The sequence below is a fragment of the Perca fluviatilis genome, chromosome 12 (assembly GCF_010015445.1).
Source record: "Perca fluviatilis chromosome 12, GENO_Pfluv_1.0, whole genome shotgun sequence".
Lineage (NCBI taxonomy): Eukaryota > Metazoa > Chordata > Actinopteri > Perciformes > Percidae > Perca > Perca fluviatilis.
The window spans coordinates 7,932,067-8,053,700 of NC_053123.1; the positions used below are offsets into that span (position 1 = coordinate 7,932,067).

Here is a 121,634-nt window from a genome sequence, read left to right on the forward strand (position 1 = left end):
TATAGTACGTCGAAAAAAGTCATAATATAGTATGTTGGAAAAAAGTGATAAAATGTCCTAGTATAGCATGTCGAAAAATGTCATAGTATATGTTGAAAAATGTCATAGTATAGTATGTCGGAAAAAAGTCATAAAATGTCATAGTATAGTATGTCGGAAAAAAGTCATAAAATGTCATAGTATAGTGTGTCGAAGAAAATCATAGTATATTATGTTGGAAAATGTCATAGTATACTATATTGAAAAAAGTCATGTAAAACAGAAACTTTATTCTTGTCACACTACATTTAACCCATTCTAAGCATTAGGAGCAGTGGACACATACAGCACAGGGAGCAACTTGGAGTTCAGTAGCTTGCCCTAAAAGTCATAAAAAGTCCTAGTATAGTATGTCAAAAAAAGTAATAAAAGTCCTAGTATAGAATAAAATGGCAAAAATACTGTTGTGTCCTGCCTTGGTTGCACCGGATTGTTGTGGTCTGCAGAAGCGCAGAGAACTCTTCTTTTTACCTCAATCCTAGTATAGAATGTTGGGAAAAAAAATCAAAAAAGTCGTAGTTTAGTATGTAGAAAAAAGTCATCAAAAGTCATAGTATAGTATGTTGAAAAAAGTGATAAAAAAGTCATAGTATAGTATTTTGGAAAAAAATCATAATACAGTAGGTCGTAATAGTAAGTCATAGTATAGGTTGTCCTAAAAAGTCATAGTATAGTATGTCTTAAAAAGTCACAGTAAAGTATTTTGGAAAAAAGTAATAGTACTGTATAGTATGTCGAAAAAAGATATGAATGTTATGAGTTCAATGTTCTGCAAAATCATCTTAGAAAACAGATGTAAACCACTTGTTCATCCTTTACATTTAAATAAAGTTTAGAAGTTAAAGCAGTATAGTAAAATGTACATAATAATACTATACAAAAGTCATTGTATAGTATGCCATAAAAAAGTCATAATCTAACTATGTTAGAAATGTCATGCTTTTCCCATAAAATGCATAATTTCTTAGAATAGGAGAGCTTATTGGCTGTACTAAATAGTAGTCATTGTTATTATACCTGTGACTGTTGTATTTATTTAAATTGTTATGTAGTGCATAAAAAAGAGACTATGTTTTTCATTCTTTTTTTAATGAAACGTCAGTGCATGTGTGTGAGATAAAAAGGGACTAGGAGCTGAGCTGGCAGAGCAGTGCTACCCCTCGCCTGATCCAGTGTTCAGCAGGCACGTCGGAGTTGAGCGTCATGGCGATGACATAATTGGTGGAGTGGCCCGTGGTGGACAGGGTGCCACGCCGCTCACTGGTCTTGTAGACAGGCACTACATAGCACATCCTCTGGGGGATGTCCTCCCGCTTGACAGGCTTCAACCACATCTGATGGAGAGAGAGGAAAACAGAGGGGCAGAAGGGGACAAATGACGTGATTTCAAAATTGAAGATTTGGCTGCCACATTTGCCTACTCCATTAGCTACTTTTACAACTAATCACTGCCATTTAGGGGCTGTTTTCCATGCCAAACATTTGACTAGTGGAATAATTAAACTGGCAAATTAAATCCTATATGCCTCTGCTGACAAGCAACACATTTACTCTAACACTTGATTATATGACAGATGCAAGATGATGGGCCGTAATTGTTGTCAAAGAAACAAAAAGATCAGATTGTATTTAAGGTTTAAAGGCCAGGACATAAAACAGTGGAAACTAACCTGGATCTCCATTTGTTATCCAAACGCTAACTTACAAATGGGAACTTTGGGGGCATAAACTTATAAAACAATGGCATTAACAAGGAAGAGTCCCCTTGGACTATTAAACAGGCTTGGTTATGCAAAAGGGATAAACTGGGCCACAAAAACAGTTTGTTGAGTTGCAGCCAGTAAAGTACTCAGCTGGTTCCATAACGGGCGCCTCTGAAGATTTGCATTTCAAAGCCAGCCAAAGCAGCCTCTGTTGTGATTTCTCCCCCCACATACAATAAACACATTTTTAATTAAGTTCCGCTCTTGTCAAAAACTGATTCTGTTAATAACTTGCCCTGAAATGTCTGAATATTAAAAAAGCCAGGCTTGTGCATTATTCATAATCACTGAATGCATTGTGATGAAGAGAGAACAGAGGGAGAATCAAACTTGATCAGTCTTCGCTCTCTGCCCCCGGCATTCTGTTCCATCACTCTGTCAGTCGGCTTTCATATACCATATCAACCTCTGTTAATTAATAAAAGGATGAGAGAGCAAAGGAGCTCGGCCTCCTGCAGGCACAATGTGAAATAAGAAGTGCTGAAGCTGCTGCTCAGTATCGCATGCAGAGAACAAGGAGCTGTGAACATCCTCCTGGGTAGAGCTGCAGCTACAGTATAACAGTGGTGGTTGTTCACTTTCTCCTCAGAGAAAAACAGCCAGCTCGCAGGAGTTTACAATCTGAATAATGATGGAATCTGCCCCATTTTCATAATCTGATACGTGAACAGATATTATCTTTCCTCTCTTGTGATGGCCAGAGAGCTTCACAGGCTCGATGGTGTTTTTTACCTCCAACAGCGCCTTCCAGGCAGCTAACCCTAACCTTAACCCTAAAGAGAACCATTGCCGCTGCCTGGAAGGAGACGTTGGGGGCAAAAAACACCAAACACCGCTTCACAGGAGCAGAATCAATAAACCTCCTCCCCCTCAAAATGTATGGAAGAATATGTTATGCAACAATTCAAATGCACAAGCCTGTGTACATAAAAACTTCAGGGAAGTAGTTAACTATGATTACCAATGTGCATTTCAGCAAGAAACATCCAATTATACAACCTTCACAAAAAAACGATTTCGCAGGAACCAAGCTGAAATAATTAAAACATAAACCTATAGGGTCGTTGTATTATCAAGGAGAGTCCTGTTTCTTTATATTAAGCCATATTGAGGATATCGTTTAAAGAAAAAATGTGGATGAGATCATTACTGGCTACAGATTGGTCATGGCGAAATAAAATAAATAAAAGGAAGTTGGCAAACATGCACACAATGTCAGCCTGATAATCCATTTTGCACCACTTCATTCATTCAGCCTATGTCTGAGGATTCTTAAATGCATAATTCTAATCGGTATCTGTGTACAGTATCTGTGTGTGCTCCTCACTCACCACAGGCATGGGGTCATGCAGCACTTTGGGGTAGGACTCAGCAAGAAGTTTGGTCTTCCTGTCCCAGCGGGCGCCATCCAGAAACAGACCTCTAATGTACACACCTGGGTGTCACACACACAAACACAGAGATAATTCAGAGGCACAAGAGAAGTCGTTAGCATTACTATGATAATAATATCACCAACTACCTTCTACTAGCATTCCATAACCTCCAGTTATGGAGGAACCCTGTAACTGTGACACATGTTGGCCCTTCCAGCAACTGTAAAACTTTATGAACCCAGCTGAACTGACCTCTGTGCTGTAACACTGTCTTTCCATAAAGCATGGGAGCTCTCCTATTAATAGAGTGGGATAAAGGGGTGAGATTTTGAGATAACCGACTGTTATCCTCTCAGCATCAACCAAAATGCACAAACACACTGTACAGTAGCTTAGCAGTATAGGCTGTGTTATTGTGATGGGGCTCCAGCTGGCGACTGTTCAAGAAAGAGGATTTATGTGAGACAGACTGAGAATCTTACAGCACAGCTGGAGGCACAGCGAAGCCTGCATGTAACCAGAGGCTTTAACTTACTTTTGCTCTTTACACTATGCCTCTTTTATATACAGTCAGTTTTCATCCGTTTTCTTTCTTCCCACTCACTTATGTTCCTCTTATTTCACTTTCTGCTTTGAAACCTCACTTTTCATCCCCTTTTGTTTAATAGAGATATTTAATCCTATCAAAAGCTATCCTTATAACTGGCTTTTACTATTAAAATCACCCTATCTTCTCCACTACCCCCGTTAGTATCCTACCATCTTCTGGAGGCCGTTTGTAAGGTATCTCATCCAGCACTTCAAAGTCGAAGCCGAGCAGGTCAATAGGAACGGTGTGTTTCCTGGCATAGTTCTGCTGGCTGCCTGTGAGGAAGGCCTGGGTGAAGAAGAATCCCGATACCCAGAATACAGTGGGCGTACCCTGATCATACCAGTCCTAAAAACGAAGAAGAGACTTTTATAGAATGAAACCAGCCAGAACACAGAGAACCCACTGGGTATTCTGTTATTCTTCTTTTATTCAGGTTCGTCCAGAAAAGAAAAAAATATATTAAAAAAATACGAATAACATAAACATTAAAATAAATTAGGGATGGAACTAAAATAAAATGCAGTACATAATGTTCAGTTGATTATGTGAAATAACATTTTACAGAACTGAAAAAGGAACTGACTTCCAAAATCATCTCAGGTTCAGAAAAAAACTAAAACAAAAAATATGTCTGGTCTGAGGTCAACACACCATTGATCTTGATCTTTGTGCAACTGTAAGCTGGAATTTTCCGTCTACTGAACACACTGAGGGGAAGCTGATGTTTTTCTTCTCAACTCTTGTTAAAAACAGAAAACAATCATATGCCCTGAAATGTCAAGGCATTCTGTTAGGAAAGCATGCTGTCTCAGATAAGAAACCCGTGACTTTCCAGTTCACCCTGTGGGGAGTCATGGGTGGACATCTCTGTTGGATAACACACACACACACACACACACACACACACACACACACACACACACACACACACACACACACACACACACACACACACACACACACAGACACACACAGTACATTCTTTTCACTCCATTGAGTAATGATGAACAGGAGGAATGTGATATTTCTCCAGTGGAAATAGAAAGGGAAACGAAGAAGTTCACTTTGCAGACTCACATGATGATATCATGTGTCTGCATGTGTTTCCTGTACGAACCCTGCCCATGAGTAAAAAGCATTACTACCCCCTACCTCCTATGTGCTGACAAGTGGAATGAATAACTTTAAGTCTTGTGTAACTCAAGTGTGACACAGCTTAAGGCAGGGTTCCAGTTAACTGTAGAGGGCACAGTATGCACTAACATTTCATGTGACACTAGCTTCTCAACAGTGAGAGGCCTAACAGGGTTCCAGAGACTTGTAGAGTCTATAACAAGGAACACTAAAGTAGTTCTGGAGGCTTGTGGTGGCCCACTGTGGTTACACACTTTTCAATGTGACTCTTGTCATCCGATCATGACAGGACACATTAACCATCAAGTCTGTACATTGATTTATTTATTATTTATTTATTTATTTATTGTTTGTTTGTTTGTTTGTTTTTTATTCATTTTGCTCGATTTTAGTGCTTGTGTTGTGCACTTCAATTTGTACAGTACTTTGGTCAACTTTGGTTGTTTTAAATGTGCTATATAAATAAACTTGACTTGACTTGACTACATTCCAAGATCGGATCTTGCTCGTATTTGGATCCAGTTAGCTAGACCACATGCTGAGGTGGCCTGGCTGGCACTAAGTTTGGATCTTAGTGAGGTGTGGACAGCATGTGGGCGCACCACGGACAATTGTATCAAACGTAGGTCTTGCGGAAACTCCCCGCCACACGGGAGTTCCTCTTCCGAGCGAGAGCAAAAGGAAGAAATTTGAGGAAAACCGGAGCTAAAGCTCAGCTGAGACTCGCTGTCTTATCTCACTGCGGTCCAACACCACTGTGAACTGAGGAACGCAATAGCTGCTCGTAACAAAGCGCGTCTCATACGGGCCATGCCACCATTACAAAATAAACAAAATATAAAACATGAAGAAGGCTCTCTCTTGGACCAAGTGCCATTCTGGAAGCACCTATCACGCGGTCACTGATCTGATCACTATCTGTTGAGGCAGGTTGCATTCAAGTGTGAAGTGTGGACACAGCTGATTTCCGATCTCACGCATCCGATCACAAAAGCTGCATGGAAGACAAGTGTAGGAAGACATTTTATCTATCGGTTTGTGCAGTCGATTACACACTTTTTATTATTTAACCAAAGTGCATCAGTGTTACAGATAGGTGAGATACTCAAATGCTGGACATTCCAACATACAAACCTGTTATCAAAGAAAAAATTAACTACTGGCAATATAAGGCCACAAAAACAATTTTCACACCAAGCGACCATCGCGATATGTATGCACTAATTTGACTCTGCTATAAGAGGGATTTAGAGATTAGAGAGATATTTATATTTAGAGATAATTTCTTTCTCTCATTTCTGGTTCGTTTTAGGGGCAGAGCAGAGAAGCTGTGTTGACCATATTGTTTTTGCCAGTATTATATTATTCTTCTTCCTACAAAATCCATGTTCCCATGAATGAAAACTCATCAAACTTTGCACACAAGTCAGTCCTATGCCAAACTCAATCAGTGAGATTTGTGTGCAAATTGTCCTGATGGTGACAAAGGCCATCTAGCCGTACATGCTACAACGTCGCAACTTAAGCCAAACTGTAGCACCAATAGAGCAGAAACTATACTCTGCTTTTACCTAGTGGCAATTTTAAAGTCCATCACTCTACTTTTTGCAAAAACTGCAAAACTTCTTAAACCTCTCTCCTCCCACATTTTTGTTTCAATTGACACCAAATATGGTTTCATAAAAAATGAAGCCCACAGTGCATTAAAACATTTTACTGCATACAGTAGTATAAACAAATTCTGCAATTTCTTCTGAACTAAATATTTGATGTTCATGGAAAAAATTCACAACATTCTAAGATCATTGTGTATTTGGTGTGCAAGATTTCAGAATTTTATCTCAAAAAGTGAAAACGTTTTGAATTGTGTCCTCATCTATGCATTGCAGTCAATACAAAATAGAGCATCTATAAACATCAGTTTGGCATTTATTGTGTTTTGTGAAAATAAATTGCAGGCACCTTTATGTTGTCTTAACCAAGTACACATTCTCAGAATTTTCTAATGAGAAATTAATTTTTTAACAGTAGTTTAAAATTCAGCATTTTCATGCAAGCCTGCTCCTTGTCTACTAGGTGTTGCGATGCCAGTTGTGACATCACCCAGATAATAGCTCCCCTGAGATCAGCAACCAGGGCTTAATTTGAGCCGGAACACATCGGAACATGTTCCGGCACCTCCGACGTTGGATCCGGAACCTTTTTTATTGGATCCGGCACCTCCTGTGTCACCAGGAAAAATTAATCTCCTAAATGAAAAAAACTACTGTTTGTGTAGCGTTCAATGTTGTTATCTGACTGGTTAGTCTTTATTCCCCATTGAAGTTCCACAAAAATCTTGTGTTTGCATTTTCGATGCGTTTTGAGGTGAATTTTCAGGGTAAGACAGAGGGGGGAGAGGGATGGAGGGAGAGGAAACAATTCAACAGCGCTGCACTTCAAATGACACAAGCGCTTGTGCTGCTTGAGATTGCTGTTATAGCCTCATTTCAGTCAAGGGAAAAATGTCAAAAAGACAACAAAGTTTGCTTAACTTTTTCAAATACGCTGGACAGTGGGATCCCAAACAAGCAAAAAACGTTTCTGCCGATCAAGAATGTGCAGACCACGGTGGGTTTCTTGGTTAATTTAATAGTCTGATGGAAAATTGCTGCTTGTGAAAACGATTGTAAAATGTTGAAATAAAAATAAACATTGCCCTGATGTACACACAGCGTTGTTTAGGTTTTTTTAGTCAGAGAAGCTACGTAGGCAGTGTCATTTTTTATTTTTTTTTCGTTACCTCCAACCCCCATTTTGAGTCGCCGGATCCACCCCCCCTCTGCGCTCCAGGACCTCCCACTTTACAAATTAAGCACTGTCAGCAACTGCTTCAAAGGTTCTGAGTTTGAGTCCCTGGTGTTGCATATATCTAATCAGGCATTGTGCAGTGGACAACTGCCCTGCATATTTTAAATGTGTGTCTACCACAGGCTGACTCAATAAAATATATCCCCCATAGCTCACTGAGATCATTGCTTGCCTTTGGACACGAAGGTTGTAAGTTCATGGCCCAAAGGTTACAAGGTCTCGTCTTACTCATAATCAGCCATTGTGCTTTGGACACCTTCCATGCACGTTTAAAATGCTTGTCCCCTGACCATTGCTGCAGAACAGCTATAATTTCCTTTCTTTTTTATTCAAACCCCCCATTGCCTCCTTCTTTGAGACTGATATTTTTAAAATTTATTTTCAATTTACTTAGTATTTATGACTAACCCCAAATACTCCTTTCGTTTTATCAACGTCTGATTTTAAGCATTGTGGCAGGATTCTGTACCTGTAAGAACTTGAGCCGCTCCAGGAAGTCATTGACGTAGCTTCCCAGCGGTTTGAGGCTGGGGTAGGACTTCTTCATCCACATGCCCGGGATGCGACCCGTCAAGATGCTTCTAACCACCTCCTCCAGCTCTGAAGACATCACCACCAGCCCCTGCACCACACACACACACACACACACACACACACACACACACAAATTCACACACAAACACATGATTAACTTCTGCACTACTTGAAAATGAATTGAATATAAATAAATTCAAGCTTGTCACTTAAAAACCTTTCTGTGGAGATAGGTGACAGACAGCCACATAATGGGAACTATTAATAATGTGCTGTGTAGGGGGGCTTTGAAACAAGTATGAAAAAGGATGTGCTCATTCCCCTTCCTGACTCTTTAGGCTGTTTCCACTTCAATCCCGCAGGGCGGGTGCATCTCAGGAGGAGAGGAAGTGTGTGTGGAGTTTGTTTATTAAATGGTATACAGGCATGTTTTTTATTACTTTTTTTGAATGTGGTGTAATTAGGAGTGCAATGCTACGCATATTAATGCACATATGTTTGGATGACATTCTGTTTGGTCTTTAGTTCGCAACCCTCTATGAACTAAATAATTACAGTCTTCTTTCAGTCTTATGCAGTCCAATTAAAAGCTATGTCTTGGCATGTGCGATATCTCCAAACCTTTGGAAATAGAAAGTCAGTAATTATTTTACCAGGGGATTCTATGGCTAAGTAGATACTCTCACTTCTTCAAGTGTGTCTCTTGGTGGCAATTTGAAGAAGAAAAAAACACTGATTAAAATTATATCAGGGCTTTAAGATAAATACATTTGGGAGTCTGTTAATTGTCTAATTGTCAAGAGTTTTAACTCATCACATGTAGCAGTGCCAAGGCTTCCTCCCTCTTGTTTTTTATGGATCCAATAACTGCAAAACCACAACCAAAGTTTCAAACTATTCCTTGTGAAGTTAAAACTTCATATACACGTTAATATTTTTAGCTGTGCTAACGTCTGTCGGTTTGCCACTTTTGTCCGACTGAAATGTCTCCACAACTATTAAATTGACTACCATCAAATCTCTCAAAACAGAGGATGAATAGTAATTACTTTGATGATCTCCTGACATTCCAGTCAGCCTCAGCTGTACTTTGTGTTTTGTGCTAATTAGCAAATGTTAGCATGCTAACACACTAAGATGAGGGACATGGTCAAACCTGGCTAATCATCAAGTACAGCCTGACAGAGCCGCTAGCATAGCTGTAGATTATACTGTAGAGTCTGTGGCCTTGGCAAGAGGAAGTGGTATAAATACGAGTATAAGAGTGCTTTCTGAGAGAAGGTCAAGAGCACTTGACAAGAGGCTTCATTCCTGTCATTCCAACTGGGTCAACAACATTTCTATAATGTAATAATTTCCGTTATTCTACAACTCATTGCTTTATACCTTTAACTGGTGCATGCTCTAACAGTAGTGCTTGTAAGATATGAAATAGAGTAACTCAGATGTTCAGATGGAAGCACTTCTTTTGTACAGTGATTTCCAGAAATTGCCCTAAACTTTCACAATTACAGTCTCACTTGTTTCCTTGTAATAGAAAATGATGGTGTTAGATTGGTGCATTTGGAGTGTTGTGCTGACTGCCTACAGTATCTGTTTTCTGAGGATGTATTACCAGAGTTTCCCCTGTAATCATTCAGCAGATGAGTGCTTCCTCTGATGAAATATTGCTTTCACTGCACAGAAATGTGAAATCAATGATGATTCATCATTTGGCCTTACTGTTTATCTAAAACAAACACATTTAGTGTAATTAGAGTGCATTTGGCCATGAATCTGCTATAAGTATCCAAACAATAAAGATCCCTGAGAATTAATCAACAACTCCTCACCTTTATAGCTAACATGAATTTGAAGGGATTGAGACAAGACATCTCACATGTGGATAATGTAAGAATATATGTATTTTTTTTATTATTTTTTTTTTACATCCAACCACTTCTCTACCTCCTGCATACCTTTATGGCCTTCTGAATGTTGACACAGGAGTTTCGGATGGTGCAGAGCAGGTTGTTAAAGCGGCCCATCTCCTGCGCCAGCACTGTGTTCATGCTCTGATTGTAGCTGGTGGGGAAGCGCCTCATCACTGCCTCCAAGTCAAAGTCTGCAGGCAGCTTGCTCAGGATGTCAGCTGCCACATCAAAGACCATGTCATCCGAGGATTTGGCGTCTCCGCCTGAAGAGCGGGACTGATCAGAGACACGGAGCGACAGAGGACGGATGAGAAGGGGAGGCAGGACTTGTGGCTCCGATTGGTTTGACAGTTCATCATTTTTGGAGGAAATTATCTTTTGCGGTCTTTGACTTGTCAAATTATACATTCCCTTTTAAAAGGACTCGTTTGCAGTGGTGCTATTTTGATCCTGAAAAAACCCTGATGGTAAGAGGTTCTGACTCTTGACTTGACTTTGCTTATATTTCATCATCTTTGTGCCAGATTGATTTATATTTATGCTTTTTAAAAGGACACAACCTGACAGAATATCACAGTCATATGATTTACCTCATTATGATTTAATTGGACCTTCCCTTCCTTAATTTGTAATTCATTTCTCAGGCTAGCCTACAGCTACCACTATAACACCACTGATGATATGATCCTAAGAATATACTTAGCATATAACACCCTGTGTGAACGACCACACAGTTTCACCTAGGGATGCACCGAAATGAAAATTCTTGGCCGAAACCGAAAACCGAAAAAGAGGAAACCAAGACCGAAAACCGAAAACCGAAACACCGAAAGAAATTATGCCAATTATTAGTACCATTGCATTTATGGCTATGACTGTGTACTAACTTTACTAAAATCAAGGCATTGCAATTGTATAAATTAATATTAAATTTTAATTAATTAATTTTTTAATTAAAAAAATATCTAGCAGAAATATGGCTACAATCTGATAGTCACATACAGTATACAGTAGCCTAAGAACAGAATAGCTTACCTATTATTATTATTATTTGAGGCACTTTCTTGCAGGATTTCACTGAACATATCAGACAACGAGGGTGCATGCCCCTCATCTGGTGCAGAGAGACAAGTCTTTTTTTCTGCGCTCTGATCTCCTCCTGCGCTGGGCGCTGCTCCGTGCGCTGCTCCGTCTCTGTCTCCACGCGGGTTCTCCGCATCCATCGCGGCCTGGATCATTTCTCCTGCGCCCTGCTTTATTTCCGCATCCAAGTAATATTCTTTATAATGCGGATCAAGTACAGTCGCGATGAAGTGCAGAGGAGCCGAATAGATCTCACTGAAAAGTGTGCTTACAGACTCTAAGAGCGTACTTTTCATTGTTTTCACTCCGTGGTCCGTCTCAACCTCTTTGCTTAGGAGACGCTTTGCAGGTGGAACGGCTCGGGTACTGACACACGTGCAGGTCGCGTTTTCTGTTTGCGTCATCACAACATTTCGGCCGTATTGTTTCGGTGCTAAAAGTATTTCGGCCGAAAACCGAAATTTTCAGTGGCCTAATATTCGGTGCATCCCTAGTTTCACCCCTCCCCGCATAGTCATTTGACACAATCTTATCAACAATTCTAATAATCATTCATGCTGATAATTATTCACTCTAATCTGTGATTATAGCGCTTTCCTCTTAGTCCAACTTGCACCATTTACCTATTTGATGCTCAGTCACTAGCCAGCGGTAATGGATAATCATTGGCTAATGCCACTGAGGTTACAGTAGGGGAATGACAAATAGCTGCTTCATTCCATTTGAAGCGTCTCCCTGTTTATCGGTCATTGAGACTGATGGGATCGTATTAGATGCTAATAAAGTCCACACATGACTGAAGACATTATTAATCATGTTGAAAGCAGCTTATATGAATAAATGCCAGACTCCACTGAGCTCTAATTTTAACTAGAAGTGGCAATGCCTGTGAAAATAAGTTTTTTTATTTGTTTGTAGCAAGCCAGGTCTGTAATACACTTTTATTTGTTATTATTATTTTGTGACAGTGATATGTACACTGTATATTAGTATCTTAAAGAGATTAAATCATAGGAATTAGAATATATTGGATGCATACAGAGTATGTGCACATGTGACACTCAGGTTCTATATGTAAATCACTTGCACTTGTTTAATATCAAGTTTAATTCCCACAGGAATTTAGACAAGTTTTGGCATATTGAGAAATCTTCGCTAAATAAGAGGCACTGCTCTGTATCTTAAAATAAATAAATGGATATAGGGCTAAATAAATATCCATTCCCATATTGCAGGAGAAGCCACACTTCTTTTCTTCTTCAACTAGGTCTTGATGTGAAATCTCTTGATTTGCAGCAAACATTAACTGGAGCCGGGAAGTGGTAAAATATAATCCTCAATAAGCTAACCTAGTCTAAAACTCCACATAGCTGAGATAAATACGATGTGGGATCACACAGCTTCGCCAAAGCCACTGTGAGTCATACAGTCAAAGGAAGACAACCTTATAAGAGGGATTTTTTTGTTTGTTCTTTGAGAAGTCTCTCTACAAATTAATGGAATTGTTGGGGGCTTTGTAAATTAGTGTGGTCTAGACCTACTCTATCTGTAAAGTGTCTCGAGACAACTCTTGTTATGATTTGATACTATAAATAAAATTTAATTGGATTGGATTGAATTGAAATATTTATTTATATTTTTCTCTTTAATTTATGTACATAGTACATTTGAATGTAGGGTGATATTTAATGCTGGCAAGGATGCCTATAATAGACGGTGGAAACTCAAGGGAAGCATATTGATGCTGTGTGCGTTTATTTGAGGCAGTATACTAGTGTCCAGGTACACGTTTTTAATGTGTGCACTCCAGTCTATGTGTTTTGTGTGTGTGCGTGTAATGCTTTTGCTTGGTAAGAGAGTGACGCATGTTATCTATAATTTGAAAATCTACCAGCTGAGTAGTGACACTCCAACTGAGCATCTGGGAGGTTGGCCAATAAGGGACACATTGGTTTCAGAAGCGACCCAGGGCTGCTGGCACTGAAGATCAGTGAACTTTTTTTTTTTCACCTGTAGCCACAGCGCGGTTTCATGTCTGTTATTTCTTGCCCAGTTTTACAGTCATTATGCTCCAGGTCATGTGATGGCATAATAATGAATTCAGTATTACACTGCTGCATTAAATTCTGGCCCTCTGTCTTCATTATTATAACAAATAGTGTTAAAAACAAATCTTAGCAGTAAACTTTATATTCAGAAGTTGCAATGGCTCAAATTAAATACTTAACAAGTGATAGTACAAAATCGCAAAGCATTAGTCTGTATTTGTTTGCTGTTGTGGTGTGTGTGTGTGTGTTCCTGACAGGCAGCTAATCAATATAATACTTGGAGTTTCGGAGGTCCAGGTGGATTTACCTGTGTAAGCAAGATGCTGTTAAACAGTAGTTGTGTCTCAGATTGATCCTTGGTGATATCTGCATTGGCATTCATGCCAAAAATCTCCGGTGAGGGGTTGAGTGGCAGCGACTTGGTGTATTCTATGTAGCTGTTGTACTGCAACCGAGATGCAGAGAACAGAGGGCGAGGAGTGGAGTGAAAGAAGAGAGGACAAAAAAAATCAGGAAACATCTCGAGTAATAACACTCATTGAAAAACAAGTCGGCTCCTTAGATTGCTGACATTTATTATAATGACTATGTAAATGTGACTTCATGAATAAAAGATGTGGTTGGAGGGGGGTGCAGCACTGGAAAACAAAATGCCAAATAAAATGGAGCGTGCCATAGATTGCATTTGTGTTAACAAATATATCAACTCTCACTGATGGTGGTTGCCTGCTGTGCCCTGTTACACACATTTTATCTCTTAATGACTTTTTAAAGGTAGCTCAACAACAGCGCTAAGCAACTGAGTCCTTTAATATACTTAGTTTAAAAACAAACACATTAAAGTGAGTTTAACTTTTCTTGAGTTTTTAAAGCAATGAAACTCCAGCGCTTTCGGGGAACTGATGGGTACATGGATAAGGAGCTGTTTCAGCTGTGCTGTTCTAACTAAAGGAAGGGAAATTTGTTGGAAGATTTTTGATATTTACATTTAAATAACATGCTGCATAGCATATCTGTGCTGCAGTTTACCATATCTAAAAAAGGTCAAACTATTGTTAAAACAAAACACAGTCATGCAAAGCACATCTTTTACATAAAAGCCCCTTGTGCTGGATATATAGGTTGTTGTATAATGAGTACTTGATTCAGATAAGGGAGTGGAGAGCCACATTCTGGTTGTTACCAAATGATCGACTTTCTGCCCTGGCAGCAAATCACAAAGTCACCATACATGTGCGTTTTCATTCCAGTAAGTACAAAGAACTGGGTGAAAATGGACAGCAGCACATAAGTATGATGGTGGCACACAGTATTTTGTAATCACAGACAGTAAAAAGAAATTGCATTTTTTAGATGATTAAAATGTTAATAAGAGCAGTTTAACAGTTAACACCTCCTCCTTGTGGTGAATCTGCAGCCTGCTAAATGTGACTGAATAAGTGAGTGAGTTACAAGGCAGGTCAGACTTTGCCCACCTCTATGTAAAATACTGTACTCATTTCCCATGGACCTAATCTCTGTAAATCTCAGCCAAATCTAAGATAAATTGGGATTCATTAAAAAATAAGCCCCTTCTTGATGGCTTAAGACTGGTATTTGCAATCATTTATAGCAATTTTGTGTGAGTTTCGCTTTCTTACTTCTTCCTCAGCTGGTGCATAGTAGAGCCCACTGGGATCAAACTTGTAGTCAGGGTCGTCAATGACCTTTGAGGTATAGAAGATAGAGAGGATCGTGCGCAAGGTCCGTCTGTCCCAGTCATCTGTCACACGGCCCCCATAGTTACACTCACCAGTCATGTAGCAGATGGCATCAAACGGCACTTCCTGCAGCAAACAAGAAATCATGCATTTTGAACAGGAAACTAAGAATAACCATGTGTTAGGGTGTTTTAAAGGAGTTGATCACTGATCATTGAAAAAAAACCTGCACGATATTAATGTGTGTGAATATTCTTAGTTGTGTTGTGTGTACGTTCTTCCGAAACAGAAAACCGGGCTGCAATTCTCTTCACGACCTAGACTTGGAATGGAAACTGAAGTAATAGGAGGTGAAAGGGTGGACATTGTGGCATTTTCTCGAGGAGGATTTCACTTACAAATTCAGCGAGCGACACTTGGTTACAAGATGAAAATGCCACTCTGTACAAAAAAGATTCCCTCAGTACTTTATTTCAGCCACTTCCTCCTCGGACACAGCGGTGGAACTGGGAATAGTGGAGGGTTGAAGTGCTATCTGTTTGTGGAAAAATGTCAAGAGGGTTTTTGAATATGGCTGATGAAAGCGGATACTTGAGTGAAGAGTAACCCACTTGTAAAAGCCAGAATTTCTATTATGGGCTTAGATGTTGAATATATACACGTAGGAGTGGATGGTGTAAGTGCATATGCATGTGAGAGTCAGAGTTTTACTTTGAGCCAGAGATATAAAGTCAGTTCATGGGAGTGTATGTAAAGTATGGATGACAGAATAATGCAGTGTTCGTATGCACTAGCCTACATCCCACACTGTATGGAATATGGGAAACATCTGGCAGTGTTACTTTAATTGAGTTACATTAAACACAACTATGATTCATTTAAGAAATATTAATATATGTTCTCAGACCTTGAGTGCCTGATCTTAAACATAAAAGGACATTTTAAGGACTTTCCAGACCCAATTCCCTCAAATTCAAAGACCCAACATGGCATAGGTTGAGACACGGATCAAGGTTAATTACTGTTACAACACTGAGAATTTTTATTATCAGAACTAGCAGGCTGGGGAGTAAAACAATGACGCAACTGCGAGAGTAGTAAGTTCACTACTGCTTTTATTGCTCTCAACAGTTGTGTCTTGTCTAATCTTTGTACTCTATGCTCTGTTATTTTATCTTGTAACCTGATCTGCTTTGTGTTTTTTTGCTGATCTTTTTGCTTCTGTGCTATGTCTTGTTTTGTGCTAAGCTCTGCTCTGTTTGTGTTGTCTTTCTTTCCTGTTTTATTTGTATTTTAAAAAGCCATTTTCAACATCGAGGCCAGGGGACTACAGATTAAAAATTGCCTTTTGGCTAATTCTGGCATTTTTAACCCAGTGTCCCCTTTCTGAAATAAACTGAATTGAACTGAATTCAGAGACACACACGCAGACAGCTAAACATAGCCTATTAAATAACATTCAGTACAAAAATTATCAAAAGAACTTTAATTTCTATTCTTGCACAAAATATATGTGTTTATGCACTTTCAATGACCCATGTCTATTTATCTATTTTAAAAACCTTTCAAGGCCTTGATTTCACCCTCAGATTCACAAACTTTCAAGAATTTCAAGTACCCATGGGAACCGTGTAAAACAATAATTTGTGAAAGCAAAATCTTAAAAATAACTACCTGGTACTGTTCAAGGAACATGTGTAGCTGCTGTACAGAGATCCGGAGGTCGGTCTCATTGAACTCATACGGAATGTTCCAGCCTAAAGGTCCAAACTTCCTCCTCTCCTGGGTCAGGGCGTGGAAGAAACACAGGCCGAACAGAAGTTTCTTGAACACAATCTGTGAGGTGCATAAGTAAAGATGGAAAGCATGGTCTTAGATCAATAATTAGATAAATAGCGTTTATTATTTCCACAGCTAAAACAAACAACCTGAAATGCACAGTGGGGGTTATAACAGACACAAATGAGCTTCACCCACTGATGTAGGCATGATAGATATGCACAGCAAGCCACCTAGACATACTGTACACAGAGACATGCATGCGAACACTGACCGGCTTGCTGCTACTGCCAAAAAACTCTGGGTCAGAGATGGGGTCCATTAAGAAGCAGCGTGCAATGTTAGCGCGGAGGCCCTTTGGAGCCTCATTGGTCATCTTCACCCCATTCTGAAGCACTGACACGGGGAAGGTGGGAGACGGGTAGCTAGTCAGCCAGAGCCTGAAGTCTGGGTGGGTGGTGTCCGGGTTCAGCTCCTGCACACAGCCACAAACACCAAGTCAAAAAAATGTTTTTAATTGGAAGTGTGTTTGCACTGTTCCCATCTGGTATAGAAAGTGTATGTGTTGATGTTCTGACCTCACAGACTCTCTCCAGTGTTGACATCCATGATGTAGCCAAGTGGCAGTTCTGAAGAACCACCCAGGTGCCCTCTTTAATGGCCGACTCGATCATACGCATAGCAATAGGACCCTGGCCTTGGCCCAGAGAGAGGGAAGTCAGCTTGTTACCCGTAAAGCCCTGAGGGATAAGAACAGCCGTGCGCGCGCACACACACACACACACACACACACACACACACACTTTTAAGACCTGTGTGGGAGCCTGGGAAATTTTAAGGATTCAATTTCCCCTCTTATTTTGAGTTTGTACAAACAGCAGGCTTCAAAGCTGCTGAATTTCCCAGGTGTCTCCATACCATTTCATCTCCAAACTTAAGCAATGCAGCCATGGGGTCTGAGCCGGGGGAGAGGATGAAGATGAGGGGGGCACAACAGTGGCTATCAACGAATGCCTGACTCAGGTTGAAGGGTGGTGCTTCAATGAAGGGACGACCCAAACTGTTGCAAACAAATTCCTGTACCATAGGAACAACCTGGGGGACAAATAAATGGAATGAGTTCTTTGTTACTGTTTACTGATATATGTCCAGAAAAATTGGGACATTTTGAAAAATTTTAAAGATAATTGAAGAAATAATAATATCCTATCATAATTTGGAAAACAGAATATGAACTGACCTTGTCTGGTCGGAGGCAACGGATTACCAGCATCCTCTGAAACTGGCTCAGCTTCTCCTGCCACTCATCTGGGAACGGAGTCTGATGAGGGTTCTGTGAATATGCACAACAAAATACCATATTGAATTCAGACTGTAGATACATATCTTCGAGTAAAATTCCATACTGGAGAGAAGATTGAGTAGTAATTATTTTGCCTAAACCTAAATTTCAATGCCAACACTGGGCTTTTTTATTTATTTTTTTTCGTGAGGGTTGCTTAAAGAGACAGGGGGCCCTATCTTGCACTCAGCGCAATTGCTTTTGTACACCGACGCATGTATCATTCCTATTTTGCACCCGACGCACAGCGGACTTTTCCCTCCACAGACGCACGTCAGTAAATTAGGGAATGTATTTGCGCTCCCGGGGGCGGTTCAGCGAAAAGAGGAGGCGTGTTCATGCGCAAACGTTCCCTGGTGCTATTTTGCAGTTTCAGAAAAGAATTCCAAATGCGCTTCAGGTGTTTGGATAGATCAGGAGGCACTTTACAGTACAGTCCTCAAAAAGTCGCAGCATTCTTTGTGGCTTGTTGTGTTTTACACATTTCCATGAATCATGGATGTGTTGATGACATAAATGAGGAAATATTAGAGGAATTAAGGAGACGTGATGTTGAACTACGGTGGGATTGGACACTCCGGCGGAATCTGGTCCGTGGAGCGGGTGGACGGAGATGGAGTGGGGGGAGGAGGAAGGGACACAACAGGTGCAGGTGGTGCGTTTGGAGGCCCACGCTCCATGGCTGCAGCAATCCTCTCCAGACTTGAGGAGATGCGCCCAAGAGGCCGCAGCAACATCGCCACCCGGCCAAGACGGGCATTTATTACTTTGCCGCATCTCGGACAGCTGCCGCTGGCGTGCGCCAGGCAAATCCGCCGTCATAATAGCAATTCGCCATGGAACGAGCGCGCCTGCTCTTAAAGGGAATGTGAGATGACGCTCTGATTGGTTTATACGCCCAAACCACACCTAGCTACTTCAGACCAACCCATTTTAGATTTGCCCACAAAGCTACTTGCGTTTTGCATTTCATACTTCGATCGTTAAAATAGGGTCCAGGAGCTAACACAGAGCGTTTCAGACAGAGGGTGAATACAGATATTCAGACAGACAGTATGAGAAAAATAACATTAAAGCATGTAAACATGTTCTAGTAGAAACACAAAATACAAGTATGAACCTGAAAATGAGCGTAATATGTGACAGGCAAGCAGCTTAAAGTGCTCATATTATGCTTTTTGGCTTTTCCCCTTTCCTTTATTGTGTTATATATCTTTTTTGTGCACGTTATAGGTTTATAATGTAAAAAAGCCCAAGGTCCACCCCCAAAACACTGTTCACAAACTGCTCCAAACAGCTCTATTGTAGTCCCGCCTTTACTTCCATGACGAACGTGCGTCACTTTGTAACACACGTTATAATGCTCGCCTAGCTGCTAGCGTGGCACGCCCTCATACTCTGCTTCTGGCTAGTAGTCCTTACCTAGGTACTGCACATGTGACTCCCAACAAAGATAGAATAGAGGTGTGATGCCTCACTCTGTAGTTAAAACAGAGAGCTCAACACACAGGGTACAACCTGTAAACAACTGTACAACCTCTAAATAAAATTATGAACCTGAAGAGGAGTATAATATTAGCAATTTAAGGCCTTTTCTGTCAACTTTTCTCGGAGAGGGTGAGGGGAGTTCTGAGATAGGGGTTGTATTGTATCGAGCTGTTGCAAGATTAAGTAATGTAATTAAGCAAAAAGAGGGGTAATCTGTAATGTGAAAGGGGAGGACTGTAATGCGGGGAGATAAATACATATGTTTGAAAAGCCTGTGGAAAAGGAAAAAAGCGTAAGGAGAAAGAGGTGGGGAAACAGAAAAGCCACTGGGTACTGGGTCAGAGCAATATGATTGATTCATTTGTGGAACAAGTGCACCAGAGGAAGTGAGCAATGGCAGTGGGAACTTTTGGAATTATTCTCCCCAGGCTGTTTGTCGAGAGACTTGTGGCTATGTGTGTTGGCAGGTGCTTCGATACACCTATTTACAATCTCCTGGGGATTCTCTGTGTGCTTGATTGAACAGCTGTTCTTGCATCAGACTGAATAAATGTGAATTGTACAACTGGAACAAACTACATTTAAATTTAGGATAAAAGTGTTGTGGCTGATTCCGTTGATTATAAATCAAAGAGGGTGTGTGTGTGTGTGTGTCACGGCAAAAAGAGACTGCACACATGCTTGTGTGCACCACACATTGATGAAACAGCTGTTCTTGCGTCTAGATTGCATAGATGTGACTGGCACAACAGGAACAGAAAGGATTTAATTAGATAAAACCTCAATTTAAGATTCTTTATAATTCAAGGATGGAGAGAGTGTGCATGTGTGAATCATCCACACCTGACAGGCAAATTACTTTCCTCCCTCTTTCTTTCTTCCCTTTTCCCTTTGTCTATACTAAACTAATAAAACATTGTTCTTTAAGTAGAAACTTAAAGAACAATCACAATGGCATTTAAAAGTGGTGTTTTCCTTATTGACAGGGCTGGACTGGCCATCTGGCATATCGGGCATTTTCCCGGTGGGCCGACGGACTTTTGGGCCGAACCGCCGATATAAATAGGCCTTTTTTTATTTTTTGGCCAGGCTGGCCCATAAAGAACTCACAGTGGCCCATTGGTTAATTTTCTTTATTGGCACTGGCCTGACCCAATCAAATCCAGGATCCCCCTTCCCCATTCCGGGCCGCAAATTTACGAATCCCACTATGGCCACGCCTCCCGGCCCTGAGACACGAGCTGTAGTTATGCTGGAAGTTTAGCATCCACGTTAAAATGGACAAACGACCACCAAAGTGCAAGGGAGGGCAGAGAAATTACAGGAGAAAAAGATTAAGAATCTACAGGCGGATTCCTCAAATATTTCGGACATGTTTGGGGCTGTAGTAGCTTCTTCAACATCAGCATTACCTGAAGTAGAGGAAGGAGGAGGAGGAGAGCTGGCTGGCTATACAGAGAAGCAGAAACAAATCATGACAGGGAAGAAGCCGAGTGACCATGACAGGGCCATGGGAGCGAGTGAGGAAAAGATGGAAGAGAGAGTAGATGACGATGTGGTAAGGAGTAGGCAAATTAACAGGGACTTTCATGAAGGGAGGGAGGCTGTGTGTGTGTGTGTGTGTGTGTGTGTGTGTGTGTGTGTGTGTGTGTGTGTGTGTTCGTGCGTGCGCACGCGTGCCACGTCATAACGATAACAAGCAGTTTGGCTGTAACATTAAAGTTAGTGGCTGTCAGGTAACCTAACTGTTTAAGTTTACTTTGAAAATGCTAGCGGTTAGGCTGTTGGGTAGCTGAAAAGTCTGTGTGATCTATAAAATCAGTGTTGATACAAGCATCAGTGTTCTTTGAATGGCTTAATTAGCTTCTCTTGTATTGGTGCTCTTTTCCAGGGCATATACTGTACTACTCTCAGCTTTATTGTAGCTTTTGGGAAGGGTTATAGTTATGGTTATATTATTTAGCAGACACTTATGTCCAGAGTGACAAAATATGAATCTTACAATAGTTAAAAATAGTTAAAAATTAACAGTAAACTGTTTTTGAAGTTGCTAAGCCAATATTAAGCAAAATAGTAATAATATCAATAATGACAATACAATATCAATAATAAAACTAATAAAAATACCATAAATATACAAATCATAACTCTAAGAATGAATGAATTATTTCAGTGTAAGACCAACAGATAAGTCTTGAGACCCCTCTTGAAGGATCCAAAACGATCACATGAACGCTGAACTAGGCAACTCATATCATAGCATGCACGCATATTTTAAGAGGACTATCTGCAGGGAATCTGTCTGACCAATCACGGTGGGTGTGGGCCGCCTGGGCCAAAAATGCCAGGGCCAATTTTTTGTCCCAGTCCAGCCCTGCTTATTGATAACAGCTACAAATGTTGTCCACTTGGTAATGACAAAGTACTGGAAAGTATAGTCTGACAATATTAAAGCTAACTCCTAAAATAGATTGAAGAAAGAGGGGGCGGAATGCTAAGGGGTTAAACCTTTGGAATAGTTAAAGGTGGAGCAAAGACCAATGCTTGCAGCATGCTTGTTGGGAGCTACCCTGCTGAGCTGCAGGGTGTGAGATGCTGGCCTGTGGTTCATTTGCCAGATCCACTGGAAAATAGGTTTAACATATTCACCCTGCCCTTGTTCCATTTCTCTTGTTCCATCATTTCTCATCCCACACTATACCAACAATGTTTTGTTAAGGTTTGCCTGGACTTAACTTCTTTTTTTTGTCAGTGTTTTATCAGGAAAGCAACACATGACTTCTGTTGGAATCTTAGCTTAAATGACAAGCAGTCTGAGTAGTACACTTCATGTTAAACATAAATATATACTGATTTGATTACAGCAAAGATAACGTCGGCAGTATTGACGGCAAAATAGGCTACAGAATATTTCGTTCTGTATTGAAGGTGCAATATTTGAAAAATTATAATATATATATATATATATATATATATATATATATATATATATAACTTGAACACTTTCAAACATGAAGATGTCATTTATTAATACAGTGCCTTGAAAGTATTCGGCCCTTTAACGCGTTCGACCCTTTGCCCACACATTTCAGGCCTCAAACATAAAGATATAAAACTGTAATTTTTTGTGAAGAATCAACAACAAGTGGGTCCCAATTATGAAGTAGAACGAAATTCATTGGCTATTTCAAACTTTTTTAACAAATAAAAACTGAAAAAGTGGGCGTGCAAAATTATTCAGCCCCTTTACTTTCAGTGCAGCAAACCTCTCCAAGAATTCCAGTGAGGATCTCTGAATGATCCAATGTTGACCTAAATGACTAATGATGATAAATAGAATCCAGCTGTGTGTAATCAAGTCTCCGTATAAATGCACCTGCTCTGTGATAGTCTCAGAGGTCCGTTTAAAGCGCAGAGAGCATCATGAAGAACAAGGAACACACCAGGCAGGTCCGAGATACTGGTGTGGAGAAGTTTAAAGCTGGATTTGGATACAAAAAGATTTCCCAAGCTTTAAACATCCCAAGGAGCACTGAGCAAGCGATAATATTGAAATGGAAGGAGTTCAGTTCAGTTCAATTTTATTTATATAGCACGTTTAAAAACAACCTCAGTTGACCAAAGTGCTTAACATGCTCCAAAAGCAACGAAACAATAAACACAAACAAGGCACAATATACAACAGTAGAAAAAGAATAATGTCAATAATGTCAAGATATCAAAGCTCAACTTGAATTAAAAGCCAATGCGTAGTAATGGGTCTTAAGCAAGGACTTGAACGTTCCAATGGTCCGAGCTGTTCTTACATGAATGGGTAAACTATTCCAGAGGTTTGGAGCAGCCACTGAAAAGGCTCGGTCACCTTTGGTTTTTAACCTGGATCTGGGCACATCGAGGAGCATCTGATTGGACGACCTCAGTGCTCTGACAGGCGTGTGGACATGTAAGAGCTCTGATAAGTAAGACGGCGAGAACCCATTTAAGATCTTAAAAACAATTAATACAATTTTAAATTCAATCCTGAAACAAACAGGAAGCCAGTGGAGCGTGGCCAAAACCGGTGTAATATGGTCACGCTTTTTAGTCCCGGTTAAAAGTCGAGCTGCTGCGTTCTGGACTAACTGTAACCGACAAAGGGATGACTGATCCAATCCAACATACAGTGAGTTACAGTAGTCCAAACGGGACGTAATAAATGCATGTATGACTCTCTCAAAGTCTTTGCGTTGCAGGTAAGGCTTGACCTTAGCCAAAAGTCTCAGCTGGAAGAAGCTAGTTTTAACAACAGAACTAATCTGTTTGTCAAATTTAAAAGCACTGTCAAAAATCACTCCCAGATTTCTGGTAAAAGGATGAATTTGGGAACCTAAAGTACCAAGAGCATCTACACAGGCACTGAAATGTTCAGCACGACCAAACACAACAACTTCGGTCTTATTGTCATTAAGACAGAGAAAATTCTGATCCAACCATATTTTGAGATCACTCAAGCAGTTTAACAACGGCTGGATAGTGTCCTTCTCATTGTTTGTTACAGGCAAATAGATTTGTACATCATCTGCAAAACAATGGAAAGAAATGTTGTGTTTTTTCAAAATGGACCCTAAGGGCAGCATGTACAAAGAAAATAGCATGGGTCCCAAAATGGAACCTTGGGGGACCCCACAGGAAAGAGGGGCAGCAGATGAAGAGCAGTTACCAATGTGGACTGAAAAACTCCTATCTGTCAAGTAGGATTCAAACCATTTTAAGGCAATGCCCGTAATGCCAACACTTTGTTTGAGTCGGGATAAAAGAATAGAGTGGTTAACAGTGTCAAAGGCCGCAGTCAAGTCTAAAAGCACTAAAACAGCGGAGTTTCCTGAGTCGACCGCTAAGAGAAGGTCGTTGTAGACTCTTAGAAGGGCAGTTTCAGTACTGTGACGAGGCTTGAAACCAGACTGGAACTTTTCATGAATACTAAAATCATCTAAAAATGATTGAAGTTGATTAAAAACAACCTTCTCCAACACTTTAGATAAAAACGGTAGTTTTGAAATAGGTCTAAAATTAGACAAAACTAACGGATCCAAATTTTTCTTTTTTAAAAGTGGTTGCACAACAGCATGTTTAAAAGCAGCTGGAACACACCCTGAGCTAAGAGATGAGTTAACCAAGGATAAAATACTGGGCCCAACAGTGTTAAAAACATCTTTAAGTAAGCGTGCAGGGATACTATCCTGCAGGCAATTAGCCGGACGAAGCTGCTTGACTATGTCAGAGAGAAGGTGGAGTGAAACTGGCTCAAACTGCTGGAAGACAGCTGGGCATAAAGAGGTAACAGAGGGGTCACTGGTAAAAGCAGGGGATGAAAAGCTCAGGCCGGCAATTTTATCTATGAAGTGTTTCAGGAAGTTTTCACACAACAATGTGGATGGCACAGCACAGTCAGTTTCACAAGGGTTAATAAGTGAGTTAAACCCTTTAAAAAGAACTTGAGGCCTCTGGATGTTACTAGCAACCAGGTGAGATAAAAAATAAGTTTTAGCAGATTTAACTGCTCCCTGGTATTTATGTAATAAGTCTTTTAAAATTTGAAATGACACTTGAAGTTTGTCCTTCTTCCACTTTCTCTCAGCTGTTCTGCAGGCCCGTCTGAGAGAGCGGGTGTTGTCATTCAGCCAAGGTTCTTTAAGAGTTTTTGTGCGTTCCTCCCTCAATGGGGCAACAGAGTCCAGTATCTCTGTACAAGTAGAGTTGAAGATGTTGGCGAGTTCCTCCACATTAAGAAAATCACCAGGATTATAAAGCACTGAGTTTTTAAAAGCAGCAGAAAACTGTGAGGCAGTTTGAGGGTTAATTGCACGGACACAACGTGCGGGGGAAACAGACAAAGTGTCCGAGCAGGGGACAACAATAGTAAATAAAACAGGCAGATGATCTGAAATGCATGTGCCGCATATTTCACTAATGGCAACATCTAAGCCATATGACAGCACAAGGTCCAAAGTATGTCCTTTTTCGTGCGTCGGGCCAGTGACAGACTGCGTGAGACTAAAAGAGTCAATAAGATTAAGAAAATCCTTAGACATCGGTCTGGATTCGCAGCACACATGTATATTAAAATCACCAACGATCAAAAAGCGATCATATTTCAAAGCAATTCGAGCCACAAAGTCTGCAAAGTCCTGAATAAAATCCTTATTAAACTTCGGAGGTCGATAAACCACAGCACATAAAACAGTAACTGGAAGATGTGTCTCAAACAGCTGCAGCTCAAAGCTGGAACAGCTGTCAAACGGAATCTCCCGACATGGAAAAGCACACTTAAACACAGCGGCTAATCCTCCACCTTTACCTGTGGTCCGAGGGGAGCTGAGGAAGCCACATCGGGGAGGAAGAAGTTCAGAAAAAGGCGTGAGCTCGCCATCATGAAGCCAGGTTTCTGTTAAGAACAAAAAATCCAACTCACGAGAAGTGAAGAAGTCATTGAGGAGAAAAGTCTTGTTGGCTAGCGATCTAGCATTAAACAAAGCAAGGCGAAGAGTTTGATCCTCACTGGCTGGAGGCGCCGCACGATCCAGCGGGCGCAGGTTCAAAAAATCCACCCCACCTCGGCGGAACCGAGCACGCATGGGAGAAGATCCAAGTAGGAGTATCAGACCACTACAAATCTACGAAGACCCGGCCGTCCCTCTAAACTTTCAGCTCATACAATGAGAAGACTGATCAGAGATGCAGTCAAGAGGCCCATGATCACTCTGGATGAACTGCAGAGATCTACAGCTGAGGTGGGAGACTCTGTCCATAGGACAACAATCAGTCGTATACTGCACAAATCTGGCCTTTATGGAAGAGTGGCAAGAAGAAAGCCATTTCTTAAAGATATCCATAAAAAGTGTCGTTTAAAGTTTGCCAAAAGCCACCTGGGAGACACACCAAACATGTGGAAGAAGGTGCTCTGGTCAGATGAAACCAAAATTGAACTTTTTGGCAACAATGCAAAACGTTATGTTTGGCGTAAAAGCAACACAGCTCATCACCCTGAACGCACCATCCCCACTGTCAAACATGGTGGTGGCAGCATCATGGTTTGGGCCTGCTTTTCTTCAGCAGGGACAGGGAAGATGGTTAAAATTGATGGGAAGATGGATGGAGCCAAATACAGGACCATTCTGGAAGAAAACCTGATGGAGTCTGCAAAAGACCTGAGACTGGGACGGAGATTTGTCTTCCAACAAGACAATGATCCAAAACATAAAGCAAAATCTACAATGGAATGGTTCACAAATAAACATATCCAGGTGTTAGAATGGCCAAGTCAAAGTCCAGACCTGAATCCAATCGGGAATCTGTGGAAAGAACTGAAAACTGCTGTTCACAAACGCTCTCCATCCAACCTCACTGAGCTCGAGCTGTTTTGCAAGGAGGAATGGGCAAAAATGTCAGTCTCTCGATGTGCAAAACTGATAGAGACATACCCCAAGCGACTTACAGCTGTAATCGCAGCAAAAGGTGGCGCTACAAAGTATTAACTTTAAGGGGCTGAATAATTTTGCACGCCCAATATTTCAGTTTTTTATTTGTTTAAAAGGTTTGAAATATCCAATGAATTTCGTTCCACTTCATGATTGTGTCCCATTTGTTGTTGATTCTTCACAAAAAATTACAGTTTTATATCTTTATGTTTGAGGCCTGAAATGTGGCAAAAGGTCGAAAAGTTCAAGGGGGCCGAATACTTTCGCAAGGCACTGTATGTATTCGTGTCAAAATGACATATAAACTTTTTTTCCTATTCTATTTTGCCTGGAAACGCTTCCATTCTATTTCTAGCATGCACGCTCAAGCCGTGCCTGAGACGTGCGTTTCACGCAGGTAGTGTGTAAGCTCTAACCTGTTAGCATGGAAGCCGAAATATAAACGGACACACCACGCAGCTGACGCGCTCAAGCGACGCAGCCAGTGTGTCGCCGGCCTAAGTGTTACCGCAAACGGTATATCTGCTGCATTTAAAGAACTTAAAAGTCTTGCTGAAAAAATATAATATAAACTCAGGAGATGTGTTCTCCATTTTAAAATCTACGTGATCGGCCGCAAAAAGTGTTTGGTGAATAATTTGAACTTCGAGCAGAGTAAGGTGGCACTGATGCAATGTTTGCTCTCTCGTCACTCATCGGTGTCCTGGAGTGCCGAGAAAGGCGCTTTTAAATAAAATGTATTATTATTATCACAGGAAAACTCAAGCTTACGATGTTGCCAAGTAGTTTTGTTAAGCCTTAGCATCCATAGACACTGTATGTTGGCAAAATATCTACATTTGCTATAGATCAGAACAGGTCCTGTGGCACCTCTAGAATCTAAATGTTCTGGTGGTCTTAGAGCCAGTGGACTGCAGCTAGATGTGTTATTTTGTGGTCTAACATTTTGTCTGTGTTAAATGTGACCTGGTTTAAACAGCTCACCTCCTGGACTTCTAACCATAGCCACATTTTCAGCTGAAAGTCAACATATGCACAGTTTCTACAACAAGACACCAGCAGTGTCAGCCATACTCATGTGTATACCAACTACTTTTGCATTCTGATGGGGACTTCCAGATTTTCCTCTCTTTTTAGTTCTCTTGGATATTTTTGATTTAATGGTGCCTTTCCGTACATGTATGCTGATTTAAAAAAATGTTGTTCTGCAGAAGAGAGGAAGGACAAAAACAACGAACCGTTCCCAGTGTGTCTTTGCCATCACAAAAACATATTCAACAACCACAGACAGAGCCCCACCCAGACCAGCCTTGATGACACTCACTGGGCTGTCGTAGACCTCCTTCCACTCATTCCTGAGGCGAGCCATGTCATGCCGCAGACTTTTGAAACGCTCCATTTCCTCCAAGCGGCAAATCTCATCCCAAGACATTTTGGGGAGCCAGGTGCAGGGATTCGAGTAGGGGTTGTCCAGGCCCACACCACCCGTCAGAAGGAAGCGCCACTCCCCCTCATCCACCTACAACATGAATCACTATCAGGCAGCTATTAAAGTGTTCACACAGTGGAGGATTAAAGAGAATTTGTGATCTAAAGTGATTTAAAAGGTTGACCATTTTGGTGATTATCTTTCAATAAAAATTCTATGCAAATATTTAAAAAAAAGACAGCTATGGTTTTTAAGTAAAGTGTTGTATATCTGTACACGTGTGCAGTGTGTGTGTGTGTATTCCTACCAGCTTGTTGTGCATGAGCAGATTGACAGTGAGGCAGAAGGAAAAGAGGAGCTTATCCTTCTCAAACAGTGAGCGACACACATTGACATACAGATTGTAGGTAAAGTGGTCTTTCAGGATCTGTAGTCTGAAGAAGACACATATGCAAGCATTTTAATAATCTTGTTCCAAACCAAACAGAATTCACAAACATATCCACACTATTAATAATCTTCCTTTGTTTTAACAGTTAACAAGTCAAATAAGATCTTTCGAGTGGAGAGGGAGTGACTTGTAGGAACACTTACCTCTGCATCAAGTCGTCACTCTTGTCTGAGTTGTCGATGGAGCCGATGAAGAGGTTAATGAACCACGTGAGGGAGTACTGGTACATGGGCTCAATGTTAGCCAGGTCAGCAATGGAGAAGAACAAGATGGCTGAATGCACGGCAATGGGTTTATAGCCCATGCGGGTCTCATCAATCTTCTTCTCCGTCACCTCAGCCACAGCCTGCTTCTCTGAGATTTCATTGGCGAGCACTTTGGAGCAGGAGAGGATCTTGACGGCCGTCTCGTCCTCCAGGATGTTGCCCTCCGACGAGGAGAGCACCTCTAAGATTTTGTCCTCAATCTCCTTCAGTTGTCTGACAAAAGTGCAATTCAAAAGGTCTACAGTATACATTTTGACGAGGGAGACATTTTATTTGATTTGTTGAAATGATTTGACCTGAGCCTAGTGTGTGCTAAGTGTACCTTTTGTTCTCTGCTCCCTGCAGGATGAGAGCCTGTTTCTCTTCCTCCAGGTCGGGCCTTTCTCGGGCCACTACAATACCAAGTAGTTGGTCCTGGATGCCCTCTGGGGTGATCATGAAGTTCAGAAGGGTCACCTACAGCACAGAGAAAGAGCAGTACACAGGCATGTACATGCACAAATTAGTGTGTGTGTGTGTGTGTGTGTGTGTGTGTGTGTGTGTGTGTGTGTGTGTGTGTGTGTGTGTGTGTGTGTGTGTGTGTGTGTGTGTGTCTGTGTGTGTGGGGGGGGGTGTCTCAGACATTTAAGTGAACTACTCTACAGTGCAGTGTTGATCACCTTGCCTTCAGGGATGTTCTTCCCACGAACCTCGTATCCAATCAATTCCAATCACCACTCCAGCCTTGGCAAAGCACAGGTAGGATGAATTTACTTTTTTTTTTCTTTTCGCTGAAAAGTGTGGAAGTGTGTCTTTTACCACACCGCCTTAGTCCTTTTGCTCTGCACTTACCCGGAGGTTAAAAGCCTATATGTGCTAGCTACTCTCTGCCCTAATAAACGAGTGCACTTCTCCGGGGCCTAATTCCATTTCTATTGATGCTGCGGACCCACTCAGCTGGTGGTAAAGACTCAGAGCCCATATAACTGTCCCGTTTGTCCTTTTCACACATACACCCTCCGTCTTCGCTTCCCTATGTCCCTTGAGCTCCTTAATGGCTGGTTTTTGTATTTGAAAGTATTGCATTTCAAATAGGGCTTAATGGATATAATAGAAGCCCCATAGTTGTGTACTGTACTGAAGATGGGAAAAAAAGGATTGAGCCAGTTTTGAAAAATAAGTTGAATGTATCTAATAGCTGTCCATAAAAGCAGGGCCCTGCAAATAGATGCTTGAAATGTGATCTTCAGTACCCTGCCTCTGTAATGCAGTTTCCTTTAATGTTCCTTTTTTTAGGGAGGGGGTGTCTGTGTTCCATTGGGGAGGTGGTATCAGTAATCAGTTTCACTCTGTTGCTGGGGTAAAAACATGCTGCCATTTCAGGGGTATAATGCAATAAGTGGGATCCAGCAAGGAAAACTAGGGCTCGTTTATTTGGAGGGGAAAAAAAGTTGTATTTCGGAACAAAGGTCTAAAATAATTTATTCAGTACAACGAACAATTTGCTGTCGCGTTCAAATTTTGAAATAAACAAGACTAAGAGTCTACAGCCACGCTAGCGGCTCTGTGAGGCTAAACCATGGAAATAAAAAAGTTGATGACATTTTTCAATCTGGACCAAAGAGGTAGACCGACCAAGTGACCAGCCGACACTGCCATCCATAGCGTAGCTTAAAACATCCCAAATGATAGAAAGCCCCACATTTTGAGAGGCCAGACCATCACATTAATAATCTCTCCCTCACAAAAACTGTGTCACGTTGCATGGTACCAACAGAAAATACAGTGCCCCACATAGCAGTTACACTTCAGCGAGCCTGAAACTGTATGGAAAGTCAGTTCTATCATTTATCCTAATAAAAATCACACGGGATAACAAAACAAATTAGGTTGAGTGTTGCTATTTGGTGTGTTGAAAATAATACTTTGTAGGCAAAGGTGTCTTGGCAGAGCTTTGTTGTGGATGACGCATCTACCCTTAGCTGCGGTGGGATTGAAGGGTACCAGCTCCATCTGCACAGAAGGGGTTGGTAGAGGGTGCATGGAGGATTGCACAGGGCTCATTGCAACAATACTGATACCTGCTGCAAACAGCCATGGGCATGTAGCGTCTCTGTCTGTCTGTCTGTCTGTCTGTCTGATTATGTTTCTTTGTGTGTGACTGGTGTGGGTGTGGATGAAGATTGCAGACATGACTTCAATACATCCCTAACACACAAGTACATATTGTGAGGAGCAGGTCTGGTTGTATGTCTCAATATTGTGGAATGAATAGAACAACAACAATACAAGTTTAAACTATAGGGGCTGTGGCATTGATATGCATTCTGATACTTCAGTTACTGTGGTACTAACAGCCTTGTTGCCCTATCCATCTTGTCAAACTGTAGCAAGCTGACCAGTGAAATTGGTGCCAAGGCAATATAGCATTTAGAAAATGTCAGCATTGAATTCAGCAAAAGTATACTGTTTAAGTATTAGAGTCACTGTATTTTTTATGTTAATAAAATGTCTTCTACAAAGTGAAGCGAAACGGTACAGAGATACAAAAAACAGTGCCTGAGGCTGTTTCCCACTACAGTACCTTAACGGAGGTCTCAGGCAGGTAGTGTGGGCTGCGTAGCTTGGTAGTGATGTAGAAGCGAAAGTCTGGAGCATATTCAATGGTGGAGTCTCCCAGGCGGATACACAAGGCACCACCCTGTTTAAAGGTCTGTCTCAGCAGCAGAGGCTCCAGGATAGGGTCCAGCTCCTCTCCGACATTCTCCAGCAGCACTGGCAGAAAATGTTCAATCTTTGTCAATGTCTTCTAATCAGGGGATGCTGACTCTTTTCAGTACTTTTCTTAATACAAGCAATCTCATATGGGAGCTGTCATGTTCAGCCACTGTTTCCTGCTGTTGACCAACTCCACTGCCTCAACAGTTGAACCATTTGTCTTCAAATTTTAAGTTTGGCAGCCTGAAGTTTCTTCAACACGAACCATTTTCCCACATCACCCAAATCTTAGCATCATTGCACTGGTTATCTTTTAGAATACACTTTAAAGTATTACATTTTACTACAATGTCTTGCAGAAAATTATACTTCTAGCCCCTTACATTTTCACTCATTGTCATTACATTGCTGGCTCCTAGATCTATAACAGCCTTCCATTCATTCCATCAGATCAGCTAATAACATATCTACAATAACTTTTCTCAGAAACTAATATAATATTATTTTTGTGTGGCTTGTCTTGATGGGTCTCTTTTACATGTCTCACTTCCTGTCATTGTGTATATCTTCTTGTCTCTGGGAAGAACTCAATAATGAAGTCTGTGAAATCGGTGCAGCACATGCGCATTACTAAAGAACCATTGAAGCAAGTAAAACTTTACCAGTTGCAAATGCCTTATTCCCATGACATTATTATTAATGTGATTTCACATTAGGTATGATAATGCTGTTCTCATGTTAAGAACATTAGCCCATCTATAAATGACATTATGCCTGAAGTAATAACAAAGTTTTTATACAGCAGTCAGAGCCAGTGACATCTGATGAACTTTCTCTCCCAAGATAGTGAACAAAATCAGGTCAACCTTTTGCAAATTGCTTAGGAGCATCATTTTATCCTGGCACATCCATATTGCTAATATTTCAGCAGATTAAACAGTACTTTGTATAATTTAATAAACATGAGCCTTAGCCTATTAAGAGATTTGGCAAAAAAAAATTGTTCAACCATGCTAGAATAAAGAATACTAGCAGATCAAGATTATCGTCTGCAATACAAACCGTAAAACTGTGAAGTAAGACAACGGGCTGTTCAGGGTGGAACTGTAGCCTCTGGGGACATATTTTGCCCCACTGCAAGGGCAAGCTACTCTCTGTACTGTTAGCATTGCAATCTGCCAGTAAGCAAAGACCCAGTGGCTGGCTGAGTCAGGTCATTATTTAGATGTCTTTTTAATGGCTATATAGCTGTCTCTGTCTGTTTCTAACTCAAATTCCTCCCTTGCTGTTCCCTTTTAGATGAAAGAAAAATCCTACAAGAAGACAAAAGTATGAGTAAACACACACTGGGAAAAGAACAGCACAAAAGACCACTTCTGTCTACACACTGATTTCTCCTGCACATTTGTATGATTTACAGTAGTTTGATATACCAATGGTGCAGCAGGCCGGAATAAAGGTTCATTGGAACACCTCACTAAAAAATATTGCTAATATGAATTCCTCCTCTGCAGAACAGAGAACCAAAGAGAAAAACATTCTTTGCACAGCCTAATTAGTCCCTGTGGTAAAGAGAGACCTCAGCAGGCAGTTACAGGAACTGCAACATTGTGGGTAAGGCACAAACAGAGTAGGCAGCAACAGCAGAGCGAGACATCAAACCGGAGAAAGGCTTATGCTTACCTGGCGTGCCAAACTGGATGCAGTTCTCCAGAGTGCGTACAAAGTCGCCATCACTCAATTTAATGATATGCAGGCTATTGGCCTTCTCCATATTTTTCACCCACTTGTTGGCCTGGCCCTGGGGATCAATCATCAGAGGCCACCGCCTGGCGTTACTACACACACACACACACACACACACACACACACACACACACACACACACACACACACACACACACACACAGTAGTGGGTGATGAAATGGTGCTGCCTTGTCAGAGTGAGAGATCCTGTTACTGTTAACCATGAGACATCACAACAGCAGGGGGGATGTTGGAGGACAAACATTGAGATGTAGAGAGGAGCTTAGGGGGGGAACATTCACTCTAAAAACAGATAGACAGCTCACAGTTGGGTAGCACACCAGGAGTCATAGTATTGTGATTAAAAGGCAATGTTGCTGCTTTATTTACACAAACAAGCAGATGTCTGCTGAATTCTTTTTAGCTGCACCTAAAGGTTGATTCACACAATGTTACTTGGGCTTCTAGGAAAGGTTACAAAGTTCTGTCTTACAGTGGTCTCTTTTTTCATGAGGGTAGACTGATTTATATTGGGCAATCTAATCTTGATCCCTTAATGAATTGTAACATGAATTGTGATCCAGCAGCAGTCAAAACCACACAACTGTACACCGGACATACCGGAACCTATTCCTTATGCAAAGAGAGTAAGTGAGAAATGAAGTGGCATACAAAATAAATAGAAGCCAGCAGTTTTAATAAAGATATTCACGCTCAGGGTAAGCAGAGGCCCTTTGGGTTTTTAAAAAGGAGATTGATTCATTTACCTCAATTCCAGAAACAATTTGCAGAGATACCACCGCTCTAAAATGCTGCTTTTATGAAAGGTGTATTTGAAAACCAGTTGTCGGCTTGTGTTCATGTCATTATGTCATTGAGAGACGATGTCCAAATCTTGTCCATACTTTTCTGCCATAACAATTCAAGCACAGCTTTTTTATGCACTGCACTGTACAGCTTTATTGTGGAGGAAAAAATTAATTTTGCATCAACGCTGGTTGTCTGCAGATGCTCAATATGAAATGACTCAGCTCAGGAGCAGCAAAAGAGTAGCTTAAAACATTCATAGTTGGTGCGTTAAACTCTTGGCAATACATTACAATTACCCTGAGTACAGTACTGAGGGAGAGAGAGAGAATGCCATGTCAATATAAAGATTATCTTAAATACTCACGAGATTATGATACCGTTGTCTATGGAGAAGCTGTCTGATGGTAGGCCAGCGATGGTCCATGCACGAATCTTTACTGGATCGCCCAGAGAGTTCATCAGAGACATGTTGGGGGAGCAAGGAATCTCTCTGCTCTTGCAAAGATTCATCCACTCCTCTGTCTGATCCTGTAGAGGAGCACATTTACTACATGAGCAGAATCAAACACACACACACTAACCTGTACACAAATTAGAGCATATGCTTGTGAACAATTCAGCTGTGCACATAAATGATATTCACTTTTCTCCTTTTTCACTGAAGAGTGTTTACTTTCCACCAAACTGCTCTCAAGCATTTGGTTTTTGTTGGTCTGAAAACTGTCTCAGAGTATGTTAAAGAGAACTAAATAAAATATACTCTAAAACTCTAAACACAGGCTTCACATAAACAAAGGTAGAAATTCGTACCAGAAAACAGCACTGTACACTCACCAAGTGTGTACCAATTTATATTCTCTAATGGAAAAATCCAAAATCAAGAACTTAAAAACATCTACAGTATGTAGGTGCAGTGCTTTAAGTAAAGTAAGTAATATATACTTACTATCCCTTTCTCAAATATGCACTACCTACTCAGATTACCTGTCTGTAGCTGGAGGTGAAGGCTCCCAGGTAAGCCACTATGCCCGCTGAAATAAGGATGTCCCCAGTCAGGTTGTTGTACAGCTTTCCGAGATCGACCGCCATTTCGCTCCAGCGGGTCTTCTCTCCACCCAGGCCTCCAATAAGCTGCTCAGCTCGCTCAAGCTTCTTACTGCACAGATCCACCTGGAGGACAAAGCAAAAATGTGTTGCATTGTGGCCGTTTTCCCAGGTCAAGGAGCAGAACGAAGGTCATGCTAGCCAGAGCGAGTGCTAGCTGTTTGGTCTATCAGTGGCTTCATTAGGTAATGAAGTCAACTATCTTTGCCTGGTTGCCTTGTCAATGGCACACTGTCCTCTTTGTTATCAATTTTATTTCTCAGACTTTCACCTGGAACTCCAGTTATACTTCTAACTCCTTTTCATTACATAGCTAGATAGAGGAACTATTAAACAAAATATAAAACCATAAACAATCACACAAGCAGATATAAAAAAGAACATACCTGATTCTCCAGGTCAGCTTTCTTGTTTTTGTTAGCTTCCAAAGTCTCCTGAAGCTTTGCGAGTTTATCTTGGACTTCTTTGAGGGCAGCCTGCTTTTTCTGGAGGCTCCCCATGGCCACCTTCAGCTCCCCCTCAGCCTGTGCCAGCTTCTCCTTCTTCGGAGCCACCACCTTGGCCACTCTGAAGGATGATGTAATAAGTAAACAAACAGTGCATATGTTTAAAAATATAGAATTTTGTTAGCATATATTGGGTATACATGACAATATTTAGCTTCTATAAATGCGGGTAACATTTAAGATTCTCAGCACTGTAATGATGAAAACAGTTCCCTTTAAATGATCTGCATCTTGATTTGGATTTTTTATATTAATCGCTTGGCATATGCATGGTACACTTGCGCTAGGAAAATTATTATGAAGTTACCAATAACCAAACTTCATGTTACTCACTTAGACGGATGAAAAGCTCTCTCAAACTTTGTAAATATGCATCACTTTTCATAACTGAGATCACAGAAGGAGAAGAACATTACTTACTTTTCATACTTGTCCATGGCGCAAACCCACTTACACATGCCTTCAGCTGCAGTGGATGCAGTTCGAATCTTCTCTGGTACAAAGTCTGGGTTGGTAATGTACTTGCTGCGGATGATGGCGATATAAGCTGGTGGGATGTTGTCCTTGTCAAAATCATGGAGACTTTGGAGAAACTTCATGTCTCCTAGAAGCTTTTTGGCCGGGCCCCAAAAGTCCTCAGTTTTTTTACCGGAGCCTGAGGGGTCAGGCACGCGATCTGGCTTGATGCCTTTGAGAATGCAGATGGCCTCCATCACCAGCTTGACAGCTGTGGGTGGGCTTTTCATGGACTTCACCACAGTGATATCCTGTACATTAAAAGAACCACATCTATAGGTTTGCACCTGGCATTTGAGTTAGATCAGATGTAAGCACTATCCTACATTAAAACAACATATCACTCCTTTTACCTGAGTAGTGAGAGTATTCAACGCAGAGAGGGCTGACTCCAGGATAGGCATGGCTACAGCCAGGTCAGCATCACAGTCATCCTTGATGGCCTTGGCAGCCATGGCTTGTTCGTTGGCCACGGCCTCATCCACTTTCACCACCTTCTCTGTCTCAGCCACCTCCACAGATTCATGCTCAATTATCACCATCATCTCATCTACCTCTTTGCTGGCCACACGCAGCTGTGGCTGTAGAGCCTCCAGCTCAACTTGCATAGTGGCCACCTGGTTTGCTGCTGACTCAAGCTTCTCGAGGCCCACCTCATAGCGACGTTTCAGCTTCATCACCTCACTGAGCAAAAGACAGAGAGAGATAAAGAAAGTTTACACATGGATGCTGGAATGTGGCTTTTGTGTGAATAATCATGCATCTGAAGTAATAAAAAAAACACATCAGATAACAGTTACCAAAAAAAACCACAATGTACACAGAGAGTATATCTTAAATCTTACGCTCTTTTTGCCTTTAGCAGGTCCTTGAAGGTGGAAATGAGCTCCAAGTATGAGGTTGGGGTGACATAGTTGTGGCGCTGCAACTCATTCAAAAAGCGAAGTGACAGTTCTATGGTTGAGGTGTGGAAGCTCTTGCACATGTCGATGCAACCTTCTCGGGACCTGTCAGTCATCTCAACATCCTCCAGGAAGCGACAGGCCACTGCCTGAAGGGCATCCTCTGGCCAGGTCTGATAAGGAAGGAAATATGCGGTACTGCAACTGTAGTGCCATACTTAATGTGTATTTCAATCTCTGCTTTCTGCTTTCTGGTAATGTCATCAGTTACCACTAAAGTAAGCCTGAACAAAAATTTGGGGTGGGATCATCCATAAAGGAATAGTTTCAGATGTTTTGAAGCAGGGTTGTATGAGGTACTTGTCCCCGTCCACAGCAGTACATTGCTTAGCTTCCGTGTCTGGACTCCTACCTGCTTCTCCAAACTGGGAGCGTTCCGACCGCCATCTACTGTAGCTAATACACTGACTATGGATAAGTACCTCAAAGAACCCCACTTAAAACCGAAACAAACTATCCCTTAAAGTGTTGAAAAAAAAAAAAAAAAAACATTTGACTTATCTTTGTCTTAAAATAGGCATATTCAACCCCTGTGATGATGCACTAACATTCCTGCACGCATAACTACCTGCGACATATTTTGGTGCAACCAACAGCACACCAGAAGTCATGCAACGTTCATACACACACCTGGAACCAGTCAATGGTGCAGCAGTTAATGAGGGCCGGGAAACGCCTCAAACGGTTCCTAAATGCGTCTCCGATGGGACTCATGGCCAACACCACATGCAGCTGTGTGCGACAGCGCTCCAAAAACATGTTGAAAAGGGATAGGGGGCTGCCATCCGTCTGCTTGTCACGGTCACGTTGCCGGTCCAACACGCGCATTCGCTCACAGATTTCCTGCTTCTCATCAACTGCAAACAGGTTAGGCACCTGAAAACAACCAAAAGACAACAGAATGGTCTGTGTTTGGGTACTGGCTTTGTAAAATAGAACACCCTTTCTATCTATACACATCTACTGTATTTAAATAACCATGTGTTTATCCATCTCTATCTGTTCCATTATCTTTAATGTGACTATTATTTGCCACTGTTCATCACACCCCCAACCGGCCCCGTCAGACACCGCCTATCAAGAGGCTGGGTCTTCCTAAAAGGGAGTTTTTCCTCGCCACTGTCGCAATAGCCACTGCTAATGCTTGCTCTTGAGGGAATTACTGTAATTTTTGGGGTTTTGGAATTTATAGAGTGCGGTCTAGACCTACTCTATCTGTAAAGTGTCTCGAGATAACTCTTGTTATGATTTGATACTATAAATAAAATTTAATTGAATCTCTCAATCTATCCACAGTAATCGTTACTTCATCCAAAGCATCAATCACTTCCCATCAGTTTGTACGTTATCTACCTCAACTCATCCATCAATCCACCTACAGTATCTACTTTACCTCACCAGTGTTGAGCAGGTTGCCAATATCCTCTAGGAATGACTCCATTTTGATTTGAGTGTCTGTGAAGAGGAAAACACCATGAGCTTCACCCTGTGTGGACTTCCTCATGATAATCTTCAGGTCATCATGCCATTCGGTGGGTCCGTAGGTCTTGGAGATTTCCACCTGGAAAAGTTCTGCCTCTGCCATGTAGGCAGCCAACCGGGTGAGAGACTGGCGGCCGCTCCCGCCCACGCCCACCAGCAGGGCATGACCACTTGGCTGCTTGAGGATGCGGGAAATGCGGCATACGTGTTCGATGGCAAAGCGGAAGAGCACCAGATTCATGGGCGCTTTGCTGACGTTGTTGTACTCCTCCAGGTGTGATTCTACCACCTGTCGGAGCTGGTCGAGGTTGTGCACCTCGCGGTAGTTGCGGTCCTCGCCCTTAGGGTCGTGAAAGTCGCAGAACATGAGGCTGCGCAGGTCATCCTCAGTGACCTTTCCGTCTTTGTCCTGGTCCAGATGCTGGAAGAGCTGATGGAAGTCTTCCTTCATGTGACTCTGAGACACCACCTGTAAATGGCCTACGAGCCAGGACCGATCTGTGTCCTGAACCAGTCGATCATAGTATACCCTCAGAACCTGAGGACCAACGAGGCAAAGAAAGTGTGAAAGCCAGATTAGAGATAGAACGCTTTGAAGAGATGGCAACACAGGGAGGTTTAGAGGAATACAATAGGCTATATAACAGGCAGTGATGCCACGTAACGCATTACTTGTAACGCCTTACTCTAATCTGACCACTTTTTTCAGTAACGAGTAATCTAACGCGTTACTATTTCCAAACCAGTAATCAGATTAAAGTTACTTATCCAAGTCACTGTGCGTTACTATTTTTGTCATTTTCCTTAGTAAAAATATATATTTTTGCTTTCTTCTTGCGTCTCGGGGAGTGAAGTCACGTATGCGACAAGTCACGTTTTCAGCATGAGGACAGTTCACGTGTACCACGCAGCAACACAAACATAAACAACAATGGAGGGAGGAGAGAGATTCGCGCTTTCTAGCTGGAAATACAGTCACTATTTTGAGTTTGTGTCAGCTAAAGACGGCAGTATTAAGGTTGGTTGTACACTCTGTGCTGGTGGCGACAAAGTGCTATCTAGCTACAAAAACACTACGTCAAATTTGAAGAAACTTTTGGAGTCGCAGCACTGCAGTCAACCTTACAGAGCAAGTCCCAGCAGGTGGTGTGAAGCAGAGAGCAGGAGGTCCCCCACCACCCAAACAACAAAAGCTGGACATCGGTGCAAAACCAGTAAGTGGGGGAGAGTTGAAGAAGTTGGTCTGGCAGTATGTTGTAGAGGAAATGCTGCCCTTAAACACGGTTGACTCGCCCTCTTTCGTGCCATAATAAACCAGATCCCTACTACTGGCAACGCCGAGCTGCCTCACAGTAAACCGGTTGTCATTTTTATGTTGAGGCTGTGGGGGGGTTGTCGGCAGTTGCTGATGTAACTAATAAAGTAACTTGTAATCTAACTTCGTTACTTTTAAAAGAAAGTAATCTGTAAAGTAACTAAATTACTTTTATAATCAAGTAATCTGTAAAGTAACGAAGTTACTTTTTCAAAGTAACTGTGGCAACACTGATAACAGGCTAGTTTGGCTTGACAGTAGTCTCGCTTTTCCAGATCCCCCTCCAAAGCGCGCTGGAGGAGAGTCTGGCTACTCCACATAGCATTCAGGGATGGGAGGAAAACGTGCTCTGGTTTAATGGCATTTCTTTAAACAAATCACAATCATCTTGGGTGGTGCTAAGCCCCGGAGAAAAGCTCCGGTGCCGCTGCAAAATAGGCTTGGAAGGAACTTGTTTTGGTGGAACGTGTACGTTTAAAAGTTGTTGTAGTCTTGCAACAGAAAACTCAGATTGGACAGATAGTCTAGCTGTCTGGATTTACCCTGCAGAGGTCTGAAAAAAGGTTAACCATAGTCCTCATATATCGACCGGAGTTTAAAATGCCAACACAAAAGAAGCCCAAGGCAACGGATATTCGGCCTAAATGAGTGAAATCTGGCGGATTTTCCGGCGGCAACGGAGCAATCCCGGAACTGGAACGTCAAGGATTTGGACTAGCTTGACGGCAGCCAGTGTTTCAGTCGAGTCACCACATGTCGATTCCAAATCAAGTCACGAGTTTGAGTCCGAGTCGAGTCTGAATCGAGTCACCATTACCTGAGTTTGAGTCCGAGTCGAGTCACAAGTCCAGGGAATAGTGACTCGAGTCCAGGGCTCAAGTACTCCATCACTTCCTATTACACAGAAAAGTAGTCAGAAACTTCATCCAACTTCCGAGTCCTATTACCCGAATGCTCGAGTCCGATTTCATAAATCCTTGAGTCCGAGTTCAAGTCATCAGTGCGCGAGTCCAAGTCGAGTCACGAGTCCAGAGAATAGTGACTTGATTAATCCATCACTGACTGCTGCTATATCTTTTTTCAATTTTTGTATTTCATGATATTTTATCCGCATGTTTAGGTTACTTTAATTACATAACTGAAGTAACCTAAACATGCAGAGGTATTTTCTTCAGTTTGTTGTTTACAAGTTTGTTGTTTACATCATTACCTCATGCACCCAGAGCCGTTTGATGACAGAAGGTTCATTTGCAGTCTCTGGCCGCGACAGGCAGATGCCCTGGATGACCCGGGAGACATCCCGCAGATTGAACAAGTAATGGGACTTTGTGGGGGTTGGTAGCAGGTTCTTGGTGGCCTCCTGGTACACTGACATGGTACTTTTAACGATCTGAGAGGTCAGAGCGGCAAAAGGCTTGGGGAAAGAAAACCTGTAGATGGAATGGTTGATTCATTGCTGGGATCCCATTAAGATTATTCCCTACAGTTTAGTTAGGAAATGTAATAATTAATAATTAATGTTGTAATATTTTATTTTATTTTGTTAAAGGTTCAGTAGGTAACATTCATATAAATATAACATATAAATATGTTTTTGTCATATTTGTTGAAACTGTCACTATATCCTGACAGTTGTACATGAAACAGATTATCTGTGAAAATAAATCATGTTCCACTTTCTCCTGGTGCTCGTAATGGCATTTGGAAGTTTCCGCTGTGCCTGAAGGAGAACAGTTTGACAGTTTAATCGGAGTTCACGAGCAGTCATTGACACTGCGTGAGAGACTCCTCGGCTCTGGTAGGTTGTTTTCCTCATGCCATTAGGAGCACCAGGAGGAGGCAGAGGAACGTTATTTTTTTTTTTTCACAGATTATCAGATTTATGTAGTACTGTCAGGATAAAGTGACAGTTTGAGCAAATATGACCAACTGCAGCTATAACAAAACACTTATAAAATGAATTCATGAAATATCTATGATTATGGATCTTTCTTTTATCATTAGCATTAACAATGTATTTCCAAAAATACGGTAAAAGTGGGAAATTGCTATTTTGATGTGAAGTGATAATGATGTTTGCAGAAGTAGTTGGGTATAGGTAATAGGTCTCTGAGGTAAACACTGTGGCAGTGTACTAAGAGAGGAGGAAAAAGAACACTTTAATCCTCTAATTATTGAAACAGAAACTGATAAATAAAATAATTGTTTATAACATTTGTCCTCCTTAAGGTGCAATATTGCAGTTCAAGCTGCTAAATGATCTTTGGCTAATAATTATTTACAATTCATTCTTTGCTTAAAGTGGTGAGACACTACCCCAGGATTTGAAAACATTGTAAGTTAAATGGTTCAAGCTGCTAGAGTAGCTCAGTGGATTACATGTAAAAGGTTTAATTATAAAGATTCCTAAACTGATTCCTAAAACTTGGGGACATTTTGGGGAAAGGCACCTTACAAAAATACCCATGCTACGTAGTTACCGTATGTTGAAATGCCAGTCTGAGATCCTGGAGAAGATTGTGTACATGGTCTTCTCATCAAAATCATTAATGGTAATCATGTTGAAGTGGCGCAGGTACCGAGGTGTGATGGGGTTCCGCCCTCCGCCTAAATAAGCAGGACAAAAAAGAGGAAAAACTGTAATCTTTGACAGAGATAACACTTCTGATATGTATGGTTCAACTGAGTGCTTCTGCTACCCAATACCTAGTTTTTTAGGCTTATTTTACTATTTGTTCAAAACGTTGTTATTATTGTTTCAGAGCATAAATGTATTCAAAGTTGACCTAACAACCATAGCTATAGTCACACATGACATACAAATGATCCATATTATTCTCATGCTCTAAGTGACGTAATACCATTTAACATGTAATCTCATTTCATTCAACACTGGTGCAAGTTTTTCTGGATCTACAGTATGTCCCCCTAGTGACATAGCACACAGGAACAGGGGAAGCAGTTATGTCTCAGGGTGTAAACAATTTATCATGACTAGGCAATCTGAGTCAATAGAGTCCACTGAGGGGATGTTTTCTGTGGAGTGCTTACAGTCAACAGTTACTACTAGCTGTACAGTTCGGTGATGTTTGAGATACAAGTTAACATCAACACATTTACATGTACATTGATAGATTATTTTAGACAGCTTATATCATAAACACAGTAAGGCAGTTTAAGTCTATTATCTCTATAATCACTGAAGAGGTGTAATATAATTCAGAATACTTGAGGGCTCCTCCATTGATTCCCTGGTGTGGGTTTAGTGGTTGCCATGGACAGACTGGGCAGCAACTTAGAACATCTAAACAACTGTCAGTACAGGTATCAGGAGCAAATACTGTGTGGGCACCTGAGTGAGGCAGCCATCGTCTCTCTCTTGCAGCTGTCGCAGCCAGCTGCCTCAGTGAATAGAGACGCTTTTGTGTTTGCACTGGTAATGGAGGTGGAGGTGGTAAACACTTGCTATTTGTAAGCACCTTAAGGCAGTGAGGAACTCCACAAAACAGCAGCTAGTTTGTGACATTGACTCAACAGCACTTCAGCAGCAGTTTAGCGACAAAGGGGAAAAAAGTATTCACTTAACGATCTGCATTTTGTCGACCAATCTAGGGCTTTGTTGTTACTGTGGTTATTGCTGTAACAATACGCTTCTAATTATCTTTAGGGTACCGCAGCTACTCACCAGGTGGTCCCATGGCACACATGACCTGGATATCCACCAAACTGATCATGGAGCAGTCCTTCAAGTCATACCAGTTCCAGTGGTCCAGCCACTGGCGCAGCAGCTCCACAGGGGGCTGGGCACCATAAACCTCCCGGGCTGGCATGTTCACATCATCCACAAATATTACCTGATGAGATATAACATTACTTGAAATAAGATTAAATAAGGATAAACATTTTTAAAGATACGTTTCAAAATAAAATATTATAAAAAGACTACAAATCTTTACAACTGCCCACATTTTAGTGACTCACTTCACTGATGGAAAACAGCAACAAGTCATAGCAACATAAAATATCATGTGAGCATAATAAAGAGGGTGTACCATTTTCTTTCCCAATGGGGGGCCGAACAGTCCTTTGCGTCGCTTATCTAGCTTGGACATAATAATGTTTTGGGTCTGGGCAGCAGTGGTCTGGGCTGAAAAGTTGACAAATAATGGGCAGTAGACATCCTTCTGCAGCCGATTCAATAGAAAGTCCTGAGCAACAGATATTGGAAATATAAACACAGATTATCATCAAATCTCATTGTATGGAAGTTTATTGTATATCATCACCGTGAATATCTACATGCGTACAACACAATAATACAAAATGTCAACTAACAATAAGAGCTATTATCTGGAAAAGTAACATTTTGAAAATAAGTACTATTTGAAACAACGGGATAACTACATTGTTTGTTAAGGGTTTACTAATGAAGTGTACAAATCTGTTGAGGTACTGGATATGGTATACAGGTATACCATATACCATATACAGGTACTGTATTGGATATTCAGATTTTCAGATATTCAGAAGTGACTTATGAAGAGCTTGGAATGTCATGAACTTCAATTCAATTCAATTCAACGAATAAATGTAATAAAGGTACTAACTTGGTTGATAATTGCATGCTTTAAAATGGTTGTGATAAGCTTTGTAATCTAATTAAATGTGGCATTTAGTGAGTATTTCATTAGATAAAATGTGGATCGCAGTTAAACTATGAAAATGACTTTGAAATGAAGTAGGGAATTAGTTGCACTCTCAGGACACAATCTAAAGTAATGTTCTGCAGGTCAAAAGGGTAAAAGCAATGAATTTTTGATTTTGCATGAGGGTTTACCAAAGGGCGTTTTACTAAAAGCTAAAAGAGGCTTTCATGAAAGGCCATTTTGATAAAATGCCCTTTTGGACAAATGGCCTTCCCTGTTTATATTAACGGGTCAGAACATAGGCGAAAAAGTAGTCGTGGATGATCTGATTTTCATGGTATTTTTATTATGTACCATGTGTGTTCAGAACACATGCTCTAGCTTCCCCTGTGCCCATGTGTAGAAGCATGCACACAGTGCTCTTACACATGCTTGTAAAATCATGTGAGTAACGACCTGCATAATTACAGAGGATTTGTGATGTGGATGATCACAGGGTGCCGCCAAGATGCATCATCATCCTCTTATCTAAATTATAAAACAGTGGCACAGCTTCTCTCTGTCCTCTCTGTCTCACTCCAGAATAGAATTGGGCAGGTGAAGGAGGCTTGCTATCTGATTGTACTGGTGCAGGCACCATGAAAGTCATTCTATTATCAGGATACCCCCAGGATCCTCCAACTTAAATTCAAGACCTTTTTAATACCATTTCAAATTAAATTCAATGCCAACTCCGTACCCATTTCGACAGAAGTATGAGGGGAAAATGTCAAATCTGTATACATTTTAAACCCTAGAAAATGATGTACAAGTAGTCTACTTGAATTAATTAAAACATTTTATACTATTTATTGGATTATAATATAATCCAATAAAATAAGATATATTACACTGCATAATGAGCGCTTTTACTTTTGGTACTTTAAGTATATTTTGATAATACTTTTGTACTTTTACTTAAGGAAGATGTTGAATGCAGGACTTGTAACTGACAAGTAATTTGTAACTCTACAACACTTTGTTTTCTACTTTTACTACAATACATGATCTGAGTAAGTCTTCCACCTCTGTAAATCACCAACAGTCGTGCATGAATGCCTGCAGTGTTCAACACTGAAAACACACAGCTCAGTTCAGCGTTAACTTGCAGCTCTGCTACAGTAGCAGATAATGTTACCTGCCGCTCACATCGTCTCTAAACAGTCCGCTCACAGTGAAGTCCTGCAAGGTTCAACAGATGTTAGAGTCCAGCAGCTGCTCGCTCTGTTTGTTATAAGACGCACACCGAGCAGATTAATGCGCTCCCAGATCAAATTTTTGCAGATGTTACTGCTCAGTGTTTGGCTAGCTAATAAGCCGTAAGCTTGAGCTTTGTCTTAATTAGGGGTGGGCGATACTGGGAATTTTGGTATCGATCCAATACCAAGTAAATACAGGGCTAGTATCGCCGATACCGATTCCGATACTTTTTACTTGTAACTCACGATCATTGAATAATTTTGTGATTTTGCCTTTAGTTAGTTGATTATAATTATGATAAAACACAGGCAAATCTAAATGTTTTTATTTACTAACTAGAACAATATAAAACAATGTAATGGTATAAAAATAATAAAATAATATACAGTGACAAAATATAAATATAACAAAGTCAACAACAAAAACCATTACACACAGATATCTGTGAAAAATAATGTCAGTTGTGCAAAATAAGTAAACAAAAGCCACAATGTATAAATATGAATATAACTGTTCTGACTCTCTGCTCTCGCCTCTGGCAGAGCAGGGAGGGGGCAGAGAGAGAGAGAGAGAGAGAGAGAGAGAGAGAGAGAGAGAGAGAGAGAGAGAGAGAGAGGTGCGCTGTTTGCACACTGCGCACAGAATTGGAGAGACGCTGTGCTCGCATGAACTCGGAGAGAAACTGCAACAAAAGTATCGATCTCATCACGACAGTATCGATCCGATACCAATACTCATCTTGGTATCGATACTATCGATATTTAGATCGATACGCCCAGCCCTACCGCACATCCTCCGCTCAGTTTAACCGCTAACCCCCTGGTACCAGTCAGAGAGGCGTGTTTACTTTGTGCCTCCGGTCAGTTTTTAATTAGCCTACATTAGTAACAGTTAATTTTGTTACGGTATGAACTTAATCCTAGGAAAGGCAAAATAATTAGGGCTGTCAGCATTAGCACGTTAATCGCGGGCTGTTAATTTTTTTTAATCGCATTAATCGCATGCCACCATCTATTAAATTAATTTCACTTCACTCGGCTTCGCGTCGTGCCTAACAGGCTACTATTTTGACCCTTTGCTGCACTTTGCCATACTTCCTCGTAACACATCCTGCTGCTGCAGGCTGCAGGCATGATGGAGAAAGACAGCAGCAACACAATTCTGAATGGCGCTTTTTATTTTCCAAAACTCACCCAGACGGGTCGAACGCCATATGCACATTGTGTAAAGCCGACCTGTGGATGAAACCAAATCTCAAAAAATTACTACCTAAAAAAAAAACTAAAATGGGTGGCAACTAACTGCAGACCTGTCAGCATCGTAGAAGACTATGGTTGGCATGTTCTGACCCATCTTATACATTGCCGTCGAGGGGGACAGTAGTTTCACGCACGCATACACAGCCTGTACGACACGGAGAAGCCAAACTGGAACTGCTGCAAAGTGATGCAAGGGGATCACTGGATGTCAGTGAGTAATCAAAATTATTTAGGAGTTACTGCACACTATATTGACTCTAGATTCAAATATGTGACTAGATTCACACATTTGTCTTTTGTTTACAGTAAATAAATAAATAATAAACAAATACAAATCTTAAAATCAAGTTCATAAAGTCACTTTCTTTGCATTTATTTGATTCCCAATCAAGATACACTGGTAAGAATTGCTTTCCATTGTACTTAAAAACAGTTCTGAAATGCAAAATAATAGAATTTTTTCATATAGTTTTTATGGTCTGTTGCTCCTTTATCACTCCTGCCAGATTTGGGCTTCAGCCATGGTCTGCTGGTTGCGGCATGGGACAGAGCTGCTCCACCATGCAGACAGGCAGAAGAGTGGAGAAAAAGGAAGGCTCCCCAGTGAGATGATCTCTATTCACCCCAGAGTCTCAAGTTTGAGCACACTAATGGATGAACTAATGAAGTAAAGGGAAGGAGGGGGATTAGTCCTTGACATAAATAGCTGAATGTCTGCTGAGAGATACTCAGTATTTCTTCAAGGTGGCGGTTTCACCTGGTGTCTGTAGCTGTCTTGCCTCCAAATGATTTGTATGTTCAGGGCACTTACTCTAGTTTCCCAAGGCTGGAGCTGGGGCTCTCACAGACAGTTCCCCAACTCGTCAAATACCGACACTTTGTCATGCCCCTCGGCGTCTGATACCGATGCACAAGGCACTCATGCGATAAAATGCATGTGCGGCCTGACCGGCTAACAAAACAGACAACAACAGAGAAGCTCAGATTCCAACACACACAGAGGGAGTGTGACTTCATTCACTGCTCAGGACGCCATTACTCCACTATATCTTTACATAGCAAAAATGTGTTAACTGTTCTGAATGTTGAGTATAGCCCCTTTAAAAAAGGGTGACTATAGGTATCAACAATTCTGTGTATTACGTTTTAAGACTTTGCCAATTTCAAACTAATCAAGCAGAGAAACAAGCAAGTGTACAACTTGTATTCACTGTAAACAAAGTAAATTGAAGTGGACCATATTAGCATATGCTTATTACCCACTTGTAGCACAAAAGGTCAATGTTTTGATTAATGGCTCCCAGTTTCGTTTGTATCTTATGCACATGCACAAGGACTCACCTGCATTAGCATGCAGACGGCTCAATTCCCATTCCTGCCGATGGTGTCATGCTAATCCACTGATCAACAGTTTGTGGTGTTAAAGGCACTAACACCTAGCTAGCCAAATATACAGTACATGTAAACAATAACGGTTCCAAAATGTTTAAAAATGTCTGCTTAATGAGGAAGGAGATGCATTTTAGTGAGACACACTGAATGTAAACATACAATTTACAAGAAAACTCAACAGAGTACTATTTAAATAATTACTGTCTTCACCTCTTAGCACTCTGATAGCCCGCGGGCCGGCCCGTCTGACTGTCAGATTGTCATTTTTTTTTAACTTTTTTATGTGGTTGATGTTGGACGGTGATATCATGTGGCTATGAGTCACTGATCAGGATCGGGAAATAAATTATGCTAATAAAATCTGCTGGAGATGGTGGTGCAACTGCATCATTCTTACCTCAAATTCCTTTCTGCTAAACGCAAAATACCTTTTCCAAGCGTTACATTAATAAAAAAATAAAAAAACATATAGCAAACAACTCACTGTAATGTAGACACTCTTGCCAGTACCAGTGGGGCCAATGAATATAGTGGGCTTGTGGTGGGTGACGAGGAGCTCCATCAGTGCCGTGTAGCGTACCGTGTTCTCAGTGGGCACTATGATCTCACTGAACTGCATGTCTTTGCACAGCGGGGGAGAGGACTTTAGCTCATCTGTCCACAGCTCCCACCTGCCTGGGCCCTAAAGAGTATTTTTTTTTTTTAATTAAAAAAAAAGGTTAAGAGATATTAAAGACCATTGTACTCCGACTTTACCAAAATAACTAAGGGCACCATCTAACATTGGACACATAATATCTAGTCTCCTACTGTAGGTAAGAACATATGACAACATGGAGTACACAATTGATTTGTCTATCTTGTCACACATAAATAATACAGATGTAATAGACTTCTTTGTTACTATAAAACCATACCAGCTCTCATCCTCTTTTGTAAGATAAAATTGACAAGTGCTTAAACAATGAGCCGATATGAAACTTTCCTGTCACAATTATCTGGGCCCAAACTATCTTGTATGCAATATCACTATGATAGTTACTAATATACATTGTAAATTAACGACAAAAATGTCATACAGTTCAGATGTACCATACATTTCTTCATCTCTTAAAACCTTTGCAGGAATACATTTGAATTGTTTTCTATGAACACCTTCTTTTTAAACAAAGAAGATTTATAAAGAAGAAGATCTCAAATCAGCTTGTATGCAGGAACTGGACTGTGTGGTTTATTTTTCTTTGCTGTGAAAACTTTGCTTTTTCTCCATTCTCCATGATTAATATTAATATAAATTTACTGGCAGCAAATTACAGGCAGGTAGAACCATGGAACAGAGACAGAAGCACGACACTTTATAAAGGTCACACAAAGAGAAAAAATGAGTGTCCCTCTTTCCCTACCGTCTGAGGAAAAGAAAGAAATATACAGGTATGTCATTCTTCTATTCCACAAGTGCATGATGTAGAATGTAGAGGGGACTGCCTTGTGTCTTTGTTGTCAGTTATTGTGGTAATGATGGTCAAAACAAAACTACTTTATTGTATAACTATTTGTATTCTTTACTGTGACAGAAATATGCTTGGTTTTGGTGCCATTCTTAACTAATATGTAAACCACAACTCAAACTTCTCCAAGCTTTTTCCATAAGCAGCTCATAAAGAAGTAAGTCACACATTTCAGTGTTTTTCAGATATCACTCAAGTAAAAAAAAAAAAAAGATCAGAACAGAAGCAGGCCTACCTCTTTAATGAAGCGATATTGGTAGACCGTTCCCTCATTGGGCAGAGGCACTGTGAGCTGTTTAGGTGGCGCCTTGACAGTGGCCAGAATGCCGTGGCAGGCACGGGTATCATCACTTAAAGGGCCACCCAGTACCTCCCTGACCACAGCATCAAACTTTACCTGGCCTGAATCGTCACAGCTAGCACCCACTGACCACACCAGGCAGAACACAAAGATGCCCTGTGTGAAAGGAAAGGACAACCATCACTTTTTAAAAATTATTATTTGTGTATATAATGGGTATCAATTAGAATATGAAGGCAATGGTGAAAAAGATCCCCCAAATCTCACAATTAAGTGTCAGTCCTTCAAAATCCAACTTAAATCCACAAACGCATTTTTTTTTGTATTTCGTAATGTTTTATCATTTTTCTACAGTACTTATTTTTTAAACCGTAACCCAAAATGAACAAAATCATGTTCAAGATGGTGTTTGTAGGGAAAAATATATGTATATATATAAATAGATACTCGCACACTAAAACAAAAGTCAAACATCAAAAATCCCTGAGCAGAGATAGGGTTTGCAGTCAAAAATGTCATTGCAGACAAGGTTTGCAATGACTGAATTGATTAAAATGTACATGTAAATGTCTCAACCAATGTACATATCACTTCATGAGGCAAACAACTGAATCCACAGAGGAGAGATGTCTTTGTTCAGGGAAAAAACAGCAGGAATAGTGTAGGAATTGGCCTATCATGAGGCTTAGCAGCCTCATGATAGCTCATGCTGTTAAAAGGCTGATTAATTCAACACTTTGATAATGACTGGCTGAGAAACATGGGAGAGAGGGTTGAAAGGCATTCATCAGTGCAGCGTGCCACAGGGGGATAATAGCAGTGCTTTCAAAAGACAGGATTCAGAGGCAAAAAAAATCAATTGGAACTCAGGCAGGGGGCAGAGGAAAGGGCTCATCTGCTGAAACTTTTCCACTCTTTGTGGGCCTGTGTGGAGGCAGTATGTGTAAAAGGAAAAAGGCAGGCTCTTTGGTGTATTCTGTATCTGAGTTTACTGTTTGCTAAAATAAATCATTTTTTGGATGCGTGTTTATGGAGCAATGCAATGGGTACCACAATGGCCAATGCCAAGGTTCATTTTTTTTGTTTTTCAGTTCACAGCTTAAGCTGTGAACTCATTGTTTTGATGTAAGAATGCAGAGGTAACAGCAGTCTGACTTAAGCCGAAAATAACACAATTAAGCGACACATAATAGGGATGTATCCAATTTTCCCTTTCAAATATTAGTACTAACAATATGACAATTTCATAATATTTGTTGGAGCATTTGTTCCAGCTAGGCTGTTTGTGAATTAGGCATTCGAACAATTTGGGAACTAGTGAGTGGGGAAAATCGAAGTTAGGAAGGGTCCTAACTTCTATATGAGGTAAGGGTAGAATTGGCGTTATTGGTCTGTCAGCCTGTTGCAATGATAGCCTGTAGGCCACTGTTGAGTCATGCATGGCCATCGTCCCCTGTAATTTTGCAGTGTATCTGGCACCATTGACTCTTGTAAGTCCCCATCATGTTAGAGAGCTGCCTTCTTTCACTGACTGCCTGTTTTCTCTTGCTATTCAGCCTAGCAAACCAGTGATTTCACTCGATTATGTATTGTTCCCAAGTATTTCTGCTTCCACAAGCAAAACCACAAGTATAGAACGTCAATAACAGACAAAACAAAACTTGACAGTGCCATTTGCAATTTTTTTTATCAGACATATTCTCAATTTGGATCCTAAGAATACAACAAACCTTTTTATTCAGATTCACAGGGACATGAAAATTGGCTAGTTTGTTTTACTTGTCTCACTGCAATGTTATTTGGAGTACAAAGACATACTACTTACTAGTTATTTCCTCTCACCTAAGCACAGAGCATATATGCTTGGTCAGCTGTAGTCTTTGTAGTGTGTTTAAAGGGGACCTTATTACGATCTTACCTTATTATGCTCATTTTCAGATTTCAGATTCATATTTGTATTGTGTGTTTCTAACAGATCATGTTCACATGCTTTATCGTTAAAAAAACATTTAATTTTTCTCTGCCCATGGCTGCTGTACCTGTATTCACCCTCTGTCTGAGATGCTATGTTGTAGCAGCCTCTTTAAGCCATACCTGCAAACTTAGAAGGGCTGAAAAAGATGACACCCCTAACACAATAACTTATTTCACCAGTAAATTCCTGTTAAACAACCAGTGAATGGGAAAAGGGTATTTTACAACAACTTTGAATGCACCACGAAGCTGGCAAGGCGAGGCTGTGTTGTTTTTCGGACAACGGCAGCAGCAGACTGTTGTTGGAATCCTACACATTGAAATACAGACACACTTTTACATCGTTTAGCTGTCAGCATTTTAACCGTGGTTACTCCAGCTGCTAGCTAACGGTAGGCTAACGTTACCTGCTGCCAAGTGTAGTGTTAACTAGCGTCCCGTGCGGCGATGTTTCAGTTGCCTCTAACGTCCTTTTTCGTAGCATCAGAGAGAAGCGCAGGCATTTAAGTAGCACCTTAATAAGGCACCGAAATCCGCGGTCCGGTAGATAACGGTCGTTAAGGCATCGGGTCTCGGCGGTCTTGGATGTTGATTTGGCGTTTCTAAGCTCTTGGTGGTGTGGTTTGACTGTTTTTTTGTACAGTGTAGTATCATATTGACTAATTTGGCAAGAGAAAGCTGTATGTTGCATCATGCAAGTAGATGTTTAACACTCAGATGAAACAGGCATAGTTGTGTTAAGACTAGTGAGAGTGGGAAGTGGATATTGCATGTGGTGGACTGCTTCCAGGACATAGGCCTGCACTGTAAAACCTTTGTGTAGGATTGTGGGCCTACAGTAACTCAACCAATGCTGTCCAATAAAACATAATGGTTGTTTTATGATTCTGTAGCCACTTGTAGGTTTACATATTCAATTAATATATTATGTTTGTTAATTGATACTATAATAATAGTAGCTATACTATATACTATATATGTACTATATAATTAGTAGTAGTAGTAGTAGTAGTAGTAGTAGTAGTAGTAGTAGTAGTAGTAGTAGTGGGTGTGTACACAAACCTCCAACCAGGAGCAAATATCTTTTTCATTCATGCTCTTGATCTTTGCTTGGTCATGAAACTCATCCATCATACAGTCCATCAGATTCATCAGGGACTTGACTAGATTGGCGTTAGAGGTTGGGGACAGCTCCTGAAAGCAAAAAGAAACAACACACATTAAAACTCCAACAGAAGTGACGTCAGAATACACTACAGGACTCAGAAGTCAATAAAAAGTTAGTTTAGTTGAATAAACACTGCTGTCTGAAACTGAAAAGTAAAACTAACTATTTCAAAAACCTTTGCTTCTTGAAAACGCGGGGAAAAATACACATATATCAATGTTATATTTTTGCATTTTTGTAGATGAAAAATTCCCTTTGAGTAAAATAAGACAGAAAATAAACTATTTCCTGAGGATGGTTAAGCACCTTGGTGGCCTTTCGAATGAGCTGTAGGCAGGCTGGCAGTATGCGGTCGAAAAGGGCAGTGATGAGGTCTTTGTGCGCTGCATTGACTGTGGCGGGCAGGGTATTGAGCCAGGACAGCATAAGGGGCCGCCATCCAAGCATATGAGGCTCCATGTAGATCATACCACAGCGAGACACCTGCCACAAACATACAGTATATCACATCTAAAAACACACATCTAAACCAGTGGTACTTATCAGAAAAACAATCAAATTATAACAATATAATAATAGTATTCTTAATGCAGTACTGTATATATCCTAACTAATGAGCAAAATAATCCCAGACAGTAGCCAGAATGCAATACTGTAAACTAGATGTGGACATGCAGTGTAGGTGAGCATTCTAGAGGTGCTGTTGTCCCAATTTGTTTGAATATCGTAACATTTATCATCCAAATAGTTGCATCATATCCTTTATACTGGTAAATTATGTAAGTGGGTATGTGCTGCATATGTGATACAATGTCTAATGAATACCTGATGACTATATTACAACCTATATATTCCTAAAGAGAAGCTTTTGATGAGATCCCATAGCTCCAAGTCCCACTCAAGGAATAGCTTCAGGAAAGAGTGCAGATAAAGTTAGAACAAAGAAGAAAGATGAGCATAGATGGGTGAAGGCATAATGTATGAGCTGTAGCTAAGAGACATGCAGATATGATAGAAGAGGAAAAAAAGAAAAGTAATGTTTTAAGATAGTACATGAAGGGAGAAAAATAACTTTCATAGACAAAGAGAGTAAGAGATGAAAAATGAAGAGAAAAAAGGGAAAGAGAGATCAACAGTACACAAAAATGGCGATGCCTCTGCATTCAGCGTGATGAAAGGAACAGATGCCAGGCTATAGAGGATCACAAATACAAGTATGCATAATAAAAAAGTAGAGCCAGGGGGATGCAAAGGTATTCTCTCAAGGCATCTATGTATTGCAATCAAGCCTTTGTTACTGCCTCATAACAAATAATCCTATGGACAGATACAATTACAAAAAAAACATTGTTATATACAGCAAAAGATCTTTACATTGACTGAAATTCATTAAAGAGAGGTGTCTGTGATGTCTTTGTTAGCAAAGTTTGACGAATGATTGCATTTATTTAAGAGTCTATGATGGATATTTCCTTTGAAACGCCTGCAAAAATACCTGCACAACTGGGGGGCGGGATAGCATGTACACCCCAAGTGGTATGCCCTCCTGGTGAATTTCATCATTGGCTTGTAAAAAGAAGTAGCTGGTGACACTACAGGCTTAGCACATGGCTGTCCGCACTTAACCCAAGCCAACAGCAGAGGTAGCGGTGACAATAACTGTACTGCAAAGGTAACTGGACATTCCAAAATCAGAGAAAATTGGGGAAATTTAACAAAATGAAATTAATCTATTGCCAATTTGCATGTTACATTGCCTCAATTGGGTATGAAAGGAGATAAAACAGCAGGAAAAAAGGCAGGATATGAAGTCCTGGAATGGCTAAATGCATTAAGATATTTTCAAATAACAGTCAATCAAAAAAAAGCAGTAAGTGAACTAACTGACTTTCAAATTGAGTACTTCCTTGTGACTGTCTGAGCTTAATAGCATTCATTACACCCATCTGACACTTTAATGAAGATTAAGCAAAGACTAAATGCGATCTGAAAATACTGAGCCGAGGATGTAATCGATAAAACCCACAAATAGTTTCTACAGTTTGTTTCTTTTTTGACAAACTCTACACTGTTTGGGTAGAGCAGACAGCACCAGGGCATGGCCACTGAGCTGAATACTAGAGAGTGTGTGTAATGAATACAGGCATGAAGGGCATCATGAGCAAAAGCTTTTGTGTAATTGGAAGGATGATGAGATGATGTGGAGGGAGTGAGGAAATATATTCCAAATTATGGTCAGAACCAGTGCTGCACAATGTTACGATAAGAAAACTACCATCTGTGTACACAAATTGTACCTTTCTAAATAACAACAGTATGTGATCATTCTTTTCTCAACTATATCCGGAGAATGGAAACTGCAACAAAATGGAAAAGCAGGATACGCTGTCATGAAACCCTTAATCAAAGTAAAGGTGCTTCTCACCGTGGCTGGCGATGCCACCTCCAGGTCCATGGGCTCAAAGATGAGACTCATTTGTGGTGACATCTGAATGATCTCACCGCTCATCAGACACAGCTTCTTGTTGTCGTCGAGTACTGTGTTCATGTTCTCGATCCACACGGCATCCACTGGGCCGTCAAAGATAAGCCACTTTCTGTCGGGGCTCTGAGAGAAGACAGAAATAGGATTTTCTTACACCTCAACAATTTTATTTCTAGCACAATTATATGTATATACATCAAAAGAAAGGTCACAAACGATCACAATATAGACCATACTAGTGGCCTTTGACAGATGGAAGGAGGGATGTATGGATGTAAGGAGGCACAAACAGTCGGATGGATGGATGGATGGATGATAGATAGATAGATAGATAGATAGATAGATAGATAGATAGATAGATAGATAGATAGATAGATAGATAGATAGATAGATAGACGCAAGTGTCTTTGCTATTTTAAGACTGTCCAGCGGCCACGTCGTTTAAATAGCAAATGCACCTGTGCCCATCTTTGCGCCCATGGTGCGTGCTGGTCTTACAGGGAGGTGTGTCCAGGTGAATTCTTGGCGTATGGCTATCTTGAGGCAGCGGGAAGTGATCGCGCCATTGACCAACAAAAACCTGGTCTAAAGTCAATAACGCAGCATTTCATTGTTATTTTAACAGCGCATTAGTGAAATGCGCCTAGGCTCGTGCACAGTGCACGCACACTATGCCTGTCACAGACACACACACACACACACAGGGAAGCACAGCAGCACACAAACATGCAAAAGATTGCATAAAAATATTACGGTGCAAATCCGCCATCATAATAGCAATGCGCCAAGGTCCAAACACGCCTGGCTTTTAAAGGGAATGGGAGCTGACACTCTGATTGGTTTATTGCATGTTACGCCCAAAACACACCTATGATTAATGTGGCCTTGACCAACTGCCACTTTGCTCGTTTGAAAGCCATGATGTCTCTCTCTCATGGGTGGGCCAAATTCTCTGGGCGGGCAAAGCAGAGAAAGGGGAGGTAACCTTGCTCCTTATGACCTCATATGGCCCATCTGAGCTTTCATTTTCTCAAAGGCAGAGCAGGATACCCAGGGCTCGGTTTACACCTATCACCATTTCTAGCCACTGGGGGACCATAGGCAGGCTGGGGGAACGCATATTAATGTTAAAAAACCTCATAAAGTGAAATTTTCATGCCATGGGATCTTTAAACCCTGGGGAGTTTTTTTTGCCCCTGCAGTGCTAAAATGTACAGAATTTCTTAAGTATTCATGGGGCTTTAGAGTTAATAAGAAGCTTAAAAGTGCAGGAAAAGAGCTCCTGTCCTATCACTTGGTTTATAAAGACAGTGTCTGTATCCTTCAATCATATGCATACACTGTCTGTATTCATTTATTCCCCACTAACGGAAATCCCTGTGCATACTTTCAAGGTCATGAAAGAACTCCTGTAGGCCTACATTATAATCTAAGCGAAGAATGTTTGCTAAATGAATGAAATTAACACCTACACTGTCATAATGGAGGTTGACAACAAGCTTCAATTCTCCAGTTAAATGGGCTGGCAAGAGCTGTGCTTTAAATTGATTTGTTGTAGTATAAACAAATGGAAGATGCCTGGGCTGGGGCCATCTGGTGCTTGTGAGGAAAGTGAGTATACTGTAATGTAATGATCTGACAGAGAGAGAAAGAGCTTGGCACTGGGGGGAAAAAATCGTATTATGTATGCAGAGACTTGTATGCACTACACTGCTGCTGACTCCAGATTAGCACACAAAAATTAGTTTAGTAAAATGTGATGCAGATAAAAACAGCAAAACAACGAAAGACTTTTACCAAGAGAGGAAAATGACTTGACTGAATAAAAAAAAATCCTTGTTCTCGTTTTCTATTTTCATCAGTATACTGCCTCACCTGTCATAACCACCCTCACACTCCTTATTCATTGACACAAAAAAAAACCAATTTGTAAAATGACAACTTATATATACCGAGCCAATTTTTTAAATGACATGTTCATTTGGAAACAATTTGAGAACAGGGCAAACAAATGATTTTCCATTATGGCATGCCTCAATGCACTGCCATCTGTAAATCGTCTGCCCATGTGTGTCTAGTGTGTGTACATGAATGAAAGAACGTTATTAAAGATCTAAATTTAACAAGACAGCAGAATGTTTCTTTTGTTTACCCTGTCACTGCAGCCTCTCTCTCTACCAGCTTGAAATTAATTGGAATGTCATGCCTATTGTACAGTGATCCATCCGAAACTCCTAAACTGAGACTGAGGAGATGATAATGCAACTAAGTCTGATCTTCTCGTTTCACAGCTCCATATAACATAAAACATATGAGTATATTGCACCTCTGGCCACATCCGAATATGCCAAAAGTGCAACATGCTTTAAGGATTTAACCTGTAGGAAGAAGGACAATTTTTATGTCTCTCCTACAGCTAAATCTTTTTTTTACAAAGACATAGTATGTCCCTTTTGAGTTTTTTGACAGATGTGTAAAAGTGCATCAGTCAAGACTGTTCCAAAACCATTTATGGTGGAATACAGTTTCAGTACAACAGTTTTGAGCGTAATAAATGTCTGTCTGACATCTCATTTCATCTTAAATTTGGATGAAAAATACTTTTACAAAAGCCTTAATCAAACTCATTTTAGGCTCCATTAGCAGATATAAAGCCATTGTCCCGTCTTTATCTGTTTATTTTTTACTTGATAGTGACTACATATGGTATTTGGCTGTGTTGTGCATGACCAACATATTGTATCTCAGAGGAGCTCTGTGTGTATTTGTGGCAGCCTGTAGTTTCCCAGGCACAGACTCCATCAATGAGCTTGAGAAATGAAATCACTCTGTGAGAATACCAATAGTAGGCACCTTCCTAGCTATTCTACTCAGCCATGTCCTCATTCACTAGGTGTGGCATATCTGCCAGGATAAATATTGTGCAATCCCCACCTTCCATCATAACTGCGTAAACATCAGAAGGTTTTCAGCTTTTTAGTCTCACAATAACTAGTCTCGCTTTGCCAGACCATCCACACGCTGCGGAGTGGAGGAGTGTCTGGCTAGTCCACACAGCCTTCCAGGATGGGAGAAAAACGTGTTCTGGTTTATTGGCATTTCTCTTAACCAATCACAATCGTCATGGGCGGTGCTAAGCTCCGCACAGAGCCGCTGCAAAAGAGTTGCGCGAGAGAAAACTCAGATTGGACAGATAGTCTAGCTAGCTGTCTCAGGGCGTTTTCACATCGACAGCCTTTAGTTCGGTTGAATTGAACTAGAGTTTGTTTGCCCTGCTGGTGCGGTTCGTTTGGGGAGGTGAGAACGCGGCTATCGAACTCCGGTGCACACCAAAAGCGGACCAAACAAGCGCACCTGCTTGAGCAAGAGACCTGCTTGAAGAGGGGTTCTTGGTACGCTATCAATCAAACACTGGAGCGGTTCGTTTGTGGTGAGAACGTTATCTGTACTCAAACCGCACCAACTATCTATACTCCTCCAGTCTGAGCTAGTGTCTCCTGTAGTCAGGTGTGTTTAGCAATCTGTGATGCAGCAGAGCAGCAAACTGTAGCAGCTTGCAGTGTTTCTCTCACAGAAATAGACTGCGGTCAAGCTCGGCGTCCGTCAATCGCATCTCCGTGGTCAAACCAGCTGCCGCTAAAATTGGAGACAGACAGTGGCAGAGCAGAGTGAAGTCTCGGGGACCAGAGCAGATGTAATAACTTCTCTATCGAAACAATGTCTGATAATTTTAATGAAATGAGCTGGTTTGACCACTAGACCAGAACACAAGACCTTCTTCCTGTATTTACTTTCTTGCTCCCGCCCCCAGACATATCTGACCAATAAGAGGGCTGGACGTTCTTGCCTGATTTGTAATGATGCATTTTGGTACGCTTTGATTTTTCCAGGTGTGAAACCAAACCAAACCGACCGAGGGCAAATCGCTCCAAGTTTACAAACTGACCAACTGATTCAGATGAAAGCAAACGAATTACAGGTGTGAAAACCAAGGGGGTAAGCTTTGCTTCAGAACTCGAACCTCCTATGGCGCCATTTTGATCCTACAAAGCCATCACCTCCCGTTAGCATTCCACTGACTAGCATTCATTTTGACGTCACTTTGACAGCGAATAACTTTAAATCTGAGGCGTTTAAAGACTCCATTTGTCCATTGTTTGTCCATTGTTTATTTCTAAAGAAACACGACAATGTATAAAAGGCTCCATTACCTTGTATCTCACGTTATGGATCTGTAGCAGATGTTTTTGTAAAAATAGGCTAACGACTGTGTCATAACCAAGTGACTTCCTGTCGCATAGTAGAGGAATTACCGTACAGTACAGGAGAAGCTCGCAGGCAGTTTCAACTTATGTTAGCTGTTTAGGTTTAATTACTAATGTTAACTAGCATGTTAGTGATCAATAATTAGCCTGTGCCCATGTTATCTCCTTACATATACCTACACTCTCCGTCTCTGCAAGATTGGGAATGATTGAGATTTCTCTTGGCACAGCTACCAGAAGACTTACAACTTACAGACAGGTTGTTCACGTCACATATACGTCATCTCTATCAGTTGGAGGCTGCGCAGTAAAGCTAGTGATCACCGGAAAAGTGCTTCTAATAGCCTTCACTGGTCTCCGTCCAGAGCAACGGGCTCTGTTGGTCCAGTTTATATATGTCAATGGTGAAAACGCCCTCAATTTACAATGCAAAGATCTGAGGAGCAGTCAACAATAGTCCTCATAAATCAGAAAGCAAAAGGAAACAAAAATACATGCATCCGTCAGAATTCCCTGCGGCACCAGAGCAATCCTGGAAGTGGAACGTCAAGGATATAGACTACACAATTACAACCCAAGTGGAATGTTTTAAACCAGAAAATCCCTGTTCCTGATTGACTAGCAGGAGATTGTTAAAAATACTTGAACTGAGCACCTAAAACTTACCGTGCAGACAGTTTAGAACAGTGGTTAAGCTGTTAACTATATTAAATTCATACAGGTAACCATAGCAACAGTACTTGTGCTTTGTGTTTGTGTACCAGTTAAATCATTTTAACTACATTTCAATGAAGAAAGACATTATTTTGCCCAAAATCACAAAAACATTTATAACACTGCGTCTAGGGTCTAAATGTTGAGGATAATTTTTGTTTAAAAAATATTGCTTGCTTTTTAAACACAACACAATAGAAATAGACAAATAGCATGAAGACCGTAGATTCTGCTTACTCATATACTGTAGTTGTAGTAGACTCTTTAAGTGTAATTTGACACAGTGAAGCCTAAAAAATAAATACATTTGAAATAGGACACTGGGTCTTTTGCATTGTTTGGTCTCTTGTTTTTGGATTCCTGAATGAGAAGAAATGATTTCCCTTCCTTTGGAGCAGATTAAATGACTTTACCACAGTCTCAACAGGATTTGGGTATAAAGTGATGGTTTTGGTCGAGGTCAACATTTTAAGCTATTATTTGTAAACATATACAGTATTAAGCATATGGAAAGCTATGGGAGCCAATGGGAGGTGTTACATCCTCTGCTAAATATAATATTCCATGCTGCAAAAACCCAGATATAGTGCATATCAGGGTTTGTGCAGCAAGAGATATTACATGAATATGGAAATTGGACAACATTGTGCGACTATACTGGATTGCAAGTGCCCTGTATCCAAAAGAGGAACAGGTGGTGTGCGACTAACCCTGCGCAGCTCCCAATTGTGAACATGGTCGTCTGTATGAGGGTGTAAAGGAGCATGTTGATTCAGTGACATGCTCCTTTACACACAATACTGTGTGTTTGTTTGCGTCTCAACCTAATAATTGTTTAAACTGCGGTACGTCTGCTGTACGAGCAGCCATCTTACCTGAGAGGAAGCGAAGGCTCTGTAGCTGACGGCAAGGATGCCATCCGACCACTCGTGAGAGATGGGGTCAAACTGGCCATACAGCTGGCCCATGGTGATGGATTTGGGATTGATTACTGTGATCTGCACCTGGTTCTCATCCATCAACCCCTGGTGTGACAACCACAAGCACACAACAGACAAACAGATTATACAAAGAGATGTCAACTCAATACACACAGACATATACAGTATATAAATACACAGAAGAATTCTTTACTTCACAGGTAAAGACGCAGCAAAGGTAAGCATGAAGAGCCAATGATTTCATTAACTTGTCGGCGCCAAGACTCATGAACTGCTTAGAAGATTACCGCCTGTGTGACAGGACATCTGCTAACTGAGGAAGATAAGCGAAAACGGCAAGAAACGACTTTTCAAACAATGTGTCACTTTGAGTTAAAAACAATGAGAAAAGCAAGCTACTGAAAAAAAAGAACAAAAACGAGAGAAGAGAGAAGGGGAGGGGAGTTGGACATGATCAGTGGACGGGCAGCAGCGAGGATGACGATGATAAATGTGGCATTCCCAGGCGTTCCATCAGCATGCCTTCATCTGTCTCCTTGGTGGGATGCCTCTCAGCCCTCTCAGCCATGTAAATACAACAAGCTAGTTCTGCTCCTCTCTGTGAGATCGATAACTACTGAACAAAGACTACAGCTCTGACAAATTGGATGGATGTGTTTACTTGGGAAAAAACATGTAGCTCAGATAAGCCTTGGCTACTGAGTGTAACATATTTTTACCTGACATGAAAGTTTATATGATTTTTTTTTTTTTTTTTTTTTTTTTTTAACTGATGGAGCAAGTTCAAGTCCCAAGGACTCTGGAAACCCCATCAAAATTGTAATAGAATACAATTAAAGAATGCATGGTTAACCACATGAAAATAACGCTTTTTCCCAAAATGTCTGACAAATTGACCAGGTGAATACCTGACAGGAACATATTAAATAAGTTGGACCTCAAGGACAACTACGGGAAATGCAACCAAGAAAATAAAGTGGTTTAAAGTAGCTATTGATCAAGACTTAGTGCCACGTAAGGAATCGTGAAATATAGTAAGCTGTAGGGGTGGAAAAAAACATTGATTCATGATTTTTAAAATACATTTTTTTAGATGTTTTTTATTTTTTTTAGATGGAGAGGAAAGGGGGAGAGAGTGAGGGGAAGACACACAGCAAAGGGCCGCAGGTCAGATTCAAACCTAAGGACTCCTAAGGTCACCCCATTTATTTATTAATTTTACCAAAAATTGACCTAAATATTTTTCTGTTTATACGGTATTGCCGACGGCGACTACATCATATCCGTTTCCAGCAAAACTGAGCGAAAGCAAAAAAATCCATGTTATGTACTTATTTACAAATTAAATAAATGTCAGACTGACTGACTGACATGTGATGTGCATCCTTCTTCAAAAACATCAGTTTATAGAAATGTCTCATGATATATTGTCTGTAGAAGTGCATTATTCAACTTTTGTTTTGTTAAAGAAGGAAAAGAAAATCGCAATACTCAATAATATCGAATCACAATACTTCTAGAATCCCATTAATGGAAATTGTAAATATAAATTGAATTGGGACAAAAACAATTCGCCCCAGCCCTCGTAAGCTGACATAAAACTTGAGGTCTAACTTGCCACTTTTCTTCACTTCTGTTGTTATAATCTTAATTCACAATTCCTTCCTTCCAGCATTTGTTTTTCTTAATTCTTACTGTCAACAGATGAAGAGCACAGCATCCACCTGAGATCTAAACAGGACATCATACCTTTTCAAAGACGTCATGAAGGGCTGCTGCCAGCACACGGTAGGCGTTGGTCTTGCCTCCAAATGGCTCACCCACCAGCATGAAACCATGCCTCACGATCATCATCTCAAAGATCTGCAGGATTTTCTCAGCAAAGAAATCGGTGAGTTGCAGGTTCATGAGTTGGCAGTTTTCCTCGATGGCCTCCAGCAGGACACTGTAGTCTCGTTTTGGAAGCTTGACCCCCGGGAAGAGGTCGGAGGTGATACCCTGAAATGGAAAGGCAATGTAGTTGGGGAACAGTGAGGGAGGAATCTTAGAGTGGAATGAAGGAACACACATTCTGTTTTACAACAACATACAATGGAAACACACATGCGTACTCACATGCACACACACACTTATACGTTAAGAAGCGTGTGGTGAGGACAGTTGATGGACACACACATTTTCAGACACAACCATTCACTCACGCACGCACACATACTCCAGTGACCTGTTCTGACTCAAACAGGCTTTTTGTCCCTGTGCATCATGGCTCCAAATGAACCCACTGGAATTAACATTGGCTGACATCACTTGATGTGTATCGCTTCATTAATCAAGACAGGAAGAGCTCCACTCTATCGCACCTCAAATAGCTTCAGATCATGGTCCAAAAACTTGGGCAGATTGACATCAATAATGGATCTCAGCAGCAGGGTGTCTTCATTCTCTTCTGGAAAAGTTAGCTACGGTGCAACAAGAGGAGAAAAGAAGAAGAGAAAACAGGAGTAAAAAAAAGAAGACAATTTAAAAAATGACAAACAAAGGGAAAGAATGAGCATATATGAAATGAGAAGCAGTTGAATTCTGGATTTTTATGAAGAGTGTCACTGTAAAGTCTGTCTGTGCCCCATGACGATCACAACCAATTAATTTAAGAAGCTAAATCAGTTAGCCTTTGCAGTCTAAATGGAAACTCAGTTTTACCAAAGAAACATTTTAAAAAGTCGACAGGCTCATTGTCCCTACTGAGTTTGAAAGAAACTATATGTATGCATCAGGTCACCAAAGCAGGGGCATAGATGCCGTGTGTATGCTAGATGCCGTAAGTCTTTTCTTCCTCTCTCACACATCACTGCATTTTGGAACAGCATGGAACAGTTTGTCATATTGTGTCTGGAAAATAAGGAGGTTTGTGATGTTTGTCTGAAAGATTACTACTGCGTAGAGTGGCATTAAGAACATTTCAATTGTGCACTGCACACAATCCAAATAGTATCATAAAATGACCAATTATATGTAACCAAACCCTAATTAAAATAAATGTCTTCCCTTTGCATTAAAAATGTAAAAAATCTATTTTTAAGATGAGGCAAGACATTACACTCAGCTATATGCCTTTTTTTACTTGCTCAGTAGTACTGTCATCAACACAGACTAAGCAAGAGTAGAGAAATTGTTGCACCCCAGTTAGGGATTCTTTTTACATTTGTCTTTTAGTTAAATTATTAAAGATTGTTCGTTCTTCTTTATTAAAATGTTTTTTTTCCTGGGAAGAAATGACCATTTATTAAAGAGCTCATATTGTGCTTTTTCCCTTACCTTTATTGTGTTATGTATGTTTTTTGTGCATGTAATAGGTTTACAAAGTGAAAAAGCCCAAAGTCCACCCCAAAGGGACTTACCATCTCCAACAGAAAACACTGTTCACAAACTGCTCCAAACAGCTCTGTTGTAGTCCAGCCTTTACTTCAGAGACAAACGTCATAATGCTCGCCTAGCTGCTAGCATGGCACGCCCTCAGACTCTGTTTCTTAATGGCTAGTTGTCTTTACCTAGCTACTGCACATTTATTAACTCCTTAACAAACTTAACAAAGATGGAACAGAAGTGAGATGCCTCACTCTGTAGCTAAAACAGAGAGCTCAACACACAGGGTGAAAAGATGAGCTGTGGCAATGTGTAATACAACAAAAATATGGTGTTTTTTGATAATTAAACCATGGAAACCTATTCCGATATAACCTCTAAATACAATTATGAACCTGTAAATTTGCATAATATGAGCACTTTAAATCTAAAAATGTCACAATAACAATGAACAAAAACATCCCATCATTAAAATGTATGTTGAGATACCTTGAGGTTTCCAGCGGCAGTAAGCACAGACTTGACAGCCCTCATTCCATAGTCGTAGTGATGCTGCATAGACAGCTGCTCCGAACAGAGGCGATAAGTGGCCACAATTTTCACTGACAGGGGCCGTGCAGTCACAAAGCCGCACGAGTATAGCACAATCTCTGCGATCATTGCATAGTCCGGTACCATCATAGCCACAGTCCTGAACAGAGCCTGGTATAAAGAGACACTTTTGCTGAATGGAAACAAGTCCTTCATTTTCAAAAACTTTGAATTGAAGTAGTTCTAGATTATTATGCATTTTTACACATGCCTGATGTAAAAAAAGAACATCAGAAATGTTTGGTTAAAGGCATAAAACAGTCCTATATTTTTGAACTACTTTTAGTCGAGAAACACAGAATGCAGATTTGCATTGTACTACATACTCATCAATTATGTCTATAAATATGCCTCAAACGTTTATGTTCCAGAACTCACAGTATGGATATTTAAAAGAGAAAGAAGGGCTGATAGAACTGATACGGTACCTTGAGATTGTCTGGTAGCTCAGAGCGTCCAGCGTAGCCAGGATTCATAGTAATGAACACAGCACAGGAGGGGTTGAGTTTTAGCTCTGTCCCTTCAAACAGCAGCATCTCAGCATGGGCACAGATTCCTGGACAGATAGATGCAGTAAGATGTATTTAGGTGTCCTATGTGCCTTTTTGGAGTCGGATAAAAATAGTTGAAGAGAAGAGTAGTGTCAAAACGTTTGCACTATAAAAGGCTGTGAATAGATCAGTGTGCTCTGGAGACTTTTTTCTAATGAGCACATCCTGAGGAGCCATTATTATCAATATGCATTATCAGTAGATGACAAATCCAGAGACATGATAATGGACCTGTGCACCTCGATTCACGTACAAATACTATAGGGGTGGGAATCACCAGAGGCCTCACGATACGATATCATCACGATACTTATGTCACGATACAATATTATTGCGATACACATATTGCAATATTCTGAGATATATTGCAATTTAGTACCTTTTTTCCAACTTCAAATTTTTCCCAATTTCCAATTATGTCCCCAAAACGAAACTTTGTTAACATCTGTTTTATCTACATTTATCTGTTTGTTCATCTTACTTCAATTTTGTTGCTGCAAAATGGGATTGTCAAGCAGACAAACTGACAACAACTGTAACACTTATGACTATAGGCTTAGAGGCTTTAAAATGTGTCACAAGTTAACCTATAGCTTATGCCATGTCTTCTTGATTTTAATTAACCCTAAATCATTAATTTGCTTTAGGAGTCTTCACAACATACAACACCCTCAATCCACAATTCAGATAAGGAAAGATTCCAAGGCTAAAACCCCACTGTGAAAAATAGTTTTAGCAGCAGTTGCGCAAAAAAACCTTTTAAATTAGCATTTTCAAACTTTAGTTTGGGGCTAAGAAAAATCTGTATAGCCCCTTTGGCTCTAGCATTTTATGACACAAGACATTCAACAGCCGTAGCACACATAGGACACACTGCCTTGCTCCATTGAACAAAACTGTGCTTGAAGTTCTGCTGGCCAGTCTATAAAATTGCTTTAGCGCCGTGTTGCAGCTCTTTGTAGTCTAAAACCTGTTTTTTTAACTTCTGGGTTTCAGGTATACTGCCAGCTTCTGCAAAGACCAAAGGGATAGAAAGCCAGAACGTCAAAGAAGAAAAGAAAAAAGAAAAACGCACAAACCTCTCTGTATGGTGAGAATCTGTTGAGCAACCACGGACAGCACCTCCAGGTCAATGCGGTTAAACTCATCAAAACAGGCCCAAGCTCCGCAGGACAAAAGGCCCTGGCACATGCAGACACACACAATTTATTAACACATATTTAAATAGTATGTAGTAGCAGGTTTTGCCTGAGTATGTGAGAGCTATTTTAGTATGGCAAGTGGCAGGAAATTTCAGTAGGGTGTAAGCAATTTCAGTTGTAAACAAAAATGCACACTGGCGTTTAAATCTCTGAATGCCATTTTGGGACAGGAGGAAATAAGAAAGGGAGGGAAATCCATCCCTGTGCCACCTTCTATTATCTGACTCTTTGAAGTGATGAATGTTATGCTAGTGTTATATTCCAAGGTGGAAGTATCTGTTCAGGCACACTTCCATCTGAAAGACGAGGGCAACAGCACCTAGGAATATCTTCTGTGTATAACGAGTTGCACTAGTGTGTAGGAAAGAGGTTTCTTGGTGTGTATCACTTCTCAACTGTGTGTGAGAGTTACAGTCTGGATTACTGGGGTAGCTAGTAATTTTGATTTATGGTGAGAGAACTGTACTCACTTTGAAGAATTTGCCCAGGGCAATGTAGTCCAGTCCGTCAGAGCAGTTGAAGACCACACACTGTTTGGCCACAGCTTTGGCCAAGTCTTTGGTTGTCTCGGTTTTTCCTGTACCAGCCGGGCCCTCAGGGGCCCCTCCCAAATGGAGGGAGAGAGCACCAAACAAAGTGCTGAAGTACGAGTAACAGACAGGAGAAAGCTCTTAATAAATGATGGCCTGTCAGTGATTAATGCGATCAAGTGATTCCTCACAGTATTATGTATATATATATATATATACTCACCTTAAAGATTATTAGGAACACCTGTAAGATTTCTCGTTAATGCAATTATCTAATCAACCAATCACATGGCAGCTGCTTCAATGCATTTAGGGGTGTGGTCCAGGTCTAGACAATCTCCTGAACTCCAAACTGAATGTCAGAATGCGAACGAAAGGTGATCTCAGCAACTTTGAGCGTGGCATGGTTGTTGGTGCCAGACTGGCTGGTTTGAGTATTTCACAATCTGCTCAGTTACTGGGATTCTCACCCACAACCATTTCTAGGGTTTACAAAGAATGGTCTGAAAAAGGAAACATATCCAGTATGCTGCAGTCCTGGGGGGCCAAAATGCCTTGTTGATGCTAGAGGTCAGAGGAGAATGGGCCGACTGATTCCAGCTGATAGAAGATCAACTTTGACTCAAATAACCACTCGTTACAACCGAGGTATGCAGCGAAGCATTTGTGAAGCCACAACACACACAACCTTGAGGTGGATGGGCTACACCAGCAGAAGACCCCACTGGGTACCACTCATCTCCACTAAAAATAGGAAAATGAGGCTACAATTTGCACAAGCTCACCAAAATTGGACAGTTGAAGACTGTAAAAATGTTGCCTGGTCTGATGAGTCTCGATTTCTGTTGAGACATTCAGATGGTAGAGTCAGAATTTGGCATAAACAGAAAGAGAACATGTATCCATCATGCCTTGTTACCACCGGGCAGGCTGGTGGTGGTGGTGTAATGGTGTGGGGGATGTTTTCTTGGCACACTTTAGACCCCTTAGTACCAATTGGGCATCATTTAAATGCCACAGCCTACCTGAGCATTGTTTCTGACCATGTCCATCCCTTTATGACCACCATGTACCCATTCTCTCATGGCAACCCAATAGAACATCTTCTGGATGTGGTGGAATCGGAGCTTCATGCCCTGGATGTGCATCCCACAAATCTCCATCAACTGCAAGATGCTATCCTCTCAATATGGGCCAACATTTCTAAAGAATGCTTCCAGCACCTTGTTGAATCAATGCCACGAAGAATTAAGGCAGTTCTGAAGGCGAAAGGGGGTCAAACACGGTCTTAGTAGGGTGTTCCTAATAATCCTTTAGGTGAGTATATATATATATATATATATATATATATATATATATATATATATATGTGTGTGTGTATATGTGTATATTTATATATACACGTATATACACCTCAAAATAGGTCCACTCCAGCTCGCTGACAAAACATTTAGTAAAATGGGTAAATAAGTAAACTACCTGAGTAGTTATTTATTCATTATTCACATGCCTCCTTTTTATACATATTGTCTTGTGCCATTTGGAACAAAATCTTTCAGAGTAATGTAGGAATACATTATTAATAATGACTTCAGAATGTTTTGATTGACTTATGGTATTACATAATGTAGTATTGCTCTTCAAATTTGTATCTAAATTAATATCATATTAATCCAAAGTATTACAATGTCATTCTTGTTATTGTAACCCTATACAATGATCAGTAAACTGCCATTCACAGCCAAAGCAGATAAAGTCAGCCCCTGCCTAATGGAGACAAGTTCTAGCAGTACTCTTTAAAAAACTTGGCAAACTGCCCTAGTGGCTAGCTGGGGAGCATCATGCACAAACAAACATTATTTCCAGGAACACAGTAAGGAAGAACTCCCGGTAGCTCAGCGACAATATACTGTCTCTTTAAGATGACATTAATAAGGAATTTAGCATCTAAAACGGGAAGAAAAGTGTTCTTGTAGACAGAATAACAAGGTAGGTGATTGATTAATAGTGTAGCTAGTAGTAGTCGTAGTAGTATGTAGCTATGTCCAACTTGGGATTTGTAGAGTCATAAGACAGGCAGGACTTTTAGCTGCAAGCATCCCAAACATAAGCCTAAGAAAAAGACAGACAGTGAACTGTTGAGGGAGCTCGTGTAGTAGCTTTACCGGTAGCAGCGGTCAGTGAGTGGGGTAATGACCAGTCGTGGAGTGTTGCCCAGGTATTCATAACCATAAGGCAAGCCGGCATTGATCATCTTGGTCTGGAGAAAGTTCTCCTGCACAGGGTGTGATGCAAAGTTTAGAAGTCAATCACTGAGTATGTAATATGAGTTGAAAATCAGCCCCCAAACTGCCCCTTTTACATACCACCCAGTAGTAGCGCAGTTGGCTTAGCCACTCAAAGTCATTCTCGTCACTTATTCCCTTTTGCACCAGTGTAGCGAGCACATCCCTGCCGTGGACGTCCAGCACAACAAGGGCTCCGAGGGTCACCCGGTTCTGCTTGGATAGCTTGCCACGTACAAGTGCCACAATGTCGTCAATCTGTCTATTGTTCTGCGCCAGGTAGGCATCTAAGGCCTGAGGGGAGGGAGGCATGATTAAATAGAAGGCAGAGCATTCTGGAGAGGATGCTATCAAGACTCCATCTTTAAACTGAAGGTCACAAGTTTGATCCCGGCCGCAACAACTACTAAGTCCATCACTGTCAAGATGTCTAAGAGAAAAAAACACTTTTTCTTCTTTTATAAGTGCATCGCTAGCCGGGGATGATCTTGTGCCTTGAAGGAGGATATTAAAAGAAGAATATAACCTGTGATACGGAGGGGGTTTCCAGTGCAACTTCATAAAACAGCATTATGCCACAGACCTCTGCTGGCTATGTGTCAGTTTATGAGATATAGTTGTTCTTCTTCATTTGATGTGATGGATTTGATACAGCTTGTAATTGTAATTCAGACCAGCTGTTAGACCATATCAATCTTAGTGGAAAAAAAGCTGAACTGTTTTGAATTAGATGATAGCTTGGTGCCACTAGTTAAGTCATTACTGTCAGTAACACATTCATTGAAAGGTGATCTGAGTTTGTAATACAATTTATCCAAGAGTAATCAGACTTTGTGGACCTTTTTAAATCTTTTGTTGAGGCTGTTTCTCGAGCGCTGTCTGACATGACATACTTCACAGCCTACGTTGCTATGGTTACAACTTTGATACACACATGCAACTTCAGAGCATACTGTAGATTATGTATGTCAGATACGAGCTGTTACCATGGTTACATCTTTGATACAGACATCATAAAAGAGCATATTGTAGATGATGTTTTTCAGGAAAACATGCTGGGGTGCTTGCTTGTTAACGTAATTAGGTATGTAAGTATGTGGGTTATGTCTGTAAATAAAAATAAAAATATTAAGTCTGTTCCACAATAATACAAGATGTTTAATCATGATTGTGATGACTTGTTTAAATTTAAAAATCGTCTGTGCAGTGGATGGACTATTTTTCTATCTAGATGTCTTTGAGCATTCTTGAAATACCTTCAAAATAGCAGCAAGTCTTTTTCAAAGAGATTTCAAAGGGATGTATCTTTTGCAAAAAAACAGATGCTCAGCTCTGGGACTCAAATGTAATAAAGACTGTACATGAGAGGCACAAACTGGGGCCAACTGGAGGTGAGAAAGATCCCAGGCAGCAATATAAAGTGGCTTATACTTTTGAGAAGGACCTTACCCCAACACTACATATGTAAACTGTTATTCAAAATATGTAATGCATGTTAAAGAAATACAATAAACAGTTGATCACCTTCTGTCCTGAACTAATGGCTTCATGAATATCCTTTGTCCAGTAGACCTGTGAGACGCAGAGCACCGTCTGGCCTGGCCAAGCACGCACCCAGTTGATCCTCAGGTCATTGGGGTACGCCTGGATTGCTTCCCCGATTACCTACAGTGGACCACAAGTGAGACAGAGGCTTTAACGCACAGCACTACATGTGAATAGGTTAACATTTTTAACTAATAGATATCACCATGAAACGTCCCCAGTTGATTACAAGTACTGAGATTAGGACAATTATTTTTTGTATTACAAGTTTTCTAAAATTGTATGTTTAAATTTGAAAACAAATGGGGCATTTTCTTATTCAATATGCACTAATGTGTAATCTCGAGAACACAAATCTGACCGATGGATAAAGCCAGGTTCAAAATCCTTATTTCATTTTGTTGACATATTAGAGTCAAAGGTTTTTACAGAGGGAATTTTAGCTAACTCTATCTCTATCTTTTCATCACTCCATAAATCTGAAAATACTGTCAACAGCCATAATAACTTTCCATGTTTTTAGGAATAACATGTTCTATAAATCATACTATGAATGATATACAGTACAGGCCAAAAGGCTGGACACACCTTCTCATTCAGTGTGTTTTTTTATTTATTTTCATGACTATTTACATTGTAGATTCTCACTGAAGGCATCAAAACTATGAATGAACACATATGGAATTATGTACTTAACAAAAAATTATGAAATAACTGAAAACATGTCTTATATTTTAGATTCTTCAAAGTAGCCACCCTTTGCTTTTTTATTAATAAGGGAAAAACTTCCACTAATTAACCCTGACAAAGCACACCTGTGAAGTGAAAACCATTGCAGGTGACTACCTCATGAAGCTCATTGAGAGAACACCAAGGGTTTGCAGAGTTATCACAAAAAGCAAAGGGTGGCTACTTTGAGGAATCTAAAATATAAGACATGTTTTCAGTAATTTCACACTTTTTTGTTAAGTACATAATTCCATATGTGTTCATTCATAGTTTTGATGCCTTCAGTGAGAATCTACAATGTAAAAAGTCATGAAAATAAAGGAACACATTGAATGAGAAGGTGTGTCCAATCTTTTGGCCTGTACTGTATGAACAAACCCCTCTGTGAAAACTTTCAGAATAGAGATCGGAATAACATTGGAAAGTTCTCATTTTGAGAAAATGGCCTTTAAAGTAATATGTATTGTGAAATTCCATACTATTTAATGTCCTACTATTTACAGACACAATATCTAATCAAATCCTTAGCATCGTAGACCTTGTGTTATATACTTATGCATATCCTATACCCTTAGGAGAAATCTACACACGCAAATAATTATTAAATTTGCTTTTTTTTCTCTACTTTTCTGAAAGAAGAGATATTATAAAATCTAAAAAGTGACCAGTGCATGAAAACACAATGTTTGGCTTTAACACTGTGGTATCTGTTTAATGGAAGATATTTTTAAAAGGCATACACAGAGAAGCCTTGGATGTGCAGTATCTCAATTTTGGTGTCAAACATTGACTCAAGGGTATTTAAAATCTCATTTAAATGTAAAAAATGCATTCATTTGTTTATGTATACTTTGTAAGCAAATAATCCACACAGCACCTTATGCAGGGAGGCAATCATGCCATTCTCGAGTTCCAGAAGCCACTTCTCCACCTGGCCTTTGGCTTTGGAGGTGGAAATAATATCCAGCAGCTCCACCACTTCACTTTCACTGCTCTTCATGTGGGTGATGTCCAGCACATCAGTGAACACCACATTAGCGATGCCTTCAAAGCACTTCTTCAGATGGGGCTGCACCCTGAAGGCGAGTAAGTCATGAAAGTTGAATCACTTGGGATCTAATGTCTACAGTATATATGAGCAGCTGTCCAAATTATATCTTACACTGGCCTCATAATTGGCCAAGTTTTGATGGTTAATTAGTCCACATTTATGCTAAGTGTGTGTGCTGTTTTTTGTTTGTTTTTTATTTTAAAATTGGCATTTAAAAATGAAAGACTGCAGACATGAAGCATGAGAAGAACTGTGTCTCAAAGCTACAACACATTTTTACTGTTCATGATCCCAGTTGTCCTTTTTTTAAATCAGATTCCACGTTCTAGGACAATGGACAACACCAGCAGCTGATTTTCATCCACTGATGGTCAAACTAAACTAATGGTTTAGTGAGATAACTACAGCACTGGCAAATTTGCTCACATGTTGATGATTGCCCCTGTTATATTTCATCACTACATAGCACAAAACAGTAGTTTACAACACAAAAGAAGTACAGAAAAGATAGTAGTGGACCCTGAGTCAAACTACTATTTCCAAAATCACACATTAGGTCATAGAATCACTTAAGGTTGATGACTGCCAGTTTTTCGTACATTGTGATTCACCTTAGAGTTTAGTTGGGAAATTGTGACACAATCCAGCTGCACCCCTAAAGACATTCAGAAGATTAAACTCATTCACTAATGCTTTGATTCATATTCACACAATGTCCTGTGACTTTTGCTGCTGCAAAACCCGTTCTTGTCCTTGGTTACAGCATGTAATGTCACTGCAACTTAAGAGCAATGTTCGCTGAAGTCCTTTTATTTTATTTCAATGTTTATTTGTATAGGGAGTCCCTATATAAATATTTAGTATATATTTAGTTTCAGTTTACTAAAATATTTTCGTTTTAGTTTACTATAATAACCTTATTTGGGACATGTATGTAGCATAAACCTATGCCACACACTACAGCATTTGGAATTTCCCGTCCTCATTGTTCTTATTGTTTCTAACTCTTCTTGAAGTTTTTCCTCTTTTTCATACCATTTCATAGCTCTATGTTGTTGTTCTTCTGTTGCTTTTTCTCGCTGTGCAAAAACACATTCAGGAGAAATAGGAAATAGTATTCTAATGCATTCAAACTTTGGCATTTGGGTACTGTACGTCACCTTCTCTACATCCCTGAAATAAAAGCAAGCCCTTTTGTCAGTCTAGCATTGTAGTCAAGGACCAATGATTTAAATTCTCGAAAAATCTCACTAGCACTTTCCCAAAATTACAAAGCCCCTTCCAGCCTACCAACACCCCCACTACCGCATAATTCCCTTCTTTACAGAAGAGGTCATGACTGTGTGCATCTGTACTGATGTGATGACAATTCCCAGAAGCCAGAAGTGAAAGCAAAAAGAGAAATGGCAGTAAGAGAGTACAAGGATAGAACATCTTTTGTCTGGAATCACATTCATTATTAACCAAACACCCTGGGTGAAATAAGACAAGGGTAGGTTATCAGTATAGACTGTGGGGCCGGAGTATGTGTTATAGTTAGCTGAATATTTTGTAGCCCTAACATCAGTTTCACAAAGGCAACAACTCTGCTACATATGTGGTACAGAAGATGGTTTATATTTAAGTTTCTTCATCATTGCCTGCATACTAGTTCTGACTTCTACTGATGGACGACCACTACACGGCTTATCATGACCACTACAGGTAGTACAAAACCACAGATGCTCTTAATCGTAATCAGGGATAATGCATAATATACCCCGGTCCCAAACAGTTAGAATCTCTCCCCTCTGGCAGGACGTTGAGGTCCATCTGGACCAAAACCTCATGCCATAAAAACAGCTTCTTCCCCTCTGCAGTCAGCCTCACTAACAAGGCCAAGGCCACCCCCCCAGGCCATCATGTATATATTTGTCTCTATTTCATTATTTATTGTTTATTTGTATGTATGCACCCAATCACCAAGGCAAATTCCATGTAGTTCCACTACTGTGACAATAAACAGCTATCTGATTCTGATAATAAAAAAAATATTGTGTGAACAATGATGCCTACGTGTTTTAACTGTTTACCTTGTGGGGTCTTTGGTCTCAGAGAGGATTTCCAGCAGCTCCTCATTGGACAGGAAGAAGAACCGTGGGAAATAGAGACGCTTCTTCTCTAGGTAGGTATTAAGACCTTTGAGGATCATCTCCAGAAGCTCATTGGAGACTTTTAGCTTCTCTAGCATCTTGTCGATGGCTATCACTGCCAACACGTGCTTGTCCTAACATAGACAGGAGAGAATAGTGTTTAAAGCAAATATTCCCACATTTATTTTCACACATACTCACAATATACTTAATTTCTGCGGTCTACCACCAACATTGGCCATTTAATCATCATCATCATCATCACCAACTCCTAAAAACACGTAGTTAGGATAAACATATATTCAAAACACATACATGGACATGTTTTACCCGTTTGGGGAATTTTAAGTAATCTGACGCACCAGACGGTTTGTTACACAGAATCATCTGAAAAGCATTGGAAACTGTTTGGAAAAGGGAAGGCACTTTCGAAAAATAAGTGGCAGGTGATTGGCTAACTTTAACCAATTAGATCAATGAACCATATGATGTAGTAAGAGATCGCTGAAGAAGAAAGAACATGCCACAGGCTGAGGAGAGAGGAGAGTTATTTAGTGTTGTCAGTGCATGATTTTTGCCATCTTTTCCATGGAGAAAAACCTTCAGTTTTGTTATTTGCTCTTCTTCCAGTAAAGAAATACTCTCCAGTTCTGATATAACTGATGCTACTGCAGCATCGACACTAACCTGTGCGTCACACACACCTACAGTAGTCTCGCTTTGCCAGACAATCCTCCACTAGCGCTGCGGAGGAGGGTCTGGCTATTCCACACAGCATTCCGGGATGGGAGAAAAACATGCTCTGGTTTATTGGCATTTCTTTAAACCAATCACAATCGTCATAGGCGGCGCTAAGCTCCGCACGGAGCCGCTGGATAATAGCCTCAGGAAGGAACTTGTTTTGGTGGAGCGTGTGTACATTCAAAAGTTGTTTTAGTCGTTCAAGAGAAATCTCAGATTGGACAGATAGTCTAGCTAGCTGTCTGGATTTACCCTGCAGAGATCTGAGGAGCAGTTAACCATTATAGTCCTCATGAATCCAGCGGAGTTTAAAATTCCAACGCAAAGAAAGCGTAAGGAAACGGACATCGGCGAAAAGACATGCATCTGGCAGAATTTCCTGCGGCACCTGAGCAATATCGGAAGTGGAATGTCGAGGATATAGAATACACCTACAGTAAACCACGCGCGTAGCTGGCAGTAGCTCCTCACAGGACGCTGATTGGTCCGAAACCACGGTAATTCGACAAAAAACGCATTACTTGAAGCCTGACAAGATGGATTTTTGCATGAAGTAATCATATCATGATCCACGAATCCAGCAGCAGTGCAAGGTAATAATTTCAGGTCCATTCAGAATCATCATAAGTTCAAAGTTTATGCTCTCTAGTATGACAAACAGCTGATAACTATCCATGTAATAGTCTCACATAGGCGCTAATAAAATGTATGTTTCCTTGTCCTCTTTGGACTGGAGAGCTTTTTCTTTTCTTTTTTTATTCATTTTTTATTCACAGTTTAACACATATCACAAACATACTCCAAAACACAGCCACACAAAACAATAAAGACAAAACAGAAATAATAATAACAATAACAATAACAATAACAATAATAATAATAATAATAATAATAATAATGTAGAGCTTTCAAGGCAGCTATCTCTCCAAGAAAGCAGCAATTTTATCACAGTTACATTCCGACTTAAGCACCATGACTATTATTCCCTCACAAAAGCTGCTTACGTGTGTTGCACATTAGTGTTGGCAATTTACTGCACATTTTTCTTCATCAAGGAAAAATATGAAAGATGGTTTGTTGTGTTAATATTTTTCTAGCAGTGCTCGGAAGTTCAAACAAATCATGAAGGCGCTCTTTGGAAGGGGAACACAAAAGTTCAAAAGAGAAAAATGGTCCAAATGCCTTTATTTAAATGACTATTTAATATCAAAATCTTAGCACATTAAAAATAGAACTGGGCAGCAACCCACGCGTAGCGGCACAAACTGCCTTCTTCAGGAAAAGTATCTTTGTTGTGTTTCTCTAAAGTTTTTTAATCATCATTAACCCAGTCTGCCTATAAACTCCTCATTTATAGACCATTTCATCCCCGCAAGAAATATCTCCACTCTTCTGAACGATGCAACACGTGTCAACATGGTTTCTAGCTTTTGCAAATGGAATCAATATGAACTGTAAGGGACCCAGCTGGTACAGTTGAATAGCGAGTCTACAAAACGGACGGTGTACTTTCATCTTTGTTTCAATTCGCCTTGAGCCTCTTTTTGCTGGATGTGAGAGTTGGATGGGAGAGTTCCTAGCAACATGCAACGTGAAATGTGCATATCAAACCATCTGAAAATCAGTAATATGTCCGTATAATACAATGACGTTAATGAGATAGAAACATTTTTACACAGCAGATATTTGATGTTAGAGTGTGCGGAATGCAAATTATTTAACAGTATCATATGCTCTCGGAAAATCTACAACCAATACTGTTTGACAAACAGCAAAGAAATGTTTGTACTTTATTGCTATGAAGTGACACAACTTCTGGTTTGCATTAAGTAAAGGCCACTTAGATAAAAAACATTTAAATCCATCGTTTTTTGAGGCAGTTGTCAGTATGAAAGACTTAAAGTAACTGAAACTACAGTAACTACAGTAAATTAAACTTAATTAAAAGGCTAAATCAAATGATCACGCTTTGACTGTGTCTCAGTGGGCCATACAATTATAATGGTAAAGGGTATGATTAATGAACTGTGATTCTAGCTTCATAGATTTCATCAGGACAATGTAATAGAAGGGCTATTTTTATATAGAGTCTGCCAGCGGGAAGATTTTCATGAGCACATTGAGAGGGATAACAATGCTGGTATTATACATGATAATGTGTTTTTTATGCACCAAACAGATGGCTTCAATGGGGGACAGCAACTGTCCACAGCTGATATATCAGGTCTGCAATCTGTGTGGCGAGAAAACTATGACCTAAAGAGAGTATTTCTCTTTGTTTGAATCTGACACACACACCACACATCCAGGACAAATAATGTCCTGTATTTTCAAGGCACATCCTGCAGAGTATTATATCTGCATGAGCATGTGAGTGTACTATTAAGGGAGCTATTCTTTTACTAACTATTATTGTGTTATTATTGGGTGAATCCATCAGTCTATTAGTAAATAATATGTCAGTCATCTTCTCCATGAGTTCAAATGGTCAACTGTTTCTCCCTTCCTCGGCTCATTAGAGGGTGCAAAGGTGCGGCGTGCTGCAAAGTTAAAAGAAAGCAGGTTCATAGAAACAAGTCTTTTAAATTGATTTGGATCTCTATTTTTCTTCAATTGTAAATGCAGTAGTAGATAAATGACACAATGAAGGAGGCAGCAAATAAAAATAAAAAAAGTGGAGGAAATTGAAGTTAAGATGTGGAGGCTGTAAGACGCTGGAAGATCAGTGGATCTTGAGCAGCTCCCAGTGGTTGATCTGATGACAACAGCCTGGGCAAAAAAAACAAACCTGAAGTGATTTGTGGAAAGGAGAGCTGCACTGTAGCCTGCCTTTTTGCTCTCACTGTTGTGTGGCAGTATGGAGTTGAGATGATTCCAATTTCATGCACTGCTGATCAATGCCATGGACGAGATGAAGGGATGTGTTCTTTGTCAAGATTTTGATGCAGTATGCGCCTATGCGGAGGGGTGTTTTACTATAACTGGCTTACATGGTTTGGGGAATTAAAATCATATATATATATATATATGATTTTAATTGTTGATATATATCAACATATGTTGATCAGTTGTCTCTGACATATACCTTGCTTGTGAGTTTTGAAGTTGAGTATGTTGTGTATGGACTGGGTAAGCTGCAAATGAATTGCCCTTCTCGGGATAAATAAAGTTCTCTGACTTTGAATTAGCATTAAACATGGCAAGAAACTGGTGATTGCACAAGGAGACCATAGTGTAAATCTTAACTTTGCTTTCCACAGTTATTAATCTTAACCTGCAGTACTAAATATGTGACGTCCCATCCTTAGCTGAAAATATTTAAAAGGTAAAAAGATGCAAAAAGTATAATTAATTTTGTTTCTTAAATCATTCAGACATAATTGTGTCAATAATTGTGCTTGAATGGTGTTCAAACGTCCTGGGGAACAACTAGATATAGGATGCCCACTATTATCACAAAGTACCTTATATAGAGATATGTTAGTGGGTATGATCATACCCACTAACGTGTCGCTATATAAGGTACTTTTTCCCCAGAATTTTATGAAGATATTCTACTGTCATCACTGGTGGCTCTATACATTAAAGGTAGTCAAGGCCACATTGGTAGCCATTCAGTGTATGGATAACAAAAATGACTACATCAATAATTGCAGGACACTTCCAGGAAAAAACGATATAACAATTCAGGTTGTAAAGCAACATGTTCTGATGGATTCTTCCTTTAAAAAAAGATTTTACATTATTCTTAGTACGTTTCAAGAGATTGATAGTAAGCAACTCAACTCCAGTGTGGGATAAAAACAAACTCAAATCAAATGTTTACCACTGTGAATTACCCCCCTCGGGCAATTTTCAGTGCTCTGAAGTGAGTTTCTATACAGTACCAGAATAAACGGCTGGAAATGGCTTTTTATGATTCTCTAACTGTTGTGTCCAAATAAACCAGTGGGGATACTTTAGGAGAATAGCAACCTACTGTAGATGAAAACCTTAATATTATGTTTTCAGAACACTTCAAGAGGCTCCTGTGTATCAAATGGCAAAGAAAAGGTAGATGAGCCACCACTACAACTACAAGTACTACTGTTTTGATAGTGTCCCAAATATGTTTCAGGACTGTCTCGGGATGGTGGAAATGTGAGCTTTTAGTCTCAAATTTGTATTCAAATTGAGCTCACAATTCTCAAAGAAACAAACTTAAATCAAAAAGTATTTTTCTTGCACTTTACAGTGAGTTTACGGGCCTCTTAATGACCAACCTAGGCATACAGTAGTTTGGTAAACAATGGCACTGGGAATTTTGACATTTGTGCTGGACTTACTGTGTAGAGAACAGTGGGTGTGGGTGTTTTGACACTCATATTTACTTTGAATATTGAAATTACAATGATGCACTCTGGCACACAATGATATTTCCTCCCTTGTCTTGCTCCACAACCTCAGTTTGCAGAAACATTCATGACAAACACATACGACAAGAAGGATGGCAACAGGTTATAACTACCTGTTAGAATTAGCTAAATGTTTTGGATATGCATTAAAGGGTTATTCTTGGAGACTATAAAAAGCTAAATAAGTAGAATTCCTCTCCAACCAGTAAGAGTTACTAGTGCATAACAATCAGAAGAGCCCTTGCACGCTTCTTTTACCTGTGCTACTGATCAGTGTTCTGAAACAGTAAGCAATATTAAGCAGTAAAGCAGGCGCCTGCCTTTTACCTTGGACAACAAAATTGACAATCTTTAATGCCCGAAACTACATAATTACCTTACTAAGGAAGAAAATACCAACATCAAACATCAACATCAGCGTATTGGCTTTCTGATTAAATTCACACAGCGGGTAACGATGAAAATCCTTCCTGACTGTCTGATCCCATTAAGCAGCTGTATGGAGGCTCACCACTTTAATAAAATGCTAAAAACCAGCAGGTACATCAAAAACACATTAGAAAAATGATATTTGACAAATCCATTTTTTGCAATGCTTAATCCTATACATGCACATTGATACTTACAGCACATCTATATGTACTGGAAAGTGTTCTTTGTGCGTTTGTCCCCAAAACACTTAGCAAGAAGATCTATGTTTTAAATGATACAGTGTAGTCCATGTTTATCTGTAGATTTGATTGTACCTTTACATTACAATTCCTGAAAAGTCCAACATCAGCATTATGTATGAGAATGATTTCGCAGCATACAAACATTTCTTACTGAGTGAACTTCACTGAGCTGAAAAAAATCTTGATAAACTTAAGAAATAGGGCCCTATTTCCCTCAAGCTGGATAAGTACAAATGCAAGTGTAAAAAGTACTGTAGTACTGTATTTGTACTAACATGCTCCATAACAATGTCTACACAACTCACAGTAGACTGGACAGTACGCAAGCACATCTGTGTGTGTGTGTGTGTGTGTGTGTGTGTGTGTGTGTGTGTGTGTGTGTGTGTGTGTGTGTGTGTGTGTGTGTGTGTGTGTGTGTGTGTGTGTGTGTGTGTGTGTGTAGGCTCCCTGTCCCTTGGTGACCTCATTTTCTTTGTGGCTCAGTACGGCCCTGCCCCTTCCAGACAAAATCCATAATTTCTATTTGATGGTGCAGTCAGGCTGGGCTTTCTGGAGGACACTGCCTGAAATTGATGCGTCTCATTTCAGGTCTACTGAGGACGCCAATTACCCTTTGGAAACTCTTTGAGGATGCTGGTGCAACACTCACTTTCTATCCTCACTCTGTTGTTTCTATCTTGCTCTCTTTTCTTTTCCTACTGATTCCCTCCTCTCTCTGCACTGTCTTTCCCTGCCTGTCTCAGTCTAAATACTCCTTTCTGAATTTAGTGCATACTTCTGTGCCTCTTGTTTTCCTCGTTATTTCAATCCCAACCACTGCTGTAACTCTCACTGTTGTCCATGTTTAAGGGTTTATGTTTGTTTCGCCCCACCTGGTCAGGTTTATGCTAATTATAGTAGACAACATTATATTTTAATGGTTACACTGCCTGGTAATATACTAGGCCTGAGCTGTGTATATCATACTTCAATTTGGATCTGTATTTGGAATTCCAGCCACAGGACTCCTGATTGTGTTGATTCATGAGAAAAAAAGTCCTTTTCAACTTTACCTTATTTGCTGCCTCTGAACATTAAAACCAGCTTTCTGCTGACGTGAACTCTCTGATCAGGCTTGCAGCATGTCTCTATTTCCAACTACTTGTTCTTCTTTTTTATTACTGAAATGTGTGGTGTAGTTACAGAGCATCATTATCACTCCAGTTAAATACAAATGATTAAAATACAGCAACCATTTCTATAGGAAATGTCTCTGTACAGTCAATACACCAATTGGATGGTTGAATGTTTTCCTGTTCGACCCAGGATTAATTCTGGCACTATGCTTTGCTATTTTTTTACTTGGGAACTATGTCACTGTGTGCTCCTATAACTATTCATTCGGTTACTGTTAAAACAATTTCCTTTGAGTTGATGATGAAAATGTCAAAACAGATCATCCTAAATACTTAGATTTAGACCATAAAGTTTGGATTTATTTACCAAAGGGTATTCATTTTATTCATGGGGGACAAACCCTCTTTGTAATGTGAGAAAAAGACAACAGGCTTAGGGTTGCACACCATATAACACTAATGTATCACCAACAGCAACAATCCTAGATATGACTTTTTTTTCTTTGACCATTAACTTTTAGTCAACCAACATTTTCCATGGTTTTCCGTTGTTCTGGAGACCACCTATTGCTTGGTCTTTGGAGCCAAATGATTTCACTACCTAAATTTACTCAAAGGTCAGCCAATAGGATATGGCCAGTCCAGTACTCTTCTTTCAACAGTAAATGTCTGGCTATAAAAAAAATTTTTCCTCTATATTTAGATGTTTAGATGGTTACTGTAATATTTGCCAAGTTTGTCAACCTTTTTTAAAATGATTCATGGACTGCGAAAATAAAACAAAATTAAATCAAACAACTTACCAGTAAAACTTGTTTCATGGTGCTCCTCCAGGTTTTGTCAACATTTGTGAAATGGCGTCCCTCTTCAGGCATCTGGGTAATGATGTCTGGGGAGCTGAATATAGGCTCCAGGTAGAGCCAAGTGGACTGCACCTTTAGCCATTCATCCAGGATCTCTTGGAGGAGCAGCAAATTACCCTCCCATTCACTACATGAGAAGATGAGTATATGTGAGAAGAAATAACTATAATTAATAACACTTAACTGGGTTTTAACAAAATCATTCTCCACATTTTGTGAAAGGACAAGAATCCTAGAATGAGCCAATACAAATGATCACAGCTCAAATGTAAAAGGGGTTTGGGAATCCTGGATGTGTATTTATATTATCTTGCATTTAATGCCAGGTATCCTCTGATCTGTAGTTAGTACACTCAGTATAAAAGGGTATTTGGGATTGTCTCTCGGAGTAACTTGTACAATGTCCTGACAACCTGATTTCTTTCTTATGCTCTCTGTGGTATCATTCTCTTCCACCGACAAAGCCAGATAATGGCATTATAAGGTTCTCATGTGGTATTAAAAAAAAAATCATAAAATGTTTTACAGTAGCTGCTTTAGCATCCAGTTAATATAGCACAATACATGTTTTAAAGCCAGAGGGAATCCTGTGTCAAACTGTGCCTTGCAGCAACATAATATTGCAATAATCTCACAAATTACAGAGGATGGAGAAAATTCATCATTTGCTGAACTCACAGGCAGATAAAAAAACGGAACAGTAATGAATGAATTATACAGTATGCTCAAACAAAACCCTTGTTTTGAAGTTTCACAAAGAATATCTAAACTACAATTCTGAGACAGACAAACAATTTGGGTCTGTAGCTTGAGATAGCTTTTCATATGATTTCATGTGTACTTCATAACATTAGTGAATTGCTTTTTAAAACAAGCAAAATAATTCTCAAGCAAATCGCCTTATCTCTTACCGTATCTCTACCTCGAATGGCTTAATGAAGGGTGAGCCCCTCATGGTCTGCGTCTTCACGATGTGATCGTCCAGCAGCATCTGCACGTCGTCCACAGATGACAGGATGAAGGTGCCCGTTTCTCGGTAGGCCAGGAGGTTGAACTCCATGTCACCCCACTCACTGGCCATTTTCTCCATGGCCTTCTCAAGGGAGTACTCCTTGCTGGCCGCCTCACTGACACCCTCGAAGCTGCTCAGGTGCTGTTCCAGGCGCAGGGAGAGGAAGTGAGCCACACAGGCCTGGTCATCAGTTGGCTGCAGGGAGACGCCAGCCACCTCGGACATTGTATCCCAGTGGCGTTCACGCAGGCCTGGGTTGCACAGTACCTATGAAGGAGGGGTAGTACAAAAAGCAGACGTATACTAGTGGAAAGACTTTTCAATTCAAATGATTAGGTTTCTGATGATTTATAAGTATGATTGCAAAGTAATTGAAATTATAGTTATTTTGACTTCTATAGATATTAAATATTTCTGTTAGGGTCTTACCTGCACCAAAGGAATGTGCTCCTTGAAGTCCTCTACCTTAGTCTTCATAGTGGTCGCTATGCCCAGGGCTTTGGGTACCTCAGCGAAGCCTTTCTCCAGCTTGTACATAGTGCGCCAGTAGTTACCAACATCCCCTTCTACCTACATGGGTGGGGTTTTAAATTACAAAGACACCAGGAAAAAGAATAGAATGATTGTGAATTAATAATTGTGAACTGAATTGACAAAATAAAAACTGTCTATTATACCAAAAACAGTTTGTGTAACTACTACTACTACTACTACTGTACTATGCTATAGTAATTCACTATCCTGCATATAAATAGTCTTCTCATCCTATATATATATATATATATATATATATATATATATATATATATATATATATATATATATATATATATATATATATATATATATGAAAAACAAAGAATTTGCGCATGTGAGATAAAGTTTAGTCCTATTACAAAATGGTAAATATGTTCAGACAGGAAAGAGTTATGAATGTTGGCAGGGCATGCTTAGGTGGTTTGAGGGGATTCTGTTAATAGGGACTAGGATGCTTGGCAGTACCAGGTGGTTGCTATGGTGTTTTAGCTAGTTGCTAGTGTGTTGGTATGTGGTATCTATGGTTTCTAGGTGGTTGCAACAGTTTGATTACATGGCCACAAAGTTGTTTATAGGCAATTGCTAGGATGAATTGGGTGGTTTCTTAAGTGATTAAGGTTGGTTTCTAGGGAGTACTGAGTGGTTGCTAGGTTAAAGTAATTGTTTGTAGTAGTGGCAAAGGTACTGTTAGTGTTTGTCAGTAGACTTGACTACAGTAACAGTGTCTTTACAGGTCTCCAGCTGCTGCTGATTCAGAACGCTGCTGCTCGAGTCCTCACTGAGACTAAGAAAGTGGATCACATCACTTCAGTTCTGAGGTCTTTACAATGGCTTCCTGACTCTCAAAGAATTGATTTCAAAATACTACTTTTGGTTTATAAAGCACTGAATAGTTTAGGGCCAAAATACATTTTTTTATCTGCTGCTACATTATGAACAATGCAGACCTCTCCGGTTTTCTTGGACAGGTCTGCTTTCTGTCCCCAGAGGCAGAATTAATCATGGAGAAGCAGCGTTCAGTTTTTATGCACCACATATCCGCACCATCTCCCACCATCTTCTTTTAAATCAAGGCTAAATAATTTTCAGTTTGATGGTGTAATTGTTTATTTCTTACACTTTCTTCTTGTATTTTACACCTCTCTTATTCTATTTTAGCTGTTTTTATTTTCTCTTTAAAGAATGTTTTTAATTATTTTGAACTGCTCTTAAATGTATTATGTAAAGCACTTTGAATTGCCCTGTTGAATGTTCTGTATAAATAAAGCTGTGTTGCCTTGCCTTACTGTTAGTGTCAGTAGCAGTAGTCACAGAGGTAACACTGACAGTTATATATTTTTTACATTCTGCACTCAACCCATTCGGCCTCCTGTTTCTTGTTAAATTGCTATTTTGTATATATTTGTTTCTGTTTCTGTATTTATTGTATATCCTTATTAATGTTGCAATGCACCAAGGGAAATTCCACGTAAACGTAACTTACTGTGGCAATAAACGCTTTTCTGATTTCTGATTCTGCTATGGGGGGTTTAATATACACATCGGTGGGAGAATAAGGGGTGACAGAAAGGGGAGGGGCAGTAATATAAGCGAAGAAGGGTACTAAGAATAGAATGAGTACCATATGTGTTTTTAATAGTAGCTATGTTACAGAAATATGTAAATAATAACAGACATGTAATTGATAACACTGATAACCTGCTTTCCATTTAGGGCGTTTTCACACATACCTTATTTGGTCCGGACTTTCTGACTTTTTAGTTTGGTCCGAACCAAAATTACAGGTGTGAAACCTCCCTCGGACCACGGTCCGGATCAAAAGACCAAATTTTGGTTCGATAAAAAGAGGTGGTCTCGGTCTGGACCAAACTGAACCATGGTCCGGTTCGTTTATAGTGTGAAAGCATTTTTTGGATGGTTCGGACTTTTGGACCAAGTAAGAAGCTCTGGCAGGCTCTCCTTGTGTTACAAGACCAGGGAAGCTCCTTTAAGGAATAGCTCGGTGCTTAGTGAGAGAGTGTGACGGTGAATGTGCTCAGAGCAGACAGCTGTCGGCTATCAGAGCAGAGAATACATCAGCAGTTTATTTGTTAAGTGGTAGTAAATGTACAGCGTAGGTTTCCGTTTGACTCTGAATAAATGCTCCAGAAAGAAAGTTTCCGTGTCTTGCTTCTCAACATCACAACAAAACAAAAAGAGCCGCGGCAGTAGGGGAGAGCAGCAGGCAGTTGAAAAAACTCTGACACAGAGAGAGGATATGAGAGGACAGGGAAGCCCGTCAACAAACAATCAATTATAAGTATGTAAGAGTATGTATGTATGTATGTATGGAGACGCATCTCACGTATGTGATGACGACAGGAGGTAGTTTTGTCACGTATAGATCTTTAGTGCGCTTGCATAACTGCAGTGTGAAACCAAAACTTACCGGATCAAATGTATACAATTTAACAAAAACATGAACCTCGGTCCGGACTTTCATGTGTGAAAATGCCCTTAGATACACAGTATCTGATCCAGGGTCTTAGCTTTATGGATGAAAGCTTACTGGTTCCATTAGAACTGAGTCATCGTTAATCTTATTAGTATCACCTGTGAGTGCAGTTACACACTGCAATGTGACTGCACTGTATTTTATTCTCCTGTCTATTCTGTTTTATTCACTTCTTACTCCTTTTCATCTTTTTATTTCATCTTTCATCTCTAAAAATCCTATTTATTTGTATTTTCATACCGCCTTATGTTTCTTTTATACAGCTTGTACACAGCTCTTTGAATTTCTTTGTTGTTGAAAGATCCTATTCCAAAAAGAAAATTGGTTTGCCTAGCGGCTGCTATACAGAACCCATTATTTTTATTAACTTTTATTCACACGTACACGTCTCTGTCTCTAACAAGCGATAGCACATTTTACATAAATGCTATGTGGACAAAGCCAATTAAAGCAAAAAGATGTATATGCCATATGATTGTTTTATGACATTTAGTGTGTTTAAAGACCGAAATATGTAGGTGCGTAGGTCTGCGTGTGTGTTTGTGTGTGTGTGTGTGTCTGTGTGTGTAACAGTCTGCAAAGAGGCAGCTTTCTGAATCTTGTAGCATTTCTGTGAATAAAACCTAAATACCTGATGGTTTAAAGAAAAAGAGAGAGAGAGCTTTCAGAGATTCCAAAGAATACCGTATTTCAAACAAGGCATGGTACTCAGATCCCTCTGTTACTACTGAAAATCACAATCTAGCTATGGGCATACGTCCACCATGAGTTCACCAAGTCTAATAAATGTTCTTGTAACACATAAACCTAGCAACATCCAAGTACGCACAGTTCAGGACTTGAGCGGCACTGAAGCTGTAATGAATATAAAATATGTCCCTGCTTAAAGTAAAGTGCTTCATGGTTGAATAATTAAACTTTTACATAATGTACAACTTTAGATCAAAGGAATTTTCAAATGATGGTACCTTGTCGGGGTTCACACCCGAGAGCGGTCCATGGAGCCACTGCTCGTACTGTTTAAGGAAATCAGTGGCTGTCTCATAGAGGCGCAGGAAGGGTGTGAGCTTGTCCTGGATCTTCTTACGCTGCGGGTACTGGGAAACAGACCAGCCATAGGCTTCCTCCTCTAGATTGAACTCATTTATCTTTCCAGAGTGGCAGAAAGGTTGAAAGAGATGGAGGCATAGAGGGTAGAAAGAAAGAAACAAAGACATACAAAGAAAAGATAGATGGATAAATAGACAAAAAACTGATAAAGCCTCTAACAACTCCTGTGGCAGTTAGTTCTACAGCCAATGCTGCCCTCTACAGGTTAATTGTTTTAAAGCACATCCTGTAAATCAGCTTCAACTGCAATGCATTAATCCACTGTATAATGGATTTGTATCTTTCAATCACAAGCATGTCTCTACATGACTGCCAATTACATACAATTCCACTTCTGCTCTTTTATGAAATGTGTGAAGTGAAGTACTTCTAAAATCAAATATTATATTCAGCCTTGAGTCATACTGCAAAAGCAGATCTTACATGCCAGTGTAAGGTGCCGTTGTACTGATACAAACAAAGACACTTTATGCTATATGTTTTATCATGGTCTGGGTATCAGTATAACCAGTCCTTCCAGAAAAACGCAGAGTTTTTTTGTGATTGTTGCGGGCAAAAATCCTTGATTATGCGGCACGTTTTCTTAAAAAATGCGATGGAATATGCGGGATATTTATGCAATTTTATGCGATGACATTGCGGGAACTTGTAAAAAATGCGGGAACTTGCAAAAACTGCGGTTTGATGAAAAAGAGAAGAAAAAGTGATTCCCCCAACACCCTGCCTTTTTTAAAATGAATTCAAAAATAGTTAACAGATATTCAGTCATTGCAATAAGTAAACAAATAAGATACAAAAATATATACAAATAATATAATATTTAAGTAAAAATAAAAGTAATAGTCTAAACAGATGGAAATAAAAGATACAAAAGAGACAGACTTTCAAAAATCGTTAATAATATAGACAGCAGGAGCACTTAAACAAAGAAATTTGAGTAGACATCAGATATTAAGATAGCTTTCTTATTGGATACCAACTTAAGAGACTCAAAGTACATGTCAAATTCAACCTCCAACACCTGCTTTTTTATGATGTTCACGTCGCGTAATTACGTCACTTCATAACGTCACTTCATCCCGTCACTTCATCACGTCACTTCATCACGTCACTTCATAACGTCACTTCATAACGTCACTTCATCACGTCACTTCATAACGTCACTTCATAACGTCACTTCATAACGTCACTTCATCACGTCACTTCATCACGTCACTTCATAACGTCACTTCATAACGTTCCCATGGCAACAGGGGAAAATGGCTGCTCTTGTGTGAAGTAAACGCAACATTTCTTCAACTTTCTGCTAAGATATATGTGACTTTTTTGCAACGAAAATGCGGGGATTATGAAATCATGCAAGCACCGCATATTTTGCGCGGAAATCAGCAATTTATGTGGCGAAAGTGCGGCATATTTGAAAAAATGCAGCCCCGCATGAATATGTGGACTTTGGCTGATTATGCATTGAATTATGCGATCGCATAATCGCGTTTTTCTGGAGGGACTGTATAACTAAACATTGTCTGCATGATTTACTACAATTTTGGCCTACTGTCACTCTCCAAAGCTTTTATTTAACAGAGTTGTTGCTATAGATTATAAATTGACCTCTTTTGTTCTGTACTCTCTATATTTTTTAGCATTGAAATCTTCATGTACCTTTTCCATGGCTAACTCCAGTTTAGCACTGAGGGCCTGGGCCTTCTTCAAGTACTTGCTGAGATCCGTCAGCTCACCAAAGGTGGTAAACTCCTCCACCTGTGCCCAGTAGCTCTCCAGTTCTTCCACAAAGCGGTCGCGGCACATCTGGAATGCACACACAGAAATGCACTCTTTGTTGTTTTTTTAGCAATAATTTTCATTTCACATTCACAATAATAATTTGGTTCAACAGTTCTGATGCAAAAAATCCAGATTCCAGTCAACAGATCAATAGTTTGACAGATAGAGTAGAGACACAGACCTTAAGGCCACTCTGATATTGCTCTGTCTTTTCAGAAATGATCTGTTGGTGTTCCTTAAAGATGGATGGCATACGCTCAAGCCACTGGATGGTCTTTGTGTTGAGCTCCATGTCCAATGGTGAGAGGGTGACAAAGTCCATCAGGTAACACAATTGTGTGTTGGAGTCTGCCAGTCTTTGCTCCAACAGAGGCATCTCTGTGGTCTCCACCTTATTCATGAAGGCCTGGATGGGAGTGCAGGGCAACAACAAACTGGTATAGTACTTCACGTCCTATATGGCAAAATAATTAAAACTGAAAAAGAAAGTATTTAATTGCTGCACTGCCACAGTCCAGTAAGTAGGTGTTAACAAACATGTAACGTTTTCATCTGTTATTACTGACTGGATCCTTAATGTGTAATGCCATGCCTAACTGCTTTGGGGACAGATGTGTGAGGGACAATTGTATAGTAAAACACTGCTGGTCTATGTATGACTCCACCCTAACGTTCAAAAGTCATGTGGAAAAAGGTGGCAAATAAAGTTCAATTTAATTCGCGGAATTTTAAACAAGTTAGGCCATTTCTTGACAACAAAGCTGCCAAGTTGTTTTTGTATACTATGATCCTTTCACATATTGAGTATTGTTTTACTAACTGGTCACTAACTAGCATAACTACTACTTAAAAGCATTGAATCTCTATTTAAGAAAGCCATAAAAACTTTTGATAAAAAGGCATTGTCATTTCACCATTGCGATATCTTAGAGAGACATACATTTTTAAGTTTTGAAAATTTTAAACATTTCAGGTATGCTTGTTTGATATATAAAGTGTTATGTAATCTTGCCCCCCTCCGCTGCATGGCTTCTTTCGGAGACTGGAAAGCGGAGGAAGTACACGGGCCCCTGTAAAAGGGGACTGTGTGATACCATTTAGAGTAGACGCACCACTTTTGGACAAAACGTACTGTCAATAACAGCAGGTAAACTCTGGAATAGCTTGCCCCTCCCAATAAGAGAGTGTCCTACATTCAACACTTTTAAAACTCATTTAAAACAGTGGCTTCTAGAAAACCAGAGATGCACTCACTTTTAACAGTCACACATTTCTTTACCCATGCACTTTCACTGGTAAATCGAATGCAGTATAGAGGTGGATAAATAACGTCTTTGTCATGTATCATGCATCATGTATTTTTGTTTTGTTTTGCTTGTTTGTTTTGTCAATGTCACCATTATGTGTACCTTTTATATTTATAAAAAAGGGGTTTTATGATGGGTTTTTTTTTTTTTTTTTTTTTTTTTACTTGCCTAGAGAACATATGCAGATGGAAAGTAGTTATTTTAACTAATTCTGGCATATTTACATGGTGTTTTTATACAACAATGTTCATAAATGTGCATGGTCCCTATCAAATAACCAATAAAATAAAAATAAAAACAAATATGTGACAAGCGTTTGGGTTAGTTACCTGAAGCTCCATCAGTTTCTGGGTGTCAGTTGGTGTGCTCAGTGCCTTTTCTGCAATATTTTCAAATTCATTACAGAGCCTGTGAGAGGAAGAGCATTAATTTAGTGACACATACTAAGGGGGTACATAGTTAATTAATAACAATTTCATTATGGCACAGCCTGGAGAGGTACCATTGGGATAGAGGCCAATACAGCACTGGGTCTAAAACCAAAAAGGCTACTACTGTACATTCCCTTTGACCGGCACAATATTTAGCTTGAGGCACTTGGCGAGTGGCCAACTAAGGTCGGAACTCTGAAGCTTCTCTATGCAAATTTCAGCTGTATTTTTCAAACAGAAATCCCTGTCAACTTTTCTTTTAAAACTATAACTTTAAGCTAACTCTGTTACATTTAACGTTTTTCTGCGTGGATGTAGAGAGAAAAAAAGTGAAAATGGCGAACCAACTGACTTCTTGTTGATTTCCTGGTGGTCCTGTAGCATCCGAGTGACCAGTTTCTGCTGGAGCTCCTGAGCACGCTTAACGAGAGAGTGGACGAGCTTATGGGACTGAACCTCAAACATGCCCAGACGTACCACCTGAAGCCCAAAGTACTGGTCAGTAACACAGTTAACGTCATTCAGGAAATTACTTTGTAAATAAGCACAGAACGTTTTAGTCACGGAAAACATCACGATTTAAAGACGGTTACTTTTGAGATTTTCCGATTGTTTAGGTATCAGGATTTATTAAACAGTCATAGCTATCATTTGGAATTAGAGAGTAAAGAAAATAAAAAATGTCATGTGACAAATAAAAATTATTGATTGATTGATTGGTTGATTGGTTGATTGCTTGCTGTCACTTCACATTCTACTCGCATACTTTTATTTTACATTTTAAGTTTCTTTAAACATCTAAGTAAAATATAAAAGTAATAACTTTTATAGCCATCACATTGTCATTTCCGGTGACTTCCGCAATACTGATCAAATAGACTTTATTGTCCTCAAGGGAAATGTTTTGAATTCACGACACTGTACGTTATGGACAGCACTCTTACAGAATAAGGAATTACAAATACCTTGCTTGATGTGTACTGGATCTGGTCAGCAAGCTGCTGGTAGTGAACTACCTCTGCCATGATTTCCTGAAAGGAGTGCTGCTCACTCAGGAACTGATCCACATCCTCCTCTGCCTGCCTGGATACCAGTATGGCATATTTATCATACTCATGGATATACTCCTTGGGCCGGACACACTCAGCCCAGAACACACGGCGCACCTCCTCCTGCTGGGCCTCAAGGATCTCTGGCAGGATGATGGGCTTCAGGGTGCTTCCAAACTGGCAGCCTGGCTAGAAACACATGACGTAGGGTATAAACCCAAGCTGCATATTGCAAAGCAATGATTAGCTACTGTGATTTTAAAAAACAGTAGAATAGGGCATCCAGACATGACTCCAGTAAAAACCTTATATAATACAGATTTTCTGTTGTTTTTAGAGAGGTTTAGATTAAACTTCATAATCATTTTGGAGGCTACAGTTTGTGGTGCAGGTTTGGTTATTATATTGTCCACCCCATTTATATCAATGAGGATCAGCCTCCAAAATTATCATAAAGTTGATTCAACACCTCTTTAAAACAACAAAAACTGAACATAGCAACCTTCATGAAGGGAGGATTCATTGCAGGGGTATATACCACACACACACACACACACACACACACACACACACACACACACACACACACACACACACACACACACACACACACACACACACACACACACACACACACACACACACACACACACACACACACACACATACACATACACTTTTCTTCTTACCCACTCAAAGTACAACTTGGTTTCCACACGCGGTATCATGCTAATAGACCTGATCATGAGTTCATAGACGTTAAGGAGGGCCTCCTCATACAATTTGAATTTGGGCTCAATAATGATCTCCCTGTCCTCCAGGATCAGATGCAGCACAAAGCCTGGATGCTCAAAGGCTCGCTGTGACTGCTAAAATGGTGGAGAGCAAATCAAAAGAAGGCAGATTAAAAGTGCAACTTTTAGTGTCCATCTGTACATCTATGTCAAAATCCAAATATTTATTAAGATGACTTTTTTCCAGCCCCCTCTTCTAAAATATATTGGCCTGAAGTTTAGAATACTTTCTCATACCGGGTCTTGGGCAATTAGGTGTGTATAGTCCCTGATTGAGTCTATTGCAAGGTTCTGCAGCTGAGAGGTCATCAGTGCAGCCGCACAGTTGAAGAAAGATAGCAGTTTGGCCATGTTCTTGGAGGCCGGCACCAGCTCATACTTGCACCCCTGGTAGTAAATGTTGTGCACTTCAGGAAGCCAACTGGTGTAGAAAACAGCAAAATCAAATGTAAGCATATATATATATATATATATATATATATATATATATACAGATATATATATATAAAATTATGCATAATGTGTTCCTCACTTTAATGTTGTAGCTGGTAAAGGTGGAGCAAATTTCAAATACTTTATATGTTGCTGGGTTGCTTAACATATAATAATATATCATAATGTATTAGTTGATTTAAAAATGGTATTAGTAATCAAAGTCTGCAAAGTAACTAGTACCTAAAAATGTCAGACAAATAAGTATTGCAAAATTGTACTTAAGTACAATGCTTGAGTAAATGTGGTTATTTACATTCCACCACTGCTGACTGTACTCTCAGTGTGATACAGGAATAAATATTTATACAGACATTCTGTGTGGCACCACCTAATCTTAGTCAGTTTTGTGAAGGTATGTATGCAAGATAATGCATAATTTCATACGGTTGGGTAGATATACTTAATAATGTCCTGATATACAGTTGGAGTACTAATAAGCAGGAAATGTGTGAGTATGCAAATCTAGAATTTACAAAAACCATTTGGGGGTTGTGGAGAAGACATTTATTTTCTGTTGTAATAGCTTATGGCTGCCACTCCATGTTACTGCAAAAGAGCCCTATTTTACAAATGGCAACTTAAAGATGTCTTTTGTTTACAAAAGCATATAGTCCTGAACCACAGAAATAGGATGAATCAATTATGAAATTGCTATTGCTCTTCAAAATTGTTTGCTTCCTTGTTTGTACTCAAATGTACTCCTGGTTGTGATTTAACTGAGCACATGTATCTTGGTGTTAAGATATGTGGACTCACGTTTTGAGGAGGATTTCTCTAGCATTTCCAACATGTCTGGTGACAATTTGCTGAAACACAGAGATCTCCATGGACTCCTCTCTGTGGTGGAACTCCTCTACGTCTATCAGACGGAGATTTCTGCAAGCATGTCATCAAGGAGGGTGAGATGATAGGCAAACATGGATCTAATACAGCACTTGTATTTTTTTGTTCTTAAAATAAAAATGTGTCCACGTTTATGCTGTTAAACACTTTATACAAGGTGTAATGCAAATATGTTTATTATATGCTGTATAAATATCTTAATTTTTGCTGTTATTGGTGTAATAATATACCCACAGTTACCAAATTTGATTGATAGAATTTAGAGTAACATTAAATAATGCATAACAGGCTGCCATGATAAGTAATTCAGTTTATCGTCTTTACATTATGTGGGTCACATATGTACTACTTGTCACATGCTGTAACCCTGACTTAAGTATTATAGATTAACAGATATTAAAAATATTCAACACTTGTTGTTTTTTCCTTTATATTAATTAACTGCAATGTTTGAAAAGGCTAATTTGACCAAAGTTTATCAAACTCACACAACGCCATTATTTTGATTTCAACTGCATTCTAAACAGTAAAGACAAATGAAACAAAGGTGTGGTTTTAACAAAAGTAAAAAATGTATCATCATGGCATACTTACTTGTAAAAGGCATGCCAAATGTACAACACATTAAGCATAGTGGGGTTGAAAGAGTGAAGATTATCCCTCATCTTCTTTTGCGCGTGGACAAAGGAGGTGTTCCATGTTTTTGGCACTGACTTCACTCTGACAGTGAAGGATAACAGAAAAATATGTTTCATAATTCTAAAGGCTTTGAGTCAGTGCTTATTAAAACTCAGGTTTTCCTTGTACAATACAAAACAAGTTATCTCTATGTGTCCTGGTCATATGACCCTTGCTACATGCAACATTCTCTGTCACGTCCTGCGGACTTACTCAAGTCTGTGAGGGAGTAGATCTTCGGCTTTGTCCTCATCATTTTCCTCTGAATCTTTGAATGTGTATTTCACTGCAATCAAAAAGAAAACAAACAATATTTTATTAGCACATTCCTATGCATCACACATCACCCAGTGCCCAAATATTGTTGGGGTAACACTGTTAAAACAATACTACTAGTTCATAAAACGTCAAGTGTAATGACATACAGATTGCTGTCTTGACGCTGAGCAGGTAGTCCTCCTTAATCTCATCCACCAGCAGTTCCATCGGTGTGCTCAGGCTCTTCAGGTGGCAGGGTACCATGTCTTGAATGTTCTCCAGCCAAGAGTCCATCAGAGGAGCCACATTCTCCAGGTCTATCCCTTTCTGGATGTAGTAGTTATATCTCTGACAGGACAGCATATTACAATCCATTTTCAGTAGCGACATTTTGAACAAACAATGCCTGACATGAATTAAATTTTTTTGGTGGCAGTGCGGATTACAAAACAATTTACATAGTTGTATTGCTTGGCCTTGGTAAAAGCAAGAATAGAATATCAACTATATCCATTACATAACAAAAAATTAAAAAAGAAACATACCTAGCACCTGCAATCACAGAGACTAACTAAATAAAACAGTGATTAAAAGGATAGCATATGTGTGTCTTGAAAAGATTATGTAAAAGAATGATGGGCACAACGTCTTCATTATGGGCACACGCACAACAAAAGGGGGCCTGTGATATAATATACTGTATGGTATCAAGTGTGTATTGCATTTCACCATTTCATGATCATTCTTCGCTTTAAATTTGGAAGAGCCACATAGTGGAGAGTTGCCATCCTCTTCCTCCTGCTGGCTAATAAGAGAAAGAAAAAAATGGCAAAATGGGAGTCACAACAATTGCCACTTTATTGTTATACACAGTATTTCCTATCCTAAGCGGTGTAATTTTGTCTCTAACTGATGTAGAGAATGATAGATATATAGATGGAAATGACATGACAGACATATAATTAAGCTTTATAAAATATAGAGTAAGTCACCATATGAATTTAACGAGAGTTTCACGGAGATTCTTGCGCTTCTTAATGAGTTCTGTGCGGGAGCTGCTGCAATGCTTGGAGGCCCCACGGATGTGCACTGCCTTTCTGCTCTGGAGCAGAGTCTGACCTCTGCCATAACTCTGACTTGGTCTACTGTCCGCCCCTTCAATGAGCCCGTCTCCTGCAGCACACAGGGCAAACAGTTCAAACAGAAAAGCCACAAGTAACGTAGCTAGTCCTTATAAAATACAGCAGTATAAGAGTTGGCATACAAACTAGTGTTTGAGTTAGCATTAGACCTATATTTTTTTTATCTAACTGAAAAATACTACCAACTCAAAAGTGTCAACTCACCTTTCACAGCTGCTACAGTTCCTTGAGATTTCTGCTTGATTGGGGGATAGAGAGAAAATGAAGGTTTTGTGTCCATCCACGGCCTTTTTCTGTGGACCTGGACAATGGAGTGAAACATTAGCTAGATTGGTGTCGTTTGACACAAATGTAAAAGTAATATAAGACTAACCTTTTTTTTATTTTGTATTGTCAAGTGTTCATATTTGACTATATGAAAAAAAGTTATCTCAGTGCCATGGTCAGTTAAGCTAACAACCGTTAGCTAAGTGGCAAATTATTATTATTATAAAAGTTGCACTGAAAAACAATGATAGAGACATGTTCTCTTGACTTACCTGTGGTGGATTTGGTGGTAAGAGTGCTAGACCATCAGGAATATTTTTTTTCTTCTTGGGTGAACTCATGTTGGTACTTGTGCAAAGTTATCATAAGCTATAACGCTGACGCTAACTCTCTAACGAAACCCTTGTGTCGTTGCTACGGCCGTTGCTAGGGCAGCAACGGGGAACTCGCGTGAACTCATTAGCTCTTATACTGTCTATGTTAGCTAGCTAGTACCTGTGCTTTGTTAAAAAATAAAAATAAAAAATAACCTGTGCTTTGTTGATTATATCTATAGATATAGCTAGATGGTCATAGATATAACGCTACAAGACCAATAGTAGCACGTAAGCACGTTCATTACTGTCAGTATTCCATCAAACAGCATAACGTTAACAGTTAAAAAACTGCTTCTGTCATGACTTGGGTAGGATGGGTAGGATAACGTTACCGGTTCCATTATTACGTTAGCTAGCTAACGTATATATACGTTTACTGAGCCAGATTGGCTGCTCAACTTCAAAAGGAGGTTACCGCTTGGCATTTTGCTAACAATGTTTAATCTAATTTCCCTCATGTTCTGTGCCTTAAAATTCCCACTGTGATGATAACCCTGCTTCAGTATTTGATGCTGTGTAGAAAACTCCCACTCTCGGAGTTTCCATCTCCATGGGAAGTTTCCATAGGAAGTTTCAGCGCCCCTAGCAACACAATGTTTAGGTGCAGCGAGCCTAGTGATGGAATAGTCCATTGTGTGTTGTGAGCGTGGGGTGGGGGACACTGATGGTGATACATAGCAGACGGAATTTTGTAAATTGTTAAAGAGTATATAAATATACGTTAGAATAGAAAGATGTTGTATAGGACTGTTCTATTAATTGTATCGGGTTTAGCGGTATACCCACTTTATAGACCGGGGGTCGCGGGGGTGCAGGCAAGGGCTGGAGTCCTGAACACTTGGGGCAAGGTAAACTCGACCTTTTCAATGGAAAATGGTCTATGTCCCAGGGCTTACACATACAAGCAACGCATATAGACTCAATGTAATGGTGTGTAAATAAAGACAAGCAGTCACACTTACTCTCACACTTATTACAACCATTTTAAGAGAAAAACCAACATTTATTTTCTTAAAGATGTTTATTTGCTATGAAAATGTTAGCTGAAAAAAAAAATGCCACAGTCATTTACTGTGCCAATTCAAAAACACCAGAAACTGTAAACTGGCAATACATTTTCCAGATGTGGAATAATTTAAAAAGGACAACAGATGAACTGTTTACCATTAGACCACATTCTTGGCCAACTTTTTAGCCATTAGCAGTCAACAATATATTTATCATAGATGGCTACCACAAGTCCATGGCAGTCAAGATATAAGCTTACAAATGTATTGTGATAATAGTTGTAACTATGTAATGGCAATTGTTGCACACCTTAATGAATTAGCTTGGTTCTTCAAGTTCAATTCTACACATGCAGAAAGCCATTTTATTTATACACTTTATGAAGCTTGTTTGTGAGAGTATTTGAAATGTTGAAATTGAAGATTACTTAAATACCAGGTGATAAATCTGAAGGGTTAGGTATAAAATATGTACTCACTCCCTCACTATTGTCAAGGTGCGCTTAAGCTAAGAACTATAGGATATTTGTCATGTGCTTTGCTTGGATGCTGTTTCTCTTCTAATTAACCGACTTCTTTAGTAGGACTGCTCAGTATTTGGCTTCTTCCAGCTGTGAATATGTATATGTATATTAACGTGTGCAACCCATCCTCATATTACTATGAAATATTACAGAACAACTATTAATACACATATTAACACAAAAATACAAAAAGAATAACTTTGGCTCAGATCAACTTAAAACCAACCCTCCCACAAAAAAATATCTACATTAAAGGAATTATCTAATTTCTTGATCAAGTATAAATACAAACATGTTCTGATGAATTAGAGTACATTATATACTATGGAAAATAAATGCTAAGAAATTGCATTATTATTCAGAATTGTTGTGTTTGTGCTTGTCAATACAAATAAGCTACATTAAGTTGGATCATAAAATGATACACTGTATTATCTGGGATACCAAAGCATGTTTAAACTGAATATTTTGTTATATCATGGGGGATATCTGTAAGTGGGACAAATGCATAACAACTAAACACTTCATTCCAAGTAAGACCCTGAGTAGGAGTTTGGTTTGGAATATTACTATATGTGCCTGCAAGTGTACAGCCTTTGACCTACAGTAGCAAACATTTCCAGTATCTGAGATGGGTTTAGTGCTGCATTTGGAAAGCCCAACTTGTCCATGATGATAAGGAAGACAAAAGGAACATGCCACTACCCAAGAATTTATCCGGCCAGCTCTACCCACTAGCTGAATTTCTTCAGCCCGGGCAGTGTGAGCTCATACCTTAAGAGGAAAGAGAAATTAAATATTCATATAATTATTATTGAACCAATTAAGCCATGTGTTTCCCAATATGCAATATATGACTACTATTGACCAGACAATGTACACCACAATGACATTACAAAGTATTGGAACTTCAATTCAGAATACTTCAGCTATTGTTTACCCAAGTCATGGAAATAAAAAAAGAAAACTGGGCCCCGTACCATTCTGTGATGCCTTTGGTTAAATCCAACTGTGAAAGATCTAGCAGCACCTGTGGACAGGAGCAGAACTGGAAAATTCAGTCACTTATCCAGACTGAGTTGGAAACTGCAAAAGCGTGACAACCATTGCGGCCAAGACATTGGTTTTGGATATATACTGTATGCTTGATATAAAAACTTTACACTGAACCATAATGAGCTAAAGTGGGAAATATTTGTCTCACCGAAGACACCGTTGAACTGCATAGAGCATTTAAACTGCCCTTACCCTTTGAAATCTTGTGAAATGAACAGACAGACCGACAATTACAAGTAGTATTACCCACCATGCCAATGTCCTTAATCTCCCGTGAGTGGAACATTTTGCCATTTTTCACTGCAACATCCAACTTCCTGGTTTGTGCTTCTTGAAGTGACACGTCAAATTCAAACCTGTGATGAAAGAGAAATGGCAGAAAGAGACACGTTCCAGACACTGTCTCAACCTCTGAGCCTTAAACGCACAGCAACTAATTCACCTTGGTGATAAGAAATCAAAAATAGTTTTTTTTTTCATACAGATGCGTGATGTAGGATGAATCCGGTAAGCTTACTTGTGATTGAAGACAGGATTGACTGTCCCCTTCTTGACTTGTGTCCTCTTGCGGTGAATCCAGGATTGGTCAGGGAGAAAATACAGGCGGACATAAGAGTCTGTGCCAGTCTCACTGAAGCGGAATATGTTCCTGCAGGCAACATCAATTTGAAGAGAAAAATCATGTATATGTTAACTACAGCAATTTCCTCTTTTGTTATGTTGGACTCAGTCACAGCGTTTAAACCAAGGAAATAATACTGACTATTATATACAGGTATAGTATTCTCAAAACAAAACTGTGGTTGATGTTCTACTGAGAACTGAAAAAGAAATTATTCTAAGGTGATTTTCTCTTCATACTAGGCAAAAACCGATCACTTGATGGTGGCATATATATCCATAGCAAAGTATAGTCTATGTACAGTATTTCAATCAATGACTTGTTAAAGTTATTTTTTAATGTTCAGTGTCTATCAGAAACTGAAATGTGAGAAAGAGTAGAGCTTTGATTCTCTGGCCGGGCCAGGCTGTAATTTTCCAAAAAATTCCCCTGGGTTTAAATTGTTTTATTTATTTTTTTATTTTTTAATAGTTCTTATAGTCTGTATAATTCCATGAATAATGTATGGGTTGTGTACTGCTATGTTTGACCAAACGTAATACAATCTCTATTTAATATGGCAGTATTTGGGCATGGCCAGAGATCGTGTCACAGATGTCCGGTACTGCACAGAAAATATTTTGGTAACACTTTACTTGAAGGTATCTACATAAGAGTGAGATGACACTGTCATGAACACATGACACGGTCATGACACATGAACTCTAACCCTAACTTGTCATGACAAAAACCGAATGACACTCACTAAAAGAAGCTTTGTGTCAAACATTTAGAACTTGTTTATAATGTTCATGACGCTTCATGACAGTGTCATGTCACTCACTATTATGTGGGCTTGGGCCAAAAACTGCTCCCGTACGTTTGGGCTCGAGTTGGGCTTGGACAGAAACTATGGGGGTTCATGTAGGGTCATGTAGGCCTGCTTTTTTGGGCCTGATCATAACTCTAGTTGTGGAATCTAAAATGTGTTCAGAGCTGAGCTAGGCAAATGGGAATATTCCAGGTCAGTATTTCATTTCATTTATTTTAATTTATAAAAGGACAACACACATTAATCAACTTATCTGTAAATGTGCCAGTGTTAGCCAGCTGGCTAACATTTCAACTGTAGTACTTTGGCGAGATGTTTTGAGACCAGAGCAAAATAAAACAGCAAGACATTAGCATAGGTAAAAATGTACAGTACAATATTAGTACTGCTGTTAGGGTAAGCATAGTGAGGCTTGACTTCTCCGCTGTACCTGCAGGAGATAACCTGGACGATGAGTTTTTTCCTCAGGGTGGCATGGCGTACAGTCAGTTGGATCTCCCCAAATGAACCCTGATGGTTCCGGATGGCCCTGTAGTGATAGAAAACATTTGTCAATGTCACGTTTATTACTTAACACTTGCTTAAATCCATATAATTTAGTTCACGATATCAGTAGAAAGGTTAGAGTTCAGCACAATATAGATCTGAAAAAGACAGCGCTGTGGACTCACTCTGGATACGCGGCCCCCTCTGAAAGGTCGAAACGCGACGAAGCGATGGAGTTCTCCGACAGCAGACTGTGGGAGTCATACCGACGCATGTTTGCCGGGGAAGCCGTGGAATTCTCTGACAGCAGGATCTGGGAGTCATACCGACGCATGGGTGACGTGGAAGAAGGTGGCTGCCAGGTTTCCTTAGAGCCGTTCCGGGTCTCAGCTGCCAAGGCCGGAGATGAGGCTTGGGCAGGGGGGGTGGTTTTGTTGGAAAGTGCTGGAGAGGAGGTTGTAGTGGCAGAGGGAGTGGATACAGGGGCGCTAGCTCCTTTGTTAGTAGGTGGGATTTGTCGTTTGTCTTGTGGAGGAGGATTGACGATAACCTTGGGTGGACGCTTTTCCACGGCAAGAATCTGTTATGGGATTGAGGAAATGGCTAATGTCAGTGACATAACGTAAACACATCAATGTACAGTAATAGAGATCATATGAAAAGTAGGGGTATCAATCACTCGTTTTATCACGATACGCGATTATATCCATTTTTCAGGACGATACATTATTTACTGATATCACAAAGTCTACCACAATATGATTTCAATTCAATTCAGGGGCCTGCGACCGATACAAGACCATACAAAAGTCCATTTAACAAAATCAGTTACATTTAAAAAAGCAACTACAATTAACAATTTCTTTTCTAAGCTTTCCCAGACGTTTAAATGAATGAACAAACCACTCTTTTTCATAAAAAGAATAAATATAAAAAAGGTAGGAATTTCAAAATAAAGGTGCATCTTAAAGATGACAATATGCATCGATATTTTCACTTTGTATCTATAATATTCCGATAGTTGAGGATTGAATCGAGAGATTATATATATATATATATATATATATATATATATATATATATATATATCTCGATCCAGATCAATGTATCGTCACACCCCTACTTGAAAGTTCTCATGATCCATGTGTAGGTTAAAGCAGCTGAATGATGTTTTGGAATTAAACTGTATCTTTGTACGGAATGTGTGATGTACTTGATCAGTCTATGTATTATGGGAGTTTGTACGTACTATACGTGTGTGTTTGCCTTCCAACGTGTACTCACCCTGAGAGTGGCTTTCAGCTTGATCTGGCTGTTCACTCCGGAGCGCTCCAGCGGGAACCGCTGGTCTATGGTCATGTCGGAGATGTTGAGGAGGCGAGCCAGGGGCAAGTTGAGAACACCGAGCTGAGTCTTCTTCTCCGACTCTTTGACCTGGACCACGAGAACACAAATAAAACTATTCAAGCAGTGATTGGAAAAAAGGTTTTATATTCGTTATTTATATTTAATGTTTATATTTGAGAGACTGAAAAAGGGTCTACTTTTACAACATTTACAACATTGTTTCATAGTTTCCTGTTTTTAGGTTCTATTGTGATGAAATGATGAGGTAGCTGTCTTTTGTCAGTGAAATACATATTGACACATATAGTTTCATAGGGATGAATACAAATATAGACTAGTCTTGGAGGTCTGACCACTGTCCAGCCACATACATATTGCAGCATTTGCCAATTTGCAAATCAAAAAGAGACAAATGTGGGAGAAACCATCTGTATGGTTTGTGTGCAACATGAAATGACAAACCTGAACTTTGAGCTGCTGTGTTTTGACATTATGCACAAAGAAGGTGAAGCCCTCCTCCCACACCGGGTCTTTAGATGCGTACACAACCTGTGAAAAGAGAAGACAGTTAGTAATAACTACAGCTGAATGCTTTCATTGCTTTTCAGTTTGACAGGGATCTGCCTTCTTGTACAGTGCCAAATACACCAAAACAAGTGTAACAATTAAGAGATATTGTATTAATCTAATGACTTAACAGGAGCATTTAAAAAAATAAAAATTGTGAACAACTCTCTCCCAAAGCCAAAAACTAGAGTGCTAAAATTTCCTGATTTCATCAAGTATAAAGTGGTGAAACTGCTCCACAGACAATTACTGAAGATGTTTTAGAAGATACTGAGATCGCCCAGTGGAATGATAGGAGTATATGGGTACATGTTCTGTTTCTGAACTGAGAACACTATGGGTATTAAAAAAATAAATAAAATAAAATAAATAAATCAGTCTCCCATTTGTTGTCTATGAAGCAGCTTTATACCTGATGACATCACAAGTTTGAGACTCACTCCTCCGGTTTCTGGCTTTAAAGAGAGAGTAGCTAAAATATTGATTGAACTTTCCTAGGCCACGGAAATAACATATTGGAATTCTTCATTTAGGTGGTGTTCCCCTTTAAAGAGAAAATGGTGTAAAAATGAGATAACGTGAGAGCCGTACCTTGCTTTTCTTAATGTCCTTATCAATGGAAAATTCCACAAAGGAGTTCGGCAAGGCAGTTCTCTTTTTTGTGAGCTGAAAACAAAGTAAACATGGCAACATGTTTTAAAAAAAAAAACTCAGGAACAACGAGCAGTATTAGTTAGCAACTACAGATGGGCCAGAATGACTCCCCATTATCAACAACATATTTGCAACTACTTGACACTTGATATCTTAACAGCGTTTAGTGTTTATTTCCCATATGACACAATTCGGTCGTTAAAATTCTGCTTTCACTTATTACAATAGGCCGCCAGCAACAAGCTAACCAGCTAACACTGGGAGTTGTCTACAAGCAGCCTGTTGCCTTCCAGGTTGGGCAGGTTATGCATTCCACTCCCTAATACATTGCAGACACACCACACCATCTGGGACACTTAGTGTACAACAGATGCTTTCGCTGGCAAAAAAAACAAAGAAGTAAACTTGTATTATTACTGGAGCGAATGCTATTGGTGGTAGCCACAGCTAGCACGAGCTTGGCTGACAACATTCCAAGTGGGAAGAAGAAAGCAGAGGTTGATGCGGACGCATTTGGGGCTTTAACAACGACCTTCAATAAACTCGACATGTTGGCTGAGACTGTCTACTTCAACCGTCTGACTACTTTATGCACTTACTGAGTAAATGTTACAGCCACATCACGACTGTTAGAATGATTTGCTTTTCTTCAGAATCTTTTGGAAAGGAATGAACCACCCTGACTTTTTTTTCCCCTCAACTATGTTTGATATGAATCATGGATTCTCAGGAAGCTCAGGATAATTCTCAGGATAATTCAATTTTAACATGAGAATTCAGTTTTGCCTGTCACACTTCACGCCACTGTATTTTCACACAATGACCAGCAGAGGGCATTTTGGGGCTGCTTCCATAGACTGTATATGGCTGCTTCTGACAGTTCAAGTCACGAGACCCTGTATTGAGATAGATTTGTTTAACAGGTCTGGGTCAAAAAGTGTCCTTAAATAATTCTCTCAATTTGTTTTAATAATGTTATAGCATAGGCACAAGTTTGAGTGGGTCAAATGTTTCCTCACTGAAACTGTTAAGTAACCTGTGACCTCAATGGCATTTATTGACTTATCCTATGAAGAAATCTTAAAATCCTAAAAAAAAAAAAAAATTCATCACCCTATATATTTGACTTACAAATGGGGTCAAATGGGTATAGATATAGTGATTGTTTTATTTGCTCAACTAAGTCCTCACCGCAAAAATGTTCATTCAGTTATCAACACTCCTCTGCATGTTTCTTTATGTTGGGGAAATCACCCTGAACAAACCTCAGGTTGAAGGAAGAAATCTAGCAACATGGACACCAGATGGCAACAACACACCCATATAAAATGACAGGCATGCACCAGACAAACGGGAAATACCGGCTACGCACAGGAACAGGTACAGCTGAGCACTACCAGAGAACATGATCTGACTAAGGCCTTTGTCCGACATCAAAATACCAAAAGGACTGTCAATTGTAAGGCAGTAAAGTAAAAAAAAAAAAAAGATAGATATCTGCCTGATTTAACCTTTAAGAATATACTGTACATTGGCTTTTTATTTGGCGCAGAAAAGAACATGAACTATTTGACAACCCCTAACATAAAAGGCCTCAAGCATTCCATGCAGTCTATTTAAGCTGGGCTAGCTATGAAATAAAAAAAAAGGCTTAACTAAAGGAGAAGTGTGAAACTACAAGTGCCTCTCTTTCACACCATATGGGTGAACCTTTTTTACGAACAGGTTCTGTTTGGTGCCTGAGGTTTGGGCCTCTGCATACCAAACAGCCCTGGATTAATATTCAATATTTCAAATCAATTGCAGGCTAATATTTTAGGAACAGTATATGTGTCTCCTTGGCATTCATTAGGCTGGTGTTATTAAATTAAATAAAAAATGTACCCCCGTTTTAAAACGGATTTGATTTATTAGTAAGAACAACTTACATACAGTCAATCAACTATATGACTAATGCAATTATGTGGTTATTATTTTTTTTTCTTTCTAATCTCAACAATGAGGAAGCATGTTTTCATTTAAGATTATGTTAGGTTTTTACATACATACTACATACATACATACATACACAGGCCAAATGTTTGGACACACCTTCTCATTCAATGTGTTTCTTTATTTACTATTTGACTATTTACATTGTAGATTCTCACTGAAGGCATCAAAACTATGAATGAACACATATGGAATTATGTACTTAACAAAAAAGTGTGAAATAACTGAAAACATGTCTTATATTTCAGATTCTTCAAAGTAGCCACCCTTTGCTTTTTTTGATAACTCTGCAAACCCTTGGTGTTCTCTCAATGAGCTTCATGAGGTAGTCACCTGAAATGGTTTTACCTTCACAGGTGTGCCTTGTCAGGGTTAATTAGTGGAATTATTTCCCTTATTAATAAAAAAAAGCAAAGGGTGGCTACTTTGAGGAATCTAAAATATAAGACATGTTTTCAATTATTTCACACTTTTTTGTTAAGTACATAATTCCATATGTGTTCATTCATAGTTTTGATGCCTTCAATGAGAATCTACAATGTAAATAGTCATAAAAGTAAAAAGGAAACGCATTGAATGAGGTGTGTCCAAACCTTTGGCCTGTACTGTACAGACATACATACATACAAGTTTTTTTTTATATCAGAAATATGGGTTCCTTTCAACCAAATTGCCCTAATTTAACATGGAAGCATGGATGTACGTTGTATGGAACCACAACGTTGTTGCAGGGGGAAATTAATTACTACTTTCATTGAATTTTGGGTGTTTTATTCAAATTTATAGCGTTTGAAAAAAATGTTTTAATGGTTTCAAAACAATATCCTGACTAAACTTTGACATAAACCAGTCTGTGATTCAGTCAACATCCTGGGATCTTAAATATTAGTCAAAATAATTAATAATTTCTGCTTTAAAAAAAAACAAAAAAGGTATAATGTCATATAAATTATGTTTTTTGACCATGAATAGAAAAAGCTTTAAAAAAAAAAAAAAGTGATAAAAACATAAATAAAAAAAGTACATTTTCATTTTGACCCGGAAGGACAACAAGTTAATAGTCAACGGGAAGACAACAAAAGGGTTAATATTCACGAAAAAAAAAAGATCAACCGATCAAACTACAAACAAAAACAAAACGACAAACCACACAGAATGAAAATGGGGCCATCGGGGCCTTTGGGTCTGGGGTCTCTGAGTTCCAGCTCAGTTCTTTCTTATAGCAACTACTGGAAAGGGAAGGCAGCTTACCCGAGCTTCCTTTGATTGCTTCCCAGGTTTCTGAAGCTCGGAGATCTCGCTGTGGTCTTTCTGGAGACAAACACAAGAGTACACATCAGCACATTTGTCTATCCATGTCGCATCATCCAGGGCTCCCACACCTTCTTAAACATCAAATTCAAGGAAACAATAACGCACAGGCGGGAGACACGTATGCAGACAGCAGAACGTAGCTTATTTAGTAACGTAAACCTAAATTCTATTCCTGCACAAAATAGATAAATTCAAGCACTTTCAATGACCCATATCTTCTTAAGTCTATTTTCAAACACTTTCAAGGCCTTGATTTGTTTTTACCATCAAATTCACAAACTGTCAAGGATTTCAAGACAATAGGATCATCTGCTCTCAACAACACCAGTCCCCCTTAGAAGCCACTTACTGGTAGGTTTGAGCCATTGTCCAGATACACTGCAAGCATGGCACAAGCAAGACCATCTGCAGACTAGAAGAGAGTGACGGCAGAGAGCAATACATGATTTACAACACTGAAATATTAATGAAAATTCAGATGGAATAAATGTAAGCAACAATGAGGCTACCTCCCTAAGCAGGCTGGGGTCACACTTAAGGGAAAGCCACTGGAGCTTGAGATGAACTTCTCCCTTCTGGATCCCTTCCAGAGTAAACCACTACAACAGCGAGAGAGATTAATTTATCAACATGGCATTCACATAAAGACTGCATTTAAAAAAAAAAAAAAAGTTTTTTAAAAAAAAATAAAAAAAAAATTATATTTTTTTTTTTTTTTTTTTTGAAAAAAAATAAAAAGAGGGGTAGAAAAATGAAAAATTGTTAAATATAAATTAACTGTTGGTGACTTTTACCACTTAAAGTCTCAGAGGGATTGCAAGACTGGGGGATAGCTAGTTGGACGAGTGCACTCAATGATTTCCACGCTTTTTTGCTTGCGATTAACCATTTGTTTCAATAAACAAACAACGGGTACATTCTACTCGACACAATGTTTAAAAACTGTATGCTCATCCAGTCTCAATCACCTGAACCTGTGCTGGAGAGCTCAGCTATGTGGCTGCCCACGCACCACCCAGTGTACAAGCATAATATTGACACATACAACATTGTAATGGCTGTAACACCTACCTTTTCACTGAGAGGTTATTTATAACTCAAGATTACATTATTTCATTCATGAGGCTTATATCTGACAGATTATAGCCCACCCAGTACTTTTTAACTGCTGAAATACCTCGGCTCCTCCTACCTTGTGTGTGAAAGGTCGTTTCTGCCTCGAAATGACTTGATTTACATGTGATGAATGAGGGTAGGGCTGCACGATTATGGCCAATATGATAATCACGATTATTTTGATCAATATTGAGATCACGATTATTTGGTTTTTTTAGCCAAAACAAATTTTATTATATAATTTTAACTGCTATTACATCCATATTGTGCTACATTCCTACTAATACATCCATATTGTGCTACATTCTTCCTTTATTGAAGGACACTGTGAAGGAGTATTTTAGCTGTTGTGAGACCGCTTTCTACACATGCATGTTTGCCGTGAAAGATACAGGCAACGCATTTTTCTGTTCACGTTAACGGCGCATGTGGTGCCTGGTATGCCTGGTGTCTACCGGACGAAATAGCTACGCGGATTTCTGTGGCTCATTACACTGCCACTTACATGTCTGCGTTGCGCTCTGATGCTCCGAAACCCACGTTAGAGGCAACATAAACATCGCTGAATGTCACGCTAGTAAACACTAATGACACGTTACACTGCAGGTAAAGTTAGCCTACCGTTAGCCACAGTAGTAACTGTATTAAGCACGGCTAAAATGCTGACTGCTAAACAGTGTAGTGTGTCTGTATTTCACTGTAGGATTCCAACAGCGAGACGTCCAACAATCTGCTGCTAAAGCTATGAGCTAAAAGACACAAACTAGCACCGGTCACTGCTGTTGTCTGAAAAACAACACAGCCGGTGTCGTGCCAAGGTACTTATCCCCGCCAGGATTTGTATCCCCTGGCCGCGGGAGCGCGCGTGCAGTCGGAGCGGAGCTTCGGTCCCCTACAGGTTGTCTAGTACAGCTGCAGCTAAACGTTACATAGTGGAAGACTGACGGGGCTTTCCAAAGTAACAAGGGTCTTGTTTATCTACATAAATACGTGTATTTGTCTGTTACAACTAAACGTTACATAGTGGAAGACTCGACAGGGTTTCCATAGTAACAAGGGTCTCATTTATCTACATAAATAGGTGTATATTTGTCTGTTACATTAAGGCGACGTGTGAATTGTTTAAGGCGCCGTTTATTATTGTGGATTATTCGACAGTGTTTTTCAAAGTTCCATATTGACATGCTCCGTAGCTATGCCTAGTATCTACGTTAGTCATGTAGGTTAGTGAACAATATCTTTTCCTCGTCTTTGCTAACCCGTCCCTCCCTGCCCTCTAACGTGATTTCTGTTTTAATTTAATTTAGTTTAATATGGCTGTTCAATTAAACGCTTTGTTCACCTGTCTGCCATATAAGTTACATAGGGGATACACAAAATATCAGGCTGTTTTTCACCTGATATAATGTGTATCCCCTCTCCTAACAAGCAAAGGGTCTTTCCTACCATCATGTGTGTTATTTTCTGACTGTACAGAGTCACAATAAATAACTTGAGATAATATGGACATGTCTGCTGTTTTCTAGCCAAAGTTACATAGGGGATACACAAAATATCAGGCCGTTTTTCACCTGATATTTTGTGTATCCCCTCTCCTAACAAGCAAAGGGTCTTTCCTACCATCATGTGTGTTATTTTCTGACTTTAACAAGTCACAATAAATAACTTGAGATAATATGGACATGTCTGCTGTTTTCTAGCCAAAGTTACATAGGGGATACACAAAATATCAGGCCGTTTTTCACCTGATATTTTGTGTATCCCCTATGTTATTTCTAGAATACAGCACGACATGTCCATATTATCTCAAGTTATTTATTGTGACTCTGTACAGTCAGAAAATAGCACAATGATGCAGGAAAAACCCTTTGCTGTTAGAGAGAGGGATACACATTATATCAGGTGAAAAACAGCCTGATATTTTGTGTATCCCCTATGTAACTTATATGGCAGACAGGTGAACAAAGCGTTTAATTGAACAGCCATATTAAACTAAATTAAATTAAAACAGAAATCACGTTAGAGGGCGGGGAGGGAGACAGATAAAAGACGAGAAAAGATATTGTTCACTAACCTACATGACTAACGTAGATACTAGGCATAGCTACGGAGCATGTCAATATGGAACTTTGAAAAACACTGTCGAATAATCCACAATAATAAACGGCGCCTTAAACAATTCACACGTCGCCTTAATGTAACAGACAAATATACACCTATTTATGTAGATAAATGAGACCCTTGTTACTATGGAAACCCTGTCGAGTCTTCCACTATGTAACGTTTAGTTGTAACAGACAAATACACGTATTTATGTAGATAAACAAGACCCTTGTTACTTTGGAAAGCCCCGTCAGTCTTCCACTATGTAACGTTTAGCTGCAGCTGTACTAGACAACCTGTAGGGGACCGAAGCTCCGCTCCGACTGCACGCGCGCTCCCGCGGCCAGGGGATACAAATCCTGGCGGGGATAAGTACCTTGGCACGACACCGGGACAAAATGTTGCGTTTACTGGTAAACTGGTAAACATTGTGACCGGCTTATGATGACCGACTGCTACCTGTTGTGGAATTTTCCTCACGTTACTCTGTCCTCTGTGACTGTCTACATCTAGAAACTAAGCTGCGCGGTGCAGGCAGGGAACAGCTCTGATTGGCTCATGGAGACATGTGATCAGACAGCGGTTTATGGAGCGCTAGATTGGCTTTGCAAAAACTGTTCTATGAAGGGAATGACGCATTTTAAATATCGCTCGATCACACAAATTTGATCGTGATTAAAATTCGATTAATTGTGCAGCCCTAAATGAGGGTTATATTTGACAGATTATAGCCCACCCAGAACTTTTTACCTTGAAATACCTTTTAAAAAGGGTGAATATATCCAGTAACACACAGTTTTCCAAGTAAATTGTGGACATATATAAACTGGGCATTACAGCTTTAACAGAACGCGCACGCTCTCACAGACGGCAATCCGTTTTTGGCACGACACCAGCAAACTTTTTTGTTTTTGTTTTTCCTACTGTAGAGAAAATACTGTACTTATTAGGCACAAATCACTTCATTCATTATTAAATATTGTGTTTCCACAATATGAAATAAAAGCTCACCTTATCCATTTCTACTTCCTTCTTCACCTCCCCGAGATCAAGGTTATACCTAAGGTGATGATGAAAAATCATAACGATGGCGTGTGAAAACTTTATAGCATTATCATTTAAAAAGAATATATTTGCAGCGCTAACATCACATGTACAGCTTTCTTCTCTAAAAGATGATTGTACAAGCTAATGTCCTGTATATTTACGATGAAGTCGTCATATTTTGGGTTGTTTACTGCCATTATGGCATATGTATGGTAGTAAATAGTGCTTGAGAAAATCTTCCATATTTGAGAAACCCTCTCTATGTAATAAAGTGAATACAATACATGCGCTTTTATTAGATAGTTTTGTACCTTCCAAGGAAGTCGTCTTTATCGGTGTCCTCATCATAAATCTCCATCTCCAACTCTTGCCCTGGGGCCTCATGGGCGACAAACTGCACACAAAGGAAAGGTGGAGGTTATTAAATTTCTTTCAGATGGGAAAGTCAATGTTTAGATCCGAAAGACTTTAGCAGATCACACACAGACAAGGGATACTAGATAATGAACATAACACCTGTAAAGTGCATTTAATACTGCAAAAAAGTAACAAAATAATGGAGGAAATTGTGCCCTGCTGGAGACAACCTCAGCTTTCAAAGAATGAGTTGCCAAACAGTGATCTGAGTAGCTCTTTAATGCAATCTGCGACAGAGAGTATTTGTCTTTAGCTTTTCACAGGCAAGGAATTTTATGAAGGTAAATATGGTGCAAAATGGGAGAGCTTGTGGACTTGATTTGAGTACTTGTAGAACAAAAATCGGAACTTGTAAGTTGAAATTTTCCCTCATAGAAAATATTAAAGCACCTGTGTTCTGAATGTGGAGTCACAGAAAAAAAATTCACAAAATGTGTAGATTGATATTTACATAAATACAATGACAGCTGCAAACTTGTAATGCTACTTTTACTCCTAATATACTTTAGTTTTAACTTGAGTCCATTTTCCAGTACAACCACAACTCAGCGATTAGAACCTCTCGAATCGGTCACGGCTACTTCACACGCGCGCTCTTCATCACAAAGTGGCGAATCTGCACCTTTTTTTTTGCAACACTTCTTGGGATAAACAAACTGGTACAGGATTACAGTGCAACTAAAAAGATAAAAAATGATGTTCATGTATTTTTAAGCTCATCCAGATGCTTTGAGAGGAATATTAAAAAAGGCATGTGTGCTACTGGTACTCTACCTCATACACTTCGTTCCATGTGGGGTTCAAAGTCTTTTTGATGGTCTTGCTTTTAAAATGCCGGGTGCCCACTCGAAGTGTCGCATAGGGGTCTGATTTGTCTTTTACTAAACCCATCATGTATGTGTCCATGGCCACCAGGTCTCTGGCCTCCAGCAAGTGGACCCTCACCACACCCTGAGGAGAAGACGGGGGAGAGATTCAAACTATTGTTTCACATGAAAGAAAAACACACACAGAAAAAGGTGGTGGTGATGGCGCAGTGGATATGACATATGTCTTTGGTGCGGGAGATCCGGGTTCAATTCCCACTGCAGTACATCAACCAATGTGCCCCTGAGCAAGACACTTAACCCCTAGTTGCTCCAGAGGCGTGCAACCTCTGATATGTAGCAATTGTAAGTCGCTTTGGATAAAAGCGTCAGCTAAATTACATTTAATGTAACATGTAAAAAAAGATGTACCTATATATATATAACAAATTTGATGAAGAGAAACCTACACTTGTCCAAACATCCAACTTTTAACAGTTTCTTTTTTTTTGGTAGGGGACTTTTATCCTAAAATGTGCAATGATGTACAATGTTTTAAAATGCAAGAGGATGCTGCAGGTGACAAGATGAAGATTAATCTGTAATGGATTGTACATCTTACATACTCGAGGTAGTGGGAACCTCATCTGATCCATTTTGAGCTGGTCTATGAGGGGCACGCACATGCGGTTGGGCAACACCATAAGCGAGGCAATGATGTCATTGATTGTCTCCTCCGACAAGGAGCTGGAAGGGGACAGATGGGGAGGGGACCAATGAGATTCCAACACGAGAGGGTGGTCGTTATAAGACTCAGGTTAGTTTTCTGTGAAACCTAACCTGAATGCAGGGCTGTCCAAAAGGTTGGTCATGCCAGTCCAGTTGATGTTTAGGGTCTGGGAAAAAGAAAGAAATCATTTAGAGTTTTAAACTTGGCAAATCACAGCTTAATTGAGGACAATAAGGGTCACTTATTGGGAAATAAATCACTTACAGGGCGGCGGATGAAAAAAAAGGTGATTCCTCCCACCAGTGGTGCTTGACCAATAAGAGGCTGCAAAATGACTCTCAGCATCCCACGGAGCTGGAAGATTCAGGACAGTTTTTACAAGCCTAAACACATATACAATGCAGTATGCGTGGAGTGGTGCTCGGATGTGTTGAGAGTATCCCTCCTTGCTCTTCAGTTTGGGGACCCTAGTGTACACAGGTTGGAGGAAACTGAGGCACTTGAGAGGGTGAAGTTAAAAAAAAGCCTTTAATATTGTCTTGGCCAAATAATTAAAGCATGCCAATGCGTTTCGGCAAATTTTTGGACTTGGCCAAGAAAATATTAAAAGGCTTTTTTAAACTTTAACCTCTCAAGTGCCTCAGTTTCCTCCAACTTTTGTCCTAAAAACATACGATCAAGATAAATGTAATGCAGAGAATACAGGAAAAAAAAAAAATGAGATGCCCACTTTAATTCCTTTGATACCAGCTGTGATTGGCGGCTTCACTACAGCGTCGATGTTCACGTCCCCATCGTAACTGCAAAGTGAACAGTGCTGGTGAGACGTTCACATGAGTGGGGGCTCTTGTTCAGAGTTTACAGTCATGGAACAGAGGGATCGAAAAAACACATTTGACACCAAATGACAAGACAGAAGCTGCTCTGACGTGAGAAATGTGGCTGACCAACCTTATATGCAAGTCCAGGACCACTTCCCTTTGATCCACCTCATGTGTGTATGCTCTCATTCCAGTGATCTTGAGAGGCTGGAAATTGGGAGACAAATTAAAAAGGAACCTCCTCTGCCATCTTTAATGAGACACTGCACTCTCATGTGTGACGGCATCATTTCTACCTCTAAATCACATCGGCGTGCTTTGCATTATAAAAGATGTAGCCAGTAAAATATTTTGGTTACTGTTTGATGGAACATAGTCATATTCAGGAGGACCTAAATGGCTTTAATTATGGAGTATGGAGGACAAATGCAAACTTACTACGTTTCCGAAGTGGATCTTGGTAAAAGAGAACATTTTGAGCGCATGGTTGGAGAGCCTGATAGTCGGCTCGATATTTTCTCTAAGGAGCTTGTCCATGTACATCCCAAAGAAAGGCCAGGCCTGCTCCAACACCTGAAGATGCAAAGCGGAACATAAAGGAGAATGTGTAAACCCCTCTCTTTCCACACCTTAAGCAAACAGCATTTATAATTGCACTTGCACTTTTAAATAAGGGGAATACTTAAAAGGCACTATGCATCAAACTAGGGCGACTCAAACGTTGTCAACATCGGTTTCATCTGTTTTAAGGATAAATTAGTTTGTTGCTGTTGACCTCATCAGAAAGAAAAACCTACCATCTGGTGGATGGGGGAAGCAGCACAATATAGAACCTATATTTTAAACCTATATTTAGAATATTTTCACCGTTTTACCTTGCCATCAGACAGCCCTTTCCGACGGGGAACTGAAGCCGTTCTATCCACCTATGATCTCTTCAAAACCACCACACTCCTTTGACAAAAACAGTAATTTTACCGTGCAGAACATGGGAGTTGCTGGTCTACCTCTGCCTCGATCAATTAGTTTGTTTCTGTTATTGTATAGTCTATATCCACAAGGTTTCACTTCCGGGATTGTTCAGGTGCCGCCGAAAATTCCGCCTGATGTCCCTCTTTTCGGCCGGATGTCCGACAGCTTCCGCTTTCTTTGTGTTGGCGTTCTAAACTCCGGTGGATTTCTGAGGACTGTGGTTAACTGCTCCTCAGATCTCTGCAGGGTAAATCCAGACAGCTAGCTAGACTATCTGTCCAATCTGAGTTTTCTGTTGCACGACTAAAACAACTTTTGAACGTACACATGTTCCACCAAAACAAGTTCCTTCACCGAGGCTATTTTGCAGAGGAGCCGTCATTGTGTCCGGGGCTTAGCGCCACCCGTGACGATTGTGATTGGTTTAAAGAAATGCCAATAAACCAGAGCACGTTTTTCTCCCATCCCGGAATGCTGTGTGGACTCGCCAGACCCATCTCCGCAGCGCTGTGGAGGAAGGTCTGGCAACGCGAGACTAGTTATGCGTGAATCCGAACTAACCCTTTTAAAACAACTAAGTCAAAAAAAGAACACAAAAGAACTAATCAATCAAGGCAGCGGTAGACCAGCAACTCCCATGTTCAGCGTCTGGCGGCTTTGAATAGAGCATAGATAACGGCTTCATAAAGCACTGAACATATTCTAAATATAGCATACACTATAGGGGTGGGAATCACCAGAGGCCTCACGATACGATATCATCACGATACTTATGTCACGATACGATATTATTGCGATTTTAAACATATTGCAATATTCTGCGATATATTGCAATGTATTACCTTTTTTCCAACTTCAAATTCTTCCCAACTTCAAATGATGTCCCCAAAGGAAAATTTTGTCAACATCTGTTTTATCTAAAAAAGATAAATTTCTCTGTCTGTTCATCTCACTTCAATTTTATTGCTGCAAAATGGGATTGTCAAGCAGACAAACTGACCAAAACATATAACATAAAAGATCGATACTTGGCGTCTGTGTATCGATACAGTATTGCCACGAAAAATATTGCGATACTATGCTGTATCGATTTTTTCCCCACCCCTAATACACTATAGCGTCCACAGCAGTACATTGCTTAGCTCACGTGTCAGTACTCCTGCCTGCTTCTCCAAACTGGGGGCTGTGCCGACCGCCATCCACCGTAGGTAATACAGACTGACTATGACTGAACACTTAAAAAAATCCGAAACCATCCCTTTAACACCCTGTGAACCCCAACTACCTTTGCATTTTTGTGTACATTGAATGAATTCCAATGCAGGCCATAAGCCCTATATAGTCATGGCACAGTAAGTGCTGTTGAGCACTGGTTCCATAAACCAGAGTCAAAAATCCAAAGCACCAAATTGATTTAGCAGGTTCCAGAAATCAGAAAGTTGTAAGAAGAGAACTTTATTTTTGATACTGTACCTTGTTAACCCAGCCAACTTTCTCAACCTCAGGAAAGTTGACCTTTAAGAAAGAAAAACATGAGAGTGAGGTTAGAAGTGGGCTTGTAGTTATTTTTCCCATACCCAAACAACATACAGTAGCGGCATGCATGATGGTGGTGATGGAAGGCAAAAATCGTGTCAGTAATTATTAATTATCCATCATGCAAATTCTTATATATTTTTTTGACAATTACTTTGTTTTAAAAAGACACTTACGTGGTTCAACACCAGTGTACATGCACAATTGAAAGAATATCAAAGTTAACCCCAAAAAAGTCACAGGACTTATTGCCATTGTGGTTGTTGTTGTAGTTAATCATGCAAATTCTTCTAAAATGGCTTACGAGTTAAATTAGTCAACATGAGTCAAATGGGAAAATAATCAAATGCCTATAAAAACTGATTGTGGATCCATCTCTGAAACACATTTTTCCCCCATTTCTGAAATTTGACAGCATTCCTTAGATAAAGTGTACATGAAGAAGCACAGTAGTATTTGTTATTAAGGCTTACCAAAGTTTCTCTGCACCCCCAAAACTGTGGACTGTAACAGAGGTTTGGAATCATGTTCTAATAAAGAGCAGCTGAGCATCTATCCAAATAAAGTACCATCAATGTCTTCTGCCTAAGGTGCTGAAAAGGGAAAGCTTACCCAAAACTCACGAGAACATTTAAATAAAAAAAAAATATATATAAAAAACTAGAAATGGGCTAAAATAAGATCCATTGATTTAACAGAAATTTGCATATTTTAAAATTAAATCCTGCATTGTATGGTTCAAAACCTGTTTTAAGTTTTGAAACAGAGAACTATAAATTATGGCACAATCGTTCCTCTGTCACACACACACACACACACACACACACACACACACACACACACACACACACACACACTGCAAAAACATCCTGAAACAAGTCCTACCTTAGGACATGTCACACTCTCTGTTGCCTTGACAACACTAGCATTTATTTGCATGACATGGCAGACTGGGGCTGAACCAGGCTGAACCTCCCATACAAGCCAAGCCAGATGTGCTGTTATTTTGCAGGAGGTGTCGTCTCTATACACACCACCACACCCAATCAAACAGTGACTCATGGGAACTAAGAAAAGGTTGAGATCTCGAGAGGGATTCTTCTAATGCCAGTCAGAGGAATGTTATACACCCACAAGCATTTTAACAGAGCTTGTATACTTGCATTGACCAATATATTACTTAAGTATGTAAGTATCATCAGGAAAATGTACTTAAAAGTAAAGAAAAATCCTCACGTTTTAGAAACTGGAAACGATCAAAGCGGTTCTGTGTTTAATAGTCTAATCATTTCAGCCAGACTTGTAGGCCATTATATTGTTGGGTAGTTTAATTTATAAGAAATCATTGTTGTTGTTTTTAAACTTTGTGTTTTGTGTGCAGAAATATTAATTTGTAAAGTAACAAAAGCGGTCAGATTAATGTAGGACTCTTTTTTTCTTAATTTGCTTTCTATCTTTCTTGCATTCTTTTTTATTAACGTAATATGGCGATGTGTTGACCTGCCAAGGGACTACAGATGAAAATTAGCTTTTTTGATAACTCATTTACATTTTGAGTGTAAACAAAAAATGTCAATTGATGTGCATTGTCCCTTTTAAATAAACAAATAAACAGTGGTGTAAAAAGTATATTTCTCTCTGAAATGTAGCTGAGTAAAAGGAGAAAGTAGCAAGAAAAGAAAAAGACCCAAGTAAATAAGTATCTAAAATGTGTACTAGAGTAAATGTCACATTCCACCAGTGCACTAATTGTTGCCTCGATTGACCCACAAAAAGCTCTTCAAGTCACATCAGTGACTCCAAAAACAGCAGACACAGGTTTGGTCTTTCTTCAATGACCGGGAAGTTGCTGAGTAGAGTCCCGTCACTGCCTGGATGCTGAACTTCAGTGCCCTTAAGCAAGGCAGTTCTCAGCTACAGCCCCAGCAAAACTGCTCAGTGACCAAACGGTAGAAATCTGTCATGGTACGGTTGTAGCACACATTAGCACAATACATACCCATGTTGCCATTTGCAAGGCACTTGCTAGCTCCTTGTTGACCACATGTGTTTCGTTGTCCACAAAATCGATGGCGGTTCCGATTCGGGTGTCTTTCCTCTCGCGGTTTTTCTTCCACCAGGTGGCCAGCACCATACACAGCAGCACCCAGCTGATACTGAGGCCCAGGTATCCTGTCAGATACACGGGGTAGAAGACGAGCATGGCTTTGCCAAAGTACATCAGGAACTCCATCAGGATGCGATTGACAGCGGAGGAGTTGAGCTTCTCTGTGCTGCCGTGGATCGACAGGCTCTCCCCGAGCCCCGCTCCCACACTCGGGTCCATCTGCCCGGCGGATGCCATTGGGTCCAGACTCCCGCTGGATCAGCTGGTTCCTGGAGTCCAAAAGAGGCGTGTACGCTCGCTGCCTGAACGGATTTATTTCGGCTCACCTTCGCATGGCTTTCTAAAGGAAAACAAAACAGGGGAGCCAGGCTACTGCACACTCCATATGTACAGTGGTGAAATGAGCTGTGACAGTCCTAAAACTTCCGTGTTTGAAACTTCCAAAAGGCAGGTAGGACAGGCACACACCTGCGGCCGTGGGTGGGGAGTGTGATCAACAAAAAAGAATTCCACCCTAAAAATGAATAGCAAAAAAGCTACCTTATGTTATAGGGGCCTGTACTTTGTCTGTTTTTTTTTTGTTTTTTTTACTTATATAGCTTTATTATATTTGCAGGCTATAGTGCATTTTACCTTCTCTACATATTTTTTATTCTGTGAACGTCTGCAGTGTTTATAGGATTTTGTTACCGTAAATGTCATTGTGGCTGCGCCAATCTTCCACAAACCATCGTCATATGACAATAGATCAGCAGTAGCCTAGTGTCATTTCTGTTATCTGCGAAGCCCAAAGTCTTTTTTTATCTCGGTAAGAGACAATCAATGCTACCATATGGAGATACCAGTCAGAGGGAAATGATGCAGTAAGACCTACAGATGGAGCCAGAGAGCGCAGCACAGAACCCAACCTCATTTTAATAAAGCTGTGACAGTAAGTCTGTGATTTCCTGGCCTGTCTGTATAATAGGCCTACTGTCTCA

The 121,634-nt window shown here is 39.9% G+C and overlaps 2 protein-coding genes across 2 annotated transcripts; both read right to left on the reverse strand.

The window, feature by feature from the left end:
* Positions 1–1,111: 1,111 nt before the first annotated feature.
* dnah7 (dynein, axonemal, heavy chain 7) lies at positions 1,112–98,583 on the reverse strand. Its single transcript, XM_039817840.1, has 66 exons — positions 98,515–98,583; positions 98,180–98,276; positions 97,826–98,006; positions 97,563–97,638; positions 97,001–97,181; positions 96,789–96,861; positions 96,492–96,617; positions 95,811–95,930; positions 94,797–94,980; positions 94,455–94,634; positions 93,682–93,954; positions 93,069–93,196; positions 92,615–92,693; positions 91,160–91,384; positions 90,856–91,002; positions 89,052–89,231; positions 85,482–85,622; positions 84,952–85,319; positions 83,981–84,167; positions 76,194–76,387; positions 73,948–74,146; positions 72,321–72,461; positions 70,878–71,090; positions 70,677–70,786; positions 68,452–68,620; positions 67,859–67,961; positions 66,657–66,784; positions 66,127–66,339; positions 64,635–64,733; positions 64,024–64,272; positions 62,209–62,358; positions 56,295–56,477; positions 54,176–54,352; positions 53,764–53,895; positions 50,662–50,883; positions 49,403–49,600; positions 44,435–44,590; positions 44,068–44,236; positions 42,863–42,989; positions 41,593–41,812; positions 38,979–39,605; positions 38,216–38,461; positions 37,469–37,698; positions 36,977–37,307; positions 36,528–36,874; positions 35,988–36,168; positions 35,482–35,667; positions 34,862–35,025; positions 33,625–33,779; positions 31,808–31,998; positions 29,567–29,700; positions 29,122–29,457; positions 28,835–28,961; positions 28,423–28,617; positions 18,052–18,144; positions 17,730–17,906; positions 17,390–17,551; positions 17,086–17,286; positions 16,707–16,868; positions 14,973–15,158; positions 13,640–13,777; positions 10,247–10,477; positions 8,224–8,376; positions 3,938–4,115; positions 3,134–3,237; positions 1,112–1,373 (listed from the first exon to the last, which is right to left on the reverse strand). The coding sequence occupies exons 1-66, from the start codon at positions 98,581–98,583 to the stop codon at positions 1,167–1,169; spliced, it is 12,009 nt and encodes a 4,002-aa protein (XP_039673774.1). The 3' UTR covers positions 1,112–1,166.
* A 1,038-nt stretch (positions 98,584–99,621) lies between these two features.
* Positions 99,622–121,098, reverse strand: esyt3 (extended synaptotagmin-like protein 3). Its single transcript, XM_039818782.1, has 23 exons — positions 120,547–121,098; positions 118,485–118,526; positions 116,478–116,612; positions 116,170–116,246; positions 115,949–116,018; positions 115,483–115,572; positions 115,329–115,384; positions 115,115–115,235; positions 114,457–114,633; positions 113,577–113,659; positions 113,230–113,278; positions 109,509–109,598; positions 109,349–109,411; positions 108,937–108,996; positions 105,631–105,705; positions 104,935–105,021; positions 104,410–104,559; positions 103,311–103,705; positions 103,070–103,168; positions 101,724–101,855; positions 101,457–101,562; positions 101,131–101,180; positions 99,622–100,924 (listed from the first exon to the last, which is right to left on the reverse strand). The coding sequence occupies exons 1-23, from the start codon at positions 120,889–120,891 to the stop codon at positions 100,885–100,887; spliced, it is 2,592 nt and encodes an 863-aa protein (XP_039674716.1). The 5' UTR covers positions 120,892–121,098; the 3' UTR covers positions 99,622–100,884.
* Positions 121,099–121,634: the final 536 nt, after the last annotated feature.

What these genes read in the sequence shown, in the direction of transcription:
- esyt3 (XM_039818782.1), bottom strand. Translation starts at nt 120,891, where the DNA reads ATGGCATCCGCCGGGCAGATGGACCCGAGTGTGGGAGCGGGGCTCGGG. An exon ending in AAGTTGGCTGGGTTAACAAG is followed by an intron (nt 116,613 to 118,484) that starts GTACAGTATCAA and finishes TTGCATCTTCAG; the next exon opens with GTGTTGGAGCAGGCCTGGCC. An exon ending in ACCCCAGCCTGCTTAGGGAG is followed by an intron (nt 109,412 to 109,508) that starts GTAGCCTCATTG and finishes ACTCTCTTCTAG; the next exon opens with TCTGCAGATGGTCTTGCTTG.
- dnah7 (XM_039817840.1), bottom strand. Translation starts at nt 98,583, where the DNA reads ATGAGTTCACCCAAGAAGAAAAAAAATATTCCTGATGGTCTAGCACTC. An exon ending in ACCTAATTGCCCAAGACCCG is followed by an intron (nt 94,635 to 94,796) that starts GTATGAGAAAGT and finishes CCACCATTTTAG; the next exon opens with CAGTCACAGCGAGCCTTTGA. An exon ending in TGCATGACCCCATGCCTGTG is followed by an intron (nt 1,374 to 3,133) that starts GTGAGTGAGGAG and finishes TCTCTCCATCAG; the next exon opens with ATGTGGTTGAAGCCTGTCAA.